At 41.2% G+C, this 144,179-nt stretch overlaps 2 protein-coding genes across 2 annotated transcripts; one reads left to right on the top strand and one right to left on the bottom strand.

Annotated features, from left to right (window-relative positions):
* Positions 1-24,825: 24,825 nt before the first annotated feature.
* Positions 24,826-69,944, bottom strand: LOC117197044 (60S ribosomal protein L30-like). The gene is made up of 2 exons (XM_033407901.1): positions 69,880-69,944; positions 24,826-25,216 (listed from the first exon to the last, which is right to left on the bottom strand). The coding sequence occupies exons 1-2, from the start codon at positions 69,942-69,944 to the stop codon at positions 24,871-24,873; spliced, it is 411 nt and encodes a 136-aa protein (XP_033263792.1). The 3' UTR covers positions 24,826-24,870.
* A 149-nt stretch (positions 69,945-70,093) lies between these two features.
* Positions 70,094-73,188, top strand: OTUD1 (OTU deubiquitinase 1). Its single transcript, XM_004280953.4, has one exon. It carries the CDS (start codon positions 70,475-70,477, stop codon positions 71,930-71,932), a length of 1,458 nt encoding a protein of 485 aa, XP_004281001.1. The 5' UTR covers positions 70,094-70,474; the 3' UTR covers positions 71,933-73,188.
* The last annotated feature ends 70,991 nt before the right edge of the window (positions 73,189-144,179 follow it).

Below are 144,179 nucleotides of genomic sequence, written 5' to 3'. Positions count from 1 at the left end.
AAATCCTGCTTCATGCCACTGCAGGCCGAGGCCACCTGAGATCAGAACCGTCATCCACTGATTCACAGAAGGCCTTACCCACCATCATGACACCGGGCATGGCGTCACTTCTAATCAAGGTACTCTATTTCACAGCAAAAGAAGTAAGCAACGGACTCATGCCCATGGAACTTACTGGTCTTATAAGCAGATAAGGCAGGAGGGTTCATGAAGAAAGAGAGCCAGGCATGGCTTTCTTGACATAAGAGAAGCCTTTTTTGGCCTAAGCCATTTTGTGATCTAAGCCTGGCCACAATACTTTCCCTTGAACAGGTCTCCATAATTAATGACCTTACCAGAAGTGAGGGAAATGCAGGAACAAAGGAAATGCAGTCAAGAAACAATAGGTCAGGATCGTAGGGAAGATGGCGGAAGATTAAGATGCGGAGATCACCTTCCTCCCCACAGATACACCAGAAATACATCTACACGTGGAACAACTCCTACAGAATGCTGGCAGAAGACCTCAGACCTCCCAAAAGGCAAGAAACCCCCCACGTACCTGGTTAGGGCAAAAGAAAAAAGAAAAAACAGAGACAAAAGGATAGGGACAGTACCTGCACCAGCGGGAGGGAGCTGTGAAGGAGGAAAGCTTTCCACACACTAGGAAGCCCCTTCGCGGGAGGAGACTGCGGGTGGCGGAGGGGGGGAGCTACGGCGCCGCGGAGGAGAGCGCAGCAACAGGGGTGCAGAGGGCAAAGCGGGGAGATTCCCGCACAGAGGGTCAGGGCCGACCGGCACTCACCAGCCCGAGAGGCTTGTCTGCTCACCCGCCGCGGCGGGCGGGGCTGCGAGCTGAGGCTCGGGCTTCAGTCGGATCGCAGGGAGAGGACTGGGCTTGGCGGCGGGAACACAGCCTGAAGGGGCTAGTGCGCCACGGCTGGCCGGGAGGGAGTCCGGGGAAAAGTCTGGACCTGCCGTAGAGGCAAGAGACTTTTTCTTCCCTCTTTGTTTCCTGGTGCGCGAGGAGAGGGGATTAAGAGCGCTGCTTAAAGGAGCTCCAGAGACGGGCGCGAGCCGCGGCTAACAGCGCGGACCCCAGAGACGGGCATGAGACGCTAAGGCTGCTGTTGCCGCCACCAAGAAGCCTGTGTGCGAGCACAGGTCACTCTCCACACCCCCCCTTCCGGGGAGCCTGTGCAGCCCGCCACTGCCAGGGTCCCGGGATCCGGGGACAACTCACCCAGAAGAACGCACGGCGCGCCTCAGGCTGGTGCAACGTCACGCCGGCCGCTGCTGCCACAGGCCCGCCCCGCGCTCCGTGCCCCTCCCTCCCCACCCCCACCCCCACCCCCGCCAGCCTGAGTGAGCCAGAGACCCCGAAGCAGCTGCTCCTTTAACCCCGTCCTGCCTGAGTGAAGAACAGACGCCCTCCAGCGACCTACACACAGAGGCGGGGCCAAATCCAAAGCTGAGCCCCGGGAGCTGTGAGAACGAAGAAGAGAAAGGGAAATCTCTCCCAGCAGCCTCAGAAGCAGCGGATTAAAGCTCCACAATCAATTTGATGTACCCTGCATCTGTGGAATACATGAATAGACAAACGAATCATCCCAAATTGAGGAGGTGGACTCTGAGAGCAAGATTTATTATTTTTTTTCCCCTTTTCCTCTTTTTGTGAGTGTGTATGTGTATGTTTCTGTGTGAGATTTTGTCTGTATAGCTTTGCTTCCACCATGTGTCCTAGGGTTCTATCCGTCCGTTTTTTTTCTTAAAAAAATTTTTTTCTTAATAATTATTTTTATTTTAATAACTTTATTTTACTTTAGTTTCTTTCTTTCCTTCCTTCCCTCCTTCCTCCCTTCCTCCTTTCCTTCCTTCCTCCCTCCTTTCTTTCTTTCCTTCCTTCCTTCCTTCCTTTCTTTCTTTCTTCTCTTTCTCCCTTTTATTCTGAGCCGTGTGGATGAAAGGCTCTTGGTGCTGCAGCCAGGAGTCAGTGCTGTGCCTCTGAGGTGGGAGAGCCAACTTCAGGACACTGGTCCACAAGAGACCTCCCAGCTCCACATAATATCAAACGGTGAAAATCTCCCAGAGATCTCCATCTCAACACCAGCACCCAGCTTCACTCAACGACCAGCAAGCTACAGTGCTGGACACCCTATGCCAAACAACTAGCAAGGCAGGAACACAACACCGCCCATTAGCAGAGAGGCTGCCTAAAATCATAATAAGTCCACAGGCACCCCAAAACACACTACCAGACGTGGACCTGCCCACCAGAAAGACAAGATCCAGCCTCATCCACCAAAACACAGGCACTAGTCCCCTCCACCAGGAAGCCTACACAACCCACTGAACCAACCTTAGCCACTGGGGACAGACACCAAAAACAACAGGAACTACGAACCTGCTGCCTGCAAAAAGGAGACCCCAAACACAGTAAGATAAGCAAAATGAGAAGACAGAAAAACACACCGCAGATGAAGGAGCAAGATAAAAACCCACCAGACCTAACAAATGAAGAGGAAATAGGCAGTCTACCTGAGAAAGAATTCAGAATAATGATAGTAAAGATGATCCAAAATCTTGGAAATAGAATAGACAAAATGCAAGGAACATTTAACAAGGACCTAGAAGAACTAAAGATGAAACAAACAATGATGAACAACACAATAAATGAAATTAAAAATACTCTAGATGGGATCGATAGCAGACTAACTGAGTCAGAAGAACGGATAAGTGACCTGGAAGATAAAATAGTGGAAATAACTACTGCAGAGCAGAATAAAGAAAAAAGAATGAAAAGAACTGAGGACAGTCTCAGAGACCTCTGGGACAACATTAAACGCACCAACATTCGAATTATAGGGGTTCCAGAAGAAGAAGAGAAAAAGAAAGGGACTGAGAAAATATTTGAAGAGATTATAGTTGAAAACTTCCCTAATATGGGAAAGGAAATAGTTAATCAAGTCCAGGAAGCACAGAGAGTCCCATACAGGATAAATCCAAGGAGAAATACGCCAAGACACATATTAATCAAACTGTCAAAAATTAAATACAAAGAAAGCATATTAAAAGCAGCAAGGGAAAAACAACACATAACACACAAGGGAATCCCCATAAGGTTAACAGCTGATCTTTCAGCAGAAACTCTGCAAGCCAGAAGGGACTGGCAGGACATATTTAAAGTGATGAAGGAGAAAAACCTGCAACCAAGATTACTCTACCCAGCAAGGATCTCATTCAGAATTGATGGAGAAATTAAAACCTTTACTGACAAGCAAAAGCTGAGAGAGTTCAGCACCACCAAACCAGCTTTACAACAAATGCTAAAGGAACTTCTCTAGGCAAGAAACCCAAGAGAAGGAAAAGACCTACAATAACGAACCCAAAACAATTTAGAAAATGGGAATAGGAACATACATATCGATAATTACCTTAAATGTAAATAGACTAAATGCTGCCACCAAAAGACACAGATTGGCTGAATGGATACAAAAACAAGACTCATATATATGCTGTCTACAAGAGACCCATTTCAGACCTAGAGACACATACAGACTGAAAGTAAGGGGATGGAAAAAGATATTCCATGCAAATGGAAACCAAAAGAAAGCTGGAGTAGCAATTCTCATATCAGACAAAATAGACTTTAAAATAAAGGCTATTACAAGAGACAAAGAAGGATACTACATAATGATCAAGGAATCGATCCAAGAAGAAGATATAACAATTGTAAATATTTATGCACCCAACATAGGAGCACCTCAATACATAAGGCAAATACTAACAGGCATAAAAGGGAAAATCGACAGTAACACAGTCATCGTAGGAGACTTCAACACCCCACTTTCACCAATGGACAGATCATCCAAAATGAAAATAAATAAGGAAACACAAGCTTTAAATGATACATTAAACAAGATGGACTTAATTGATATTTATAGGACATTCCATCCAAAAACAACACAATACACATTTTTCTCAAGTGCTCATGGAACATTCTCCAGGATAGATCATATCTTGGGTCACAAATCCAACCTTGGTAAATTTAAGAAAATTGAAATAGTATCAAGTATCTTTTCCAACCACAATGCTATGAGACTAGATATCAATTACAGGAAAAGATCTGTAAAAACTACAAACACATGGATGCTAAACAATACACTACTTAATAACGAAGTGATCACTGAAGAAATCAAAGAGGAAATAAAAAAATACCTAGAAACAAATGAGAATGGAGACACGACGACCCAAAACCTATGGGATGCAGCAAAAGCAGTTCTAAGAGGGAAGTTTATAAGAACACAATACTACCTTAAGAAACAGGAAACATCTCGAATAAACAACCTAAACTTGCACCTAAAGCAATTAGAGAAAGAAGAACAGAATACCCCAAAGTTAGCAGAAGGAAAGAAATCATAAAACTCAGATCAGAAATAAATGAAAAAGAAATGAAGGAAACGATAGCAAAGATCAATAAAACTAAAAGCTGGTTCTTTGAGAAGATAAACAAAATTGATAAACCATTAGCCAGACTCATCAAGAAAAAAAGGGAGAAGACTCAAATCAATAGAATTAGAAATGAAAAAGGAGAAGTAACAACTGACACTGCAGAAATACCAAAGATCATGAGAGATTACTACAAGCAACTCTATGCCAATTAAATGGACAATGTGGAAGAAATGGACAAATTCTTAGAAATGCACAGCCTGCCAAGACTGAATCAGGAAGAAATAGAAAATATGAACAGACCAATCACAAGCACTGAAATTGAAACTGTGATTAAAAATCTTCCAACGAACAAAAGCTCAGGAGCAGATGGCTTCACAGGCGAATTCTATCAAACATTTAGAGAAGAGCTAACACCTATCCTTCTCAAACTCTTCCAAAATATAGCAGAGGGAGGAACACTCCCAAACTCATTCTACGAGGCCACCATCACCCTGATACCAAAACCAGACAAGGATGTGACAAAGAAAGAAAACTACAGGCCCATATCACTGATGAACATAGATGCAAAAATCCTCAACAAAATACTAGCAAACAATCCAACAGCACATTAAAAGGATCATACACCATGATCAAGTGGGGTTTATTCCAGGAATGCAAGGATTCTTCAATATACGCAAATCAATCAACGTGATACACCATATTAACAAATTGAAGGAGAAAAACCATATGATCATCTCAATAGATACAGAGAAAGCTTTCGACAAAATTCAACACCCATTTATAATAAAAACCCTGCAGAAAGTAGGCATAGAGGGAACTTTCCTCAACATAATAAAGGCCATATATGACAAACCCACAGCCAACATCGTCCTCAATGGTGAAAAGCTGAAAGCATTTTCACTAAGATCAGGAACAAGATAAGGTTGCCCACTCTCACCACTCTTATTCAACATAGTTTTGGAAGTTTTAGCCACAGCAATCAGAGAAGAAAAGGAAATAAAAGGAATCCAAATCGGAAAAGAAGAAGTAAAGCTGTCACTGTTTTGCAGATGACATGATACTATACATAGAGAATCCTAAAGATTCTGATTCACTTTGTTATATAGCAGAAACTAACACACCATTGTAAAGCAATTATACTCCAATAAAGATGTAAAAAAAAAAAAAAAGAAACAATAGGTCAGTGATAAAACAGGGTCCTAGTTCCTCCTCAAGAGACATACATAATAATATATCTTTGACTTCTGCAGGAACTAAGGCCTCCACCCAGGTGGAGGATGGAATGATGACGTTGACCCTCTTGACTTCAATCAACTAAAGCTTGGACTCTGTCAACTTCTGCCCTAATTCTACGCTGAATTCTCTTCTACTCACGTCCCTTCATGAATATGCATGTACCCTTACCTTAAAACTTCCCCAATCTTGCTGTTTGGGGAGACATTGCTTTGGGAAAGATCCCTGGTGTTCTCCTTACTTGCTGCAAGTAATAAATCATTCCTTCTCCCAATCTTTGGCTTGGTTGTGTCTTTTGGCTCAACACCCACCAAGAGGTGAACCCAGTTTTGGGGTAACAGTCTTATCATATATGCCATACCCAGTAGAGCTGACCTAGTGGAAAGGTAGAATGGCTTATTGAAGACTCAGTCATGGCATTTGAGAGACAAATCCACGAAAGGATGTGGTTCTGTCTTATAGGATGTAGTACATGCTTTCAAAGGGGAGCAGAATTTGCCACCCCCAAATATGCCTCTTTGACATAAGGATTATGTTGAGCTAGTTATTTTAAAGAAACTACAGGACTTCCCTGGTGTCGCAGTTGTTAAGAATCCTCCTGCCAATGCAGGGGACATGGGTTCTAGCCCTGGTCCGGAAAGATCCCACAAGCCGCAGAGCAACTACTACTGTGTTGCCACAACTACTGAGCCTGCACTCTAGAGCCTGTGAGCCACAACTACTGAGCCCACGTGCCACAATTACTGAAGCCCATGTGCCTAGAGCCTGTGCTCCGCAGCAAGAGAAGCCACTGCAATGAGAAGTACCCGGGCACCGCAACAAAGAGTAGCCCCTGCTCACCACAACTAGAGAAAGCCCGTGCGCAGCAACGAGGACCCAACGCAGCCATAAATAAATAAATAAATTTATTAAATAAATAAAATGGTAAAATATTAAAAAAAAAAAAGAAACTACACACACGGGAAAAGCTCTGAAAACAGAATAAAAGTTACCCTTTTGTAAGAGACATTTACATTTGTAAGGAAAATCTCTGTTGTAAGCTTGTCTTCCTGGCTGTACCGGGAAGAAGAGAATGACTAAACCTCTAGAAACTCTTATCAATGTAGAAGGACATGGACTTAAAGCTGCATAACAACCATCCCCTTGTTTGCCGTGCCATCCTCACCCTCAACATCTTCTTTTGTGTTTAGCTGGAGATGATATTTAAGGTGGTGGCATGGGCCATTTCAGGGAGTTATTCAGTTTTCCTGGGTATCTCTCTTGTATACAGGAGGTATACATGTTATTAAACTTCTGTTGGTGGTATTTTTTTTTCTCCAGTTAATCTGTCTTTTTTTACAGGGTGGGGTCGGGGGGGGCTCTCAGCCAATAACATAGAAAGGGTAGAAGGAAAATTGTTAGGGGAACCACTGACTGAAACTGCCCACCCTGGCCAGACAAGATAGTAGCCACTTTCATGAGTTTCTTGACAACAGGAGGTCCTGGTAAGGAACGTGGAACTAACAAGCTACCACAACCCGGAAGAATTCGGGAAAGGTCAAAAGGAGAGAGGAGATGCTAAGCCCATATGTCCTACCAACCTCCCAGAATCCTTCTCGCTGGACTCCGTCTTGACTGAGCAATGAGTGCACCACCAGGAAGGACCCTGAGTCAGAATGACTGGCCAGAGACAACCCGGAAACTAACCCCATTACCGTAGAACCCGATACTGCAAGCCACATGGCAGAGCAGCTCTCCTATGTTCCCTCACCCTGCTGCTCTCCACCCAGTCACCCCTTCCCAATAAAGTCTCTTGCTTTGCCAACACGTGTGTCTCCTCGGACAATTCATTTCTTAGTGTTAGACAAGAGCCCACTCTCGGGCCCTGGAAGGGGTCCCCCTTCCTGCAACAAAATTACTTTTCTTCCTCTACACTTTGAATCAGTACAAGACGCCATCTCTCCCACAGCCACAGGTCCAGAAATTGAGGGGTAAAAGGGGAAGAGGATCCTCTCACTCTTACACCTAATAATCCACCCCTAAAATCACTGCTTTCCTGTCCCAGCAACTTCATGATCTGCTGGCTTGGAGGTCTTAGTTCCCAAGGAGAGAATGCTTCTACCAGGAAGCACAACAATGTTTCCACTGAATTAGATGAGAGTGAATTGACCTGGTACCTGGCCACACTGTGTGATCCTTACGCCACTAAACCAAAGGCAGAGAAAGGGGGCACTCTACTGGTTGAAATGATTAATTCGCATTATCAAGAGGAAAACAGGTTGTTGGTACACAGTGGAGTCAAGAACTATGTCTGGAACCCAGGAGTTTCTCTGGAGTAACTCTCAGCATTTCCATGTCCAACAGCAAAGATGAATGGAAAAATACAGCAACCCCCCAAAATCAGACAGGACTTTTGAGGACTCAGGACCTTCAAGAATGACGATATGGATCTCCCAGCTATGTATAGAACCTTGGCTTGCCTGTATCTTTCACCAAGTTCCTTGGCCACTCAACAAGCCATGCCCATGTGAAACGGAGAAGGACCCTATGGTGCTTGCCCCCCATGTCCTCAGGCTGCATTTTGTCTGTGGAAAAACTTTAGCCAAAGAATAAGTTTAATCAGAGAAGTGAGAAAATGCAGAAACAGGAAAACAGTCACAGGAGACCAAATAATAATAGTTTAGTCAGTAAGCAAAGTCAAGGACCTTTAGTTCCTCCTTAAGGGCTATAGGTAATATTCTGAGCCATATCCTGTGAGCTGTCTTATACTGAAACCCTCACCAGGTGAGGTGAGGACCTAACTACGTGAGGACCAGGCTGTAGCCATGACATACGCTGCCACAATTCCAAGAATTGGCCTCAAAGAAATGGAAACAAACCGACCCTGGAACTGAAGATTAACTGTACCTAAAACAATCGAGACGATGCAGGTCAGACCACTGATGACCAATTTCAAGATGACTGTCAGAGCTGACTGCGCTGTTTCTGCAGGTAGCCGCCTTGCTCTGTCTATAAAGGCTCTTGCTTCCTGATTGTCGGAGTTGGATGCGAGTCGGCCTTTGAACAGGCGTCCGCCCTCCCTGCCTCCAGTTGCGGGCCTCCGAAATAAAGCAACCTTTCCTTTCCTACCGACCCTTGTCTCTCGACAATTGGCTTTCCAGCAGCGAGCAGCCGGACCTTGGTAACACATGGACCAGCTCTTGTTACCAGGAAGAGCTAAATCAGACTCCATGTTGGATCTGTTTCTTTTATTTTAACCTTTGCTTCCCGTTGCTTTTGTTCACTAAAAGGATACTCTCTATACATAATGGCCTGCCTTGGGGAACCCTGCCCCTCTGCCTGAATGTTAAACAAAAGTGCCTTTGTTCAGGGAAACATCCTGACCCTGTCCACTTGTGAATGGCTGCAAGAAAGAAGAAATTAACACATCCCCTCCCTGAGGCTGGCCATCCCAGGAGATATTTGCAAGACTTATGGCCTTTTTACTTTACTTCCTCACCCCCTCCCCCTCTCTGTTCCATCAAAGAAACTGGCATCCAAACCCCGATAAGATGGGTTTTTTTGGAGATATTAGTCTCCCGTCTTTTCCGTCTGCGGCTTTCCGAATAAAGTCATGTTCCTTGCCTCAACACCTTGTCTCCCGATTTACTTGCCTGTGGTATGGCGAGCAGAGCGAACTTGGACTCCGTAACACTCTGGGCAGCACCCTCTGGCAAGTGTCTCTACCACCAGCCGCATCCTCTCCCAAGAGGTCTTAATCTCAGCATTTGGTGGGGTGGGAGCCTGCTTAGTCCCTTCTGTGCTTACGCCTCCTCTGCCCTTGGGGTCACAGCTGCATTTGCATTCACTACGACAATGCTGCTTAGGGTCTTTTATCACCTTTACCACCTTTTACTAGTTAAAAATCCTCTTTAATATTTAATAAGAAACGGGAAATGTTTGTTCCCTGTTCAAATATTGGTGAGGTTTCTGCCTCCTGTTTGGACTCTGCGTGCTACATCAATACAATAAATACAAACAAGAACCTAAACTTAACCTGTTTCTTTATATTCTGCAACGCCTCCCATTTAACAGACCTCAGTGACTCACCCTTCCAGCCTGGAAATGCAATCCTTTACCCTTTCCAACACCAGGCGGCTCCTTTTTACTACTCAGCTGCATTGTTCAATAAGCCTGACCACGTATGTTCTTTCCTTTCTTCCCACTTTAAGCAAAAGATCTGTGGTAGGTGGTAAATTATGAATGTGAGTAGGTTTTATGATAAATATATAATGTTACATGTCAATTATATCTCCAAACTAGAAAAAAAAAATAGAGGTGCAAAAAAACCCCACCCCAAATACATATATCTTCAGGATATGATTTAGAAACTTGGAATAATGTTTTCAGCTATTCCATCTGATGCCATAATATTATAGTAATACAGTATGATATTTTAAAACCAGGTTCAAGAATTTTATAGATACCTCCTCCAGGGTGTCTAGAAATAATATTAGTGCCTATTTACTGTGTTAAAGAGAAAACCACAGGCTCAAAATGGCATTACTCGTTCTAAAGCCCATGATACCAAATCTAGACTTAATACTTGACATAATTGCAGTTTCAACCTTCCCCAGAAGGGTACTCCTAATCAACCAGTCTGGAATTTTCTGGTCAGCACCAAGAAGATAATCTGTCACGGGGGTGTGGGGGGCTCTCCATTCCGCCCCCAGAGGAAGAAGAGGCAATCTGCATGATAAAACCCCTGCCTTTCCCTTTCCCCAAAAAGATAAGCCCTAGCCTAAAAGCAATGCTTTCTTCTCCTTCACGATTAGCTCTTTTTCCTATAGAAACCTCCCATTTTGTACAACCCCCTTGGAGCACCCTTCTAATTGCTAGATAGAATGCTGCCCAATTCATGAATCACCTAATTAAACCAATTAGATCTTCAAATCTACTGGGTTGAATTTTATTTTTTAACAATTGAATGCGGACTTCCCTGGTGGTGCAGTGGTTAAGAATCCTCCTGCCAATGCAGGGGACACAGGTTCGAGCCCTGGTCCCAGAAGATCCCCCACGTGCTGCGGAGCAACTAAGCCTGCGAGCCACAACTACTGAGCCCGCGTGCTGCAACTACTGAAGCCGCACGCCTAGAGCCCGTGCTCTGCAACAAGAGAAGCCACCGCAATGAGAAGCCCGGGCACCACAACGAAGAGTAGCCCCCGCTGGCCGCAGCTAGAGAAAGCCCGCACGCAGCAACGAAGACCCAACGCAGCTAAAAAAAAAAACAAAACAAAACAATTGAACGCTTAACTTGTCCCATGTGCTTAGTCAAGATATACGTCTTAATACACACACACTTTCTTCTCAGGTTATCTACCTTTCTTGTTCTGAAGATATGGAAGCTGAGGCTCAAAGATTGTAAGTACAGTAAATCCCCTAATACGAACCTTCAAGTTGCGAAGGTTAATCTAAAAATCACAAGCCTGGGAATTCCCTGGTGGTCCAGTGGTTAGGACCCCACGCTCTCACTGCCAAGGGTGCTGGTTCAATCCCTGGATGGGGAACTATGATCCCACAAGCCACATGGCATGGCCAACAAAAACCAAACAAAAAACCACAAGCCTGAAGTGACAGAGTCTTACCCTCCATCCCTGGTGAGAACAGGCCTATGGCTCTACTATCCCTAACTGGTCCTAACTTTTTGAATGACTGATTTAGAGAATTCTGGCTCATTCAGAATCTAAGTGCAACATGAAAGTTCATTCTTCAGCTTCCCATCGAATTGCAAATGTGTCTAATTTTAGATAACAACCCCTCTGCCTAGAATGGAAACCAACATCACAACAAACTAAGTGGTTCCTACACAGTCCCTATTTACAGGTTTAACAATTTGATTTCTGAATAATAGCTTAGTTATTATGCATAAAATACAGTCTTGGAAAAATAGCAATTACAGGGTTTTTTTCAAACAAATTAGATACAAAATTAACATGTTAACTTATAGAAAATAGATCCATGAATATTTATTAATAGAATGCAATGACACGTCTCACTAAATCCTAGAATAATCTATCCTAACAAATGCTCATTAATGAATTAGTCAAAGAAAGTGGCATTAAAGTGCACCAAACTTTCACTATGGTGTACTGCTCAATTTTAACTAAGGAAAATATTGCTTCCACCTTTTTCCTCTTCAAAGGGCACACAACTTTGATGTGCCCCAAGGCTCACACACTGCCTGGGTGATCTGACCAAGTTTCCCAGCTCTAGATCCATCTTTGTGCCAATTACCCCCACAATGGTACAGCCATCCTGGGCCTCTCTTCTGAACTTTAGGCTTTAAAGGTAGCAGAATATGGCACCCCGAAATATGCCCCTTTAGCATAAGGATTATTTTGAGCTAATTATTTTTGAGGAACTGCAGACACAGATGAAGCCCTGGAAACAGAGTAGAAGTTACCCCTTTGTAAGAGAAATTTACATTTATAAAGGAACTCTCCATTTGTAAGTGTCTTCCTCTCCTACCAGGAAGATGGTTCTAACTCACAAAAGAATCTTATTAAAGGAGAAGACACCCCTTTAAATCTGCATAACAGACCTTACCCTTTTTTGCTGGACTTCTTGGTAACCTCCCATAACTGGCCTCCCTCCACCCTCCATCTTTCTTTTGTATTCAGCTGAAGATGGTATTTAAAGCTGTGGCTTGGGCCATCTTGGAGTTTTACTCATTTTTCCTGGGTAACTCCTAGGTATACATGAGACATGCATGTTAATAAACTTGTTTGTTTTTCCTCTTGTTAATCTTTTATAAGCGGGGCTGTCTCAGCCAAGAACTCAGAAAAGTACAGGGTAAATTACTGTCCCTTCTCTAAACACTCACATAACCAACTACCAACTTAACAGCCCAGATGGATGGCTAAGAGTTACATCTGAGATATTATGTCCAAAAGTAAGCTTATGATATTCCCCCCAAGGCTATTCGTGTCCTAGTTTTCTCCATCCCAGTTCATGGCAACTCCATCCTTCCAGTTAGCCAGCTCCCACTCTGTGCCTATCAGTCCTACCTTCAACATAGATCTAGAACCTGACGAGTCTCACCACCTCCAACTCCTGCTACCACCACGGTCATTTTTCACCAAGCATATTGTCCTAGTCCCTTAACTGGTTTCTCTGTTTCTACCCCTGTCCTCACTATAGTCTCATATCAAAGCAATTGCCAGGATAATTCTGTTGAAAGATAAACCAGATTATGTCATTCCTCTCCTCCAATCCCCTCATGTCTTCCCATCTGTGACAGTGTGATTTATAATAAACATATATATATTTTGGTCTTCATCCGTGCTTCCTGCCTCACAGCAGCCCAAATCCTTGGAATTTCCTAAGCGACAAGCACCATGAGAGAACCTTTTGTTATACTGATAATATTTGGTCTTCTGTCCTCAGTTTCTGAAATAGTGGAAAAAGGTGAACGGGGTGTCTTTGGCTATTCGTGAGAAGCCCCTTTCAACCACACCTGATTTTATGGGAATGAGGTGACTTTTGAAAAGCCCCTAAGGATGGGGGGGTTGCCAGGGGAACCAACAATGATGAGAGGGTTAGAACTTTCCATCCCAACCCCCAATTCCTCTGGAGAGGGCTGGAGGTTGAATCAATCACAAAAAGTCAATGATTGCACCAATTCTGCCTATGCAGTGAAGCCTTCATAAACATCCCTGAATTACAGGGTTCAGAGAGCTTCCAGGTTGGTGAACAAGAATGAACTCATGTGCTAGGAGGGTGGCGCACCCCAAACTCCACAGGGACAGAAGCTCTCGTGCTCCAGACCCTTCCAGACCTCGCCCTATGTATCTCTTCCTCTGGCTCTTCATTCATATCCTTTAATATTCTCTGTAATAAACCAGTAACCGAGTAGGTAAACTGGATTCTTGAGTCCTGTGAGCCACTCTAGCAAATCAACTGAACTTGAGGAACCTCTGAGTTATAGCTGGTTGTCAGAAGCACAGGTGACAACCTGGACTTGCAATTGGCCTCTGAAGAGGGAGGACAGGGGCAGTCTTGTGGGACTGAGCCCTTAACCTATGGAATCTGACACTATCTCCAGTTAAACTACAGGACACAAGAACAAAATAGTGGCTACCAGTAGGGAGAGGGAAAGAGGGAGGGGCAACACAGGCGTAGGGGATTAAGAGGTACAAACTATTAAGTAAGCTACAGGATATAATGTACAACATGGGGAATATAGCCAATATTTTATAAGAACTGTAAGAAGAGTAACATTTAAAAATTGTGAATCACTATATTGTACACCTGTAACTTACATAATATTGTACAGCAACTATACTTAAATTAAAAATAAATAAATAAGCAAACTACAGGACACACCCAGTCAGTGTCTGCTGAGAATTGGAGAATTGCTTGGCGGTGTTGAAAAAACACATCTGACCACCTCATTCAAGGTCAATGCTGAAGTCCTTACAAGGATCTAGGTCCCAGGCCATCCGGCACCATCCCCTTACCTCTGACCTCATCTCCACTGCTCTCTCCTCCCCCCACTGCTCCAGCCTCCTGGTAACACCCACGCCCACTCTCTTCTGCTTCCTGTCTTGCCTGGAACACTTTGTCCCCTGAGAGGGTTCCCCCTCCAGCCTGCAGGTCTTCCCCCCAAAGTCATCTCCAAGAAGCCTTCCTTGACCACAGTATCTAAAATTACAACCTCCTTCCCCACTCCACACACTATTTCTTCGGCTCTGTTTCCCCCTTAGCACTCACCACCACTTAACTTATTTATTATAGAGTCTGCTTGTCTATCGCTGGTTTCCTGACTAGAACTAAACTTCACAAAGGACACGCTTATGTTGGTTTGTGGACTGCTGCTTCCTCATGGGCTGATTCTTCCCTCATTCCGGGACTGCAGTCAGTACTGAGCCTCTCCCACTCACACCAGACACCTGAGAACCAGCACAGTCTCCCCCCCCACCCCACCCCCCAGCACCGCAGGTGAAGAGAAACTCACACGCGCATCAGTGGTTCCTTTGTTCACGCAACAAGCACTAACTGAGGCCCTGGCACTGTCAGTCTGGCCGCTGAGCACCGCCAGTGCCTTTTGCTGGAGAAGCTCCCCACCACGGAATGCTCCGGAACCCAGGGCAGGAAGTCATTCCTCTCAGTCAACCACTAGAACAGGTGAGACACTGTGCCCACCGAGCTTACCATCCGCTGCTGCCAATATGTATTTTCACAACCACCAATCAACCAGGTTCTGATCCCTTTTAACAAACGCACCCACTTAATACAGTTGAGCGGGGGCAGCTGGTCTGGCGGCACCATTTCACTGCGTCGGTCCCCACCACTGGGCTTTGGTCCCTTCTTCCCATTCGGGAGCGGCCTCAGTGGGCGGGGCTTGCCTCTCAGCCAGCCCACCGGGCACCACGAGGCCCTTGTCTTAGGGCCTCCACAGCAGCTAACCTAGTGCAGGCCACTTACGGATTTCAAAAGGTTTTTAGAAAGAAAAGTACCTTTTTTTTTTTTTTCCCAAGAAACGTCAGCTCTACATTATCCAAATAAAACTGGAGCAGAGGGGGCAAAGAAGGATTATGAGATGGAAAAACTATAGAAAAAGGTCAGTAACAGTTATATTGGCAAACACTTCTGTGGTACTATGTACGCTATATATATGACATTCTTCCAAACACTCAGATTAACTCACTGGATGCTCGCTATGAACTATTAAGGAGGCACTATGCGCCATCATCACCATCGCGGCTGTTTCCCCTTTGAGATAACGAGGCACAGAGAAGTTAGCTAACTCGCCCAACTCTTGGGGCCTGTAGCGTGTCATTAGGATTCGAACCCAGGCAGTCTGGCTCCAGAGTCCGTGCTTAGTGTACAGTAGTACATTTTAGAAATCAAAACAGCAGCCCTGTGGCCTGGAGCCAGGAGCCCGGGGAGCGGTGGAGCGCGGGAAGGAGCGCGGGGCGCCGTGTTGACCTGAGGGAGGGGCAGGCAGCGCGGGCCGGGGCGCCGCAGCTCGCGCCGGTCACCTGGGGCTGAACTGGAATTGTTCAATAGTGGACTCGAGGTTCTCGATGATCCTCCAGCACTCCTCGGTCTCAGGCGCGTCGGCACAGCTCTCCATCGAAGCCGCGGTGGTGGCAGCTGGGCCGGGCGCCTCCCGCCTAGTCCAGGACCCGGCGTCCGTTGCCATGGCGACTCCCGGGGAACCGGCAGAGCGCCGGAATCCTGGGGGCGCGGGCGCGACGGGCGGCCTGGAGACTGCCCGGGAGTCGACCCGCTGCCGCTTCCACTGCCCGCCAGGCTCACGACTTCCTGTTCTCGGTGCGCACGGGCCAGCCGCCGCTAACATGTCCCCAGGGGAGCTGGACTCCTGTAGATAACCCTGCGGCAGCCAACCACGCCCCGAACTCTTCCGCGCCTTCTCCTGTGCTAAAGCTCTGAGCTCAGCCTCCTGCGAGGCCCGCGCACTTGGGGGGAGTGGATGCCTGAACTCCTTTCGTACGTCAGCACCCCTCTCCTCGCGACATTAGATGGAAGCTCGACGGCCCTCGCTTTCCTGACCTTCCTCCCTATGCTAAAGGTCGTCTTCCGGGAGGATGAAAAATAGTGCACCCATCTAATAACGATGCCCTTTGCATAATGAGCCTTGGACTCTCAGAGCAATCCCATAATAAGAGGGAAGCAGGCAGCCTGATGAATTGCCTATACCTGCCAGTTGGCCACAAACGTAGGTGTTCGTGGACAAAAAATTTTTTTGCAGAGATTAATCAGGTTTACATTCCTATTTAATATAAAAGGTCAGAACTAACGCATCGTTTTAAGCTATACCGTGTTGTGTGGAATTCATTTTTACTGCTTCTACAATAATAAGTTCCTTATAGTGAAACTGTTGCTAATCCTTTATTTTAAATTAGGTACCACTCAATGACAATGATAGCAAACATCTATTCTGATATCATCAATATGTCATTGCCTGGTTTTTGAACTAAGTAATTTCAGTTTAGAACTAAGCATTTCAAACTGTTGTCTACAGGAAAACAAAATATTTTCTTCTCTCTCATAATAATTATGTAAAAAGAAGTTAGTTTGGTATTGGATGCTCAAAATACAAAGAATAAATCACTGTAAATCACTGTAGCGTTATCGCTACTCTAATATTTAAAGACAAAGATGAAAAGTCCCAAATGCCAAAAATTCATAACCAGTGTCAACACAGTCTTCCATGACTGTGTACATGTACAATAGTACATTTTAGAAATCAAAACAGTAGTACATTTTTCCTTCGGGAAGTTGAAGAAAGGAGAAAAAGAGCTATTTTTACTCTACGGTGGTTGTTATTTTCAAAATCTAACTTGTAAGTCTACACAGGAAAATTTTACTATATAATGAAAAGAGTATTAAAAAATATATGTATATGTAAGTGTAATATATGTATAAATTAAATTGTCTTAAGTGAATTTTTATTTTACCACAATGCAGATGAAATTTTTAAAATGAGTAAAATTCCAAGTTAAAAAGCCTGATCCAGGGCTTCCCTTGTGGCGCAGTGGTTGTGAGTCCCCTAGATCTCACAATAGATTTCATGAGTCATTGGTCGGCTCTGTGCAGTGTTTGTTGACCTATAGGGATTGCGTAGTTACACCATCCCACAAAAACATGTACTGAACAAAACCTCTTTGTTTGCCCATGCTATATAGCATATCAAGGAGCTTCAGATTTCAGTGTCCAGGAGACCAAGTTATGATGATGATTGTTTTTTGAAACTATGAACTACATAACACTTTTTATCAGTTACCTACATTTATCTCTCAGGTGTTCTGCCTTATAAAATTGTTCATTTCAGATCATATTCCTGCCTCCAATACTGTCACTGTCAGATAATTTATTATACTAAATGCAGGCCTTTTGTATCACATGTTGAGTTCATTGATGGTTGTTAACGGAAAGCTTGTGAGCTCTGGATTAAACATTAAAAAAAAAATAGTAGCTCTGAAACTTGTTTTAGTACATGGGCAAGGTTTTTGTTTTTGTTTTAACATCTCTGAGCCTCTCTTTTCTCACCAGTATAAACTAGATAATCAACCTGTCTCGGGGTGGTTGGAGATAATCCATAAAGCAAGAAAAGCAGGCAACACATAAAACGCACCGCAAGTCGAATGCTAACCAGGCCTTCAAAGAGTGTGTTCCTTCCTTCTAAACCACAGCTGAGGAATGTACTATTTTAAGTTTTCCATTTTAAAAATGTTGGATATTTCATAAGCGAAAATAATTTTTACTTGCTAAATTAATAGGACTAAGGCCCCAATTTTAAATTTTCAAGTGCTTCTCTGAAACATGTAGAAATATAATGTGTCCTTATATGAAAATATCACCTACCAATTATTAAAAGTGTGAACATCTCAGATGAAATAGCATGAGGATTTGATTGAGTCAAGTGCTGGCTCTAAACATAGAAATTTATATATTGCAATTGGATATTATCTGTTCTAGAGTCTAGCAAAAGTAAAAGCCAGAGGGTTTCAGTGTAGGTTTGTAATTTAAATTCTTTCTAGAGCATCATCCTGCATAAAGTGCTTATTTTTCTCTTATTATCAGCTGTAATCTAAGATTATGTGGTACAGGCTCTGTTATGTAAACTTGTTTTATGTCGTGCTTCATCCAGAACCAAAGTTATTTTTTTGTTTGTTTGTTTGTTTTTTGCGATACGCGGGCCTGTCACTGTTGTGGCCTCTCCCGTTGCAGAGCACAGGCTCTGGACACAAGGCTCAGCAGCCATGGCTCATGGGCCCAGCTGCTCCGCGGCATGTGGGATCTTCCCGGAACGGGGCACGAACCCATGCCCCCTGCATCAGCAGGCGGACTCTCAACCACTGTGCCACCAGGGAAGCCCAGAACCAAAGTTCTTAAATAAAGAGTTGTAACAAGAAATAGCAAGGCCCTTAGCCAGGACAATATTATGCTGCTAAATCCTTCATGGAAAAACTCCTGAGACTAGATCTTTTTTCTTTTGGCGGTACGCAGGCCTCTCACTGCTGTTGCCTCTCCCCTTGCGGAGCACAGGCTCCAGACGCACAGGCTCAGCAGCCATGGCTCACGGGCCCAGCTGCTCCACGGCATGTGGGATCTTCCCAGACCGGGGCACGAGCCCGTGTCCCCTGCATCAGCAGGCAGACTCTCAACCACCGCGCCACCAGGGAAGCCCGAGACTAGATCATTTTAATGTCTTAAATTTTGCTGCCATGAGGTAACATGTCCACTCTTATAAAAATCCATCAGTAAGTGTTTGTTGTCTGGCTAAAGCTGAAAACCAAGATGAGAAGCTTGATCGAGAGTTTGGACAGGAGTCATTTTGATACGGAACTTAGATCTTACTGCCAAATGCCCTTGACTGCTGTAGTAAAGGGTATCCTCTATTTAAATTGAAGTTTACAAGGGAAATCAATAAAAATGTGAAAAAAATGTTAGAGGTTAGCCATCTGCAGAAGTCAGTCTATCTGAGATGGGGATTCCCTGGCGGTCCAGTGGTTAGGACTCCCCACTTCCACTGCAGAACGTACGGGTTCCATCCCTGGTCAGGGAACTAAGATTCCCCCAAGCCAGATGGCACGGGCAAAAAAAAAAGTGAGTCCAGGGGCTTCCCTGGTGGCTCAGTGGTTAAGAATCCACTTGCCAGTGCAGGGGACACGGGTTCGAGCCCTGGTCCGGGAAGATCCCACATGCCACGGAGCAACTAAGCCCGTGCACCACAACTACTGAGCCTGCGCTCTAGAGCCCGGAAGCCACAATTACTGAGCCCGCGCGCCACAACTACTGAAGCCCGGGAGCCTAGAGCCCGTGCTCTGCAGCAAGAGAAGTCACCGCAATGAGAAGCCCGGCACCACAACGAAACCAAATGCAGTCAAAAATAAATTAAAAAAAAAAAAGAAGAAGTGAGTTCATTTGAGAGAAGATTTATGAACCTGGGGCTGAAGGGAATTGGGGAAATCTCCAAGTCTGGTCATGTGACCAGAGTGGATCTTCATGCCTGGGACATAGGGCATCTGTAACATGTCCACTGTAATATATAATGAGGTCGTTCAGGAAAGGTAGAAGTCTGAATGGAGAGCAATAAAAAGCCAGTTACCGTATTTCATGCAATCTATCCAAAGGTGTTAAAAATGTGAATCTTAGAATCAGTGAAAGAAGGTATAGTAAGAATTTATCAGACAGAGATCTGTTCAGGGTGCTCCATTTCATCACATCATAGAGGGATCTAGTCTCATGAGATGTGGAACACTCATCAGGCTTTTCCATAACTTGGATAAAGTACCTGCATAGTACCATCTAGTTCTCTGTTCTTTCTCCAGTGTCACAAGGCAGCTTGCCAATAACTAATCCAGACTCACAGGTACATAGATTTCCAAGAAAGACTTGGTGTAAACAGCAAACATGTGATTTTGGTTAGTGTGAGTATTCCTCTGTAGCCTGACCTAACGAACTGATAAAATACAGGATTTAGACCCGCCTTCACGAGGGCTAGACTCAGAGGCAACAAACCTGCAAGTCAGCCTTTGCCTGGGCAGTCAGCCCAACTCATTAACATCCTGTAACTGCAATTTTAGGCATCCGTCATTGTCCTTCAGCTTCAAACCCTATCTTGGAAAAGTGGTAGAAAAAAAATACAAATTTAGCAATTTCGAGAACTAGCAGAGAACAGGGACATAGGAGAATACAGTAGCATGAAACCCAGGTTGTTATTGTTATAATATATGTTTATTTACCTGGAAATACTTTAGTGTACACTGAGAGGTATTATGTACATGTGACATGGGTTATGCTATAACCAAGCATGTAACCAAGGTGCTGATCAGGGGCACACAGTCCAGGGATGGCCCACCCACCGTGGCTTATCAGGACGCCCACACGACAGAAGGGACTACTTCAAGCTCTGCTGTTAACTGTTCTAAAGCAACAAGCCACACTGTGCCAGTTAATATATGGCACGTCAGCAGTGGGTTTTTATTGAATGTACTGGTCTATTGACTATCATGGTAGATGTTAGAAGCAGGCTTGAACTGGTGAATTTTAAGATCTTCAGGCTATGTAAATCAGCTAACATAGTTCATAAATCCTCCCACCCTTGCAGGAACAGTATGCAAGAACCTCAGGAAGGCTGTAACTTAAACCCCGAGGAATGGGGCTTGACCCCTTGCCTTCTGTCCAGCCTTTGCTGTATAGTTGCCTGACGCCCACTGAAAGGGCCTAGGAGCTTGCTTCTGGAAAGTTATCACATCTGCTTCAAGGGAACCATCCACACCTGGCAGTAGTCAGAACACCTGAAAGAACAAACTTTGTGGACCTCTCTGAACAGGCTGCATAAACTGTTTGGGCCCTGCTTGCTAATGAGTGTTTTTTAATTTCTCTTTGTTTGTTTTTGTTTTTGATTTTGAATGTTTTTTTAAATAAATGTCTGAGACTTGCTTTCATTATAAGCTGAGAGCAAGGGGAAATAGCTAACCTTGACCTTCATCAAACTCCTTTAAAGGATACAGCATCTATCTAAAGAAACCTAAGAATTGCATGTGACCAAATTAGGTCAGTTTTTTGGGAAGCCAGAGAAATCATAAAAACTTCCTTAATATGACTGATTTTGATGGATAAAATCTGTTTCTTATTCATCCTTGTATCCCCAGGACAACCCATGCCATCCACATAGTAGGTGCTCATTAAGTATTTATCAAGTGAATCAATGACTAACTCCAAATAAGTTCTTTAAAAAGGCCATTCCTAAAGAGTTGTGTACCTAGTAGTTGACACCAAGAGAACTAGGCAGGCAAATCCTGTTGGCTGCTTTCTAAAGGGTAGGCTGAGAGATTAATCCAAGATGCCAGTGCCTGATGGTTGCAGGAATTCATGTGCAACCAAGGGAGAAACAAGATGTTTCAGGCTAGAGAGATCTTCATATTTGCTGCCTCCTTCACGAAAAAGGAAACCCCTTCTTTCTTCAATGTATAAGTGAGGAGAGGGAGAAGGTTGCAAATGAGAACTTCCCATCGGGAAATTCTAGGGCTAGATTCAAGCCACCAGTTGAAGAGACTGGCCCAGTAAGGAGACATGATATGTGTCTGTGATTGTTAGTTGTTGTTTTCTTTTTTTTTTTTGTGGTACGCGGGCCTCTCACTGTTGTGGCCTCTCCCATTGCAGAGCACAGGCTCCGGGCGCGCAGGCTCCGCGGCCATGGCTCACGGGCCCAGCCGCTCCGCGGCATGTGGGATCCTCCCGGAGCGGGGCACAAACCCGTGTCCCCTGCATTGGCAGGCGGACTCTCAACCACTGCGCCACCTGGAAAGCCCTGTGATTGTTAGTTTTGTGATTGTTAGTTTTATGTGTCAATTTGGCTGGGCCATGGTGCCCAGATCTGTGGTCAGACATTATTCCAGATATTTCTGTGGTGGGGGGGGGGGTGGTTTGGATGAGATTAACATCTAAATCGGTGGATTCTGAATAAAGCCTATTATCCTCTGTAATGTGGGTGGGCCTCACCCAATCAGTCGAAGGCCCAACTAGAACAAAAGACTGTCCTCTACCTGAACAAGAGGGAATTCTGCAGCAGATGATCTGTGGACTTGAACTCGGACATTGGCTCTTTCTTGAGTCTTCAGCCTGATGATCTTCAAATCAGAACAGCAGCATCAGCTCTCCTCTGGGTTGATAGCCTGCTTGTCCACATTGCAGATTTTGGATTTGTCAGTCTCCATAATCACGTGATGAATTTCCTAAAATAAATCTATCTATATACTATATTATATACAATCATGCTATTGGTTCTATTTCTCTGGAGAACCCTAACAGAGTGACCAATGAAAAATTAACGGATTAATCAGAGGATACCATTATATTCTTTGTAGCACTTAATGTTGATAATTGTAAATATGATGGTTAATTTGACTGGGCTAAGGGATGCCCAGAGAGCTGGTAAAACATTATTTCTGGGTGTTTCTGTTTCCAGAAGAGATTAGCACTTGAATGGGTAGACTGAGTAAAGATTCCCCTCGCCAAGGTGGGCAGGCATTATCCAATCTGTTGAGGAACTGTCTAGAGCAAGAAGGTGGAGGAAGGGCGAATTTGCTGTCTGCTTGAGCTTGGACATCTATCTTCTCTTGTCCTCAGACATGGATGCTCTTGGCTCTCAGGCCCCCGGACTTAGGCTGGCACTTAACTCCATCGGCTTGCAGTTCTCGGGCCTCCAGGTTTGGTACAGAACTATATCACCAGCCTTCTTGGTCCTCCAGTTTGGTCCTCCTCAATCTACAGTGGATTGTGGGACTTCTCAGCTTCCATAGTCACATGAGCCAATCCTTCATAATAAATCTTTCTCTATATCACTTATATCCCATTGTTTCTGTTTCTCTGGAGAACCCTGACCAATACAGTAAGTATACTAAAAGGACCGAGAAAAAGAATTATTACAAGTCTAACATTTACTGAGTGCTGACAATGCCAGGAACTTTTCTAAGCACTCAACACACTACTCATTTAGTTGATTACTCACAATTTAAAAAGGAGAAATGGAGACACCAAGAGGTGGATTTACTTGCCCAAGTTCACAGAGCTTGCAAGGGTGAGCTCTGTGCACTTGGGCTCTGAGCACTGACAGTCACAGTCCAGAGCCTACACACTTAATTGTTATGCTATATTGCTTCACCAAATTGTCATGAGAAACAAATTATTTAGTTCTTCCCATGATGTTAGTTTTGGCAAATGGCCTGAGAATTCTCTCTAAAGCTGTCAGGCCCATATCAGCAACTTAATTATGAATCTATGTTGCTAGGGCTGCTGTAGAGAATGAAACACATTAGCACACTGTCTACCAGACCCCAGTTACTGGGAAAATTCACCTTTGTGCAATATTAGTGAGAATAAGAAATGAAGCAAAAAGATGTGTATCGTTAGAAGCTACAAAGTTCATGTTGAGGACCTATTTGCTTTACTCCTAGGAAAGCTTCTTAACCTCTTACTCAGACCCTATATATCCTAACCATCATGTACAATTCTAACAGTCTGATATCTGCTTTCTACCTCTACAGCCAATAAAAGTTGGGGGACGAGCTGCTGCAAATGATCAGGACATTGACAGCAATGAAAGGTAACGGCTGGCACAAAAGAGACTGTAAAAAATTCATAACAAAAATTCAGATCACATGGGAGTCTTAGGCCACTGTGAGTAACAAGGAGACTTATACTCGTCACTGGCCCTGAGGCCATCACTGTAAAATAACTAAGGTTCATAATAATGAACACGAGTCACTGATTCTCCTTAATGCAACTATTTTAACACACTCTCTTTAAAAGGCTGGTGTGTGTATAAAACAGTTAAAAAAATATTGTCTCAATTCTACAAGTTATTCTAGCTTGATTCATTCTCTGAGATGATTTTCTATAAGCTGAAATTTCATTTTATTCCTTAAATGATAGGTAACATTTCTCTGTCACTGGCATGGGATTGCTTTGCCGTGTTGAAATGTCAGAGATTTCAGAGCTGAAGGGACCTTAGAGCTGGTATACGTTAGTCCACTCAGTCAAGGACATACAGGTAGTTAGGCCACAGCTACATCCAGGATTTCTTTATCCGTTGGTCTGTCACAGTGTATTAGACTGTTGTATGCTACAGCAACAACCAATCCTAAATCTCAGTGACTCAATACAACAAAAGTTAATTCCTTATTCACACTACAAGTCCCACAAGGTTGGCAGGAAGTTCTGCTGCACACAGCCACTTAGGGATCCAGCTGATAGAAGCTCTGTCTACCTGGAACACAAGGCCTCTTGAGTCACTTTACCAAGAAAAGGAAGGAGAAAGTGTCAGGCACCAGTTATTAAATACTTTGGCCCCTTCCACCCACTCCATTGATCAGAGAGAGTCACGGGGCTCCACCAATTGCAAAGGCAACTGAAAAGTCTTTTCTTCCAAGTGCTCAGGAGGTAGAGGGGAGCTGATGCTGGGGAGCAGTAGTAATATCTACCAGGATTCCTTCCATCCCATCACCCTTCTTAAGTAACTTTGCAAACAAGGTAGTGATGGAGATAATAACAATGATGAAGATGATGATGGTGATGATGGTAACATCTGATGTTTGCACAGGTCCTGAAGGTCCAGAAAATGCTTCTCTCATTTACCTTATTATTATTATTCTTTTTTTTTAAAAAAAAGCAAGCTTTGGCCAGTTTTATTAAAGAAAAATTATGCATGATTTACTTTTCACCAGTCTGTTCTGGCATGCTTCTAATGATAACAGCATCACCTGGATCAACGATAGCCAGTGTGCATACTCTGTGGTATTTTCTACACGCTGTGCCCAATTCAATATTATTGCTAGTGTGGTGATGGACACCAGTGTTGGCCAACATGGCATAATACTCTATTTCAGATTTCCTCAAGGCTGGGCAGTCGCTGGCAAGGCTGACCAGTTTCACTTTGCCTTGTCTGATCATTTTCAGAGTCTGCTTGTACCCCAGTGCATACTTTCCACTTTTCATAACGAGTTGGAACCTAGAGTTGAGCAACTCCAGTGACTTTTTCGAGGAGCTGCCAAGATGGCTGGGGAGCAAGAAAGCTCTCATTTACATTACTTTTTTTTTTTTTGAAGATTTATTATTTACTTATTTATTTATTTAATTTATTTTTGGCTGCGTTGGTTCTTAGCTGCGGCTTGCCAGATCTTCGTTGAGGCACGCAGGATCTTTCGCTGCAGCGCACCAGCTTCTCTCTAGTTGTGGCGCGTGTGTTCCGGAGTGCGTGGGTTCTGTAGTTTGTGGCACCGTGGGCTCTCTAAGTTGAGGTGCCCGAGCTCAGTGGTTGTGTCACCCGGACTTAGTTGCCCTGCAGCCTCTGGGACCTTAGTTCCCCAACCAGGGATCGAACCTGCGTCTCCTGCCTTGGAAGGCAGATCCTTTACCACTGGACCACCAGGGAAGTCCCTCATTTACATTATTAATTCAACGGTGTGCAATAACATTCCTTTTTCATATGAGAGAATTGAGCACAGAGAATGTTCAACTGAATGGAGTGATTGGCTTAGGATCACATCAATGAGTATCTAGGAGATGAAATACTGAACGTTTAGTCACAGCTGAAGAGGAGGCCCTGAGGGGAAAGTGGGATAGGAGTTTAACCCAGGAAACGGCCCGACATGAGAAACCCAGTCCCAGAATTCACTGCAAAGGAGCTTTGAAGCATAAGGGTTGAAAGAAATAAAGACAATAGTGGAGCTCGTTTCTAGTTGTGACTCCTTTGCTTCTGACCACATACACCCTTTTCTTTCACAACAAAACATGCCTGGCCTATAAGCAGAGACACTTAATATTTATCACACTAATAAAAAAGAAAGTAAAAAACTGCATGTCCCGAATAGCATGTATTAGGTGTTACATAAGAACACTATTAGATATGAAATATCACATCTGGCCTGGAAATTTAAGGCAACTCATTGCCTTCAGCTCATTGAATCTAGATGTGACAAAACAAATTACAGTTGTGAAATAAATTGATCCCGCTTGAACTATGGGAGAATTTAACAATCAGGATCTTAGAAGCAAAGGTAGCCAAATGAGAACGGCAGACCCAACCCCACAATAAATATTTAGCTGTACTTTTAGCATTAAGTTTGGCACAGAATACAGAGGAGACGTCTGGTCTTCTGGAAACTTGCACATTGATGAAGAAGACAAAACTAATGCATGTAAAATGATACACTTTTCTGTAAAACAGTCTACAACAAACTGCTGTTTTGTACAGTGAAAACTCCAAATGATGTAGGAAATGTGAAGAAGACAAAATGCTAAGAAAGAAAGGGAAAAAACGGAAGGAGGAAGACTCAGTGAACTTTTCTTAGAAAAGCTTGATGTGGACCCAGGAATGGAAGCTGAATACAGTCTGGATAGGTGGAGAGGAAAAGAGAATCAGTTCTGGAAACAGCATGAACAAAGGCTCCAGATACACGGTGTTCCTGAGAAAGTGCCTGGCCCTGGCTATGGCACACCGACTTGCATTGTTCTTAGTTGTGTTTGTGTATCTCTGTCTCATAGTTTACGATCATCTCCAGAAATAGGGCCTTATTTATCTTTGTGTGGCGTAGGCATTGCATGTGGCACATAGAAGGTGCTCAAAACTCTTTCACTGGGGGGCTTCCCTGGTGGCACAGTGGCTGGGAGTCCACCTGACAGGGAAGGGGACATGGGTTCGAGCCCTGGTCCGGGAGGATCCCACATGCTGTGGAGCAACTGGGCCTGTGTGCCACAACTGCTGAGCCTGTGCACCACAACTGCTGAGCCCTCATGCCACAATTACTGAAGCCCGCACGCCTGGACCCGTGCTCCACAACAAGAGAGACCACCGAGGTGAGAGGCCCATGCACAGCAATGAAGACCCAATGCAACCAAAAATAAATAAATAAAATAAATAAAAATTTATTAAAAAAAAAAAGAAACCGCATGGTAATATATGGAAACTAAATTTAAAAACAAAAACAAAACTCTTTCATTGGGGATTCCCTTGTGGCCTAGTGGTTAGGATTCCAGGCTTTCACTGCTGGGGCCCCAGGTTCTATCCCTGGTCAGGAAACTAAGATCCTGCAAACTGCAGGGCCAAAACAATAAAAAATAAAAAAATAAAAAGAACCTGGAAGAATGGGTAGGATTTTAAAAGAAAGAAGAAGAACTAACCTTCAATAATACCAACAGCAACATCTGGGGGTTTATCTAAACTTTACAAGAGTTGTGAGTAGTATCACCTCAAAGACAGGGAAACAGATGATGATGCCTTCTCAGATGTAGTGGTTATGGACATTTCTGCTGCATTGCTAATGAAATGTTAGTTTAACAAACTTTTATTTACGTCTCAGTTTTCTGAGACAGAATCTATATTTTATTGGCCTTTGGGCAGATCAGTAGAGGAAGGACTGAACGGGTAATTTACCTCCTCAGTCAGGAAATCATTCTGACTAAATGGGCTTCTTAATAAAGTGCAGCATCTTAGCCAACCTCTACTTCCTCTCCTTTGGCACAAAAGAAATGTTCAGCTCTTTTGTTTTCAAAAACCTCAAGGTGTATCAGTTAACCAGCTGTCCTGGATGTGGCTTTGCTGGTTTGTGTACCTCTACTGAATGAATTAGAAAAGAAAAGAAAAGAAAGAGAGAGAGAGAGAGAGAGAGGAAGGAAAGGAAGGAAGGAAGGAAGGAAAAGAAAGAGAGAAAGAAAGAAGGAAGGAAGGAAAGAAAGAAGGAAAGAAAGAAAGAGAGAGAGAGAGAGAAAGAAAGAAAGAAAGAGGGAGAGAGGGAGGGAGGAAGGAAGGAAGGAAGGAAGGGAGGAAGGGAAAGCAAAAAAAGGCCAGGCATGGAGAGAAGTGATTATAGTAAAAAGATCCAAAGCACCAGTGGGTGAATTTCAGCCTTGTTTAGAAACTCTAGTGATAGTAGAGGCCACTCAACACCTACTTGATTTTTTTTTTCTTAAAAAAGAACTCCTTTGCTTTAGGAATCAAAACATCTAATCATTTTCACCAACACTGTGCTCTGTGGATGTCTCTCAATGCATTTTCTCACAAAGATTTAGTAACAAAAGTTCCAATTAGGTGTCATGTTCTCAAGACTTTCCTCTTAGACAACATTGAGTCAGGTGGTCTAAGTGCTCAACCTACCACCTGGGCATCAACAAAACATCTGAGCGACACGCATGGATCCTTCAGTGGACCTCAGCCCCAGACGTTTAAAAAAACACATTTCCCTTGCAAAGTCCCAGGAAAGCAAGTACATGGGCTGATCTGTGGATGCATAGAAGATTATATTCGATTTTTATTTGGTTCAATGAATCAGAGGTGCATTTAGATGGTGATGTTGTATATTTTGGGTGGTGCTGCCTCTCCCCTGGAGCCTGCCAGGACCATGCAGCAGGCGGCACCCCAGCAAACCAGCCAAAGACAGAGCAGGGATACTTCAGGGCTGACTTATCTCCATTACCCTGGAATTTAAAACCACCACCACTATGCTGTGTAAAATGACCTCCCAGGATATTTTGCTGCTTTCTCCAGCCCTGGGCTTGTACGAAGCTTTAATAAATACCTGCTTTGAATTTTATCTGCTCAGGTCTTTTTAATGGAATTATTTATTTCTCAATCATCTCTATAACTCCTCTTTGACTTCAATCCTCAGCTGTTGGAAATAGCACTTCTAAAAAAGCCTTCCCTGACCACGCTGGCAGAAACTTGTCTTTATTCTCCATTTCCCTCTTTTGCTTTATTTTTTGTCATAGCACTTATCACCACCTGACATAGTATATATTCATTTGTTGATTGTTTATCTCATGTGCAAGCACACACATGTGCACACACACACTAATATAAGCTACATGAGAGAAGTGAATTGTTTCATCTGTACCTTATTCCAAATGCCTAGAAAAATAGATGGACAATACATTTTTTACAGGATAAAAAGTTCATTGAATCTGCCTCTCTATTCACTGATTCATCCATTTAAATACATAGCTTGTATACAGGTTAGGATAATGGGCTCAGGACACAGACTGCTTGAATCCCAATTTCTCCACTTAGAAGCTGTGTGGCCTTTGGGCAATCACATAACCTCTCTGTGCCTCAGTTTTTTTGCTCATTAGTGTAACAGATATAATAACAATATATATATCACAAGTTTTTATGAGTATTAAATGAGACATTAGACAGAAAGCACTAAGAGCAATGTCTGACCCATAAATAGCACATAAGCACAATGCCTATAAAATCTCATGTGCTCAATAAATGTTAACAATCATTACTCATTTACTCAGCAAATATTTTTTTTTAGTTTTTAAAATTTTATTTATTTATTTATTTATTTATTTATGGCTGTGTTGGGTCTCCGTTGCCGCAAGCGGGCTTTCTCTAGTTGTGGCGAGCAGGGGCTACTCTTCATTGCGGTGTGCGGGCTTCTCATTGCGGTGGCTTCTCTTGTTGCCGAGCATGGGCTCTAGGCACACGGGCTTCAGTAGTTGTGGCATGCGGGCTCGGTAGTTGTGGCTCATGGGCTTAGTTGCTCCGCGGCACGTGGGATCTTCCCGGACCAGGGCTCGAACCCGTGTTCCTGCATGGGCAGGCGGGTTCTTAACCACTGCGCCACCAGGGAAGTCCCAGCAAATATTTACTGAATGTTTACCACAGGCCGGGTGCTATACTAGGTGCTGGGAATACAATGGTGAACAAACCCAAAAATGGACCCCGCCCTTATAGAGCTCATAATACAGTGGGAGAGACAGTTATTAATCCAAGTAACCACACACATGAATGTAGAATTAAAACTGCCTTAAATGTTAAGAAGAGCTTGGGTGAGAGTATGTTTATAGTGTCATTTGATCTGGTCAGAGACGGAAGAGAAAAATTTCTGGGGAAGTTATGTATGGTGGGGTGAAAATGGATGTAACATCCAGTTTCAAGCTGTTTTGTGTTCTGTGCTATTCTGTCACCCCCTCTTTTTCTTCAAAGAGTCAGCAAGATAAGAATGAGTGAATTGCCTTTAGTTAATAGTGATTTTGCCTTGAAGGACAAGAGGCTGGTCTCTGCTTAGGGAGCTGTGCTGAGAATGGACTTCAGCCCCAGGCACGTGGGCAAGTGGAAACAGACAGGAGACTGAAGTCTCCTCCCCCTGCATCTATGCTGGGGGTTTAAAAAAAATCCTAGGAAAATATGGGGATGTATAATTAAGCCATTTTATTTGGACATAAAGGGAAAGTGGGAGTGAAGTCTAGAGGGGTTTTGAACATCTGTTCATTTAAATAAACATTTGTTCGTAAATAAAATAATTGTTTTATTTATAAATAAAATTTTGTAAAATTTTTACCTCTGTAAAAAATAATTGTTTTTCCTTTTTGGTTTTCCCTTTCATTCTTGGGCTATTAAACTGCAGGCATTCTTAAATGGTTGTACTCATAAGGCACAAATAATTTCATGGCTTTTGCTTTTATGTGGTGGTGCATAGTCTTCATAATTATTCGTATTAATCATCATATTTTTATAAGGAGAGAAACTGAGCCTTAGAACATTACTGATTGCCATCCTCAGCCAATTAAAGGCTAATGGCCCTTTGTCTGAAGGGCAAGTGTTTGGACTGGAGAATTCAGTTAGTTGCACTTCATCCCCTCAGCTAACCCAGCGCTTCAGCCGGATGACTACACAGGTGCATTTTAGAGATGGGGGTTAAGGAGTCTAAAGGAAAAAACCCACTCCTGTGTGTCTTCTCTATCCTCAGTACTCCGCTACAACACTACTTCACTTCTGACCCCAGATGTGTGGGTTTTCTACACATCAAGCCATTCTGCAACACCAGCTGGGCGTCCTACAAGTTAACTCAATTCTGACACTATTTACCTGGAGACAGCATCAGATCCCACAGGCTAAAGGCTCAGTACCGCAAGAATGCCCCTGTCCTCCCCCTTCCGGGGCCAATTGAAAGTGCAGGTTGTCACTTGTGCTTCTGACTGACCAGCTAATTAAATTAGCTATCAATTCATTTCCTAGAGTGGCTCACAGAACTCAGGAATACAGTGTACTTAGTCGATTACTGGTTTATTCTAGATGGAAGAGATGCATAAGGCAAGGTCTGAGGAAGACAGCAAGGACACCTTCTCCGGTGCACCAGCTTCCCAGTACTTCCATGTGTCCCCAGCCTGGAAGCTCTCCAAACCTTTCTTATTGGGTGTTTATGGAGGCTTCATTATATAGCCATGCTGGACTAGAACTCTGGTCACTTGTGACTGATTTAACCTCCAGCCCCTCTCCCCTCCCTGGAAGTTGGTGGGTGGGATTGAAAGTTCCAATCCACTAATTTGATTTAATCCTGATTGGTTCCCCTGGCAACCAGCCCCCATCCTTAGGGCTTTCCAAAAATCATCTTTTTTTTTTTTTTTGGTCATGCCGTGTGGCATGCGGGGATCTTAGTTCCCCGACCAGGGATGGAACCAGTGCCCCCTGCAGTGGAAGCAGGGAGTTTTAACCACTGGACTGCCAGGGAAGTCCCCCAAAAGTCACTTATTAACATAAACTCAGGTGTGTCGGAAAGGGGCTTGTTATGAATAACAAAAGACATCTTTATCACTCTATCCTTTAGGAAATTCCAAGGGCTTTGGGAACTCCATGTCAGAAATGAGGTGAAGACCAACATATATATTTCTTATTACAAATCACAATATGGGTGGGGGGGGAGGGTCAGAGGGACAGTCTGTGGCCAAAGGGAAGGCATCACAAGCCAAGCCCATGATCTTGGACACATTGGTCTCATCAGCTTATTCACTGAGCTGGCCGTCCGAGAAGACAATGAGAATAAAAAACAAAACTACAAATTGTTTCAAGCTTTGGAGTCCGAAGAATTATTAAAAGTGATCAAAATATAGTAATAAATAAGATACTGTTGACATCAAGATAGGGAGAGATACAATTAAAATTCATTAAGACACAATAAGACACTCTCATCTAGGCTTGCAGTAAAAGGAACTTTGCCAAATGAATTATTCAAGGAGAAATGAGCTGAATGAGGGAATCCTCTCTTGGCTTGCAATAGTTTAGACTTAGTGCAAACTTTCTCCCCAGGTAATAGTATAGCAGAAAGTTACAAAGAAGCATGTTCATTTGTTACTTGAGTACTTTACAACAGTGCAAAGCTTGGCATTAGTCCTCCGATTATAGTCTGAACCTTTCATAGTAACTGAGGAAAATGAACATCTGGAATGTAATCTTCCATTTTAAAATGAATTAATAACAGATTCAAGACAAGTTTGTGGAGTCCATGTGAATCCTTTTCCTACTATTCTAAGGGAAAATTTTAAGCAATATCAATGAAAGAGTGTTTTCGGGGTGTTTGTTTGTTTGTTTGTTTTTGTCGGTCTTGAACATGTTGTGCCCAAGGAAAGAAGCCAGATACAGAAAGCCATGTGCTGGATGATTCCATTTACATGAAGTATCCAGAACAGGCAAAAGAGACAAAGTGGATTCATGGTTGTCAGAGGCTGCAGGGAAAAGAGAAGAGGTACAAGATTTCTTTGGGGGTGATGAAAATGTTCTGGAATTAGATAGAAGTGATGGTTGCACAACTCTGTGAGTATGCTGAAACCACTGAATTGTACACTTTGAAAGGGTGGGGAAATTCCCTGGCAGTCCGGTGGTTAAGACTCCACGCTTCCAATGCAGGGGGCGCGGGTTCGATCCTTGGTCGGGGAACTGAGATCCCACATGTTGCACGGTGCAGCCAAAAAAAGAAAAAAGTAAATGGGTGGATATTACGGTGTGTGAATTATATCTCAATTAACAGAAGAAGAAGCGTGAACACGTCTTTACCAGAAGTTCTCAGAAAACCTCTCCTTACCTATCAATGATCTGAACTACGTGAGTGAACCAGTGTCCTGGGGGAAGCCCTGTGTCCACTGAGAAGCACGTGGGGGCTGAGTGGCTTAGACTCCTCAGGGCCCATCCCCTAGAGCTAGGATCAACCCTCTTCACCCTATGACTGCTACAAAAAAGAAAGAGGTGCCAAGGATGTGGGGTAAACACAATTTCTATTCTTGTACTTCTTTTCTCCTGGCATCCCACATCTTGGGCGTGTCTTTATACCTGCTTATATTCTAGTATAATGTATTATAATTGTCTCTTTGCTGTCTCCCATACTATATCACAAGCTCCTTGAATGCCAGCGCCTCTGAGTATCCCCAATGGCTAGTACAGTGTCTAGTCATGGAAGGTAATCAGTAAATGCTTATTGAATAAATGATTGATTTGAAACTTGGAAATATCTGCTATTCTGGCTGATGGTCAAAATCCCCAGAATCAGCAGTTCCTTATTTGTATGAAGCCATGCCTTCTGATACATCCTTAATGCATTACCCACAAAAAGTTAAGTATTGTTATTCTTCAAATCTGATCCATCTATGCCATATTACATAACAAATAACTGGCTACAAATGTAGCCAGTTTGTACGAAATCATCGTACAAACCTTGATTTCACCAAGAAAGAAAGTACATCATAATTACTAGGTTTCTCTTTGGTGATTAATCAGAGAACTTTGAACTTGCCTTCCACAAAACACAGAGGAATATTCCCATGCCATTGCAGAACGTTTGGTATCTCACTGAAAGAATGGGTTGCATGCTCCCTGAAATATTTTAGCAACCTCTGACTCTGCCAAATTGTTTAATACCTACAGGATAACACAAAAGAATTTGAATGGTGTTTCAATTATAAATGCTTCAGAAGAAATCTAGTGATGTGAATATTACAAGGAAAAAAAATCCACGGTCCATTTATTGAACTCGATGTGAAATAAGCACACTGCAAACAGTTGCTCTGATTCATGCCTCAAGGCTGTTCTGCTTAAGCAGGCTCTCAAGATCCAACAAGTCATCTGGTGACTCAGGCAACTGCTGAGCAGAAAACAAAATTGCTCCGTCCGGCATGTGTTTCTGAAGCATTTACTGGGTGTAGCTTTTATGATCCAGCTGAATCCTTTTTTTGCAAGACTTGCAACAAATTATTGAATAAACAAAGCGAAACAAGTCTGTAGCATTCCAGAAGGATCCCCTAATCTAGATATAAAATATGCAAGTTACAACTAATCTCCACAAACGCACATAGGGAGGACTGTGCTAGACCAATTTAATAAAAAGGCTAATGCTGGCAAAGTGCATTTAATTTGGTACAGTTTCATCAATTAGTTATACTTGACAAAAACAGAACATAAAAATATTTTAAAATTTGACAGTTTGGATTAATGAGATCAACTCAATGGACAATCTGCTTAAACAAATCTTATGCGCTATTAAGGTTATTAAGAAAATTACAAGCTATGGTCTATAGTCTGACATCTTAAAGAATAGGAACTCAAAGCATTTTTATAATTACACCCTGAAACTTTATTCACCTTTTCACTGTTGGATATGATCACACGGGCAAACACAGATGGGATTTCTGAAAACTCAGGAATAAAAAGAATTGTGAATCATGAGAAAATGGCTCTACATTTTAACTTTTATAGCACTTATTTTCCCCCAGTTTTATTGAGATATAATTGACACAGAGCTCTGTATAAATTTAAGGTATCCCACATAATGACTTGACATATCTATCTATATATATTGCAAAATGATTTAGTACTTTTTTTGCATTTAATTTCTGTAGCACTTAATTTCTTAGCTTTGGAAAATTTTGTACTTAAAGCAAATACTTCTTGAAAGGCAATTATTAAATTGAGAATAAGAGAGTCTACAAGAAAATAATGACACAAAAAGTTCACTTCCGTTTTTATGTCAAATATTGAAACTATATTGGTGCTTAACTATATATTGGGGTTTGTTAACTGTGCTATTTTGAAACACTTCCATGCCTCCCCAGCAATTTTTATTTTGAAAACAAATAAACCAACAGCAACAACAAAAAAACTATAGAAAAGTTGAAAGGATAGTACAATGAAGACATATATTCTTTACCTAAATTCACCACTTTTTAATATTTTATCACATTTGTCTCACCTACTTATCTATCTATACACATATTCATACAAATATATATCTGAAATATTTTGACTTGATTAAATTCTTTGCTATTCATATATATACACACATACACACATGTGGAAGGAAAGAGAGAAAGGGAGAATTGTTTAAGAATAAGGATATCTTTTCTAATTTTACTCTTTTTGCCTTTTTTTTTTTTTTTTTTGGCCGAGCCGAGCAGCATGTGGGATCTTAGTTCCCCAACCAGGGGTCAAACCTGCTCCCCCTGCACTGGAAGCGCTGAGAAGGATATTTTTTCTATAACCTATCCCAGTATAATGATCATACTTAAGAAAATTAACATTAGTTATATAATACCATTTAACATACAGTCCATATTTGAATTTCCTCTGTTGTTCCAAAAAACGTCTCATAGCTGGGTTTTTTGTTTTCCTAATCTGGGTTCCAACCAAGATTGCACTTGGTTATTCTTCTTTAGTTCTAAATTTAGAGCAATTTCCCTGCCTTGAAAAACAAAATTCTACGTCAGTGACTTTTCTTCCCCAAGAATCTTGAACAATGTCCCACATTTTGGATTCCTCTAACATGTTTCGTCATTATTATATTTAGATTAATCAAATTTGGTGGATATACTTATGTTGCTGGAAAGCAGTATTTAAAAACAAATCTTGAAATTTCTTTTCTTGATATTGTTGCTCCCCTAAATTTCTGGTGTATCAATAAACAAGTTTTGTTTTTAAAAATTATTCTATATAATAAACGGCACGGTCCTACTAGCAAATGGAACATGTGTTTCTTTAGTATATGTAGTTTTTGTGAGGCCAGAAGATGTGTCTCACAGACTTTCATTTTAAACCTTCCTGGGACTGCCCTGGTGGTCCAGGGGTTAAGACTCTGCCCTTCCAATGTAAGGGCTGTGGGTTCAATCCCTGGTCGGGGAGCTAAGATCCCACATGTGGGCGGCACAGCTGAAAAAAAATTTAAAAAAAAGAAAGAAAATAAACCTTCCTAATACCAAGCAAATGCCCGGTATACATAGTTCTTTACTCTCACTCATGCAGTGAGCACTCTTGGGCACGTATACACAGCTCATCATCTGAACCTTAATGAGTCTACACAGTTGTTGAGAACACACACCATGAGAATAAACATCAAGTAAACAACACTACAGATAAAGGTACATGTTGGCTTATGACATTCTGATCTTTAACAATTGTTCTTGTTATTAAAATTGCCATGTGCCTTTGAGTTTCTGGCCGTCACAATTAAACCTATACAATAAGCACAATTCCCTATGACTTCCCCCAAATTTACTAGAGTTTTTAATGAAGCAAGGTTGCAATAGGGGAGATTAAATCTTCTAATAATTAATGAATTGGTCTAAACATCAACAGAAGTGGATTCTCGTCTCCATCAGTATTGTCAAGATCATTACTGAATCCCATTTCCTGGGTTACCACAAGGTTTATTACTCATCCAGATTATTAGGATCTGATGGAGATCTTTGACTTAACTTTGAGGTTGGGATTTCACCAGCTAATTTAACATTAGCTGTTCACTTACAGAAAGAAATAATCCTAGAATCGTGAAACTGATAGAAATTTCAAAAGGACATTGTATACATTTCTTATCATTAGGTCAAAACTCTCCTATCTGGCAGCTGAATATCTACCCTATTTGGAACAATCCTTTGCATAGCGGTTTTCTATGGCTTTTTGGGTAAAGTACTCCATTGTGAGGATATTTTATACTTACCTTAAATTCTTTCTATATGTAACCGAGCAGTACCCCATGGGAGCCTTCCTGGGACAGGCTTTCCCCCATATCTTCTGCTTTAGATCCTCTCTGAAATACCTAGATAATAGTATTTGATGCACATTACTTGAGTTGTTTTGCAGATGTAAAAAAAAACCCTCTCCAACAAATGGTAGATGTTAACTTCTTGATGACCATGAGCACACAACCCCCAGGCCTCCTGGAGCCTAAGGACTGATGATGTTAACCCCTGTGACACCCCCACCCCCCCACCTCACCATCAGCCAGTCAGAGAATGGTGCACAAGCTGATCACATCCCCTTCGACCCGCCCCACCCCCATTCCCCTGGCCCCCACTTACCTGGCTTTTTTTTTTTTAATTGTTAATGATTTATTCATATATTGCTCACAAGGGTTCTCTTTTGGTCAGTTTAATGATAAACTGTCTCCAATATTTATGAAAATCTTATGCTCAATCTTTGGGGTTTTTTTCTTATATTATCTACAGAGATAGAAATCTTATATGGGCAATAAGAGTTATAAAGAATTTCCTTGCCATGGAGTGAGTTGTATATAACAAATTGAGTTCGAAATGTACCAAAGTGAAATAAATTGGATTAGAATGAATCTATTTAGAAACTTTATTTCATTTGAATTCAGATTCACTATGAAGTCAGAACAGTGCTGGCTTGATCTATTATGGCTTCTAAGACCACAGCACCCTGTGGCCCCCCATGAGCTCAATGCCATGGCTCGGGGCTCAGTAGGGGCTGTCTCCCCTACACCCACCCCCACTGTCCCCTGCAGTCTGTGGCAAAAGACATCCACAGTTCTTTCAATTCAATTCAACCAACCTTTATGGAGCGTCAGGCTCTATGCTTGGTGGGTTTGGGGATTTTTGTTTGTTTGTTTGTTTTGTTTTGTTTTGAACATCTTTATTGGAGTATAATTGCTTTACAATTGTGTGTTAGCTTCTGCTGTATATCAAAGTGAATCAGCTCTACATATACATATATCCCCATATCTCTTCCCTCTTGCGTCTCCCTCCCTCCCACCCCTCTAGGTGGTCACAAAGCACCGAGCTGATGTCCCTGTGCTATGTTACCTGGCTTTTAAAAGTGCTTTGCCAAAACCCTTCGGGGAGTTAGGGGCTTTTAGGCCATGAGCCACCTGTCTACTTGTATGACCTTGTACTAATCCTTTCTCTGCTCCAAACTCTGACCTTTCAGTTTGTTTGGCCTCACTGTGTGTCGAGCACACGAACTTGCGTTAACATATATGGTAGCTTAGAGACAATAGCTATCCTTAAGTTGAAAGTTTTTTCTCAAGTTTGGACTCACTTTTGTGGCTGCAGACAGAATAAATAACGTCTCATTAGCCTTTCCTCATGGGTCTTGTTTCCCAAATCTTTAATCATTTTTATGGTTTTCCTTTAAACTCTCTCCAAGTTTTCCATCCCCTTTTAGATACAAAGCCGAGAATTAAATATAGTATTTGCAAGGATATGATTAGTACCAAATTTAGAGGACAATTACTGCACAGTTCTTACATTCTGTGCTCTAAGATTTGTTAATTGTTTTCAAAAATTATCAGACTTTCCATAAAAAACAACCAAGATCCCGAGGAGTAGTCTTGAATACTATATGGTCATGTTTTAAAACTCATTTGACCTTGGTCCACTTTAGTGGAACAAAAGCCGTCAAAGCCCACCTAAGGGACTTCCCTGATGCTACAGTGGTTAAGAATCTGCCTGCCCACGCAAGTTCGAGCCCTGGTCGGGGAAGATCCCACATGCCACGGAGCAACTAAGCCCGTGTGCCACAACTACTGAGCCTGCGCTCTAGAGCCTTCGAGCCACAACTACTGAGCCTGCGTGCCTAGAGCCCGTGCTCTGCAACAAGAGAAGCCACCGCAATGAGAAACCTACACACTGCAATGAAGAGTAGCCCCTGCTCGCCACAACTAGAGAAAGCCCGTGCGTAGCAACAAAGACCCACGACGGCCAAAAATAAAAATAAATAAACAAACAAATATATTTATTAAAAAAAAAAGCCCACCTAAGTCTCACTTTCAGTGAAAATGTTACTCAAAACTGCAGAAACATCTCAGAAAGAATTATAAGGATAATTCCTTTGAGCCACAATGCATTCATGTCTTAAGGTCTAGTTACTGCAAAATTACAGGCCCAGAAGAGCTGATGCAGATTTACATTACTGCTTACTCTGGAGTTAACCAAACAATGCACAACTGCTACACGCGTTCTGAGGAAGCTACACCGAAGTATTTTATATTTAAAAGGCAGATGACCCAACATTAAAAATCACAATGAACTCAGAACTCTGTTGATCATGACCTGATAACATGGTAACCTTCTGGAAAATTGTGGAAATTTTAATCATGTGCGAGTATGGGTTTGCAGTGAGAGCCTCTGCATCATGGCCACGCATTTCGTAGCAGGGAAAGCTCCTGGTGGATAACTGAGGCCTGTCTCTGGGAAACCCTAGCAATATGTTAATTTTCCTTGCTGGTAATATTAGCCAAGCTATCATTTACTCAGTGCTTACTATGTGTCGGACAGTTTATTACACCCTCTGTGCACATTTTCTCCTTTGAATCACATCAGCTTTGTGAGGGACATGTTATGAGTATAGCCTATTTATAGATGAGCCAGTTGAGGCCCAAATATACACGGTTGTGAATGTCAGAAAGAGGATTCAGACCCAAGTATTTCCAACCCAGTATAAGTATTGCTATACTGCCTACGCATAGTAAATTTCAGTAATTTAATCGTTTACTAAAAGCAGAACTCATTCTTATTTTAAAATGAAGTTCTCTGAAGATGTACAGCATTCATGTGTAAAGTCAGAAGAAGGGACTAGCGTTTTTAGATGGGTTCCTGGTCCCAGGAGCATGTTTTAAAACCACTGCTCTCCAGCACTTACACATAAAATAGATAAACAAGGATTTACTGTAGAGCACTGGAAACGATATTCAGCATCTGGTAATAACCTGTAATGGAAAAGAATTTGGAAAAAAATGTGTATCACTGAATCACTTTGCTGTATACCTGAAACGAATACAATATTGTAAACCAACTATACTTCTACATAAATAGATAAACAAATAAATAAGAACTGCTGGGATTTCTGTACTGGATGACCTTTTTTTTTTTTAAATTTAAAAAAATTTTGGCCATGCCGTGTGGCTTCAGGACCCAGACCAGGGATTGAACCCAGCCCCCCTGCAGTGGAAGGGTGGAGTCCTAACTACTAGACCACCAGGGAATTCCCTGGATGACTTTTAATGTTTTAGAACCTAGGCAAGGTTAAAAGACTGGAATTCATTTTAAAAGGCAGTGTCGGCTGTTGCTTCTCTGAAAGTGGCTCTGAGGACCACAGGCAAAACCTCCTGCCCATAAGCCCCAGAAGGAGGGGCCCTATGCATGGGGGACCTTGCTCTGCTCTTCTCCAGCTGTAACCTCTAGGTGAGGAGATGGGGCCAAAGAGATGCGTCTGCCCAACACCCATGCCTTCTCCTTCTAGATTATGCGCCAAAGTGCTCGGGACCCCAGCTTTTCCTACCCAAATGGCCTCAGGTTGATTTACAGGGTCTGTCCTGACTTCATTTGGGGTCTCTTTCCCCAGCATCAGATTGTGCAGCCAGGACCCTGGTGGGCGATGCTTAGTGCAGAGCTCTGATCCACTAGAAGCACAAGAGCCTTCACTGTGTGGGAAGAGGAGGGCCAGCGAGGTCCCTGTGCAGCCACCCTTGGCCTCTAATGCCAAGGAGTCAGAGACACCTCTGAGATGGAAGTCTCGCCTTCCAGGTCATCACAAAGGTCTGTTCATCAAAGCATACAGATTGAATGCAATCTGTTTAACAATGTGCTAGCTTGGTGTATAGTCAAATATTTAGTCGTATGGCATGTGGGCTACCATTTTACTCACGCCCTGGCCCGCAAATAACAGGGGCAGCCATGCCCCTGACTGCATAAAACAGTGCCTCTCCCAGAATCATTATGACTGTTGTCAAACCCAAGTTCCTGTGCCCACAGTGAGGCCAAACAAAGTGAAATGTCGGATCTGGAGCAGAGAAAGGTTACTATAGCAAGGGTCAAGTAAGGAGGACAGGAAGCTCAGGCCCCCAAAATCCAGAGTCCCCAGTGGTTTTCGGGGAAGAGTTTTTATAGCCAAACCTTGGGCGGAGGGCTACAGGGTGACTTTCTTCTGATTGGTTGGCGGTGAGGTTTGTGCTCCAAGAATCTTGTGCTCAGCTTGAAGTTACCATCCTCCAGCTTGGCGGCGGGGGTGGGGTGGGGGGGGTTTAGTTCCTGTAGAAGAACTCAAAGGTATATTGTTATGTATATTCCTTGAGGAGGAACTAGGACTCTGTTTTCTCACTGCACTATTGTTTCTTCACTGTTTTTCCTTTGTTTGTGCATTCTCTCCCTTCTCTGATTAGAAACTGTTTGATCCACATCTGCCCTTTGGAACTCAGGGAAGGTCTAGGAGCCTGAAGCCTTTTCCTACAAACTAGAAACGGGGGATGAGGTAAGGCTTTTGTATCAGGGAGGACCCCTCAGGGTGCTGCTTGATTTCAATTACACTTATAACAAAGGCACACATGTTAGAGTGCTAATTTTCTGATGCACTTCATCAGCATAAAAATCCATTTTGGGAAGCAGTGGAGTCTGGACTGCCAGACCCTATTTGAACTCCCACTGTCGCATCCCTTACCCACTTGACCTTGGGGAAGCTTCTTTTGTAAGCCTGTCTGGAAACTGGCTGAGTCAGGATTAAATGGGAACATCCATGAAGTACTTTTGGCACCTGCTACATAGCAGTACTCACTGCAAGTGCTGGGACTAGCGGCTTGTAAATCCACAACTTTTGTCTTTGACCTGGTTTCACGTTACCATCCACATTTAGGGCCGAAGACTGTAGAATAATTAAGCTGAAAGAATATGTAGTCGTTTTGCTGAACATAATATTTAGGAGAACAAACTTTGGGCTCAAACCGACCTGAGTTCTGGTCTCCCTCTATCCCCTGCCAGGTATGTAAGTCACTGAACCTCTATGAGACTCAGAGTCCTCAATTATAAAATGACATCAATAATAGTAACTAATTTATTGCACTATCATAAGGATTCAATGAGAAAAATTTGCAAAAATGCTTGTCACACAGAAAGTTGATTATCTTCTTTAAGTGTTATACTTCAAACCTATATTGAATTGCATTCAATATAATATTCTATTGAATTTTATTCAAGAGACAATTTCTCTAATTTACTGGGATATTCTGAATATTGGTGAGGTCTACCAGATGAAAATCAAGTTTGTGTGTAATTATTTGGTAAATTCAGGACAGATACTTTTTCTAAATGTTGTTGTTGTTATGTGGTTGTTTTTGTTTTCACTGGAGAACTGTATTATCCTCTGCTTTTGATTCCATTTATCCTGCTGACAGAACATTGTCTTTCATACTTGGACCTTCAAATGAAAAATAATTATCACCCAAACAAAATCATAAAATACGGTGTCATTTCCAGCTCTTTTAAAAGCCTAAGAAAATAACGATCACATTTGAAGTCAAAGTAAAATGGGACAGAAGAGCTGAGAAAAAGAGAGGTATGTGCTTTTTTTGAAGTCTCTGGAACTTTCCTTGACAGTCACACGCATGTCTTCCTTTCTTCCTTGTGAGCACTTTGTGAAGAGCCGTGACCTTGAATTCACTCAGAGGGACACAGAGACCCATGGAGCTTGGCTCAGCGCATGGGAATTCCGCAGACGCACAAAGTCCAAGAACCAGGGCTACCCGGACACAGGCTGACGCTACATTTGGATTGTGACTAGTACAGTTTGGAGAGATAAAGCGCCAGAGACTCGGATTCCCTTTTCTTTTCTCCTTCCTCCTCCAAAGAGATTATTTAACAGTCTGTTTACACACCTAGCACTTGCTCACTCTAATAATAGCCCCTGAGCCTGAATCCTCCTGCGTCACTGCCTGTCATACAGCGTCCTCAGCTGTTTCCACAACGTGCGTGGCTGGCTCTCGGTGCTATCTGGAAACGTCCAGGAATGTGCAGGGTAATCGGTGATTTTAATTTTAACCATGCATGACGTGAGGGATCTTCTATTTATCGCCAGTGACCTGTCTTTAAAATACAGAGTGTAAGGATGAAAGAAAATCAGGAGAAAACTTTGGTGTGAACCCCTGTGCAATAATATATGTGGGTATGTACAAATGTATTTTAAATATATTCACACAAAATGCACATTACTACTATTACTACAACATGTAGTAGTATCAATTTGCTTACACAATTGGGACAAATACCTGTATAGATTAAAACTGTTATTCCATGGGCTTCTGGGGTGCTGAGAGTGTCCAGTTTCTTGATCCTGTGCTTGTTACATGAGTGATTTCAGTTTGTGAAAATCCATTGAACAAAAGACTTACTGTGTGTGCATTTTTCTGTATTACATTTCAGTAAACAGTTTTATTTATTTATTAATTTACTTGGCCACGCCCTGCTGGCATGCAGGGTCTCCCCTCCCGACCAGGGATCGAACCTGAGCCCCCTGTAGTGGAAGGGCAGAGTCTTAACCACTGGACTGCCAGGGAAGTCCTCAACAAACAGTTTTAAACATTTACTATTTAATCTCAGTTTTTTGAGGAAAAATGTGATCAAGTGCGACAGCACACCATATACACAAGACAATACATATCTGAACTGTATCAAAGACCAAATAATGTTTGAAAATTTTACAAAGTCCAATAGACCTAAATCTCTCATTTAAAGGGGGTTCTATTTTATCTTTGAGAAATTTCCCTCCCCAAAACCAAAATAACATTTCTTATCTCCTCACAATTATAGCGATGTAATGAATTGAATTTTAAAATAACTCCTCCCTTTGGTCTAACATACTTTTGTTGTAAAAAAGTCTTAAAAACTAAACTGGTACGTATTCTCTGCAGGGCAATATCTATAAAAATACAAGATGTTCATGAATTTGATGAAGAAATTTTGCTTTAGGAATTATTCTAGAAATACACTGCGAAGTCTGTGGCAATTTTGATATTTAGTCATTCATACACTCAACATGCAATTGACATATTTATTGAGTATCTACTCCATAGTAGGTGTGAGGCTGGGTTCTGGGGATACATTAATGAACAGGACAGCTGTAGTCCAGCTTTTTTTTTTTTTCAAATTTATTAGTAACTTATTATATTATAGAGTATATGCTCCAAGTAAAAGAAAAGAATTTTAAGATTGGTTAGTAAATACTTAGGTATTTTAAAACTTCACATAGTGTCTGTGTATAAAGAGATTTTAAAAGTAAGGGTAGTATAAGATTGAGAAATTAAGGAAAAGCAAGCTGATATAACTACTGATACACTTACTGATGAGCCTCATTAAGAAGTTGGACAGTAGGGATCCTTTTTTCCCTCTTCTTGTCCCAAACATGGGCAAATGTCTAGGGGAAGAGCTTTCATTACTGCACTGCAGATGCGTTTCTGTCTTTCCATCCAGCCTGGCCACTACTGTTCTGCCTCTTCCAGGAAGCCACTTCTCCATCACCAAAACTGTTGGACCTGTGATTCGATAATTCCCTTCTTAGCCTGTTTGTATTGGTTCCCTTTGTCCCTGAGTCTCTCAGGGGTGACACAGAGGGTCCACGTGGAGTCTGCATATAGGTTGGGTTGTCTTTGTGGTCTAGCTTTGATGGAGGACTCCCACAAATTTTATATGCCAGAAGAGAACACAGATATCAAACAAGTCACATAATTCATGATTTGGTTACACATTTAATTTAAAATTACAAAAAAAAACCCAAAACCCCACAACATCTAAAACATGACAAATTATTCAAATTATATTTAATCAAATATTATTTAATCCCAAATGAAGGAGAAGTACAGGCCATTATGATTATGAAAACATGCAATTAAAAGATGTGGACCAGTCTGGAGAAGTGAAATAGGAAAAAAAATTTTGGAACGAACTAAAGATCATGAAAGGTTAAAAGTTTTAAACCATTTTGACAAATCTGTAAATAGAATCATATACAGCTGTCTTAGAGAATTAGACAGCTGAAAAGCATGTAAATATGCCCAAGATAAATTATAAATTTGAAAAAACAAGTTGCAAAATAGTGTGTGCTGTGGTGTTGTCCTATACTTGTAAATGAAAACAGTTATAACGTACAGTTTTATGGATCTAATACATAATGAAAATATAAAATATGAATATTTGTGTGTGTGTGTGTTTGCTTGTGGCTGGATGTTCACCATAATCTGCTTTTAACTTTTGCCTGGGCATCTGTGTAGACATTTCCCAGCTTTCTTTGCAGTGAGGTGTGGTCACGTGACTACAATCTCACAATAGAATATGGCTTTGAGTAGTGGGTGGGTGTAGGGTTTTGCACTCTACTTTCTCTTCTTCCTTTCCACCAACTGGAACCTGGACGTGATGGTGGCCTATCTCTAACTATGACAATATCATGGGGATGGCAGAGCAATGACTTGGAAGGAACCTGGGTCCTTAAATGACCATATGGAGTAGAATTTCCCTAACAGCTGGAAATTTCCCTAACAGGTGGAATTTTCACCTTAACATTTTTTTTTTCACCTTAACATTTTTAAAAAGACTTTACTTTCTTTAGCAGTTTTAGGTTTACAGAAAAATTGAACAGAAAGTCTGTACTCATCATCCCCCCAACCCCCCTCTCAGTTTCTCCTGTTATCAACATCACGCATTAATGCAGTATATTTGTTGCAGGGGATGATTATTATTAACTAAAGTTCATAATATTCATTAGGGTTCGCTCTTTGTGTTGTAGACTCTATAAGTTTTGACAGATGTAAAATGACAAGTATCTACCATTATGATATCACACAGAGTAGTTTCATTTCCCTAAAAATGCCCCGTGCCCCACCTATTCATCCTTTCCCTGCCCCCCTCCTCCAGGGAAGCCTAAATGTGTTTTTAAAGTCATTTATTCCCTTTGTTATAACAGCTTAATCTTTATCCTAATGTAAATCTTTGTAATTTACAAAGTCTTTACTTTATCCTAATGTAAAGACTTTGTCCCCAGGTGGGGTTTTAGGAAATTATCACTTTAGGATATTTATTTTACTGACAGGGGCTCTCCCTGGCTTAACTTGGACTCCTAAGCCTGATCTTGAGTTTCCGCTCTCTGTCCTCGAGGAATCCAGTTTGAGCCTGAACACTGCTAAATCAGTTTAGAGAAAATACCCCACCCTTGGTATCTGATCAAATTCCTCATTCCCCACCCTCCACATTTTACCATTCTGGCCTGCCTTCAGCAAGAATTCTGTTGGGTCTAGTAAGAATTCCTTACCGTAGATGTTTCCTCTTAGTAGTTTTTTGTCCACTGCCACCCCAGCCTGTTCCTTGCATGTGAATTCCCACTCGTTCTCGTTGGAGTGGAGTCTCTCCCTCTATGAAGCCCCTCCCCACCCCTTGAAAAAAGTCTGTCTTACCATCTTTAATAAGTGTCATGAATCATTTTTTAACGCTGTAATGTTTGAATTTTTAATGATTACTTATGATTTTGTGACTGGAAAAATAATATATATACACATGTAGATTTACAAGTTGTCTTAAATTCAGAGGGATCAAAAGTAATCACGAGGGCTTCCCTGGTGGCGCAGTGGTTGAGAGTCCGCCTGCCGATGCAGGGGACACGGGTTCGTGCCCCGGTCCGGGAAGATCCCACATGCCGCGGAGCGGCTGGGCCCGTGAGCCATGGCCGCTGAGCGTGCGCGTCCGGAGCCTGTGCTCCGCAACGGGAGAGGCCACAACAGTGGGAGGCCCGCGTACCGAAAAAAAAAAAAAAAGTAATCACGATATTAATGTGAGTTTAATCTACCTACAGTGCTGTTATAACCGATTGACAGGTGTTATACAACTGAGGCCAAAACATGCAAATATGACTCCGCCCATGTGCAGGTAACAGCGCAGGGGAGTAATACACAGAGAAGGCTGCTTTTAAAGAAACTACACAGTGAGATAAAGATATAGAGTAAAAGCCGGAGAGCCTGGCAGCTAAACATTCGTTGACCAGAGGCGAATTAGCTTGGAAAGGCTTAGATCTGGGACACTATCACATAGAGTGACGTTTTTCGAAGTTTGTGCAGAAGCCATTTCACCCTGGAACGCAGGGCTGAATAATCCCACTGGTAAGGGTTAGTGGTATGAACCAGTAAGCTTTAGGAGAGGGATGTAAAATTGTTTCAAGATAGTTTAAGAAATGTGAATACGCACCACTATTCCGCAAATACTTTGTATCAAGACTTTCTTACTTTCGCCTAAAAGTTTTGTTTGTTTGTGTATTTTTAATTCAACACACCTGGCTGACTGTGCCTTAAGGACACTCTAAAAGGAAAGTTGCCTTTCAAGGCTGTTATTGGTATTTGTTCATGTTTATTGGTTGCTTTTGATGGATTCAGTACAGTACTAAGCAAGTCTATGTGTATGGTCTCATGTCATCTGCACAACATCTGAGGTAGATATTAATATTAAACTCATGCCAGCTCTCCCAACAACCCTATGAGGCGGTTACTATTATTAGAAGATCCATTTCACAAATAAAGACCCTTCCCAAGGATGCATAGCAAGTAAGTGGGCAGAGCCAGTGTTTGAAGTCAGGTTTGTTTCCATTCCAGGCTTGAACTCTTACTCACACTGCTTTGTCTAAGAAGAAATACAGGGGAAACGTTCTTGAGAGGATGGCCTCAAGAAGGAAAACCCCCTAATGGCAGACGCATGAAGCTGGTGGACCTTCACTGTCCAGATGGGGAGGCTAAGTCATGTGGCTCTCAGTCACATGCTTGTGGCTGAGCCAGTGTGTGGAACCAGGGCCTCCAGATGCAGAGGCCTTTGCCATTTCTCTCTGTACTTGCAGACGTTTGTGTGGTGGTGATGGGAAGCTTATCTGCCTACCGGAGAATGTCTGTTAGGTCCTCCATTGTTGGTGAAAGACACCAGTCAGGTCCATGTCTTCCACGCTCCTGTTACTTAACATTGAACTGTGTATCTCTCTGAGCAAGAATTCCATGTCTAAAGTTATTACTGCGCTACACCCATCATTTTAAGCATCATTTTAAAATTTTGCTAAATGTATAATCTAGACAAAACGCTTGATTAAGAGCAGGTGGTTGCCAGGGGACGCGAGACGGCATTCACAGAGCACAAACGTCTTCCTAATATAGTTTTTCTAATAAAAAATAGAAAGCTGAGAAAGCAGTAAATTTAACTAGGGTGAGAGAATTGAAAAAATAAACCATGTTTCATGGACTTTTTTTTTTTTACCATGTTCGATACCATTATTTAAACTCCAGTCAGTATCACAGCCATCTTCTGATGGAGTCAAACTCTTAGAACTTGCCTCTGTGTATGTGGAGTGTCTTACACCTGTGTTACTGTTAACTATAAATAGATGATCTTCAAAACTACTTACTGATCAGGTGTGCAGGATGACTGCTCTGTCACTAAACATGCCTGTGGTGTCTTGTCAGGGACACAGGACAGAATACCACAGAAAGGCTGAGAGAAATGGACTCTAAACTCACCTGGCCCAGAACGTTCTACACACACACACACACACACACACACACACACACACACACGTGTCTCTTTCTACATGAGACAAAGTGATACCTAGTTGCATTACCAATTAACGTATCTTTCTAGAAGCCCCTCTAAGCATTCCTCATCATACAGTTTGGGGGAAGACACTAGTAATCCTTGAACACCCTCACCCAATACAGACTTCTCCCCTGTGGTTTGCTGTTGCAGCCCCTCATCTGTTTCCCTTGAGAAAGAAAAAAAAAAAAAAAATGAGGAGCCACCACAATTCAGAAGCTGTCCAGGCATTCACAGCTGGGCCATGTTTTTCTGCTCTTAGACATAAACAGTCTCACGGCACATCAAGCTCAGACCAGGCTACTCTGAGACCAGGATAAAATGAGACAAAGCCAGGCCACTATACAAGCCAGAGAATAGCAAACATTCGCTCCCTTACTGAATGTGTAATGGCTGCGTCTGTACCCTGGCAGAGAAACACCCCCCTTCCTGGCAGCATCCAACGTGGAGTGAAGCCCCACTTCCTCAGACCCTCCCCCAATTCACCCAACTGGGTTCTTCCAACAAGATTTTTTCTAACACCCTCTCATGGAGATGCTCTGCAACTCCACACGGTGTGTGTTCTCTTTGCTGTGACGAGTAATAAACCAACGTGTTCAGCCACAGGTGGGCTTTGGCTGCAGGGAACTGACCCCTCACAGAGTGGACTAAATGTTTTAATGATTTTATCTGTTTACTTTTTCTCCCATTTCCTCAACTAGACCTCAGGCTTCCAGAGGTCAGAAACCATGCCTATCCTGTCCTCTATTATATTCAAAGTACCTGGCCTTATCTGGACTGTAGTAGATGCTCAGTATTTGCTGATTAAATAAAAGAAGTTTGGCACGGGCGGGGGGGGGGGGGGGGGGGAATCGGGAGTAGATTCATATTCCCTGCATTCCTCACATCTCTCCTATAAGAGGAATTCAGCAATTAGGTAGTTGTCAGCCCGTGGGGAGGAAGTACTATCAACGTACACTGGAAAATGTACATAAAACCACATTATAAACCATACTTACTCTTATCCTAACATTACTGTTAGCGGTAACAAAAACCATTCCCTTCAAGTTTGGATTTCAACTGTTCCCATCAATAGCTGTGAAGATGTTTTCTTAGTTTCCCCTCCTATATTCTTTATTGCTTTATTGTTTTGCTCTCTAATTACAAAAGCAATACCTATCTATTTCAGTATTTGGAAACTGTGGAAAATGTAGACATATGAAGTACAGAAAATAAACCCATGTCCTGTTCTCAAAGCAGGCTCCTTTTCCCCAAATTCAAGTTTATGTAACCTCGTGGTTTGGAAATTGAGACTCAATATTTAAGTATTTAGAGATTTAAAGAGCAATGCAGATTATGTGAGGTGGTTAAGAAAGGAATTTTCGAAGGTATTAATGAGAGGACTCAGGAATGCCAGCATCCTGCCCCGTCAATCAGCCAATCACCTTCCTGCCTCTAAGGCTTGCTCATCCCACCCTGAATAATGGCCACAGGAAACAAAGTTTCCCTTTATTATCTGTGCCTGAGCTTCAGAGAAGCTGGGTAAAACTAGGCTGGCATTGGTAGTTAGGCATAGAGCAATAGAACAGGTAGGGATGGGACAGGAATGGTGGTGGAGAAGTGGTGGTGTGTGCGGGGTGCTTCCTATCTCTGACTGCAGTCCAAGTCTTGTGGCCAGCCTTACATACAGTTCAGGAACTGTTAGCCCTGACCAGCAGGCTCAGAAATACATATCTATATCTGTATCTATATCATCTATCTTTTCCATTCCCTTTCCATCCATGATAATTCCTTTTATTATCTTCCTCAATGGATTGCAATCCTTTGAACGAGTTCATCTGACCAAATTGCATATATTGGGAGAGCATCCGTTGCAATTGTGTACCTCCTTTCTTCTCTTACAAAATCGAGTCATATATTTACCAGACAAAGATCATTATCAAAAAGTTGATAATATAAAAACCGCACAGACCAGTGCTGTGGTTCTGATGTCAATAAGCAAAAACGTTAGTTGATACCAACAAACAATATTGTAAGTAATTCACAGACACTTTAGCACTATTTACTCATTACTGCTCACTAGAATTTAGCGGTCACTCTGTGCTTATGCATGACGCTAATTATGTGTTAGGTTGATAAAACTGGGGTTGTTAAAACTCTAGCATGTTGGAACACACTAGTAACCATCTGCTCCATCTAATACATCTCAGGAATCCCTATGATGTCATCAGCAGCCAATCAGAGCTTCTGTTGGCATGTAGTCACTCGACTAAATAACTGTTTACTCCCTACCATGTGCCAGGCATGTACTGAGTACTGTCCCAAAGTAGATGAATGAAACAGTCCCTTTGTGGAGAGCTCATAGTGAATTACCAGTGTAATAACCACACTGTCAGTGTATTACAATAAAAAGCAAAGAAATTGATATTTAACTGGTTTGTTAAATAACCTTATGAAATTATGATTTTTACTCATCTTTTAAAAATATTAGAAATAGTGCTAATTCCCCACTATTAGGTTCCTGGACTCCTGGTGGGGACCACTGATAATGTCACAAATTTCAGAAAATAACACCAATGTCTCAGTAGGTCAGAATCTCTATTCTCAGTTTTATTATTATTAGCCTATGGTTTTAAAAATATGAAATATTTTTTATTTCATATTTATTAAATATGATAAAAAATATTTAAAATATTTTTTAAATATGAAAAGCTCTTAGTTATCAGTTATAAAATGAGGAGAAACATAATAAAGTACTTTGAAGTTGTGAAACGTATCTGAATTAAGTGGTATCGCTTCCAACTGGATCCCAAGGTGCTGAAGTTCTTACAGTTTTTACCAGGATGGTCTTGGATGCAAAACTCCAGTCATCACTGTCATAAACTTAAAGTCACTCTTTAAAATAAGATATTATTTAAAAACTTTATATATTAGGAACACCCTTTCTATTCCTGTCAAAGATCATCACTCCCTTTACTCAATTAATTGCTGATCTGACTCAACTAGATAAACACAACACTTACAGAGTAACACAGTCCATTTCAGTTTCATAAGGTTTTCAGATGGGTCTTAGAAATTTCATTCCAAAAAGCACCCAAAGATCTTCAGACTCTGCTCTAATTAGACTCATCTTCGTCATAAAGATCTACTCATGAGACTGAATGGAATTTCCTTTCTCCCCAGGAAAGACCTTGGACCTGGGAGTTGTATGGTGCAACAATAGAGTGTTTGCTCTGGCGTGGCCCTGCCTAGGGTTCAACCCCTCTCTTGCCACTTACTGTATATTCTGTACTTTAATTTTCTCACCTGTAAAGTGGTATAAATAATAGTGCTTATCTCATAAAATGATTGTGAGGGTGAGCTGAGCTAATATATGGAAAATTCTTAAACAGTGCCTGGAACATACTGAGGGTTCAATAATGTTAGTCATTAGTATGTGGTTTTACTCAAAATTGTTCTGTTAAAAATGGTATTTCCTGATGTGAAGGTAATCAGAAAATTTCTCAAGTAGTGGCTTGAGGAGAGGTGGGCTCCCGAAATAAGTGTTTTTTAAAATTTTAAAATTTTTAAAATTTTTTATTTTTATTTTTTTGCTGTACGCGGGCCTCTCACTGTTGTGGCCTCTCCTGTTGCGGAGCAACAGGCTCTGGACGCGCATGCTCAGCGGCCATGGCTCACGGGCCCAGCCGCTCCGTGGCATGTGGGATCTTCCCGGACCGGGGCACGAACCCGTGTCCCCTGCATCGGCAGGCGGACTCTCAACCACTGCGGCACCAGGGAAGCCCTTTAATTTGCTTTTTAATAAAGGTCCTTTGACCTTGGCTTATTAATGAGTAAACAGAGATCCAACAGAGAGTGCCTTTCTTCCTAGATGGCTGTTCAGTAGTAATGCAAAAATTGCTATGTACTTAAAAGTTTGCTTCCTGAGCCTAGTGGGTTTTTTTCCCAAGTATCAAATAATGACTGATAGAATTTACTGACGTAGTAAGAATATTCTGCCTACGTCTAGCTATCATACTCATAAGGAATCCATTAAATGAATCAATATATGTTCATGGTAGTCAAGATGCAAAGAAATTCAATATTCCTAATGTTGTAGAGAAGGGACCACAGTTTTAGCAACATTTATTGACTCATCTTGCATCTCTCTGAGTCATTTGTAACCTCCCAAACTCTTCTTAAACTTAATCCTCTTCTGAGAAAACGTCCAAGTAAGTGATACAGTGCGGTATTTTTGAGGCTCTGATCTCAGTTACAGAGCAAGAGGTAGAGGAAATTTCTCTCTGGAAAAAAGAAGAAAAAAGCTCTATAGAAAAGGAGAAGTTTCTATTTTCCACCAACTATTTTGAGATTGTTTTCCTATCCTCGTTTTTTTTTAGCTCTGGAGACTCGTGAGTACCTGAATGGGAAGGAGAGATTACATTCAGATTTCTTTTAAAAAATGACTTAGCAATCCAAAAATGTTTAACCAGAAGCTATTTTAATAAGTGATAAATCTTTACATTAGTGAGATTTACAGAGTGACGGCAGTTTTGTGGTGCAAGCCAATTTAGTATAGTGTAGGTTAGAAAGTCTTATGGAACGACAAGAATAACTTTTTTCTATTTGGAGGATTTACTCAAATATCTCGGTGGAGATTGCTTCCTTTAGACTCTCAATTTCATTTTTTTTTAAATAAATTATTTATTTTATTTATTTTTGGCTGCATTGTGTCTTTGTTGCTGCGTGCGGGCTTTTTCTAGATGCGGCGAGCGGTGGCTACTCTTAGTTGCGGTGTGCGGGCTTCTCATTGCAGTGGCTTCTCTCGTTGTGGAGCACGGGCTCTAGGCACATGGGCTTCAGTAGTTGCAGCATGTGGGCTCGGTAGTTGTGGCGCCCAGGCTTAGTTGCTCCGCGGCATGTGGGATCTTCCTGGACCAGGGCTCGAACCCGTGTCCCCAGCATTGGCAGGCAGATTCTTAACCACTGCACCACCAGGGAAGTTCTTAGACTCTCAATTTTAGAACAGTAATTCCTGACACAAGAAAGGGGAAGAAGCAAAACGCCTATTTAGTTATTTGGTTTTTAAGAGAAAAATAGAAAATGTTCAACTCAATTTACTCAGGTACAAGGGATATATGTTTTATTCAAGAATTATGGTCAGTTAAGGGAATGAGACACATTTTGAGGAAGGAAGTAAGAGGATAAAAACTGTGTGTTGATAAAATGCCTAGTAATTCATTCTCTTTTAGCAGCTTTATTGAGATATAATTCACATACGGTACAATTCACCAGTTTAAAGCATACACTCAATGTTTAAAAATATACTTACAAAGTTGTGCAACCGTCACTGTAATCCAATTTTAGAACATTTTCACCACCTCCCAAAGAAACTTTGTACCCATTGGCAGGCACTCCCACTTCCCCATCCCCCCTCATTTCCCCGCCCAAAGACCTAGGCAACCACTAATATACTATCTGTCTCCATAGTTTTGTGTTTATTTTGGTTAAAGATTGTCCAGCGGTGAGAAGTTTATCTTTTTTTTTTTGGCCTCGAGGCATGTGGGATCTTATTTCCCCCACCAGGGATTGAACCCATGCCCCCTGCTGTGGAAGCGCGAACCCTAACCCCTGAACAGCCAGGGAATCCTTATATCTAATTGCGGTCTTGATTTACATTTCCCTAAAAACAATGGTGTCGAGTATCTTTTCATGTGCTTACATTTCCTTTGGAGAAATGTTTATTAAAACCCTTTGCTTATTTTTAAAATTAGTTTGTCTTTTTATTGTTGAGTATAAGAGGTCTTTTACACATTCTGGAGAAATCCCTTATCAGATATGTGATTTGCAAATATTTCTCCCCGTCTGTGGGTTGTGTTTTCACTTAGTAATTGTTCTTTTGACCACTCCTTATCCCTGGAAACTCCAAGTCTTCAATCCAGTTCAAGGCTACATCAACAGATCCGACTTTTTTTTTCAGCAGGCGTCTAATAATCCATTGCCACTTCACTATATGTCTTCTTCCACAAAAACAAGTAGTTCTGGTAAATTTGCCTCCTTAATCCTTGGCTTCCTTCAGAAAATGTGATCTCAGATCTCCGTGGGAAAGCGTACACACAGTCTAAAGACAGGTACTCTCCTTTATTTGTAACAAGAAATGTTTTCAATTTTCTGCTTGAGAAGGTGTTCCAGACATTTGGTTCAAAAAAAATTCAGAAGGCTAAAGGTCTCTCTCTCATTTTCAGGCATTAATTTTGAACTAAGTCATTATCTGAGGCTTGTCACATTGTTTTCATCAAGAATAAAGAATAGGGAATTCCCTGGCGGTCCAGCGGTTAGGACTCAGTGCTCTCACTGCTGGGGCCCAGGTTCGATCTCTGGTCCGGGAACTAAGATCCTGCAAGCCTCTTGGCCTGGCCAAAAAATAAAATAAAATAAAGAAAAAGTTTTACCACTCAAGAGTAGAACTATAACCAGGTATCCTAATTAAGGACTCTTCTATAATAATGAGTGCAATTAATTACACTCGTTATTAGTATCTATTTTAAGGTTTAAGATTCATCTACCCCTTTTAGTTCTAAATGTATATATGAATATTTATATCCCTCTTATGACATGATAGATGTGATTAGTTTCCTTGGGTTAAAAAAAAAAATACCTACACCAACATTAAAGATACTCTAACCATGACATATATAACTAGATGCCTATTAACCTACTATTAAAAATTAATCATAAACATACATAGTATTTATAATTTCTTCTTTGCTCCACAGTCCTCAAAGTTTAATACAATGGAGTAAATATCCTTTCCCATTTTATAGGCCATGAAATGAACGCATAGGCTGCATAGGATGTGAGAGGCATTTATATATGTACACATAGTAAATATAAGTACAGATTTGTTTTGTTTTAGTCTTTTTACGTATATGTGAACTTCCTCAAACTGAAAAGATGTATTGTTTTCATGAGGAAAGTGCCCGTTCCTCTTTAAACATTGATTTATTCAACAAACAGAGTATTTTTTTTTAAACAGCAATATTACCTTTTATTTATTTATTAATATATTTATTTATTTTCGCTGCGTTGGGTTTTCGTTGCTGCATGTGGGCTTTCTCTAGTTGTGGCGAGCGGGGGCTACTCTTCATTGCGGTGCGCGGGCTTCTCATTGCGGTGGCTTCTCTTGTTGTGGAGCACGAGCTCTAGAGCACAGGCTCAATAGTTGCAGCACAAAGGCTTTGTTGCTCTGCAGCATGTGGGATCTTCCCGGACCAGGGCTCGAACCTGTGTCCTGTGCATTGGCAGGCGGATTCTTAACCACTGTGCCACAAGGGGAGCCCGACAATCATCGTATTAATGGAGAGCCTAAGTGAAGATTCAACAGGGAAAAGGAACTGATCATTTCCTGACCTTTACAAAGCTTGTTTGTAATCCAAGAAATGGGCAAGTAACGAATGGTAACCAGACTTGCACGGAATAAGCATCACCTAAACTGAGACCTCATGGGTGAATCAGTTATCCAGATGAAGTGTTCAAGCAAAGGGAGCAGAACGTGCAAAAGCCAGAAGATAGAGAGACAGGGTCCCGTTAGGGGACTTAATGTCATTTCCTATGACTGGAGGATAAAGGGGAGACAAATCATGAGTGTTGGGAGGTGGGGGCTGAAAAGGAAGCCAAGAGCCTGACAACCAAGCCCACTAAACTGTTAGGAAAAGCCATGGGGAGCCGCACAGGATCTGAAGCAGAGGAGGGTAACAGGATGAGATTTGTAGTTTAGAGATATAAGAGTAATGATAATAACAATAATGATTGCTAATATTTATTGTGTTGCTAACATACCAGACAGTATGCTATGTGTTTTATATCATACACTTTCTAATATATATATATTTTTTAAATATTTATTTTATTTGTTTATTTTTTTGGCTGCATCAGGTCTTAGTTGTAGTGCAAGGGGTCTTCGTCGAGGCCTGCAAGATCTTTCGTTGCAGCGCAGGTTCTTCCTTGTGGTGCATGGGTTTCTCTCTAGCTGTGGCGTGTGGGTTTTCTCCCTCTAGCTGTGGCGCGTGGGCCCCAGGATGTGTGGGCTTTGTAGTTTGCGGCACGTGGGCTTCTCTAGTTGAGGTGCACGTACAAGCTCAATAACTGTGGTGTGCAGGCTTAGTTGCCCTGTGGCATGTGGGATCTTAGTTCCCCGACCAGGGATCAAACCCGTGTCCCCTGCATTGGAAGGTGGATTCTTTACCACTGGACCGCCAGGGAAATCCCTCTCATATATTTTCAGGTAAGATGACTGTAGCTGGCACTAAAAGCTATATACATTTTGTTATAATTGTCAGAAACTGGAAAGGAGAAACACATTTTAGTTTACTTAAGTAGAGCTTTGTTCAATAATCACCAGTGCAAGTGTGACTTTATGTGAAGAATGGACGCTAGCTTTAGAGAACATAATTTGAAAATGTAAACAAACAGGATATTTTTCATTTTGAGAACATAGAATTATTGGGGGAAAGTGGTTAAACTACAGAGTACTTTTAAATAAGTTTGAATTATTTTTATTTCCCTATAGTGCAGTTTTGTGTCAGCGTAATAACTGTGTGCGTGTGTGTGTGTGTGCGTGTGTGTGTAAGTGGTAAATCGGGATTTGGTGGAAAGGCCTTGGAAGAATGTTACAAATGTGTGCCTTGGATGGAAGTATACATAGAGTTTTGAGGAGACATAAAACTATCAGGAAGATAGCATCTTCATCCTGAGCTGTTTCTCAAAGACATTGTTGAAATGAAGAGCTATAGAAACTATTATGAAGTAACTTTGCCAGCTATAGTCTGGACATGCTCCCAGAAATGACATAAAAATATTTAGTAACCGAAAGGATACAAGTACCAATTAATCAAAAAGTATTCAGATCGCAGAGCTGGAGGCTCCCTGCTGGTTTCTGGGTGCTGTGGATATCCAGGGGGGTTGAAGAATGCACCATAGATGTTAGAGCAGCTGGGAGACCTTGGAGGTCATAGGGAGTTGGCTGTTTCTCAAGGAATATGGAACTATTTCAATATTTTATTACCAACCAGTATGACCACAGCAGTAGGTATTGGCTTAATATTAGCTGTACATGTTCCTAGTTTTAGTATGATAGGAAGAGCTATCCAAAGACAGCAGGATGGTAAGCATCTGCACAAGGTACAGGAAAAATGTGCTCAGAGAACACTGCATTTGAAAACAATCAGTAAATTTAACATCCTTCAAATAGTCTTATGTTCCAAAGAAAATGAGTCAGAACCTCAAAACAGCCTAAGCGGAACCCAACTTTTTAAAAAAAGTGTATCATTCTTCATGATGGAGATAGACTGCACTCAACATTGGAGGAAACATAGCTTCGGTTCTTCACTAAATAAGGACATAAAATTGTCAGAATGAACTCCCATTTTAAAATATTTATTGAGCTCTTAGAATACACAAGAACGTCAAGAGCAAAAATAACATTCTGCATTAGTAAGGACCTTTCCCTTGTCAAAGTGTATGTCAGGAGGTGACAGAGTAGAAGTTGGAAAGCGAGGATGTTTCAGGTCTGTCACTTGCTGCTGGGTGATCTCCGACAAGTTAATGTACTAGGATACTGGTTTAACTGCTTCCATAGAGATCAAAATAACAGTGGCTTAAATAAACTACATTACTTTGTTTCTCTCTCACTGAAAAGTCCAAGCTGGTAGGCAGCTTCATGTGGTCATTGGAGGACTAGGGTTTTGCCATGCCATAAGGTGTGGTCTTACCTGCATTGTGGAAGCTGACCCAACACTATATCTGTGATCCTGCCTACTGGGAATGGGGGGAATATAGGGCAGTGGAAGGTATTCCTTTAAAAGGCAGGACCTACAAAGTACACTCATCAATTCTAGTCACATTCCATTGGCTATTATTCCACTTGGCCGTACCTAGCTGCAAGGGAAGCTGAGAACCGAAATCTCTAGATGACTAGTCATGCACTCACCTAAAACTATGGAGGTTCTAGTATTAAAAGGAGAAAGAGGGAGTCCCCTGGTGGTCCAGTGGTTATGACTTGGTGCTTTCTACCGTGGGCCTGGGTTCAATCCCTGGTCGGGGAATTAAGATCCCATAAGCCACGCATCATGGCCAAAAACCAAAATGAAAATAAAAGGAGAAAGAAAAACTTGGTTATTGGGGAACAATTAGCAGACTCTGCCACCTTTAGCTACTCTGAGCCTCAGCTTCACCTTTGTGAAATGTAGACAATTGTATTGAATGATCAGTGTGTAGAAAACACCTAGCCCAGTGCCTTGCACATGCTCAACAGTAACCCTAAGTCTTGGGCCTGTGGGTGTGTTTGATGCTGCAGCATAGGTCAAATCCTGGACCTGGTTTCATGGAAGGCTGGGAGAATGGACCCAGGCTTCTAGCTAGGGAGGAAATGTCAGAAAAGGGTATTTAGGGACTTCCATGGTGGTCCAGTGGTTAAGACTCCATGCTTCCACTGTAGGGGACATGGGTTTGCTCCCTGGTTGGGGAACCAAGATCCCGCATGAGGCACACACGTGGCCAATAAAAAAAAGGGAGGGTGTTTTCAAAGAAGATGCTGGGCAGTGAAAAACATGACAAATGCCCTCTATAGTGTATGTGTGCTGTAGCTCATTTAACTTGCACAAAATTATGACTATTAGCTTATTAGGCAATTGTGATTTTAAATAGAGTGTGCTCTTTTTTTTTTTTAAATTGAAGTATAGTTGACATACAATATTACATAACTGGCAGCTGTTCAATACAGTGATTCACAATTTTTAAACACTGTACTCCATTTATAGTTAAAAAATATTGGCTATATTCCCTGTGTTGTACAATATATCCTTGTAGCTTGTTTTATACACAGTGATTGTACCTCTTAATCCACATAGGGTGTGCTCTTAACAAAACTGTGAGGTCCACAGTGTGTTTGACCTCGCACTTAAACCCTTAGCATCATTTTCTTCAATCACAGACTCTCTCTCTACATATATTTTTCTGTGTTTCATCTGAGAAACTTTCTCTTACCTAATCACTTTATCTTTTTTTTTTTTTTTTTTTAATTTTCGCTGGGTTGATAGAAGAAGGGAACTCTCTTGAGGCCTCCAATTCTGTTATGTATTTGGTTGCTCACAGTTTGAATCCAGCCCAGGTATTGTTACTCAGGCATTGGTATAGAAATGCTCTAAGAAATTGTATTTTGGGGAAAGGCTAGGATATTACATAATCCAGTTACCCCATTTACACTTTTTAATCTTTTTTTAAAAGCTGTTTTCGTATCATTTCTTATGGCATAAAGTCATATAATTTTAAGGTCAAAAGGAATCATGGAGATCATTAAACCCTCATCTTATAGATGAAATAATGAAGGGCCAGGGAGATGTAATGATTTGCTCCAAGTCAATCATTTAGTTTTGACATTGAGAGTAGAATTCAGAGCTCCCAATTCTAGCTTCTATTAGCAAATTATAAGACTCCTACACCAAATATCAGAGAACCTGGGTTTTCATGGATATAACAGAGGAATGAGGGCTGGGGGAGAGAGTAGGAAAACATATGAAAATAACTATTTTCTCTTCAGTCAGAATTGATGGCGTGACCACACATGCTATTTTGTCGGGGACACTTCTGATTTACCCCTAACGTCTGGAATAATTATTAAGAGGAACCCCTTTCCCTCTCAAAAGTTTACCGGTTCAGAACATAAATTATAGGTGAGCTCACTTAATGAAAAATTTCTTTGTCCTTCAATGATTCCATTTGCTCAGCAAATGTATTGATGTAAAAGAGTTGGCTTATACTGTAATATAATGATTAATCAGAGTAAAACTGAAGCTGTAATGCTGTGGTTTTCCAATTCCAAGTCACAACCATTGGTGGGCCACGAAATGAATTTGGCGTTATAATCCTTTAAAAGGAGGAAAAGAATAGTACATAAAATAGAGTGCATATACTTAGTAAAGGGAAGAGGGGTTTTTTGTTTGTTTGTTTTGAGGGGGAGGGGGACTGCACCACTCAGCTTGCAGGATCTTAGTTCCCCGACTAGGGATTGAAAGAGCCGAACCCTAACCACTGGGCCGCCAGGGAATTCCCCTTGTTATCTTTTGAAACTTTTTTTGGTTATACATACATATAGTAGTGTACTTGTCCTCAGTGGAAAACCTATTTCTTGTTGTGGACCACAGTAAAAAAAAAAGTGGGGAAGCCGCTGCATAGAGAAATCCAGGACTTAAAAAGAGCTCTACAAAACTGGATGCAAGCTCACGGTGGTTTATACCACTTTGCAGTCAGCTACTAGATGAACTGGCTGTATCAACAAGGTAACTAAAACTGACACACTTTGAGGCACAGTAAAGAATAAATATTAGAGTTTTCACTGAAATTATAGAGTCAGAGGAAGCAATAATCACCTTAAAGTGTATAGTTTTTAGTTGCTTTAGTTGTCTTCATATTCCAAGGTATTATTAAGCAGATAACAGAAAACAAATCCACCTGCTACAAATACTATTTGGCACTTACGGAGTGCCTTTATGTGAGACTGTTACAAGATTTCTAAAAGACTCAAGGATAACTGATTTATTAAAATGCTATTAGAGAAAAATGTTGTAGAAGTGTATTTTTAATATGAAAGATATTTTGACATATCAAGTAAAAAATAGTATACTTTTCTTTAAGTCATCATACCATAGATACGGCATGGTATCTATGGTATGATCCCATTCTTGTCAAAAATAGTGTGTGTGTGTGTGTGTGTGTGTGTGTGTGTGTGTGTGTGTGTGTGTGTATCAGGATTCGTCAGTCTTGGTACTGTTGACAATTTGGGCCAGATAATTATTTGTTGTAGGGCTGGCCTATACACTATAGGACACGTAGAAGCATCCTTGGCCTCTACCCACTAGATGCAAGCAGCAGTACCACCACGCCCAGCCACCAACACACACACACCAGTTTCTCCAGTTGTGACAACAAAATATGTCTCCAGACCTTGCCAAGCCACCTCAGTTGAGAACCACTGATACAGATATAACTGACTAAGGAGTTGTCTCTTTAGTGGATGGACTTTTTTTTTTTAAATTTTCTGTCTCTTTCACTTGTTTAAAGATTCTGATTTTTCTATGTAATGAGCATATATTATTTTCATAATAAAAATCCCATAAAACTGTATTTATATTGAAAAAATATATTGGCTTCATAGCAGTGATTTTTATAACTTTGATGACTGAGATTCTTAAGCAGAAAGATGTTCCTGGAAAATCAAGTAGGAAGCTCACGTGTACAATTGCTGTGGTCAAGTATAATTTCTTTCATTTTGTTTCCATTCATTCTTTCATTCACTCATTCAAAAATGTCTACTTATTAGCACCATGTCTGTAAGTGTACATATGATACAGAGAGAGTCTTTAGAAATACAGTAAGTGCTATTTTCCGTGTCTCACAGAAAATTGGAGTTACAAAATATATTTTGTCGATACAACAATTTCCAAAACAAATCAGATTCACTGACATTCAAAACCTCCCCATGTTTTGAAGGTTAGCCTTCTCATGAATTACCTTCTAAAATGTTTATAAGAAATTGTCTCTCATATAAAGGTGCAAATGTAAGTGCAAAGATGTTCTCTGTGACACTGCTTGACAAGTGACAAAGTTAAAACAATCTAAATGTCATTAAAAATATATTATCACACATCCACACTTTGGAATTTTTTTCCTAGACATTAGAAGAATGAGGTAGAGCTGTATATTGTCACATGAAAAATGCTCAGTATAGACTAGTTAAGGAAAAAGCATAAGGCAGAGAAAATATGCACAGTATTATCCTACTATGAAAAAATTTTACAGGCACATATGTATATGGATATACAATCTATATATGCTTATAAAAGTTCCAGAAATATCTAAAACAAATTGTTAACAGCGCTTCCCTCTGGAGTGTGAAATAGGGGAGATGGGATGGGAGGGAATTTCACTTTTATTTTTACACGTTTGCATCGTGTTACTTTTTTACAACATACATATACAATGGAATACTACTCAGCCGTAAGAAGAACGAAATAATGCCATTTGCAGCAACATGGATGCAACTAGAGATTATCACACTAACTGAAGTAAGTCAAAAGAGAAAGACAAATAGCATATGATATCACTTATATGTGGAATCTAAAATATGGCACTATTGAACTTGTCTACAAAACAGAAACAGACTCACAGACATAGAGAACAGACTTGTGGTTGCCAAGGGGGAGGCGGGTGGGGGAGGGAAAATGATTGGGAGTTTGGGATGAGCAGATGCAAACTAGTATATATAGGATGGATAAACAACAAGGTCCTACTGTATAGCACAGGGAACTGTATTCAATATCCTGTGATAAACTATAATGGAAAAGAATATTTTAAAAAAGAATGTAAGAAAGAAAGAAAGAATAATAAAACGTGATTTATTAAAACGTGAAGTAACTTCATGTCTACCCTCCATCTTTTCCTTTTCTTAAGTCTTGGCAAAATACTTACATAATGGTTGGGCATTTTTACAATTGACTTCTTAGTCGTTAAGGGTGTATCACTCAGCCTGGCCTTCTACCCATATAGAGGGAGGGCAGTGTGACAAGGTACCTCCTCCCTCCCCATTCGTCTCTAAGAGGGGTAAGCCACGCTATCATGTTCATTTGCTTACAGCTATTTAACTACTATGCAAACATTGAAGATTGTGGATATTTAACATGTTGGCCTACAACTACCAGACAACTGGGTTGTAACAGAACCACCCTTGGCAACAGATTACCGCATACACTGCATTGTTATTTAACGTTGGTGAGTGTATGGTGTCGTTTTCCCTACCTTATATTAAGTCCTTTATAAACAGGAGCTGTCTTAATCCATTTGGGCTTCTATAACAAAATACCACAGCCTGGGTAGCTTATAAACAACGGACATTTATTTCTCATGGTTCTGGAGGCTGGAAGCCTGAGGGCCCTCTTCTGGGTTGCAGATAATCTTGTTTTGTCCTCACAAGGTGAGAGGCGTTAGGGACTTCTGGGGCCTCTTTTATAAACACTTAGCCCATTGCTGAGCTCTCTACCCTTGTGATTTAAGCACTTTTCAAGCCCCTACTTCCTAATACCATCTTCTTTGCAGGGATTTCCACGAATGAATTCTGGGGGGATACGAACATTCAAACCATATCATTGACCAAAGGCTATATTTCTCATTCTCCCTCTGCAACTAGCAGGACTAGTTATTATTAGTAGATCTCATCATTATACTGGTTAAGGCAACCAGAAGCAGGCAACAGAGCACGGAACAAACCGTGTCTGGTCTAACTACCCCTTTCCTAACGTAATCCCAAATCTGATGAACGGAATTCAGGAAACAACTCAGGTGTGGGGCTTCTCCCCTTCGTGCTGGAATGATTCAAACACTGTGTGTGGGAACTGATGATTCTGTGCAAATGATGTGATCTGAACCTCTACGCGAATGACAGCTCTGACTTCCTTTCTCTCAATAGTCCACTGAATCCACAAGATGAAAAATGCCATTGCATAGGTAGCAACTTGAACCATATTCTAATCACCAGTGGAACTGTGGGCTATTTATCAAAAGGATCTGCACATTTTCCAAGCCTAAATATAGGAGTCAATGATTATGTATACTCTCTGGCTTTTTCTCCATTCTTCGTTCTATTTTTTTTCCTACAAAAAGCAAAAACTTCTTGATTACCTGATCTAGTTATCATCAATTGATTTACATTTGCTGGAGTTATAAGATCTTTAGATAATAGGATTTTCAGCGATACTAATATAATTTCAGAAGAGCCATAAGGTTTAAATAATTGAAAGGAGCTTTCCCTTCTTCCCGAAAATTTCACTTCCAGCCAGCGACATGTCAGCAGTGGAAATATGCTAGAGAAAGAATATTGTGGTGTTTTCATGAGGTGGTGCCCTTTATTTATTTGTTCACTTTAAATTGTCAGTTCAATAGCATGAATATATATCAACCTACACAATACTTCCCAAGTTGCTTGCCTTTATTCCTTATGTTCCATTTTATTTGACAATATTCAGAGAAAATTTACTGAGGGCCTGATGTGTCTCAGGCACTTTTTGGAATCTTTCCCACACATATTATATATTTTAAGTTTGGTTGGTTCTATATATGGTTAAACTGGGACATATTCCCATATGCTTTATGCATATTAGTGCTCATTAAATGTTTATTGAAAAGAATATAAAATCATTTTTTATATCATGATGACTACATAAAAAGCTCAAGAAAAAACAAAATTATAAATTCAAGTAGCATTTCAGTAGCCCAGCTCTTCAAATATCCCTTTCACTTGGGCATAAATGATTTGGTTTCAGTAAGTTTCAACTCCTTTATATCATATAACAATTATACTTAAGTGCTATATAGAGTACTGTGCATTTGTTAGAAAAATCATTAAGATACATAAGATGCCCATGATTTATGAAATAATGTCACAGAGTAAGTGTTGCTGCTGAGACATTTATGAATAATACATAATTATCTTTTTATATCAAGCACTTAGCACAGTACCTTGCTCATAGTAGGTTTTTTCTTTCAAAGACAGCTTCATTTAGATGTAATTCATATGCCATAAAATTCCTCTTTTAAAAATGTTCAGTACTTCCCTGTTTGGGCAGTGGTTAAGAATCCGCCTGCCAATGCAGGGGACGTGGGTTCGATCCCTTATCTGGGAAGATCCCACATGCCATGGAGCAACTAAGCCTGTACGCCACAACTACTGAAGCCCGTGCGCCTAGAGCCCATGCAGCAACAAAGACCAAAAGCAGCCAAAAATAAAAATAAATAAAAAAATAAAAATGTTCAGTTTAGTGGTTTCTAGTGTACTCACAGAGTTGTGCAATCATCACCATAATCTAATTTTAAACATTTTCATCACTCCAAAAAGAAATCCATTCCCATTGGTAGTGACTCCCTGTTCCCCCTTCTCCCCAGTTCCTGGCAACTACTAATCTATTTCCTATCTCTATAGATTTGCCTATTCTGGACACTTCATACAAATGAAATTATACAACATGTGGCCTTTTGTGTCTGGTTTCCTTCACTTACACTAATGTTTTCAAGGTTCACCCATGTTGCAGCATGTATCAGTACTTCATTCTTTTTATGGCTGCATAGTATTTCATTGTGTGGATATACCACATTTTGTTTACCCATTCATTAGTTGATGGAAAACTGGGTTGTTTCCACTTTTTGGCAATTATGAATAATGCTACTATGAACACTGATATATACATTTTTGTGTGGACATACATTTTCATATCTCTTGGTTATATGCCTAGCAGTGTAATTACCAGATCATATGGTAATTCTATGTGTAAACTTTTGAAGAATCACCAAATTGTTTTTCAAATTGCTTTCAAAGTTCCATTTTAAAATTCTACAAGCAATGTATAAGGGTTCTATTTTCTCCACATTTTCACCAACACTTGCTATTGTCTGTCTTTTTTTTTTTTTTTTGCGGTACGCGGGCCCCTCACTGCTGTGGCCTCTCCCGTTGCGGAGCACAGGCTCCGAACGCGCAGGCTCAGCAGCCATGGCTCACGGACCCAGCCGCTCCACAGCATGTGGGATCTTCCCGGACCGGGGCACGAACCCGCATCCCCTGCATCGGCAGGCGGACTCTCAACCACTGCGCCACCAGGGAAGCCCGTGTCTGTCTTTTTTTATTTCAGTCGTCCTAGTGGGTATGAGGTAGATCTCACTGTAGGTTTTGATTTGCATTTCCCTAGCGACTAACAATGTTGAGTATTTTTTCATGTGCTTATTGGCTGTTTGTATATCTTCTTTGGAGGAATGTCTATACAAATCATGCGTCCATTTAAAAGCTGGGTTGTTTGTGTTTCTACTATTGAATTATAAGACTTTTTAATACATTCTTTTATTTCAAAGTCCCTTATCAGATATATGACTTGTAAATATAGTTTCCCATTCTTCAGTTTGTCTTTTCACTTTATGGTGTCTTCTGAAGCACAAAATTTTTAGTTTTGATGAAGTCCAACTTACTATTTTTTTCTTTTGTTGTTTGTCTTTTTTGGTGTCACCTCTAAGAACAATTGCCTGATCCACGCGCACTGAGATTTCTGCCTCAAATTTCTCCTACGGATTTGATAATCTTAGCTCTTATTTTTGATCCATTTTAAGTTAATTTTTTGAAGGTCCAGCTTCATTCTTTTGTATGTAGATATCCAGTTGTCCCAGCACCATTTGTTAAAAAAACTATTCTTTCTCCCATTTAATTGTCTTGGCACCCAGTCAAAGACAATTGATCATACACACATGGCTTTATTTCTGGACTCTCAGTTCTATTCCACCAATCTATATGTTTACCTTTATGCCAGTACCACATGGTCTTGATGACTGTAGCTTTGTAGTAAGTCCTGGAATTGGGAAGCACGAGTCTTCCAACTTTATTCTTTTTCAAGATGATTTTTCATATTAGGTTTGTAAATAAATGATGATTTAATGGGTGACTAAATGAATGAATGTTAGCTTTTTTTTTTTTTTTTGGCCGCACTATGCGGCAAGCAGGATTTTTAGTTCCCCAACCAAGGGATCGAATCTGTGCCCCCTGCAGTGGAAGCCTGGGATCTTAACCACTGGACTGCCAGGGAAGTCCAAATTGTTTGCATTTTTAAAAGTTTTATTTTGGTAGGAGGGGAAGAGGTTAGGAATTTTTTTTCTTTAAAGGAATGCAGCTAAGATACATACATACATGTACGTATCTTCAAAAAACATGCTGGGATTGGGTCCTATTTTACAAAGATGCCTTTAGTGGTTAGGTTTCTGCTGCCTGGGCTGCAGGACAGAATCTGTGTCTGAATTCCCTGTAATTGGCACCATGCTGGGAGCAAAGCTGGTGCTCAATAAATATTCATTGATTAAATGCCTTGTCCTTTTTGTTTTGTTTTAACCTATTGATTGTCTTGTTGCTAACTTTTGGTGGCTAGTTGCTGAAATTTTCTGTTTTTTCTAGCCTATTCAAGAAGGCTATTTTTCTAAACTTCTGCCAGTTTTCTGCATGGCACCGAAATATGCTAGACAGATGATTTTCCAGAAGACAATCACTAGGAATTCTTTTCAGATAGCACTTCAAGGAACTGAACTTGCCTCCCCCTCTTTCATACCCTAATCTCTTTGCTATCACTTGCAGGCCTTGCCTTCTCTTACGCTCCAAGGGCAGAAAACAACTCCCATTTCCAAGACTGGCAATCATCCCTGCTTTGAGTCTCTTGAAGTACCATCTCCTCTAGGAAGATTTTCCAGACCAAGATACAGAGTGGACACTCACTCTCACAGTGAATATGCATTGAGGTATAGTCTACCATCCCCACACAGACTAAACAGAAAAATTCAAAAAAGAGGCTTCACGTATATTAAAGTTTTGAATCCTCACATCTTTGTTGATATTTGTTCCTGTTTTAAAAAATAAATAAAGAATAGGCCCAAAAAGGGTCCCACAACAACAAACCAAGACTTAATTGCAGTTTCAACCTTCTGCTGAAATGTAATCTTAATCATAGATGGCAAAAAAATCTGAAAAAGTATATCTATGTATGTATGTATGTATGTATGTATGTATCTATATATATCTATATATCTGAATCCCTTTGCTGTACACCTGAAACTAACACAACATTGTAACTTAACTATACTCCAAAATAAATTAATTAAAAAATAAATAGCTATGAAAAATTTTTTAAAAATGTAATCTTAACCGGTTTGGAATTATTCTGATTGGCACCACTGAGCTCACCTGTCACGTAGGCCTTCTCCATTCCCCAGAGGAAGAAGCAGTCTGCATGATAAAACACTCACACTCTGCCACCCCACACCAAAGTCCTGACCTAAAAATAATTTTCTTCTTTTTTGCTAATAACGCCCTTACCCCACCCTTCTTCCTATAAAAAAAAATTTCCATTTTCTACAACAGGTGGAAGCACCCTTCTAGCTGCTGGATGGGATGTTGCCTGATGGAATTAAGCCCGAATCTCTTAATAAAGCCAATCAGATCATCAAATTTACTCAATTGAATTTTTTTTGACATTCCTAATTTGGTACATCAGACCTAGCCTGTCTTCTGTGTACCTACTCTTGTTTTCTTTTTTCCCCCCTGTGTTTACTCCAGTCTGTTCAAAACACATTCTTGCTTTAGGATTTGCAGTGATGAAATCTAAGTAATTTCCCTTTTCTAGTTAGCCAGTGGGGTCTACAAGCTCCCAATGGGGTGTCACCAGAAGCTGAAAAGACGGTTAGACTTTTAACTGGTTGTTTTTCCTTCTGAGTTGATTTGCCTAACAGGTTCATGTGACCCGAGCAAACGCTGCTGGGATCCTGCAGTCACACCCACCACAGCAAATTAAAAGCCCTGGCTGAGGTCAGGAGACCGGGATCGTAATTCTGGCTTCTCCAGTGCCTTGGGAACTCCTCTTCCATTAATTCATTCATTCAGTAAATATTAATTAGTTCCAACTACGTGCCAGGCTCTGTGCTGGGGTTCGTGACTCTAACAAACCTTTGGTTTCCAAGACTAAGTCTTCCATTCATGGAATTTACGTTTCAGCGGAAGGGTCGGGGGAGGCGTATGCCACAACGTAAGCTATTTCCTCATCAGTAAAACGGTGGGACAGCTTCCTAGGTTCCCTTTGAACGTTTAGGGCCTGTTAGTTTAGCATGTGATCAAAGCTCAGAATATAGCAAGAGCTGCCTACTACTATACAGTCAGTACACGGTTGATCATGTGCGTATTACGGCTTTCCTTTACAAACAGGGACAACTAACACAATTGGGTAGAACTATGTTCAAAATTCTATTCAATTTCAACACATTCGCGATGCATCACGACCCTCTCTACTTTGCCTCTGACCCATGGTTAGCAGCTGCCCCTAGTTTCAAAAGGCTCGGTTAGGCATTTGGTATTTCGCCCGTCTTGTATTTGCTCGTCGTCACGGGTTAGGGCTGCAGAAAAGTTGGTTTCGGTTTAGCAGGGCAGCAAGGTGCTGGGGAGAAAGAGAGGCGTCACGCTACGTTAACAATACAACCCAAGGGACTGAATGAAAAAGACGGCAGTGGTGCTATGACCAGGCAGAGGCCGTGCAGGTTTCAGAGCAGCTCTCCGTTCTCCATATCGAACCCGGAAGCTTCTTCCAAAACGCGCCCTTTCAGCATTCTAGCCCGCCCCAAGAAGTGCCCATCCCGCCACGACCGCTGCAGCAGCCCAGAAAAGCGCGGCGTCTAAAACTGCGGCTGAGGTGGGGCAGCGGCAAAGATCCCCTTCACCGTACAGAGAGCTCCGAGGCTCCTCGCTCGCCCGCCCGCGCGCCCGCGTCGCGGGCCACGCCCATGACGTCGCCGAACAGGGCGGGGCGAGCCGGAGGGGCAGGACGAACCCCGGCGGTTGAATGGGGCGACGCGACGAGCCGCGCATTCCAGCGGGGGCACGTGACGCGGCCGCGCGGCCTGAGGTAAACAACCGCGGCCCCGCCCCCTGGCCCCTCAGCGAGCCGCGCGCTGCTCCTAGCCGGTGGGACGTGCTCCAGCAGGGCGGGCGGCTTCCTCCGAGAGTCCCCAGCGGCCGCCGCGGGCCGGAGCAGCTGCAGCGGGCGCACGCGTCCCGGGTCTGCGGGCCGAGCGCGCCGGCAGGGGTCGAGCGCGCGTCCCCTCCCCGCCCCCACCGCGTGCTGTGGCGCAGCAGGAATTTGGCGGGGCCCCGGGCGCTATATGCGGCTCCTGACGCGCCGGCGGCCCTTTGGTCATTGCTATTCTCGGGGCACTGGGTCACCGCGCTCGGCCGGCCCCCTCTCCCGGGCCCGGAGGGTGTGTCCCCTCACCGGGGCTCGGCGCGCCTATAAGGGGCCGAGCGGCGGGCAGGGACATGCAGCTCTACAGTAGCGTCTGCACCCACTACCCAGCCGGGGGCCCTGGTCCCACGGCCGCAGCCCCCGCTCCGCCCGCCGCCGCAGCAGCCGCCGCCGCCGCCCAGTTCAAGGTATCGCTGCAGCCCCCGGGACCCGCCGGCGGCGCGCCGGAGCCCGATACCGGTGAGTGCCAGCCGGCCGCGGCCGCCGAGCCCCGCGAAGCCGCCGCCGCCCCCGCCGCCAAGATGCCTGCCTTCTCCTCCTGCTTCGAGATGGTGTCTGGGGCCGCCGCCCCCGCCTCGGCCGCCGCCGCCGGGCCGCCCGGCGGGTCCTGCAAGCCGCCGCTGCCGCCGCACTACACGTCCACGGCTCAGATCACCGTGCGGGCCCTGGGCGCCGACCGGCTCCTGTTGCGCGGCCCGGAGCCCGGCGCCGCGGCGCCCGCCGCCCCGCGCGGCCGCTGCCTCCTGCTGGCTCCGCCATCCGGCGCCCCGGTCCCCCCGCGGCGGGGCTCCTCGGCCTGGCTCTTGGAGGAGCTGCTGAGGCCCGACGGCCCCGAGCCCGCCGGCGTGGACGCGGCCCGCGAGGGGCCCGAAAGAAACTTCCGATTGAGCGAGCACCGCCAGGCCCTGGCCGCCGCCAAGCACCGCGGCCCCGCGCCGCCCCCGGAGAGCCCGGAAGCCGGCCCCGGCCCGTGGGCCGAGGAGCGCCCTGCGGAGAGGAGCCTCCGGGGCTGGGACAGGGCCGGCGACCGCGTCCACCCTCCTCCCAGCGCCGACGAGGCGCGGCGGCCCGACCCGGAGGCCGAGGCGCCTCCGGCGCGAAGCGGCGAGGCGGTCCCGGGTGGCGCGGCCGAGGCGGCGATCGTCTCCAGGTCGGATCCCAAGGATGAGAAGCTGGCCCTGTACCTGGCCGAGGTGGAGAGACAGGACAAGTACCTGCGGCAGAGGAGCAAGTACCGATTTCACATCATTCCCGACGGCAACTGCCTCTACCGAGCGGTCAGCAAGGCGGTGTACGGGGACCAGAGCCTGCACCGGGAGCTGCGGGAGCAGACGGTGCACTACATCGCCGACCACCTCGACCACTTTAGCCCCCTGATTGAGGGCGACGTGGGGGAGTTTATCATCGCCGCTGCTCAGGACGGGGCGTGGGCCGGGTACCCTGAACTTCTGGCCATGGGGCAGATGCTGAACGTGAATATACATCTAACTACTGGCGGGAGGCTGGAGAGCCCCACGGTGTCTACCATGATTCACTATTTGGGCCCAGAGGATTCCCTAAGGCCTAGCATTTGGCTCAGTTGGCTCAGTAACGGACATTACGACGCGGTGTTTGATCACTCCTATCCGAATCCGGAGTATGACACTTGGTGCAGGCAGACTCAAGTGCAAAGAAAACGCGACGAAGAGCTCGCCAAGTCCATGGCCATATCCCTATCCAAAATGTATATTGAACAAAACGCATGCTCTTGAAGTGTCTGAATCCCTCCACCCTGGGAAAATTGCAGACCTAATTTGTGTTTGGAGAATTACATGAACTCTAATCAGGGTAATAGCACTTTTAAACTTTCAAGTAGATTTACTGTAGGTGTAATGCCTTAATCATTTTTTTGAATGTTTTCTCCTCAGAGCTGAAGGTTGCTGGGCACCTAAGTGATGTTTCATGATAGCTTTGGGTGATCCTACTGCTATTTATCATTTGCTGTACAAAGTTGGCACTACTTAATTTGCAAGCTGGTTTCTCACAGTGTAAATTTTGTTCATTCCTGGTAATCTATTTTCTATAAGAATGTATTTTTGCACAACATTTTTAACAATTGGTGTATCTTCATCTATGATGTGTTCCATTTTGACACACAGCTTTCCGGCATAAATCCAGAGAAGTGCTTTATATGAAGTTTATTATTTTGGACAGAGTTTGTGATTTAGTATTTTTTGTTGTTGAATTTGGATTTTACAGTTCCTAAGTAATTATTTAAAATGGATATTGATGCATTCATATTACCAGATGATTGGCCCGTTCCGTTTTGATGAAACAGATTTGTTGTTTGGAAAATCATTATTTTTCTAGAAATGGTCAACCTTTTAAAGAGAAAATACTTAAGGGGAGGTTATGGGAAGAATTTTTTTTTTCTTTAAAGAATAGTACCAGCTCTTACTTGAATGAAAGTCTGATATTTGCTGATGGCAGAGTGATTATTCTGTACTCTGGTTGAGGTTTAGAGTAGATTGTCTGGTGCTCTCAATTGTTTTTATTTATATTTGTCATTTTGTTGAAAAAATAATTTTAACGTGATAGAAGACTTTGTGACGAGATAAGCCTCCTGCTTTATATACAGCCTCTTGGATTCACCCGAGAGATTGAAAAACTAATGGCATAAATGCCCCCAACCAACCTTGGCAGTTATTTTCCAGCAGAAGAATACTGTCTTCATAGTCTATTCCTTTTAAATTCTTTCACAAGGCAAAATAGGATTGCCCTGTATTATGTACAAATAAAAATGTCTGTATACAAGAGCTTGTATGGTTTGCTGGGTCAAACAATGTTTCCAACCTAAAACCTATCTCATTTCCACTTTAACTACTTTTAGCCGTATTTATTAAGTAATGCAGTTTGTACTTTTTTATTTTGTAACATTTTGTGATTTTTTTGTACAATATCGTATTTGTACAATTGAGCAATTCTCAGCTGATGGAATGAATGAATAAAATGTGTAATTTTACTTTTACGTCTTTTTGGCTAAAGTGATTTTTAAATGATAAAGTGACATCTATAAGGAACCTTTCTTACATGTATACAATTTTTTTTCATGTGTAAAGATGTCAGAATTATGAGAGGTTTCTTAAGTTCTCACGTAAACAGGATAGGACAACCAGTAAATTCAGAGGATAAGTCTCAATGAAATGTAATTTAAAGGTGGAGTAACTCAGGAAATTGCTCTCATTATTTCTCATTTTTAATTCCTATCCAAGACTATAGATGTACCAATGGCTAATGAACAGGGAAATGCAAGTATTGTGTTAACCAGCACAATGTCTAAGTATAGTTTTGTGTGCCACTCACTGTCAGCACAGATTTTAATGTTTTAAAGAGTAAACAAAGCAGTGGCCTAACTTTTATCCAGTCTGGCCTTTTGAGATCAAGGGAATGCATTAATTTTAAGATGTGTTATCGGATTTAGTTGAGAAGCATGTCTGTATACATAATGCTGGTAGTGTCTGAATACATAGTGCTGGTATGCCTGTTGCAGGATATGCACAGCTAGTTTGGATTTTTTAGTTTTCAGTTGATGTCATGGTAATAGACAACTGACTTTGAGTTCCTTGCTTGACTGTGGAAGGATGGTCAAGGACCAATGGAGGGACTTCCCTGGTGGCGCTGTGATTAAGAATCCGCTTGCCAATGCAGGGAACACGGGTTTGAGCCCTGGTCCGGGAAGATCTCACATGCCGCAGAGCAGCTAAGCCCGTGAGCCACAACTACTGAAGCCCACACGCCTAGAGCCCGTGCTCTGCAACAAGAGAAGCCACCGCAATGAGAAGCCCGTGCACCACAACGAAGAATAGCCCCCGCTCGCCGCACCTAGAGAAAGCCTGCACGCAACGAAGATCCAACGCGGCCAAAAATAAATAAATAAACAAGGACGAGTGGAAGGATCCCGTTGGTTATCAAGGAAAGGCAATTGGTCAAAGGTTTAAACGTTACCTTATCATGAATCTCTGGTTTTTAGGTAAGATAAGGTTTGCTTCATGGCTTCTCTAATTATGTAACTTGGGAAGAAAGAAATACTTTTATTTGAATTACGCAGCTAAATGTCGTTTTCCCCCTTTTCTCCACCTTATTTAGAGACGTATAAAATTTGGGGATACTTAAAGTTTACAGGAGGAATGAATAGACTTAATTAGGTATAAGTTCCTAAAAGGCATCTGTAAGCCCATTACTATTTTGAGGAAACAGTTTCCTCTGTGTTGTTCTGTTTCATTTTCAAATTAGGATCCCAAGTCCTTGATTTAGATTCCCAAGGAGGGTGATACGTTTAAACAGAACTCGGTGGGTCCCAAGATTGTATTACGTGGCACCATGTTACTTTGGTTGTCTTGCCTGAAAGGTTTATGTTTTTCTTATCCTCTTTCTATAGTTTTTCGTTGTCGTCGTTGTTTGGAAGAAATGTAATATTCGTCACTCCCTGTGCTACATGTTTATTTTCTACTGCCATGCCGATTTTGTTCGTTAGTAGTAGCAATTCTGGATCACCGAGGACTTGAACAGTGGAAGGTGTGGAAATGTGGTTGACTCTGATTTCCTTTTAGCAGACAGATTTATTAAACAGTTCATTCCTTCAGTCACTCATGTAGCAGCTAAGAGGCTCAAAACCGTGTGAAGGAAGCAGTTGATGCTGTGAGCTAAAGTTTCTTTAGAATTTACTCCCCCATAAATTATGATGGGGGAGTATAGAATCTATAAGTAAGTCCAATTGTGTTTTCAGGTAAAGTAGTATGAAAATCATACTAGTAATTTAAACTTTTATTAAAGGGGTACCTAGATAAAAACTATGAGACAAATAACTATTAGTGTGTTTTTTTTTATTACTGTCATTTAAAAACTAAAATGGCCTAGTAGGTCAGAATTTTGATGAAAACTTAAAGCCCAATTCCTTGATCCTCTTGTTCATTTTGCACTCACATTTTTCTCTTAAGATAAAACAGACTCATGGTAGCATTTTTAAATTGAACTTAGTAAACCACTATTGATAAGCTGCGTGAGCGCATGTACCTGTGATTCTTCAGTTACGTTTCTCTAAACTGGTAGTCTATATGCTTTATGTAGTAACATTTCATTAGGCACAAAGCCTTTTCTCAGAAGCCACATTTTATAGAGGAGAGGAAATGCATTAGCATCCTTTGAACATCAGAATTGGTTATCTTCAGCTTGGGTAAATAAGTCTTATACTGCAATGTTTTCGTCATAATTTTTGTACTGAAAAAAAAAGGGATCGAGATAATCTCACTACTTTATGGGTTTTTCCTCTTTCCCAAAGAGATGAGAAAGTTTAAACTCTAAAATTTTACCGTGCTATTCAATGTGCTCATATGAAGGAAGAGCATTGAGAATAAAAATAGATTTCAGACCTTTGGACATCGGATAAATTCATATGTAGGTAAATGTAGTGGAATAATTCAAGAGTGTATACTTCAAATGTGTAACGTATTCAAATTTAAGGTATTTGTCACATGAGATCATAAGTCCAGACCTTATTATTTATTTATTTTTAAATTTTTATTGGCGTATAGTTGATTTACAATGTGTTAGTTTCAGGTGTACAGCAAAGTGAATCAGTTATACATATATCCACTCTTTTTTTAGTGTTTATTTCTTTTGACATCCCTAGAGTGTCTATAACTATCTCAAAGAGGCACTGAGAAACTAGCTGGCATTTCATTCAGTTTCATTCCCCAAATGTACTAAGTGCAATGGGCATGGGCTCTATTATGTTCCCTCATGAGTCTCCTGGTTTCCAGCCGAGTACCTAGCAGAGTAAATGTTCAGTAAATACTCACTGAATGAAGAAATTTTTTTAAAAAAATAAGGCATCTCATTATTATTTAACTTTGCATACCTTTTATTGAATGGGCCATATCTTTTTTTTAAATATAAATTTAGTTTATTTTCTTTTTGGCTGCGTTGGGTTTTTGTTGCTGCATGCGGGCTTTTCTCTGGTTCTGGCAAGTGGGGGCTACACTTCGTTGCAGTGCGCAGGCTTCTGATTGTGGTGGCTTCTCTTGTTGGGGACCACGGGCTCTAGGCACGTGGGCTTCAGTAGTTGTGGCACACGGGCTCAGTAGTTGTGGCTCATGGGCTCTAGGGCACAGGCTCAGTAGTTGTGGTGCACGGGCTTAGTTGCTCCATGGCATGTGGGATCTTCCTGGACCAGGGCTCGAACCCGTGTTCCCTGCATTGGCAGGTGGATTCTTAACCACTGCGCCACCAGGGAAACCCCTGAAGGAAGAAATTGAAGGGAAGTGTGAGCTTGGGAATATTTAGTTGGTGGATGTGAAAATTAGATGAAGATGATTTGACCCTACAATTACTGGGAATCATCACTGCCAAAGTAATTCTGAGCATTTTAAACTGAAGTAGTATTATAAAAAGGGTATTAAAGTATTGAATTCTATAATGGGAAAAAAAAGGTTTTGAAACCAAAAATTAGAATTTATTGATTTTATCTTTGTGTCATCTTCCAAATCTTGAGGCCTCAGCTCAGAAAGATTATTTAAAAGTAGGACTTCAGGGCTTCCCTGGTGGCGCAGTGGTTAGGAGTCCACCTGCCGACGCAGGGGTACGCGGGTTCATGCCCCGGTCCGGGAAGATCCCTCATGCCGTGGAGCGACTGGGCGCATGAGCCATGGCCGCTGAGCCTGTGCGTCCGGAGCCTGTGCTCTGCAACGGGAGAGGCCACAACAGTGAGAGGCCCGAGTACCGGGGGAAAAAAAAAAAAAAAAAGTAGAACTGCACTAATTTGAAGTGATTTTGAAGGTGTTGCCATATCCAAAGGGAGTTGCTCTGACTTGCTTTAGGGGTAACACCCAACCCAAGTCCAGTCTGCAGCAATTCCTAGTTTTGCTGTGTTTTCTTTCTGTGGCTTGGTTGGGGAAGAAATGTTGCACAGATTTCAAGCATGCTTTAGGACTGTTGTGTTCAGTAGTCCTGGCTGCGTGCTTATGCCATCGGTATGGGGCCTGGGCAAGTAGCATGAATCAGATCAAAACATCTATTGGGAGAAAAATCAGTGTTTTTCTTCCTACTGTAAATTAGGCCAGTGGCGATTATTCTATGAGTAATGTTCAGAGAGTTCATGGTCATCAGATTATTCGTAGTAAAACGTTATCTAGGCTGCTTTCTCACAAGTGAATTTTCTAAATAATTGAACAGTCCATCTATGTGTAAAATAAAAAATAGAAAGACTGCTTTTGATAAAATTCTTTAAAAAGTAATCTATGGGGCTTCCCTGGTGGCGCAGTGGTTAAGAATCCACCTGCCAATGCAGGGAACACGGGTTCGAGCCCTAGTCCGGGAAGATTCTACGTGCTGCGGAGCAACTAAGCCCGTGCGCTACAACTACTGAGCCTGCGCTCTAGAGCCCATGTGCCTAGAGCCTGAGCTCTGCAACAAGAGAAGCCACCGCAATGAGAAGCCTGCACACCGCAGCAAAGAGTAGCCCCTGCTCGCCGCAACTAGAGAAAAGCCTGGGTGCAGCAACAAAGACCCAGTGCAGCCAAAAATAAAGTAAATAAAATAAATAAATTTAAAAAACCACTATTCACTTTATAGCAGTATACCATATATACTCAATATTTTTTTAAAAAAAGGAATCTATGGTACACTTATTTGCCTTTGTAAAATAACAATACAGTTTAATCTTCCCTTAATGACTGAGGGGCCTCATGATGGCATGGGTCAATGGCCGTGAAGCCTTGGCAGATTGCTGAGATGTGACAGTCCCTTTGTACTTTAAAGGCTCTCAGAGAGTTGGGACTTTTATCTTTGTGTTTTATTCTTTCCTGTCTCCTCCCTCACTTTCTGATTGTTCCTCTCACCACTATCTCTTTCCAGCCTTAATTCTCCATCATAATTTCCTATGTTGAATTAGAGACACCGTCAAACATGCTTGTCAGAAGTGACTCTAAGATAATAGGATATGGGTTTCTCATTCGCGACCAGGATGCTCTGCTATGAGTAATGTGCTTAAGCTTTAGTTTTTGGTCAACCAGAGAGCTTTTTGCCTTTGTCATCTTCTTTGCATTCTTTAGTGGTATCCTGGACATGCTGAATTTGTCTGATTAAGGGACTTGTGAATGTGTGCAGTGGCACATTAAAACAAAAAAACAAAACAAAACAACATGGGTTAGTTGTCCTAATCCTCAAAATTGGAGTTGACTTGTCATTGCCTGGTTAGTATTTTGCTCCATCTCTGGCATATGGAATCCTTTATAGCAAGTACCTGCCATTGTCTTCCTTTTGCTTATGCATTTTTATCGATAGTGTTTATGTTTCCTAATGGTGTTTTTAAAAAATATATCAAAGTTTTAACTTTTTAAATAGTCAAATGTCTTGAATTTTTGTGATTCTTTTTTGTCTTCCAGTTTTATTGAGATATAATTGACATACAGCCTTGTATAAATTTAAGGTGTACAACATAATGATTTGACTTACATACATCGTGAAATGATTACCACAGTAAGTTTAGTGAACATCCTTCATCTGACAGATACAAAATTAAAGAAATAGAAAAAATAATTCTTTCCCCTGTGATGAGAGCTCTTAGGATTTCCTCTCAACAACTTTCATGTATAACATACAGCAGTGTTAATTATATTTAGCATGTTGTACATTACATCCCTACTACTAAGTTATAACTGGAATTTTGTACCCTTTGTCTTCATCCAATTCCTCCTCCCCTGATCCCTGACCTCTGGTAACCACAAATCTGATCACCTTCTCTGTGAGTTTGTTTGTTTGTTTTTGAAGTACAGTTGACCTACAACACTACATTAGTTACTGGTGCACAACATAGTGATTTAATATTTCTATACCTTTCAAAATGATCACCATGATTAGTCTAGTTACCATGCTATGCATTTTTGTATTTAGTTTTCCAGTCCACCAAGATGTGCTAATGATGAAGTAATTCAAATATCAGGTCTTCATTGAGGACTCCAAATCACAGTACACATAGGTCTAGTACAAATAAGAATTTAAAAAAATTTCCTCTCTCTAATACTTCTTTAATAAATGTATATTATGTCTGCATTGTGTAAATAAGTTAGTCTTCCTCATCCTGGCCTTCCCTTTCCTTGAAAGTAAAATTTTTTTCCTCATACTGATTAGAATGGTTGAACAGGTTCAGTAGGCACCCTGCATTAGTATGCTGACAAATAGAATTTAGACAATTCTTGACAATAGACAATAGAATGACAATTTTTAAATTAATTTTTATTTTATATTAGAGTATAGGTGATTTACAATGTTGTGTTAGTTTCAGGCATACAGCAGAGGGATTCAGTTATACATCGCTTCTCGGCCTTTTGGCTAAGATCAAGTGCAGTTATACTTATATCCATTCTTTTTCAGATTCTTCTCCCATATAAGAATCTTCTCTCATATAGGTTATTACAGAATATTGAGTAGAGTTCCCTGTGCTAGACAGTAGGTCCTTGTTGATTATCTATTTTATATATAGTAGTGGGTATGTGTTACTCCCAAACTCCCAATTTATCCCTCCCCCTCACCTTTCCCCTTTGGTTACCATAAGTTTGTTTTCAAATAGACAATGACAATTTGAAAAAAGTCCAGTGGTGTATGTGCATTTTATATTTTGAAGCAGTTAAAGTAGAACCCTCTCCCTCTCTTCCCACTCCCTGCCCTACTGCCTCCCAGCCTTTTATACTTTGAATTGGAATGATTTTAGGAAGTGTTGATGTCAAGTAGGTTGGCAATATGTAGAGAGGCAGTCTCAGTGATTTTGCTTGAAGTAATGATTGAGTCTAAACGCATGTTCCACTTAGATGAGAAGTTCTCTGAATAATTTTAGCAATGGACTATGTGGTTGCATTTCTTAGCTTATCAAGGTACAACAAAGTGGTGTGCAAAATAGGTAATTGTGGAGGGAATTTATACCAATGTGTCACAGAACACCTGTGCAGCCAATGTGTGAAATAAACTCAAATAAGGCTTTCAGTTCTAATGACAAACAGGAAACATTCACGCTTTTTGTTTCTTGCAGTGAAATTTGAGCTATACTGGTGATGTAATAGGAATGAAAGAAGTAGAACACAGGAAATTCTTGGCTGTCATTTCACTGTCTTTGCCATCTTGTTGAAAAGTGCAAACCTGGGGGAGTAAACAATTATGCCTTTTACTTTAAACAATGCTCATGTCTCTGTAAACAATAGGTGCCTAAGACAGACACCCCAGTAATTCCAGGTATATACAGAATTCCTCAGTAATTCCAGCTTATACAGAATTCCAGGACAGTGAAGAGAGAGATTTAAGATGTATGTTGAACTTTTCCATAGAAGATAGTTCTCTGACAGATTTTTCATTACTTTTTCGTTTTATTGATTGACTGTTGGCAGATGTCACTGCTACTCAGAATTGTGGCAATTTGTAAAGAGACGGCTATACTGATTTAGAAAACAGCTTGACCCTACAGGAATAGACAGCATAATTTTAACAGTTAAGCTAAGCTGTTGTAATAAAAAGAAATTAAGAAGAAAATTCTTTAAGAAGAAAATTATAATATTGAAGTATCTGGGAATAAAGTGAATAAAATATGCATTAACTTGTTTTGCATTACAAAGACATAAAAGTAGAATTAATAGGGCTTCCCTGGTGGCGCAGTGGTTGAGAGTCTGCCTGCCGATGCAGGGGACACGGGTTCATACCCCGGTCTGGGAGGATCCCACATGCCGTGGAGCGGCTGGGCCCGTGAGCCATGGCTGCTGGGCCTGCGCGTCCGGAGCCTGTGCTCCGCAACGGGAGAGGCCACAACAGTGAGAGGCCCGCATACCGCAAAAAAAAAAAAAAAGTAGAATTAATAGTTGCCATAATTTAGTGTTCCTGATCAGCTCCTCAGCAATGTGTTTGCCACAGATTAAATATATACATGTTGCAAAGCCTTCCATATTTTGAGAAGGCTGCTATTCTTCTATTTCTATTCTTAATTGTTCTTTAGTATATCAGAAAGATCTCAATAACCTGGCCTTCAACACAAGCCTTGGTTTTCTTCAGAAAAAACAGTATATAAACCTTTTTCCTTTTTAGGTTTTTATGGATCATGCTTCTTTAAGATGTTGCTGGGTTTACTTTTCCCTCTTTCTCTATTTTTTAAAAAATTAATTTTTGGCTGCGTTGGGTCTCTTGCTGTGCACGGGCTTTTTCAAGTTGCGGTGAGCGGGGGCTACTCTTCATTGAGGTGCGTGGGCTTCTCATTGTGGAGGCCTCTCTTGTTGCAGAGCATGGGCTCTAGGTGCGTGGGCTTCAGTAGTTGTGGCAGGCAGCCTCAGTAGTTGTGGCTCGCAGGCTCTAGAGCGCAGGCTCGGTAGTTGTGGCGCACGGGCTTAGCTGCTCCGCGGCATGTGGGATCTTCCCGGACCAGGGTTCGAACCCGTGCCCCCTGAATTGGCAGGTGGATTCTTAAGTACTGCACCACCAGGGAAATCCCCCTCCTTCTCTATTTTTTGAATTATTTTTCTTTTATATTGTCCTGCTTGGTTTTCTTTTAGAATAGTTTTATGTGGTCTACTCTGCTTAAAATTAGGTGGTCTTTCCTAATTTTCACTAATTTACTAAGTCTTTAAAAGAAAATAAGGAAACTTCACCTCAGCCGCTAAAAAAGAAAACAAATATACCATTAGTGGGTACTTAGTGGGCTAGAGGCTCCGTATAAGAGTCATATTTATAATTTAAGGATGAGGCTTCCCCACTCAAGGTTAATAAGAATATTCATATGCATGGGTCAGAGCAGCCAACCGCAAAGATAACTCACCCCAAGAGATGGTCACTAAAGTTCTTTTTGAGCAGGATGGGGTGGTTCTCCCAGTTAAGTCAGGGCAGCTGTACTACAAGCATATTCTTAGCAGGAGTAATCAAAAGTAATTGATATAAAGAAAGCCATAACTGACCCGAGTATCTATATCTAAATTATCTATCTATATGTCTGTCTGTCTATCCATCCTGTTGCAGGAATGTACTGTCACAAGACAAGAGTGGTGGTCTGTATGATGCCTAGAGAAAAGACAGCCAAGGAACACAGATGGCAATACATGGGTCAGTGTATCTCTACTTTTATTGAGGTGAGAAGGTGCTCTGGGCAAGCCATGCTAATATGCTGAATAGAGAAGAAAAATAAAGGAAAACAGTTCTTGGAAATAGGAAGTAAATAATCATTCAACAAAGTCATTCAACAAATATTGACTGCCTGGAGTAGGTACTGTGCTAAGTACTGTGTAAACTCATAGGTTATATGGTAGATTTTTAATAACTAGAGGCTATAATAATTGTATCTTGCACAAATTAGTTTGCTCATTAAGAAAGGTCTTCGGAGTCAAGTTGGCTGGGGTTCAAACTGAGGCATTTTACGTCCTATCTAAAGCAAAAGAGGGGCACTGACAAATGAAAAAGAAACAGCAAGTGAAAAGAAAAAGCAAAGGAGACAGAATGCAGTGAATGGAGGAAAAGCTAAAATAAGAAAAAAGTAAATCTGTAATTGACATCTTCAGAAAAATAAGATCAAGATCCTGGAGAAGGAATTGCTATATTTAGAAAGAACCCTTGTGAATTAAAAATAGCACAGCTGAAGTTAACATAGCACAGGTAAAGTTTGGAAGATAAATTGGAGGAAATCTCTCAGAAAGTGGAACAGGAGCCATGGAATAGAAAATAGGGACAAAATAAGAAAATGAGATTAATCTTGGAAGCCCAATATTTGACTAATAGGTTTTCCAGAGGTAGAACAAAGACAATAGTTGAGAAGAAAGACTACACAAAAGATTTCCCAGAACTCAAGAATAGTCGTCTCCGGATTGTAAAGCCCCACAGAGTGTCCAGAGGGTCTTTGTGGACAGCCATACAGGTGTGTCTATGGATTAAGATGAGACTAGTGCTCCCTAAAGTGGTGCAGTGAACAACATGTACAACTGTGTGTGGCCATCAAATGAATGCAAAAAGACCCATGCCACAGCATTTCAAGTAGAAATTTCAGAGTATTAGGCATAAAAAAATAACCTCAAATCCTTCAGTGAGGAAAAATAAGTCACATCCAGAACCTTAGGAACAAGAATGGCATCAGACTTCTCAAGAGAAACATCATAACAGAAGACCATGGAAAAATGCTTTGCAAATTCTGAGGGAAAATTATTTCCAAGCTATAATTCTATACCTAGCTATATCAGTTAGTATTCTTAATTGTCAACAGCAGAATCTATATAGTTAGTTTAAGCAGATAAGAAATTTATTGACTTCAGATTGCTTAGGTGGTTTATGGAATTTTCTGGTGCGCCAGAGAATGCAGGCTTGTATACCAAGGTGCCAGGTCCACACCCAAAGACCACTGTGGAAGCTGCACTTGAGAAGACATCTCCACTACCACACCTGACACAGACAGCACAGCGGGCAGCATGATGAAGAAGCTTCACTCTTGAGCCATACCTCCCCTCCAGACTAGATGTCTCTATTTCCATCATTTGCCAAAAAGATGGTTTCTGCAAACAACTACTATCTCACATTGCTTGCCTCCGAACTGAAGTCTCATAGAGGTATGTGTCATTAGAAGAGCTTAGGCTGCATACCTCCTTCTCCCAACCCCAGTAGCAAAAGAGCACATTCAAGATTCTACCTTGGAAAAGTGAGACTCAAGGTGTGGGAAATTTACCAAGGGAAGGTGATTAAAAGATCTTGGGTGGTATTGAAAATAAACAGTATTTACTACACGCACCAAACTATTAAGAATGAGGGTAGAATAAACACACTTTCAGACATTCAAGTCTCAAAACAACGTACCACCCCCTCAACTTTTCTCAGAAATCTGATGAAAGAAGTTCTACCTATACAAGGCTGTAAACCAAGGAAAATTAAGACACAGGATCTGGGAAACAGGCATCCATCTCAGATGAGACAAAGGGAATCCCCATAATGGTGGTGGCAAGAACCTTCAAGTTAAAGACTGGGCAGTGGGTCAGCCTGGAGCAGGAGAACTCTGGGCTTCAGGGGGCCTGGCTGTAAGAAGACAGTTTACCTAACAAGTGTGAATGTTGTTGGTGGGGATTGACACTGTGTTGAATAGGTTTGGGATAGACCAGTGAGAGGAACAGAAAACTAAGCAAATGGAAGAAAAGACAATTACTACTTTTAGGGCAAACAAAAAGTTTTACAAGGAAAGGAAATATAACCAAAACCCATTAAATATATGTATTGAACTGTGAAAGATAATAATCATATACACCCTGAATATTGATTTAGCAAAAATGAAATATATAATTATATTGAGACCAGAGGGGGAGTATATGTATGTGTGTGGGGTGAGGTAAGAGTTAAATTCTTGTTTTCCATAGTAGAAAATATATTATATCTAAGTGTAGAAATCAAGAAGAATTTAAGTATTTCTATTAAACTTAATGGTACATGTGTGTATATGAATATAAATTCCATTTATATTAATAATTCACATGACTATAATATAAGCACATTATTTTGTTTTATTTACTTATTTATTTATTTATTTTTGGCCTTGCTCTATGGCTTGTGGGATCTTAGTTCCCTGACCAGGGATCGAACCCAGGCCCTTGGCTGTAAGAGCGTGGAGTCCTAACCACTGGACCACCAGGGAATTCCCTAAGCACATTATATTAAAATATAGAGGCAGAAAAAGACCTATATGCAGAAAACTATAAGATACTGATGAAAGAAATCAAAGATGACACAAACAGATAGAGAGATATACCATGTTTTTGGATTAGACAAATCAATATTGTGAAAATGACTATACTACCCAAAGTGATCTACAGACTCAGTGCAATCCCTATCAAATTACCAATGGCATTTTTCACAGAAAATTTAACAATTTGTATGGAAACACAAAAGACCCCGAATAGCCAAAGCAATCTTGAGAAAGAAAAAAGGAACTGCAGGAATCAGGCTCCCTGACTTCAGACTATACTACAAAGCTACAGTAATCAACACAATATGGTACTGGAACAAAAACATGGAACAGGATAGAAAGCCCAGAGATAAACCCACGCATCAATGTTCACCTAATCTATGACAAAGGAGGCAAGAATATACAGTGGAGAAAAGACAGTCTCTTCAATAAGTGGTGCTGGGAAAACTGGACAGCTACATGTAAAAGAATGAAATTAGAACACTGCCTAACACCATACAAAAAAATAAAATGGATTAAACACCTAAATGTGAAGCCAGACACTACAAAACTCTTAGAGGAAAACATAGGAAAAACACTCTCTGACATAAATCATAGCAACATCTTTTATGACCCACCTCCTAGAGTAATGGAAACAAAAATAAACAAGTGGGACCCAATTAAACTTAAAAGCTTTTGCACAGCAAAGAAAACCATAAATAAGATGAAAAGACAACCCTCAGAATGGGAGAAAATATTTTCAAATGAAGCAACTGACAAGGCATTAATCTCCAAAATATACAAGGAACTCATGTAGCTCAATATTAAAAAAACAAACAACCCAATCCAAAAATGGGCAGAAGACCTAAATAGACATTTCTCCAAAGAAGACATACAGATGGCCAGCAAACACATGAAAAGATGCTCAACATCACTAATTATTAGAGAAATGTAAATCAAAACTACAATGAGGTATCATCTCACACTGGTCAGAATGGCCATCATCAAAAAATCTACAAACAATAAATGCTGGAGAGGGTGTGGAGAAAAGGGAACCCTCTTACACTGTTGGTGGGAATGTAAATTGATACAGCCACTATAGAGAGCAGTATGGAGGTTCCTTAAAAAACTAAAAATAGAACTACCATATGACCCAGGAATCCCACTCCTAGGCATATACCCAGAGAAAACCATAATTCAAAAAGATACATGCACCACAATGTTCACTGTAGCACTATTTACAATAGCCAGGACATGGAAGCCACCTAAATGTTCATCGACAGAGAGTGGATAAAGAAGATGTGGTACATATATACAATGGAATATTACTCAGCCATAAAAAGGAACGAAATTGTGTCATTTGCAATTGTGTCATTATACCTAGAGATGGTCATACAGAGTGAAGTATGTCAGAAAGAGAAAAACAAATACTGTATTTTAACGCATATATGTGGAATCTAGAAAAATGGTACAGATCTTATGGTACAGATGATCTTGCAAAGCAGGAATAGAGACACAAACATAGTGAACAAATATGTGGATACCAAGGGGAAAAGGGGGCAGGGGATGAAATGAAAGATTGGGATTGACATATACACACTACTATGTATAAAATAAATAACAAATGAGAACCTGTTATATAGCACAGGGAACTCCATACTCTGTGGTGACTTAAATGGGAAGGAAATCCGAAAAAGAGGGGATATATGTATATGTATGGATGATTCCATTTGCTTTACAGCAGAAACTTACACAGCAGTGTAAAGCAACTATACTCCAATAACAATAAATAAATAAATATAAATACACACACACAGAGAAAATAAAATATAGAGGCAAATAACAGAATAAAGTTAAAAGAGCGAAACTACCTCTGGGGAGTGGGAGGGTTGTAGCAGGGACAGTTGTTTTCCATTTTAAACTACTAAACTATTTGATTAAAAAAAATGTAAATAATAAAAATTACAGAGTAAATTCAGTATATTAAAGATTCTTGCAAGCTCTATGTCACAGATTCCAGCTCAGTGCTGTTTTTTTTGTTTGTTTTATTGAAATATTGTTGATTTACAATGTTGTGTTAGTTTCAGGTGTACAGCAAAGTGATTTGGCTGTATGTATATTTTTTTCAGATTATTTACCATTATAAGTTATTACAAGATATTGAGTATAGTTCCCTGTGTTATACAGTAGATCCTTGTTGCTTATCTATTTTATGTATAATAGTTTGTATCTGTTAATCCCATACTCCTAATTTATCCCTCCTTGCATTCCCTATGGTAACCATAAGTTTGTTTTCTGCGTCTGTGAGTCTGTTTCTGTTTTATATATAGATTCATTTGTATTATTTTTTAGATTCCACATATAAGTGGTATCATATAATATTTGTCCTTCTCTGTCTTATTTCACTTAGTATGATATTCTCTAGGTCCATCCACGTTGCCACAAACGGCATTATTTCATTCTTTTTTATGGGTAATATTCCATTGTGTCTCTTAATTCCATACGCCTATCTCACTTCTCCCCTCTTCCCCCTCCTCACTGGTAACCACTAGTTTGTTTTCTGTATCCATGAATCTATTTCTGTTTTGTTATATTCACTAGATTTATTTTTCAGATTCCACATATAAGTGATAGCATAGAGTATTTGTCTTTGTCTGACTTACTTCACTTAGCATAATACTGTCTAGGTCCATCCATGTTGCTACAAATGGCAGTATTTTATTCTTTTTATGGCTCAGTAATATTCCATTGTTATACCACATCTTCTTTACCCATTCATCTGTTGATGGACACTTAGTTTGCTTCCATATCTTGGCTATTGTAAATAATGCTGCTATGAGCATTGGAGTGCGCGTATCTTTTCAAGTTAGTGTTCTCATGTGCTTTGGACATATACCCAGGTGTGGAGTAGCTAGATCATGTGCTATTTCTAGTTTTAGTTTTTAAAGGAACTTCCATACTGTTCTCCATAGTGGCTGCACCAATTTACAATCCCACCAGCAGTGTACAAGGTTTCCCTTTTCAGGGAGTGATTTTCCTTGATGTATCTTGGCTTAAGATATAATTTTGTGTTTCTTGTTATAGAATTAAACACGCTAATTATTGAAAATACAAATATCTTAGATATGTTTTGGTAAGATCCCGTGGGATAATTCTGCTAGAAGTGAAAGGGTTTGGGATCTGAGATCAGATTTGTATTAAGACCTTGCCACTGGAAATGAGTGTGACTTTAGACAGGGAGAGAGTTCCTTATTCTCCCCGAACTTTGGTTGATGTCTTCACCTTTTAAATTGGGTGAATATGGTTGACACATTTTGGGTTTCTCAGTTCTCACCCCCTTTCTCTGGAAACTTCCCTTTGCCCTCGTCCATTGGAATCAACCACTGGCAAGACTTCTGCCCCCGCTTTCATGGCTGATTCTACCTAGGTGTACACGTCTGATTGCAGCCAGACTCAGTTTCTTTCATTTGGAAATTTGGCGCATCTGTGGGCCTGGAATAGTAACCTTTGAATTTAGGGGACCATATGTGTAATCTCTTCCACAGAGTCCTGGAAGAGCAGAGAAAGTAGGGAGTTTGCAGAAAGAGAGGAGCATGAAGTAAATGTGCAGAGAGATCTGGGTGGTATATGGAGAGAGAGTCCTGAGATTTTCATTTTCTGACATTGACCCCTTTCGAAGGCCCCACTGCCTTCCTGCATCCTTGTAATAAATTAACCTTTTCCCCTTAAGCTGTTTCAAGTTAGGTTTCATAACTTACAAACTGAGTCTTATTTCACGCAGGACAAAAGCAGCTGTCTGTACAGCTTATGCACTCCCCCATATTGCCTGGCCCTACCTCCACACCTGGACTTTGGTCCTTGCTCTTTGGATATTTCACCCATCACCTCGTCTCCTTGCACCACTGGCTGCCTTCACCTCCTCTGCAGTGTGGCTTCAGCATGGCACCCAGCATGGTGGCAGTTGTAGTCGTTTCAGTGACATTGGATTGGAGCCCCAGAAGTCTAATACAACTTCTTCTGGACTCCAAGGAAACACTGAAACATAGGTCAGAGGACCTGGCTTCTCCAGCACCTACTTACCGGGCTAGGTAACCCAATCTGGAAGTGTGGTATAGTCCATCAGTTGGCTTTTGCTACAAAGCCCCAAACTTAATGCTTTTAAACAACAAACACTTATTTCTCACAATTCTAAGGATGATCGGGCCGTCCTTTTAGTCTGGGCTCATCTGGGACTGTCTGGTGTAGAATGGAGTCACAGGTCTGTTGGTTGGCAGGCTGACTGGTCTTGCCGGGTGGGGGGGCTTCACCCACATGTCTGGCAGGTGGGTCAGTGTCAGCTGAGACAATTCCGTGAATGTCTCATCACCCAGCAGATCAGCCCAGGGTCATTTTCATGGTGGCAGAAGTTCCCAGCAGTAAGAGAGGGCAAGCCCGGATGCTCAAGCACTTTTCAAGTTTTCTGTTCAGCATCATATTTGCTAATGTCCCCTTGGCCAAAGTCACATGACCAAACCAAGGTTCAAGGGCTGGAGAAATAAATTCCTCCTCTTTTTTTTTTTTTTAACATCTTTATTGGAGTATAATTGCTTTACAAAAATTCCTCTTGTTAGGAATTTCTGTGCATTCACATTTCGAAGGGCCATGCAGTCAGGAATGGGAGGAATTACTGTGACCATTCTTGCAAACAATCTACCGCAGGGTGTTAATGCCTGCTTAGGGTGAACTTTGACATTAGAAGGTAGAACGACAAGCTCCACAGACCAAACCCTCTCTCTCTTCTTCCTCCTCAGTGGACTATTCTGAGGTGCACTGGTTCCACATACTCACCTTGGAGATGTCCTGGGTGACCGTGTAGCTGTCTTGGGAGATTTCCTTCCTCCCTTATTCCTCATTCCCTCCCCTTGCTGCCCTGGGGTTGTACTCGCCCACAAAGCATTGCAAAGAGGGTTTTATTCAGCTTTGTTTCATAGGTATTCTGAGTTAAGACACTATTATATCAGATTCTTGAGAAGATTAAAGGGTACATGTTTCTGGGATCTACTCTATAAATTATAACTTTTATTATTCTTATTACTAACAAAAATATTTCACAACAGTAAAATCTGAATGAACTTTAAGAGCTGAGATTATATAGGCGACATTCTCAGATCACACTGCGGCAAAATTAGAAATTAGAAAGTTTAAAGAAAACACAACCTGATGGAAATAAACAAGCAAACAAAAGACGAAACCCACAAAGGCTCCTACACAGTATCTGGTCAATAATACAAACAACAGACTATTTACAAAATAGATGGAAAAAATAATATTTAAAAATCTCCATGGGGACATCCCTGGTGGCTCAGTGGTTAAGAATCTGCTTGCCAATGCAGGGGACATGGGTTCGAGCCCTGGTCCAGGAAGATCCCACATGCCGTGGAGCAACTAAGCCCCTGCACCACAACTACTGAGGTTGCGCTCTAGAGCCCACGAGCCACAACTACTGAAGCCCGCGTGCCACAACTACTGAAGCCCACGTGCCTAGAGCCTGTGCTCTGTAACAAGAGAAGCCACAGCAATGAGAAGCCCACGCACTGCAACAAAGAGTAGCCTCCGCTTGCTGCAACTAGAGAAAGCCCGTGTGCAGCAAAGAAGGCCCAATGCAGCCAAAAATAAATAAATTAATTTATTTTTAAAAAGTTATATAAAAATAATCTCCATGGTATGTAGCCAGAATTATCCACATGATTAAATTCCTTATTCGTCTTGATAAACAAAAAAGAAAACAAAAAGACATAATGTATTTGACTTAAAATTTCAGAGAAAAGAACAAAAACATACCCAAGGAGAGAGACAAACAAGATAGCGGGGGGGTGTGGGAATCCGCTTTTAGTGGCTCATGAGAGCTGCTTGTCCAGTTTTCTGGAACTTGGTGAAGTGGTTGTTAAACTCAGGCATTATTTTAAATTGCATTATATAAACTTAAATCCACTGTATAAAATACAAAAGCAATAAATACTCAAGTCATCACTTCCTATTTTACTCCATTTCACTATTGTATATGGCCTTGAGTTCATTTATGTCTTCAGATATGTATGGTGGAAATATGAGGTAATAGTGTCCTACTGAGCTTCTATTCCCAATTCTGCATTCACTGATATCCCATTGGTGGCTGAAAATCAGCCACGGTGGAAGCCAGGGTGGAAGTATTTACACCACGGTATTTGGCAGTGCTACCAATCAGAGGCATTGCTTTCTTCTCCTCCTCCTCCTTTTCCACAGAGCTGTTGTTAAACATTTACCAGCTTACCACTGACCAGAGGTAAATAATCTTTTTTTAAGGAACATGAATCTTCCAGCGTGAGATTAGAAGAAAAATGAAGATAAAGCATTAAGATATTTATAAAGTTTGCACTCATTTCAGTGCTCTGGGATGCTCTAAATCTCAAGGATACATTTCTTTGGTTGGGATGCTTGCAGTTAAATCAGTTCTAATTAATGCAAGATGGACCTTAATACTCAAGAGTGACCCAGATCTCAGACTGTTTCTCTGGATTGCTGATAAGTAAGGACTGGTAATGAGTAAGTAACTATAGATGTTTCTAGCCAAGTCTCTGGATGCCTCTGGGCTACCCAGGATCTAGAAATGGGGGAAATGTACAGCTGTATAAATATGGATTTTGGTCAAATGAAATACTCTTATACATTTTTTTTTCTATAAAGCATGAGAAAAATTTAACTAGGTTGATGAGTATTAGTGAAAAAAAATAATGTATAGCAACAGTGATTAAATCTCCTTTTCAGTGTGGCGGTTATTTTCTTTGGATTTGAAATAATTCTTAGTAAAAAATTCTTTACAGCAATTTGTGTTAAAGACATTTTAACCTGTAATCTTAGTTTGAAAAATAAATTAATGTTAATTTAAAATAGAGAATTAGGTTAACAGTGTTGGCTTGAATAAAAAACAGTGTGAGTGCTTCCCTGGTGGTGCAGTGGTTGAGAGTCCACCTGCCAATGCAGGGGACGCGGGTTCGTGCCCCGCTCTGGGAAGATCCCACATGCCGCGGAGCGGCTGGGCCCATGAGCCATGGCCGCTGAGCCTTTGTGTCCGGAGCCTGTGCTCTGCAACAGGAGAGGCCACAACAGTGAGAGGCCCGGGTACCGCAGAAAACAAATAAACAAAAAAAACAGTGTGAGCCAGCATATGGTTCCATTAGATACCAGTAGTTTATTCCTGTTTGTTTTTTCAAATTCAATTTGAATTAAATTTGGGAAGAAAAGTTTCTCGTAATTCACTTTGTATACCTGATTAAGTTTTCTTTAAGTTTCACCATGTTAACATTTAAACGTAACACAGAAATGGATTTTGGAGGAAGAGAAATTACAGCATTATGAAAGTTAACTGACACATTTTCTCCTTTATGCCCAAGTTGTGGTATGCTCCTGTGAAGCAAAGAAAAATATATTATTAGAGCAATTTATCCCTATATGAGAAGTATTATATTTGAGCAGGCTATGCCTCAGTTTTTAAGAACTACTCAATTTGTGCCCAAGTTTCTTGTGGCCTATAGTATATATTCTATCTTTATTTTCCTCACTTGATTTTTTTTAAGTTACTATTAGACTTTAGATTTTCTGTTTTAAACCAAGACTTTTCCTTATGCTAGTGATTATTTTTAAAAATTCTCTTTAAATAATGGTAAGATGTATTTTCAAAGCAGTTAGATTTTCAACTCGAAAACAGTCCATTTCCAGAGATGTCAACGAACCAAGTCTGACATCTGAACTTTCCTTTTAATTTGTTCTTGGCATTGTTGGCTCTTATGCATTCCCTGGGTTTATTAGAGCATGTGAAGCTCTTGTGACCCTCAGTTGATGTAATAAAACTCGTTAATGTAAATTTGTCTTATTGTTCTGCACATTTGCCAATTCTGCACACTCGAGTCGTTCAGATCTAAATTTAAAAGATTATATTTTGAAAGTAACAAACTAAATGATCCTTTCTAAATATATTAAAATATTTAAGCATCTGGATTTACTTTCAGTCTAGATGAAAGATCTCTGGGAAATGGGACTCTAGATATTTTTCATTTGCCTTTGAGAGATAATCTAGCTGACTTATAATATATATGAAAGTGGAGTTTCGGGCTGAATGGGATCTAGTGAGAATCGGGCTGCTCTAGCAAACAAAATAGGAATAAAGGAAAGACATTGTGGATCATACCTCATCCTGGATCATGAAAATATATCACTGATCTGATTAGGTAAGAGCTCGATTTGAACCTTTAAGCATGATTTGAAGAGTCTCCTTCGAGAATCCAGATAGCTCGTTCACTTGCCTAACCAAGTATAAATAAATATTAGTTAAATAAGAGATAGGTAAGAAAATCATAATCTAGAATAATAGTCTATGTTTTCAAACTAAACTTATATTTTTATCTGAAATCTTGTACTTTTCTAAATGTAAATTTAAGGAACAATCTGGGTTACTTTACTCTGGGATTTACCCAAGTAAAATTGAGGGCTTTATCTGCAGTCTATTTTTGTATCATGATAATTTACCCATTGGGGGACTTCCCTGGTGGTCCAGTGTTAAAGAATCTTCCTTACAATGCAGGGGACACGGGTTCGATCCCTGGTCAGCGAACTAAGATCCCATATGCTGCGGGGCAGCTAAGCCCAGTGCGCCACACCTACTGAGCTTGCATGCCTCAACTAGCGCTGGCGTGCCACACACTACAGAGCCCACACGCTCTGGAAACTAGAGAGAGGCCTGTACACCATAGTGAAAGATCCCGCATGCCTCAGCGAAGATCCCGCGTGCCGCAACTAAGACCCAACGCAGCCAAAAATAAAATATAAATAAGTAAATAAGTAATAAATTAAAAAATAAATTTACCCATTGGAAGCAAGTTTGACATCTTGAGGATAAAGCAGTGTCTTCTGATGAGGGTTCCCACAACAGAATCGGCACTTAAATAAGCCTGCCCATCGTCCAACTGAAATCCAGTAACTGAGTAATGTTTGTCAGCTATTCACAGATCATGCCTGTACTGACACTTCTCAGTCTTTTCATCTGACTGACTGCTGGCTATTGACTTCATTAAATGCACTTGTAGATCAAAAATGTAGTGAGCTTAGCAAAATGACAAGCAATGACTGTTTACTTACATTCTAAAAGCAGATTCTTTTAAAACAATACCTTTTGTATGAATTTTAAAGAACCTCTAATTGACGTTATGATTAATTAACAATCAAATCTGTCATCACCAGAAGAGCTACTACTGCTTGATTGATTTTAACTAATAGATATCAGCCAACTGATATCCTTGGTACAAACATGATGCCCTCATAGAGTATACTATTTGGCTAATATATTCTGGATATGATGGCAGTATTTTGCAGTCAGGTGTCAGCCAAAAAAAGAAAAACTAAGAGTCTTTCACAAAATACCAAAGGGGGTTGGGTGGGAGTGGAGTGAACTTTCTTTGCTTGAACACAGCAGAGATAAAGATGAATAACAGACATGTTTACCTGCACCATCCAGATGAACACATGAAAATAAATTTGTTATGTCTGGCACGATGGTTTTTGGGAAACTGATTTCTATCTGAAAAGTTAAGAAAGTATTATTCATTCATTTATTCAACAGATATTTATGCAATGAGATATTATGTGAGTGGAGATGTAGGCAGAGGACAGGCCATATAGAGTCTTGTAGGCTATGGCGAGGAGTTTGGACTTTATAATCAGCAAATCAGGAAGAAGTTGAAGGATTTTATATTTTATTTTTCCTCCATCACTCAGGGCTCCCTCCAAGAAGTTGAAGGATTTTATAGGACAGTAAAAAATAAAACCTTTGACTTAGTGTTTAGAAATATCACTGTGCTGAGTAGAGAATAAACTGCAGTAAGGTAAGAGGAAGGGACTATTGCAATAGGCAGGGCAAGAAGGGTGGCAGCGTGAATCAGGTGAGGGGCAATGACCACGGAGAGAAGCTGGCCGACTCAGGTTGTATAGGTCCAGAAACTGGTAGTGAGTGAACAGAGAATCTGAGCTCCACCCAATACCCAGAGATATTTTTCTTAGGTGAAAGGTGATCCTTACCCTCTTTTATTTTTCACCTGAAGTTTTGGCAGAGATCTATACATCATCGCCATCTCATCTATCTATAGTAAGGTACTGAACAGAAGTATACTACTGGGTATGCAAAATAGACAACAGAACCTATAGACTCATTAAATATTAAACATGGTGTCCTGCCTTAGCTTTTTAAAGTTCCAAGTGAATAATACAGGATACAGTTCCTGTGTTGCTGCGGTCAGTTGTCTACTGAGTGGAGCTGTATCACGCAAGGAGGTCACACAGGGTATGAAACCTCCAGGGACAAATGGTAAGATTGCCTGAGCAGCGGTCCTATATTCCGGGAACATCACCAAAGGATTTCTGATTCTGGTATAGGAATTCTGAGAAGTCAATCTGTCTGGTTGAGTTTTTTTTTTTTTTTTTTTTTTTTTTTTTTGCGGTACGCAGGCCTCTCACTGCTGTGACCTCTCACTGCTGTGGCCTCTCTCGTTGTGGAGCACAGGCTCCGGACGCACAGGCCCAGCGGCCATGGCTCACGGGCCCAGCCGCTCCGCGGCATGTGGGATCTTCCCGGACCGGGGCACGAACCCGTGTCCCCTGCATCGGCAGGCGGACTCTCAACCACTGCGCCACCAGGGAAGCCCGGTTGAGTTTTTCGATTTGGCGATTTCAGATGAGGTTGGTGTGGCTGAGGAGAGAAGTCAACACTACTTTTATGGCATTCCTGCTGCCTGCTTAGCACTCCATGTTTAAACATGTATTTTTTGTCTATTTGAGGAGATAATTCATACAATGGGAAGCGATGAACAAAACAGCTTGAACACTGAGTATCACAATGTGGTGGTAAGAGCATGGACTTCAGAATCAGACGCAATAGCTTTCAAATCTTGCTTCTTTCTCCTACCAGGTGCATGATTTTAGATTAAATTAAAATGTAAATTCTTAACCTCATGAGTCTGTCTCTTTTAGCTTTATCTGAGGGAAGAAATGTGGATATCTTTTTTCCCCCAGTCTGTTAAGATTAAATAGAAAAAACGGAATGGAAATTAAAAGAAAACTTGAACAATAAAAGGTACTTAAAGTACGTTTTTAAGTTTCAAGAGAGTGATTTTGATTTCAGAGCAAGGAAAGCTTCCTTACCTTGAAGGAGTTAGGGTAACAGTTGATAAGGAAATAGCACACCCATTTGTTCCGATTGCCTCAAGGTTGGAGATGCATGGCACAAAGTTTAGACGTGTTAGTTTTTGCATTATTGAATAATCAGAGACTAGGAAAGCATAAAATGTGCAAATAAGGCAAGTGTAAAAGGAATTAGAAAGGGAAAGATGAGTACAAGCTTTTAGTAAATAGGAAACTATTAGTCTCAGAAGGTTGATTAGAATGTGGATAAGCCTGTGGGAGAAGGGGTGTGACAGGAAACTGGAAATATCTATTACCTTTCTCTTCTCCACTGAAATTCTCTTCCCCGGCCAGGATCCGGGCTAGGAGAGCGAGCCAAACCAGATGATCTTTCTGTTTTCCTTTTCCTGGTTCAGTTTCTGAAGGACTCTGAGTCTCAGCCAGAGTAACTCAAAAGGTCTCTGCTTTCAGCAGCGGGTTCTACTGCCAACTTCTGTCTCCACATCTGCAAAATCAAGGTAGGCTTTTCCACTGCCAAAGGCACTGGACAAAAAGCAGAATGACCCTTTGATGTCTTAGAAGCAATGCTATGTATGGAGCTCCTATGTTATGCAAAGAAGTTTACTGTGTGCTTTCTAAAGAAAACTGAATCGGTGTTTAATCTCAAAGGCATTAGAGAGCTCGGAATCTAATCTAAGAAACTATGAATATGTAAAATGAGATCGCCCTGAGATTCAAATGATAAAATCCACCTTTCATGGATTGGTGAAGAGGGGCACTTATTCTGCGAAATGAAGCTGAGACAATACTGCATGGAGCTGCTGTTAGGGGTAAATGAGCAAATAACACTCAAAGCCCTTAGAACTGTACCTGCACGCAGTGTGTGTTCAATACATGCGAGCTGTTGTTGACTTCAAGCAGTGTTTCCTAATTTGCCTAGTGATAAAAATTTCTTGGAGGGATTTGTTACATTTAAAGATTACCAAGCCCCTCCCAGAAAATAACTCTATTTCAATTGTTCTGAACAGGGTGTGGGAAATGTAATCCTTACACTTAACAAATGTCTCAGAATTCTTTAGATTTCTCGAGTTTAGAAAACACCACCTTAGTCAAAAGGTACAAACTTCTAGCTATAAAGTAAATAAGACCTGGGGATGCAATGTACAGCATGGTGACTCTAGTTAATAATACTGTACTGTATATTTGAAAGTTGCTAAGAGAATTGTTAAGAGAGTGGATCTTAAAAGCTCTCAGCACAAGAAAAAAAAATTTATAACTATGTGTGGTGATGGATGTTAACTAGACTTTGAAGGGGTTCAGAATAAGCCTCCCTAAAATTTGCCACTTTGGCATGTGGATTGTTTTGAGATGAAGACAATCAGGGTCCCCCAAAGGCTCAGGAAGAGCTTTTAATCTCACCCTTAACTACCTAAAAGAATTTAGATAGGGGGCCTGGCTCAGAGAGAGTGCTATTACCAGAGATAACTTTCATTGGAATGACCTACCTGATGGCAGAGCAAACATCTAACAACCAAACACCTGCTCTTATTGTCCTGTGAATAACCCTCCTTCCCTTTGAAGCCCCAGGCCCCTGTCCCATTCTTTAGCTCAGGATGGCATGTAAGCCTTGACTGTCCGATTTGCCGGCCCTTGGATCTCATATCTTTGGGATGACCAAATTAAATTTGTTTTTCTCCTGTTAATCTGTCTTATTCAACTTAATTATTAGACCAGCCAAAGAACCTAGAATATAGATGACATTTTTTTCCTCCCCTACAATTTACTGTGGTGATCATTATGCAGTATATACAAATATTGAATCGTTATGCTGTATACCTGAAGCTAATATAATGTTATATGTCAATTATACCTCAATTTAAAAAAAAGGAAAGACTACCTTAAAGCAATGGTTCTCAAGGTTTGGGTACTTCAGAGTCACCTGGGTACTCCACCCTTAGAGTCCTGGGTAGGAGTGAAGAATCTACATGTTTACCGGAGTCCAGGGTAATTCTGATACTAATAATGGTGCAAATGGGTTTTTCCCACTGAAAATAAATGTGCCCCTAAAGAGATTTACTGATGTCTTGTAAACTATTCCCAAACTTTAGTTCTTGGTGCAAATATCAAAATTATGGGGTGGGGGGGGGGAAAGGGAGGTAGGTGGTGTCTTAAAATTCAGATTTCCTGCTGAGATGTTTAATCAGTAGATTTGGGGTGGGTCCCGAGCACCTGTATATTTTACGTTTCCCAGGCAAATCTGATGTGCATCCTGATTTGGGACCTATTAGACTCTACCCCAGAGCAAAGCAGCTTGATTGGTATATAATGTGCCTTATGAAAGAATATGTCGACAAGAAATGATTTGAATTACTTCAGATCCGTTATTCTCTGTGACCCCTTGGATTTCTATTTGTGTTTAATTTAAAACAGTGGAAAAGAGTGTGAATTGCATACACACTACTATATATAAAATAATCAACAAGGACCTACTGTAATGCACAGGAAACTCTACTCAATATTCTGTAATAACCTATGTAGGAAAAGAATCTGAAAAAGAATGGATGTGTGTCTACTGTGCTGTACACCTGAAACTAACACAACATTGTAAATCAACTATACTTTGAATTGCAAAGTGTACAGGCGTACCTCATTTTATTGTGCTTTGCAGATACTGTGTCTTTTACAAATTGAAGGTCTGTGGCAACCCAGCATAGAGCCTGTCTCTCGGTGTATTTTTTCCAACAGCATTTGCTCACCTCAAGTCTCTGTGTCACCTTTTGGTAATCCTTGAAATATTTCAAACTTTTTCATCATTTTTATTAAGTTTGTTACGGTGATCTGTGATCAGTGATCTTTGATGTTCCTATTGTAAATACTGTAATTGTTTGGGGGCCCCATAAACCACACCCATGTAACATGGTGAACTTAGTTGTAAATGTTATGTGCGTTCTGGCTGCTCCACCAACTGGCCATTTCCCCATCTCTCTCCCTCTCCTCAGACCTCCCTATTTCCTGAGACACAACAAATATTGAAATTAAGCCAGTTAATAACCCTACAATGACCTCTAGGTGTTCAAGTGAAAGGAAGAGTTGCACGTGTCTCACTTTATTTATTTTTTAAATAAATAAATATTTACTTATTTATTTATTTTTGGCTGCGTTGGGTCTTTGTTGCTGCACGCGGGCTTTCTCTAGTTGCAGTGAGCGGGGGCTACTCTTCGTTGCGGTGTGCAGGCTTCTCATGCGGTGGCTTCTCTTGTTGTGGCTCGCGGGCACGCGGGCTCAGTAGTTGTGGCACGTGGGCTCAGTAGTTGTGGCTCACGGGCTTAGTTGCTCCATGGCATGAGGGATCTTCCTGGACCAGGGCTCAAACCCGTGTCCCCTGCATTGGCAGGCAGATTCTCAACCACTGTGCTACTGGAGAAGTCCCCATGTCTCACTTTAAATAAAATCTAGACATGATTAAATTTAGTGAGGAAGGCATGTCAAAAGCTGACACAGGCCAAAAGCTAGGCCTCTTGTGCCAAACAGTTAGCCAAGTTGTGCATGCAAAGGAAAAGTTCTTAAAGGAAATTGAAAGTGCTCCTCCAGTGAACACATGGATGATAAGAAAGTGCAACAGCATAACTGCTGATATGGAGAAAGTTTTATCAGTCTGAATAGATGATCAGACCAGCCATAACATTCCCTTAAGTCAAATCCTAATCCAGAGCAAGGCCCTGACTCTCTTCAATTTTATGAAGGCTGAGAGAGGCGAGGAAGCTACAGAAGAAAAGTTTGAAGCTAGGAGAGGTTAGTTCATGAGGTCTAAGGAAAGAGGCCGTCTCCATAACATAACAGTGCAAGGTGAAGCAGCAAGTGCTGACGTAGAAGCTGCCTCAAGTTATGCAGAAGATAATTAATGAAAGTGGCTACACTAAACAACAGATTTTTTTTTTTTTTCCTGGTACGCGGGCCTCTCCCTGCTGTGGCCTCTCCCGTTGCGGAGCACGGGCTCCGGACGCGCAGCCTCAGCGGCCATAGCACACGGGCCTAGCCGCTCCGCCGCACGTGGGATCCTCCCAGACCGGGGCACGAACCCGTGTCCCTTGCATCGGCAGGCGGACTCTCAACCACTGCGCCACCAGGGAAGCCCTAAACAACAGATTTTTAATGTAGATGAAACAAACTTCTGTTGGAAGAAGATGCCATTTAGGACTTTCATAGTTATCGAGGAGAGGTCGGTGCCTGATTTCAAAGCTTCAAAAGGCCAGCTAACTCTCTCAGGGGCTAATGCAGCTCGTGACTTTAAGTTGAAGCCAATGCTCACTTACCATTCTGAAGATCCTAGGGCCCTTAAGAATTATGCTAAATCTACTCTGCCTGTGCTCTATAAATAGAACAACAAAGCCTGGATGTCAGCACAGCTGTTTACAGCATGGTTTATTGAATATTTTAAGCTCACTGTTGAGACCTACTACTCAGAAAAAAAGATCCTTTCAAAATATTACTGCTCTTGGGCAATGCACCTAGTCACCCAAGAGCTCTGGTGGAGATAGATGTACAATGAGATTAATGTCGTTTTCATGCCTGCTAACACAACATCCATTCTGGAGGCCATGGATGAAGAAATAATTTTGACTTTCCAGTCTTATTATTTAAGAAATACATTTTGTAAGGCTACAGCTGCCATCAACAGTGATTCTTCTGATGGATCTGGACAAAGTAACTGGAAAACCTTCTGGAAAGGATTCACCATTCTAGATGCTGTTAAGAACGTTTGTGATTCACAGGAAGAGGAAAAAATTTCAACGTTAACAGGAGTTTGGAAGAAGTTGATTCTAACACTCATGGAATACTTTGAGGGGCTCAAGCCTTCAGTGGAGGAAGTAACTTGCAGATGTGGTAGAAATAGCAAGAAAACTAGAATTAGAAGTGGAACCTGAAGATGTGACTGAACAGCTACAATCTCTTGATAAAACTTTAACAGATGAAAAGACATAACGCTGTTGCACATTTAATAGACTACAGTGTAGTATAAACACAACTTTTTTTTTTCTTTTGCGGTACGCGGGCCTCTCACTGTTGTGGTCTCTCCCGTTGCGGAGCACAGGCTCCGGACGCGCAGGCTCAGCGGCCATGGCTCACGGGCCCAGCCGCCCCGCGGCATGTGGGATCCTCCCGCACCGGGGCACGAACCCATGTCCCCCGCATCGGCAGGCGGACTCTCAACCACTGTGCCACCAGGGAAGCCCTAAATACAACTTTTATATGCACTGGGAAACTAAAAAATTTGTGTGACTTGATTTATTGCAGTGATCTGGAAACTGAACTCGTAATATCTCTGAGATACGCCTGTAATATTTTCATTTGTTAAATGCAAATTTTAGCTCATATGTGAGATATTTTATTAAATTTGAATAATATCTTCAAAATTGAAATTGCCTTTTTATTTTGAGCATAAATTATTTGTTTTAAAAGTAAAGAAGAAGAAAATAATGATTACTAGTGATTATTGCACCATTATTACTTTTTGGCATATAGAAGGGGATGTTAAAAATGATCCACTGGGCTTCCCTGGTGGCGCAGTGGTTGAGAGTCTGCCTGCCGATGCAGGGGACACGGGTTCGTGTCCCAGTCCGGGAAGATCCCACATGCCGCGGAGCGGCTGGGCCCGTGAGCCATGGCCGCTGAGCGTGAGTGTCTGGAGCCTGTGCTCCGCAACGGGAGAGGCCACAGCAGTGAGAAGCCCGCGTACTGGAAAAAAAAAAAAAAAAGATCCACTAAAAAATAAAATGATCCACTCTGATTGTTCAATATGCTAGATGTACTAGATATGTCACTGGTTCCTCCAAGTACCACTGTTCATTTTAACTGAAATAGAACAGGTTAATCAGAGTAGCGAGAAAACAGACTTTATAATGTAAAGATTAATAAACCAAAAGCTCAGAAGAGTCGGGAGGCCAGGAGGGGGACCTCTCTCGCCCTACGACAATAGTGGAGCCCAACAGGAAAAAAGAAGACTTCCTTTTCTTGCCTGGCAAGAGCTCAGCCAATGAGAGACTGCCACACTCAGCCAATGAAAAGCCACTATACTTTGAACTCTCATTTCCTCCAATGGACTCTTTGTTTACTATAGCACTTCCGACTTTCTTTTCCCCTGTTTTAAAGAGTTCTCTGCTTGCACAGTGTTTCAGCGTGGTTATGGCAGTCTGTTTTAGGCAATAATAACCAACTTTCTGTCTCCCTCCTCTCCCGTAATAATTCAAGAAAAGCCAAGGGACCAATTAAGACCTCCAGGTATGCTTTGATTTGTGACCTACGAGTATCCTTCACAGACCAGAGGAGCTTGTTTCTTGAGTGGCATTTCAAAATTTGTATATGCTTGTAAAATGGTAATTTAAGCAGGAGTTGCATTTTATTTTATTTTATTATTATTTTTTGGCCATGCCACACGGCATGTGGGATCTTGTTCGATTTCCCTGTTCGATTTCCCGACAGGGATCGAACCCGTTCCCCCTGCGTTGGAAGCGTGAAGTCTTAACCATTGGACCACCAGGGAAGTCCAGGAGCTGCATTTTAAATGTGGTAAACATGTTGAAGGGTATTTTAAATTTGTTGATTGTCTATCATCTTGTGGCAAAAAGGTTCCTAATTGTTCTTAAATAAGCATATTTTCTTGGCACTGAGTAGTACAATTTAGGAAGTAGTGTAAGATACTGTCACTAAGTTTAATTTAAATCGTAAAGTGTTTTGCATGTTCTAATGGCAGCACTTAGTGAAAGTTATGTTTGCAAACCGCCCAGCGGAGCGGCTGGGCCCGTGAGCCATGGCCGCTGAGCCTGCGGGTCCGGAGCCTGTGCTTCGCAACGGGAGAGGCCGCAGCAGTGAGAGGCTCGCGTACCGCAAAAAAAAAAAAAAGGTAATTGCTTTAGGACCTGGCCAAAATCAGGGATAAAGAACTTCTCTTAAAAAGCATATTTTTGATTCTCTAGGGTTAACAGGGAGCGGGACTTCGCGGGCACCAAAAGTTAACGATTTAGTCAAAGGGTTTTTCAACTGTCCTCTTTGTTTTCTACCCACAACTATGTTAAGCTGTACCCAGATAGTACGCTCACTGATTTTCAGGCATCTACAAATGAGATATTTCTTCATAAAATCTTTAAACAGTCTTAGACTCTTATTTACTCCGGCAAAAGTGAATACAAAGGGATTTGCCTGCAGCACACAGAGGGGCTCTGTGACCCAGCTGAGCGAGCTTCTCCTCTAAAGAGTGGCAGTGTTCTGCCCTTACCATCTCCTCTAGAATAGAAAATGTCAGTGAGAAGACAGCCAGCCACCGCTCTCCTCCCACTGGGGGCATGTTCACTGGGCAGTTTTTCCGTAATATTTACCCTAACTGGCAAGGGTACACATATTTTGAACTGAGAGAAAATTCTTACCAGCATTTTGCAAACATAACATAGTCTTTCCTTGTTGCAATATTTGTCTTCTGGGGAAGAACTTGCAGAGCCTTGTGGTAAGTTGCTTAATAGGAGTCATGGTCTGTTAATTCAATTTTTTTTTTTTCTCCCTAAGAAAGAGGGAAAAAATAACTGGTGAATATCAGGGTTCCTAGGCTCATACAGGAGCATTGGGCCAAAGGTCTCTCAGAACAGCAGTGTTTTATCCTAAAATTTAAAAATTGGCTTACCAGAGCAAGGCTGTTGACTAGAGTCCATGGACCTTAGAGGAATCTTTGGCTGGACTGCAGGGTGCTGGAGACCCCTCTAAAAAAAGGTGGCAAAATTTTTTTTGTGTGTGTGTACGTTTCATCAGTTTTTCTAAAGCTTCCCTGACCTTCTAAAATAATCTTCTTTTGCAGCATTCCAGCAGCTAAAGTTTGCTTCTCAAATTATGATTAAAATTAATTCTTAACTGGCATGTGAAACTTACATGCCATTGCCTAATTCCATTTTTTTGGAATGTTAAATAAAACAAACACCAAGGAAACAAGCGCAATACTAGAATATGACTGAGGCTTGCCCTGTTTTTTCTTGTTTTAATTTAGTGGAGCTATATTGATTTCAAGAGCTTTGCACTGAAGCGAATGGAAATGCCCCCAATTGAAAGAGAAAGATATCGAATTTGTTTCAGTAAATGTAGGTACTTTGTGGCTAAGGTTCTTGGTTTGTCAAATACAATCAAAATTACATACAATATTTGGTGATATGGAAGAAAAGATTGAGTTTTTAAATATGAAGAGCCTTTTCTTCTGAGTAGAGAAATTGGGATCATTTTTTCCTTTCTTTGAGTTTTTCTATATTGCTTAGATAAGTTTTAAAAGATAGGGTACTTTTCTCTATTCATATAAGGGAAACCCTGTTTTAGATACTGTTAATAAATTATAACACCATTAATAGCAACAATTTGACCACAAATAGTGATGAGAAAAATTCTGAAATACTAGGTGGACCTTTAAGTAGAAATTTTATAAGATTTGGGGAAATTGGCACCTAACATGTCAGTTTAATGGAAGTTTGCTAGCTAAGTTTTTGGGTAAGTTTACATATACCTCTTGAATACTTTCAAACAGGGTTTAACTTGGTGTTACCTCATTTTAGTTAAAAGCATTTAGTCACTCCAGGAGCTAAACGGAAGGAATGCCTATACTTAAGTACGCTGGTTTGTTTTTAATGTGGTTCCATAATGTAATATATTAAGCTCTTACTAAACTTCTGGCCCTGTGTATGCCACATGAGGCTTTATGAGGCTTTTCTCATCCAAGTTTGACAACAGCTTTTATGTGATAGGAATTAAAACTATCATCTCTGCTTTGCAGATGGAAAAACAGGACTGGAACCCAAATTCTGGGATTCAAGAGCCTGCACTCTCCACTACACAAAACTTATTTTAAGTAAAATTAAATAGTAAATAACCAAAGTAAGGAATTACTTTTTTTTTTAATTATGGAAAACTTCATGAGTTAAAGAATTGTATAGTGAACCCTCACGTACCCATCCCTCAGCTTCAAGGATCATCAACACACGGCTGATCTTAGTTTCTCTATAGCCTCTATCTTCTGCCCCATCTCTATTATAAAGCAAGTCTCAGACATCATATTACTTCATTTAAGAGAATATTTAAATTAAATAAAGATACACTTATCCAGGTGAGAATTATGATCCCATGTTACATAAATATTAACGATATCTGGGAATTTTTAAAAAGTACATTCTCTTGTATCATCTCATTTAATTCTCATCATAATCTTTGAATTGCTGATGTTTACTCCCGTATTGGAAATGAGAAAACTGTGGCTTTGAGAGAGATTGTCATCTGTACCAAGTTATAAAACAGATAATGACAGAGTTTGTACTGAAATTGAAGCTGTCAGATTCTAAGTCTCAGCCTCTTTCCTCCACACAATTGCAGCTTTACAGACTGTTATGAATGAACTTCAGCCACATCACTGTGTGAGCGAGAAAGGGTTCATGCATTTTAAAACCTGATCTTCCATTCTCTGGGGGATTTCTGGAGTTCATTCTCCTTAGACCAGTAACTGTGTTTAGTCCCGTGTTGTAAAATTGAGACTATCGGAACCTTGCAGGAAATTACTCTTAGTACGAACAAGGCACTGGGTTTGGACTGGATTTATACGTAATTGGCACATTCCCTGTCCCGGTTAAGTCAGTTCACTTCTCTTTGCTACAGTTAGAATTGATACTCTGACTTAGTTCCTGAAAGCTGTGTTTTGTTTTTTTTAATCTTTTTTTGTATTTTTTATTTATGAAAGCTGTGTTTATACATTTACTTTTGTGCTTAAACTTGCTGTGTTTTCATGGGATACCAAGATGAATAAAGCAGATTCTGGCCTCAAGAAACTTACAATCTAATGGTAGGGAAAAATATCTGTTTACATAAATAAATATAATACGAGCAAATAAAAACATGTCACAGTCATGTACAGATAAGTTAGCAAGTTCAGAAGATAATACAAATATCCACCGTTCATGAAAGATGCCCTGTTAGGCAACAGGGATGTGGGTTATTTATTTTAATGCTTCAACACACACCTTAAAAGGGAAATACTATTAACCCAGCTACAGATGATGAAGTTGAGGCTCAGGTGGGAGGTGACAATGGAAATTGGCCTTCAGGTGTGGGGAGGGTTTGCATAGCTGGCGAGCTGGTCATCCCAGGTGAGGGAATGACCACAGAGAAGCATAGAAAGAGCCAGGGATCTGGGAAGCGGAGAAACATCCCAGGTTCAAGAATCAGGGAACAGTGACTAGAATGGTCAAAAGCATATTCGACGCCTCTATTTGTAATGATAAGGAAAGACACTGAGTGGGTATGTATTGTCAAGTGTGGGCTGAACAAGGAAAGTGTTATTTCAAAGAAATTTCTGTTGATCCGTGAAATCCCCATAGACTGGAGGCATTATGTGAATGTTTTGGGGAGGCCATGCCCTTAAAATACATGGAACTCTCTGATTTGTGCTCTTAATTTTCACCTGTGGTACTTCCTTTTTTTTTTCATTCTAAACAGTCTGAGGTCATTGCTCTGCTATAAGCAATTTGCTAGCAGCTGAACTTTAGATAAGGCCTTGTAAACCACCTACATAACTATATATTACCTACAAAGAATAATTTGATATTAGTTAAGCCAACGAAGACATTTTGATTTTATATTCTTTAACCACCTCTGTTTCATTTGGTAGTGGCCTAAGCATTTATTTTTATTATTATCCAGGTGTCTCTTCTTTTTTTTTTTTGCGGTATGCGGGCCTCTCACTGTTGTGGCCTCTCCCGTTGCAGAGCACAGGCTCCGGACGCGCAGGCTCAGCGGCCATGGCTCATGGGCCCAGCCGCTCTGCGGCATGTGGGATCTTCCCGGACTGGGGCATGAACCCGTGTCCCCTGCATCGGCAGGCGGACTCTCAACCACTGCGCCACCAGGGAAGCCCTAGGTGTCTCTTCTTTTAATTAAATTTGATTGGTAAAGTTTTCTAACTTAAGAATTAATAAAGGGACTTCCCTGGTGGTACAGTGGTTAAGAATCTGCCTGCCAATGCAAGGGACATGGGTTTGATCCCTGGTCCAAGAAGATCCCACATGCTGTGGAGCACCTAAGCCCATGTGCCACAACTACTGAAGCCAATGCACCTAGAGCCCATGCTCCGTAACAAGAGAAGCCACTGCAATAAGAAACCCACACACTGCAACAAAGAGTAGCCCCTGCTTGCCACAACTAGAGAAAGCCCACATGTAGCAAAGAAGATGCAACACAGCCACACACACACCAAAAAAAATTAAAAAAAAAAGAATTAATAGAAGTTAAGGCAGTGAGACTATTCTGGATGATACTATAATATAGGTGGATACATGTCATAATACATTTGTTGAAACCCATAAAATGCACAACACCAAGAGTGAACTGTAACGTAAACTATGGACTTTGGGTGATGATGATGTGTCAACGTATATTCATTGACTATAATGCAGGGACCATGCGGGTATAGAATTTGATAGTGGGGGAGGGTAGGCACACATGGGGGCAGCAGATATTTGGAAAATCTCTGTAGTTGCTGCTCCTCAGCATGAAACAGAAATTGTTTCACTGTTTCATCTCAGAGTGCGGGAGTTTGGATCTCTTTTTTGTTATTTCTTAAAATTACGAGATGCTGTAGACCTATGAGAAGAACAGGTGATAGTATAATGCACACTCAACATACTGATCACCTAGTTTAAGATCACAAACACAGCTGAAGCCCCACAAAACCCTATCATTCTTCCCCACCCTCCCCAGTTTTTCTACTTTTACTATACATAGGTAGCCTTAAATATTATGGTATTTTGGGCATGTCTTTAATTTTTATATAGATTGTATTGTACTGTGTGTATTCTTCATAAAACCCTTTTATTCAGTTTGTTTAACAATATATATATATCTCTTTTTTTATACATCTTTTATTTTTTATTTATTAATTTTTAAAATTGAAGTATTGTTGATTTACAGTATTGTTAGTTTCAGGTGTACAGTGTTTAACACTATATTTTTGAGATTTAACCATGTTGATGGATGTAGCTCTATTTTGTTCACTTTTACTCATATATGGCATTTTATTAGGTGAATAGACAAAAAAATTTTTTTAACTGTTCTCCTGTTGATCAGCTGTTTCAAACTTTTCTCAGTGTCAATAAAGAGTGTATTGGGATGAGGGAAGATGGCGGAAGAGTAAGACGCGGACATCACCCTCCTCCCCACAGATACACCAGAAATACATCTACACGTGGAAGAACTCCTACAGAACACCTACTGAACGCTGGCAGAAGACCTCAGACCTCCCAAAAGGCAAGAAACTCCCCACGTACCTGGGTAGGGCAAAAGAAAAAACAGAGACAAAAGGATAGGGACGGGACCTGCACCAGCGGGAGGGAGCTGTGAAGGAGGAAAGGTTTCCACACACTAGGAGCCCGTTCGCGGGCAGAGACTGTGGGTGGCGGAGGGGGGAAGCTTCGGGGCCGTGGAGGAGAGTGCAGCAACAATGGTGTGGAGGGCAAAGCGGGGAGATTCCCGCACGGAGGATCGGTGCCGACCGGCACTCAGAAGCCCGAGAAGCTTGTCTGCTCACCCGCCGGGGCGGGCGGGGCTGGGAGCTGAGGCTCGGGCTTCGGTCGGAGCGCAGGGAGAGGACTGGGGTTGGCGGCGTGAACACAGCCTGCAGGGGGTTAGTGCACCATGGCTGGCTGGGAGGGAGGCCGGGAAAAGGTCTGGAGCTGCAGAAGAGGCAAGAGACTTTTTCTTCCCTCTTTGTTTCCTGGTGCGCGAGGAGAGGGGATTAAGAGCGCTGCTTGAAGGAGCTCCAGAGACGGGTGTGAGCCACGGCTAAAAGCGCGGACCCCAGAGATGGGGCATGAGACACTAAGGCTGCTGCTGCCGCCCCCAAGAAGCCTGTGTGCGAGCACAGGTCACTATCCACACCCCCCTTACGGGGAGCCTGTGCAGCCCACCACTGCCAGGGTCCCGGGATCCAGGGACAACTCACCCGGGAGAACGCACGGCGTGCCTCAGGCTGGTGCAACGTCATGCTGGCCTCTGCCGCCCCAGGCTCACCCCACACTCCGTGCCCCTCCCTCTCCGCGGCCTGAGTGAGCCAGAGCCCCCGAATCAGAGGCTCCTTTAACCCCGTCCTGTCTGAGCGAAGAACAGATGCCCTCCGGTGACCTACACGCAGAGGCGGGTCCAAATCCAAAGCTGAGCCCCTGGGAGCTGTGAGAACAAAGAAGAGAAAGGGAAATCTCTCCCAGCAGCCTCAGAAGCAGCAGATTAAAGCTCCACAATCAACTTCATGTACCCTGCATCTGCAGAATACATGAATAGACAACGAATCATCCCAAATTGAGGAGGTGGACTTTGAGAGCACGATTTATGATTCTTTCCTCTTTTCCTCTTTTTGAGAGTGTGTATGCTTCTGTATGAGATTTTGTCTGTATAGCTTTGCTTCCACTGTTTGTCCTAAGGTTCTATCCGTCTGTTTAAAAAAAAAATTTTTTTTTCTTAATAATCATTTTTTAATTTAATAACTTTATTATATTTTACTTTATTTTATTTTACTTTCTCTTCTTTCTTTCTTTCTTTTTTCCTTCCTTCCCTCCTTCCTTCCTTCCTTCCTTCCTCCCACCCACCATCCCTCCCTCCCTCCCTCCTTTCTTTCCTTCTTTCCTTCTTTTCTCCTTCCTTCCTTCCTTTCTTCCTTCCTTCCTTCCTTTCTTTCTTTCTTTCTTTCTTTCTTTCTTTCTTTCTTTCCACTTCTACTAATTCTTTCTCTCTACACTTTCTGCCTTTTATTCTGAGCCGAGTGGATGAAAGGCTCTTGGTGCTGTAGCCAGGAGTCAGGGCTGTGCCTCTGAGGTGGGAGAGCCAACTTCAGGACACTGGTCAACAAGAGACCTCCCAGCTCTACATAATATCAAACGGCGAAAATCTCCCAGAGATCTCCATCTCAACACCAGAATCCAGCTTCACTCAACGACCAACAAGCTACAGTGTTGGACACCCTATGCCAAACAACTAGCAAAACAGGAACACAACCCACCCATTAGCAGAGAGGCTGCCTAAAATCATAATAAGTCCACAGGCACCCCAAAACACACTACCAGACGTGGACCTGCCCACCAGAAAGACAAGATCCAGCCTCATCCACCAGAACACAGGCACTAGTCCCCTCCACCAGGAAGCCTACACAACCCACTGAACCAACCTTAGCCACTGGGGACAGACACCAAAAACAACGGGAACTACAAACCTGCAGCCTGCAAAAAGGAGACCCCAAACACAGTAAGATAAGCAAAATGAGAAAACAGAAAAACACACCGCAGATGAAGGAGCAAGATAAAAAACCACCAGACCTAACAAATGAAGAGGAAATAGGCAGTCTACCTGAAAAAGAATTCAGAATAATGATAGTAAAGATGATCCAAAATCTTGGAAATAGAATAGACAAAATGCAAGAAACATTTAACAAGGACATAGAAGAACTAAAGATGAAACAAAAAATGATGAACAACACAATAAATGAAATTAAAAATACTCTAGATGGGATCAATAGCAGACTAACTGAGGCAGAAGAACGGATAAGTGACCTGGAAGATAAAATAGTGGAAATAACTACTGCAGAGCAGAATAAAGAAAAAAGAATGCAAAGAACTGAGGACAGTCTCAGAGACCTCTTGGACAACATTAAACGCGCCAACATTCGTATTATAGGGGTTCCAGAAGAAGAAGAGAAAAAGAAAGGGACTGAGAAAATATTTGAAGAGATTATAGTTGAAAACTTCCCTAATACGGGAAAGGAAATAGTTAATCAAGTCCAGGAAGCACAGAGAGTCCCATACAGGATAAATCCAAGGAGAAATACGCCAAGACACATATTAATCAAACTGTCAAAAATTAAATACAAAGAAAACATATTATTAAAAGCAGCAAGGGAAAAACAACACATAACACACAAGGGAATCCCCATAAGGTTAACAGCTGATCTTTCAGCAGAAACTCTGCAAGCCAGAAGGGAGTGGCAGGACATATTTAAAGTGATGAAGGAGAAGAACCTGCAACCAAGATTACTCTACCCAGCAAGGATCTCATTCAGATTTGATGAAGAAATTAAAACCTTTACAGACAAGCAAAAGCTGAGAGAGTTCAGCACCACCAAACCAGCTTTACAACAAATGCTAAAGGAACTTCTCTAGGCAAGAAACACAAGAGAAGGAAAAAACCTACAATAACGAACCCAAAACAATTAAGAAAATGGGAATAGGAACATACATATCGATAATTACCTTAAATGTAAATAGACTAAATGCTCCCACCAAAAGACACAGATTGGCTGAATGGATACAAAAACAAGACCCATATATATGCTGTCTACAAGAGACCCACTTCAGACCTAGAGACACATACAGACTGAAAGTAAGGGAATGGAAAAAGATATTCCATGCAAATGGAAACCAAAAGAAAGCTGGAGTAGCAATTCTCATATCAGACAAAATAGACTTTAACATAAAGACTATTAGAACAGACAAAGAAGGACACTACATAATGATCAAGGGATCAATCCAAGAAGAAAATATAACAATTGTAAATATTTATGCACCCAACATAGGAGCACCTCAATACATAAGGCAAATACTAACAGGCATAAAAGGGAAAATCGACAGTAACACATTCATCATAGGGGACTTTAACACCCCACTTTCACCAATGGACAGATCATCCAAAATGAAAATAAATAAGGAAACACATGCTTTAAATGATACATTAAACAAGATGGACTTAATTGATATTTATGAGACACTCCATCCAAAAACAACAGAATACACTTTCTTCTCAAGTGCTCATGGAACATTCTTCAGGATAGATCATATCTTGGGTCACAAATCAAGCCTTGGTAAATTTAAGAAAATTGAAATAGTATCAAGTATCTTTTCCAACCACAACGCTATGAGACTAGATATCAATTACAGGAAAAGATCTGTAAAAACTACAAACACATGGATGCTAAACAATACACTACTTAATAACGAAGTGATCACTGAAGAAATCAAAGAGGAAATAAAAAAATACCTAGAAACAAATGAGAATGGAGACACGACGACCCAAAACCTATGGGATGCAGCAAAAGAAGTTCTAAGAGGGAAGTTTATAGCAATACAAGCCCACCTTAAGAAACAGGAAACATCTCGAATAAACAACCTAACCTTGCACCTGAAACAATTAGAGAAAGAAGAACAAAAAACCCCCAAAGTTATCAGAAGGCAAGAAATCATAAAAATCAGATCAGAAATAAATGAAAAAGAAATGAAGGAAACGATAGCAAAGATCAATGAAACTAAAAGCTGGTTCTTTGAGAAGATAAACAAAATAGATAAACCATTAGCCAGACTCATCAAGAAAAAAAGGGAGAAGACTCAAATCAATAGAATTAGAAATGAAAAAGGAGAAGTAACAACTGACTGCAGAAACACAAAAGATCATGAGAGATTACTACAAGCAACTCTATGCCAATAAAATGGAGAACCTGGAAGAAATGGACAAATTCTTAGAAATGCACAATGTGCCAAGACTGAATCAGGAAGAAATAGAAAATATGAACAGACCAATCACAAGCACTGAAATTGAAACTGTGATTAAAAATGTTCCAACAAACAAAAGCCCAGGACCAGATGGCCTCACAGGCGAATTCTATCAAACATTTAGAGAAGAACTAACACCTATCCTTCTCAAACTCTTCCAAAATATAGCAGAAGGAGGAACACTACCAAATTCATTCTACGAGGCCACCATCACCTTGATACCAAAACCAGACAAGGATGTCACAAAGAAAACTACAGGCCAATATCACTGATGAATATAGATGCAAAAATCCTCAACAAAATACTAGCAAACAGAATCCAACAGCACATTAAAAGGATCATACACCATGATCAAGTGGGGTTTATTCCAGGAATGCAAGGATTCTTCAATATACGCAAATCAATCAATGTGATAAATCATATTAACAAATTGAAGGAGAAAAACCATATGATCATCTCAATAGATGCAGAGAAAGCTTTTGACGAAATTCAACACCCATTTATGATAAAAACCCTGCAGAAAGTAGGCATAGAGGGAACTTTCCTCAACATAATAAAGGCCAGATATGACAAACCCACAGCAAACATTGTCCTCAGTGGTGAAAAACTGAAAGCATTTCCACTAAGATCAGGAAAAGACAAGGTTGCCCACTCTCACCACTCTTATTCAACATAGTTTTGGAAGTTTTAGCCACAGCAATCAGAGAAGAAAAGGAAAGAAAAGGAATCCAAATCCGAAAAGAAGTAAAGCTGTCACTGTTTGCAGATGACATGATACTATACATAGAGAATCCTAAAGATGCTACCGGAAAACTACTAGAGCTAATCAATGAATTTGGTAAAGTTGCAGGATACAAAATTAATGCACAGAAATTTGTGGCATTCCTATACACTAATGATGAAAAATCTGAAAGTGAAATCAAGAAAACACTCCCATTTACCATTGCAACAAAAAGAATAAAATATCTAGGAATAAACCTAGCTAATGAGAAAAAAGACCTGTATGCAGAAAATTATAAGACACTGATGAAAGAAATTAAAGATGATACAAACAGATGGAGAGATATACCATGTTGTTGGATTGGAAGAATCAACATTGTGAAAATGACTCTACTACCCAAAGCAATCTACAGATTCAATGCAATTCCTATCAAACTACCACTGGCATTTTCCACAGAACTAGAACAAAAAATTTCACAATTTGTATGGAAACACAAAATACCCCGAATAGCCAAAGCAATCTTGAGAACGAAAAACGGGGCTGGAGGAACCAGGCTTCCTGACTTCAGACTATACTACAAAGCTACAGTAATCAAGACAGTATGGTACTGGCACAAAAACAGAAAGATAGATCAATGGAACAGGAAAGAAAGCCCAGAGATATACCCACGCACATATGGTCACCTTATCTTTGATAAAGGAGGCAAGAATGTACAGTGGAGAAAGGACAGCCTCTTCAATAAGTGGTGCTGGGAAAACTGGACAGGTACATGTAAAAGTATGAGATTAGATCACTCCCTAACACCATACACAAAAATAAGCTCAAAATGGATTAAAGACCTAAATGTAAGGCCAGACACTATCAAACTCTTAGAGGAAAACATAGGCAGAACACTCTATGACATAAATCAGAGCAAGATCCTTTTTGACCCACCTCCTAGAGAAATGGAAATAAAACCAAAAATAAACACATGGGATCTAATGAAACTTCAAAGCTTTTGCACAGCAAAGGAAACCATAAACAAGACCAAAAGACAGCCCTCAGAATGGGAGAAAATATTTGCAAATGATGCAACTGACAAAGGATTAATTTCTAAAATTTACAAGGAGCTCATACAGCTCAATAACAAAAAAACAAAGAACCCAATCCAAAAATGGGCAGAAGACCTAAATAGACATTTCTCCAAAGAAGATATACAGACTGCCAACAAACACATGAAAGAATGCTCACCATTATTAATCATTAGAGAAATGCAAATGAAAACTACAGTGAGATATCATCTCACACCAGTCAAAATGGCCATCATCAAAAAATCTAGAAACAATAAATGCTGGAGAGGGTGTGGAGAAAAGGGAACCCTCTTGCACTGCTGGTGGGAATGTGAATTGGTACAGCCACTATGGAGAACAGTATGGAGGTTCCTTAAAAAATTACAAATAGAACTACCGTATGACCCAGCAATCCCACTACTGGGCATATACCCTGAGAAAACCATAATTCAAAAAGAGTCATGTACCAAAATGTTCATTGCAGCTCTATTTACAATAGCCCGGAGATGGAAACAACCTAAATGTCCATCATCGGATGAGTGGATAAAGAAGATGTGGCACATATATACAATGGAATATTACTCAGCCATAAAAGAAACGAAATTGAGCTATTTGTAATGAGGTGGATAGACCTAGAGTCTGTCATACAGAGTGAAGTAAGTCAGAAAGAGAAAGACAAATACCGTATGCTAACACATATATATGGAATTTAAGGAAAAAAAAATGTCATGAAGAACCTAGGGGTAAGACAGGAATAAAGACACAGACCTACTAGAGAACAGACTTGAGGATATGGGGAGGGGGAAGGGTAGCTGTGAGAAAGCGAGAGAGAGGCATGGACATATATACACTACCAAACGTAAGGTAGATAGCTAGTGGGAAGCAGCCGCATAGCACAGGGAGATCAGCTCGGTGCTTTGTGACTGCCTGGAGGGGTGGGATAGGGAGGGTGGGAGGGAGGGAGATGCAAGAGGGAAGAGATATGGGAACATATGTGTATGTATAACTGATTCACTTTGTTATAAAGCAGAAACTAGCACACCATTGTAAAGCAATTATACCCCAATAAAGATGTTAAAAAAATAGTGTATTAAACATTCTTTAACTTTTCTCCATCTCTTATGCAAGAATCTCTTTAGGGATACACACGTGGGAGTGGAATTGCTGGGTCCTAGGGTACACACATCTTTACCAAGACCAGCTCTGGCCAAATCGTTCTCTAAAGTCTGTGCCAAATGACAGTTTCCCTGAACAGTGTTCCTGTTGTTCCACATTCTTACTAACTCTTACGGTCAGAAATTTTCATTTTTACCAATCTGATGAGTGTAAATAATATACTTTATTGTTTTTAATAGTAATTTCCCTGACTGCTACTAAAGTCAAGCATCTTTTTATATGCTTATTTGCCATTCTGGTTTCCTGTTCTGAGAATTATATTATTATATATTTTTTCTCATTTTTGAGGTTGTTTATCTTCTTAGTGATCTATAGGAGTTCTTTATAATATTTGGTCACTAATATTTTTTCTCTCAGTCTGTGGCTTCTGATTTTTAAATATCTTTTAATTAACAAATCATTTGTTAATTATTTAAAAAAAATTCTGTTTAATAATGTTTTACATACCCTTGGATCATAGTTAGTTTCCAGATTTTTTCCCTAAGTGTTTTAAAGTGTTTTCCCCTCCTATTTAACTTTTAATTTATCTGCAGTTGAATTTTGTAAATTGTGTGGGACAGGGATCTAATTTTATTTGATTTTTTCATATAAATAACCAGTTAGTCTAGCATAAGTTACTGAATGGAATTTTCTATGCTGGGAATTTTTATTAATCCCATATGGGTTTGTTTAGTTTCCTGAAATTAAGGGATCAGGTTATTATCAGTATCTGGGAAAACTTAAGACATTATCTCTTTGAATATTGTCTTTGCTGCATTCTTTTTATTTTCTTTTTCTGGAATTCATAACTATGTTGGACCTTCTAATTCTATCTACCATGTTTTTTAACTTCTATTTCATATTTTTCACATCCTTCATTCTCTGTTTTGTCTTCTGGTAATTTCCTCAGATTTAAGTTCCGTCTTACTAATTTTTTTCTGCAGCTGTGTCTAATATGCTGTTTAACATTTCCATTAAGTTTTAATTTCAGAGACTCTTTCATTTATATAACTTGTACTTTATTCTTTTTCAAATCTACCTTATATTTTTTGCAGTGTCTTATTCTTTCATGTGTTCAATTTTTTGTCTTTATTATACTTATTAATACATATATGTCTATTATATTTATACTTGCTTCTTGTCTCTGAAAATTTCGTTATTTGAAGTGCTTCCACCATGTGTTGAGTAGTTTGATTTTCAGTATGGTTGACTTGTTTATTTGTAAATTTTGGATTGTGAGCTCATCTTAAGTGGTGGGAATCTTGTACAATCTCCAGAGCAGTTTTTAACTTCCTCTGCTAAGGAGGTTTCCAGGTTGGCAGGACTTTTTGTTGCTGTGGTGGTTAGCTTTGGGGCTCAAACATCTCCAGACAATGGAACAGGCTCATGATTATACATTTTAGAGAGATAATTGTTTTTTCCATCCGAAGTCTAGGCCAAGACAAAGAGTCTTCCTTTTTTGCATGGCATTTTGTTGTCGTTACCGTTTACTTTTTGCAGGGGGGGTAAAACCTTCTGGAATCTCTCTTGACTCAGAAGCCTCAGTTCAATCTCCCTTTCCTCAAAAAGGCTCAAGGTCTTATCATTACTTAGGATTAAGAACCTAACCATTTGGCTGCAAAAACATGTAAAACCCTGTAGAGCTGTCTAATATTACCAGCTTATTCTTATCTTTCTAGTTGAAGTTTCTCAGTCATTTTTGGCCACTGTGTATTTCTCTTGCCTTATTATCTTTAGTTTTATAGAAGTAGCATTTTTAGTTTTTCCCAACTCCAAAACTGCCAGAAAGGGAAGTCTTTCTGCTTAACTCTCAAAGCTTAGGCTATTTAGCTATGAGTCTTGGGTTAGAAAGGAAACGATTTTTTTAAAATTAATTAATTTATTTGTTTATTTTTGGCTGCATTGGGTCTTCGTTGCTGCCCGCAGGCTTTCTCTAGTTGTGGGGAGCGGGGGCTACTCTTTGTGGCAGTCTGCGGGCTTCTCATCACGGTGGTTTATCTTATTGCAGAGCACGGGCTCTAGACGCACGGGCTTCAGTAGTTGTGGCAGGCGGGCTTCAATAGTTGTGGCACATGGGCTCAGTAGTTGTGGCTTGCGGGCTCTAGAGCGCAGGCTCAGTAGTTGTGGCGCACGGGCTTAGTTGCTCTGCGGCATGTGGGATCTTCCCGGACCAGGGCTCGAACCCGTGTCCCTGCACTGGCAGGAAGACTCTGAACCACTGCGCCACCAGGGAAGTCCCGAAAGGAAATGATTTTAACAGTAATAGAGCCAATCACAGAGCATAATATATATGTGTTTACTTTAAAAGTTGATAGTGTGCCTTTGCCTGCCTAGAACTGAAGCTACCTAGCATAGACAGTTGCGGTAGTAAAATATCCTAGGAATTGGGATTATGCACTCGAACCTAAAGGATGTTTCAGGCTAATCTCTTCCTTTCTCATCAGTGGTCTTCTTAAAGCATGTGGGTAATTGAAACAATCTGCATTTTGACTGTGAGTGGTCTGCAAATGAAGTGACTGCAAGTTAGAAATAAGACCATGTTGGGTCAGGTTGATCTCGGAGAGGCAGCAGTGAGTGGTGGCGTGAAGGGAGATCTTAATTCCCTGCCCAGGAATTGAACCTGGGGAGCCTGGTTGAAAACCGGGAATCCAGGCCACCACACCCCCTGGCTCTTGCCCCCAGTGAAAAATGCATTTCTCACAGAGGCAAAAACTGTAAAAACAGGTACAAAGTTTATTATTAGAGACACAGCTCAACAGCAAGGGGGAGAGCACACAGAGAAGCTGTTTAGTTAAGACAGAAGCAAGGCAGAGATGCACACCTGGAGAGGAAGGGTGTGGGCATCCTCCCTAATGAGGACGCTCAGTAAAGAGGTGGTTAAATCATTCATATAGGGCAGTTCTTCCAGGTCTTTGTTTACCTTTGGCCACTTATCTGGTTTCTTTTTCTGCACCTGCCCTGCCCTAAGACCCTCCCCAACCTGTGTACACAACTTTTTTCCAAGATGGATTTCAGCCTATGGGATGGCCTTAGCATCACATATTATGGGGTGGTGCCCCCTCCTTTTGACCCCCAAGGAGCATTCCTGCACATGTGCAATGTTTCCCTTGCCCCAAGGATGGGAAATGTATGACCTCTTGACCTTTTAATAGGGTTTAGCCCCTCTCTGTCCCTACCATAAAAATGTCCAGTGTCCGGTTATCTACCATATTCCTGTTGCTGTTTCTTATATCGAAGTGCAGATATCGAAATATAGAGAGGAGTCCGTTCATAAATATGTAGTCCTGGAGCCTGTTTGTCTCTTGCCTCAGAAAATGTAAACAGGGGGCTGGTAATGAATGTCCGGCCTGGAGCCCATCTTCTTCTCAGTCCAGGTAGTGTGAACAGGAGGCCAGTTGTAAATGTCTAGCCTGCAGCCCATCTATCTCCTGCCTCAAGGTGGTCTTTAATATGTCCGGTGATGGAATGAGATGTTTCTTGATCTTGAGGGCATACATATTTACTTAGAGTTTCCTTAGAACTGGAAGGACTCTGGGGGGTCACCTGGTCCTACCCCCAATACCTGACTTTACAAATGGGGAATCTGAGTAGCCCATTGTTCTTATTAAGTGGATGTGCATCTTAATGGAGCTCAAAAGGCTCACAGTCTGAATCTGATCTGATCTCTTTTTTGCAGATAATTATGACCCAAGGGAAGACTGTAGATATATCTACAGTTATACATATATGCTCCCTTAGAAACAGAATCCAGTTATTTGTATCAGTTTTCTAGACAATGAACTTTTCCAGTTCTGCAAGTATGGTTTACTTGGCCGGAGACTGCATATGGACACCAATTTACATCTATTAATTTGGCTGAGGGAATAAAGCAAGAGTACGGTGTGGCTATTGACCTTCATCTAGCTACACCCCTCCTGAAAGGACACTGCAATGGATTCTGAAGCAAAGTGTTCTTTTGAGAAGAACTAATCAGAACTGAAAGATAATTCAAATCTTAATAGAAAGTTCCTATGCCTTTAAGTGGTTAAGGGACCTCTAGGTATAAAGATCAACAGGAAGTCTGTTTCAAGGTCACTTGGACCTTGAAGCGAGCTGAAGCACAAGCAATCTCCACACGGCTCTTCCCATGGCCCCAAACTATTGTGAGGTGGCTCAGAAATCACAAAGGACACCCTCTGAGTGAAGACAGAACGGCAGATATCCATTACTGCATTGTTGGGGCATCTCTGACGTCTTCCCTCCAGTCCCTGAGATGTCCATGGGACCCCAACAGCCAAGTGTGATGGAAAATTCTGTGGGATTATTTTGCTTCTCCCATGACTGAGTTACTTAGCAAGGCTGAGAAGCTGCCATGATCCCTAGAATTCAATTTGTGATTTCTTTGACTCCATAAACCATGAATGAATGAATGATTCATTTAAAAACACTTAATGAGACTCCACTAGACGCTTGGGTTGAAGTGACAGAGGCAATTAAGAAATGGTTCCTGACCTAAAGGAATTCACTGGAGGCAGAGGTTTCCATAAACCATTTCAATATGATATGATGAGAGTAATGTGAATAGAGGAGGGGCACAGATCCAATAGTGGGAGCGTGGGGGAGACGGTCAGGAAGGGATTCCCAAAGGAAGTGACCTCTGACCTGAGTAAGAAGAGAGTTGCATGCACATTTACCAAGTGAAGTGTCCTCAACCATAAGAGAAAAGCAAAACTCAAGTGCCCTTTGGTTAAGAACACAGCAGTTATGGCTATTTCTTGAGGTACGATGCCCCGTTTGATTATTCTAGTTTTGTTTTGATTATCTTGGTAACTGAACGTCTACTATTATGTGAAGTTATTTTCAGAAGCAAATGCATATCACCTTCTAAATAGCTTGGCTGTTTTATATCATAATGGACTCCTAGACAGTGCATGCTCCATCATCCACTGCTGGACCAGGGTTGACTGACTTGCCAGGAGATGCCCTGAGAGGGTGACAATGGACATTTCCTGTTCAGTCTTTCTCTTCTCAGGCTGCACATCTCTGGGAGAGACTTAGAGTGGCTGCAGCCTGAGTCTAAGCCTGGGGTCACTGTGAAACTAAATGACCCTTATAACTGCAGTTATTAGAGCACAGATATGACCATTTGCTTTGGACTCTATGCAAACAATGAATTGAAATGAAGAAGGGTAGCTTTAGGATGGAGGCATGGAAACAGATGGCAAATTCTTAGAGGTTCCAGGGACAAAGCATTCTCCATCTCCATTCTGATGAATTGATAATTTCCCACAAGAAATTTTCAAAATTCTGAATTTTATCATTGAAAGGAAACAATTTAATTCAACACGAATTCATTGACTGCTAACTTTTGGACAGTTGCTATAGGGAATGCTGGGTTTACAATGATGAAAAAGACTTGTTTCTGCCCCAAGTTACTTACAATGTAGACGGACTCTTAAACAGATAGCCATAACGCAATGATAGAGTAGATTTGGTTAATTTGTAAAAAGATTATATCCCCGTGATCTTATTACCAATGATTCCCTGACCAGGTATAATAAAGTGTAGAGGAGATAGTTAAGCCCTGATTTTTTATCCCAGATATACCCAGAGCTATTTTTCCTTCCATAATTTTGCTTGCAATTCACACCTCCAGATCCCAGTCATAATTAATAATCTATGGAATTGCCCAAATGCATGCAAACTCGCTTCTCTAACTTACAGAATTAGGCTCTGTCTCCAAGGTTCCTCTGTCCCTGGACCCTCAACTCTGCTTCATGTTCTCCATCCCATAACCGACATTAATCTTGGTCCATATTTATCTGCAATCCTTGATGTTGTCCAATTCCCTCCATTCAAAAATCATTTACTCAAGTTCTGCCATTTATGAACCCCTGTGGATTTCAACAAGTTGTAGCTAAAATAAAAAATGGAAAAAGCACCTATAGGAGTTGCATCCTGGGTGGTTTAGCCCCATAGTGGAAATTGCAAATGAGAGCCAGGATCTTAAAAGAACTGAAGGTGGCAGTAGAGGAATAAACATTCTGTCTGGTCCTGGGACTGAAAAAAGCCAAGTAAGGAATTCTAGCTTCACTCCATTTTCTCTCACCTTTGTATTATTTCTCTTCATGTTTCCATTTCCCTTCTTTTTATCCCTAATTCAGCCATCTATCCTCTCCGATTCTTTTTCTCCAGGTCTTCCCAGTTGTTTTTGAAGGCTTCGTACTGGCAAAGATACCCTCCTCTCCCATCCAGAAATATTAAATCTGCCATCCTTTGCCTTTTCATCCCTTTAAACCTTACTAAATAAATGGACGGACTCTAAGAACATATTCTTTAATGTAAAACATACCAAAACAACACTGGATGGGTAAAATTCGCAAAGATGTGATTTTAGGCAATTACCTGTAGGATTTTCAGCCAGTGGCTAAACTACGTCAGTGACATCCCCAGGAGGATCTGCATCAGGGATCAGCCAACTATTTCCCAAGGGTCCAATCTGGGCTGCTATTTGTTTTTGTAAATAAAGTTTTACTGGAACAATGCCATGCTCATTTGCTCACCTATAGTCTAGGCATCCTCCTTTTCCTTCCCCACACTGCCACTTCCAGACCTTGCAGGATGGAATGACTGATTGAATGGAAGCAGTACCCACTCATTTACTTGTTTTAGCATCTATTAAAAAAATGACCATCTTGGAGGTTGTAGCTACTGTGCAGCTCAGGTGTTTGCAGGTGTTTAATGTACACTTTTGAGCTAGCGTGGGAGAAAACCACAGGCCTAGGGGGTCTGCTAGGACCACTGGCTCCTGCTGAAGGCCATCCCTTCTTCACTCCAGGATTCGGTTGTACCTTATACGCGTGCATGGAGACATCTCTCCTTGTACACCTTCAGATTTGAACTTGCATCACACCAGCAAAGTATTTCTAAGTAATCTAGGTCTTTTGGAAGCTCTGGGGTCAAGAATCCTCAAAGACCTTCTGAGGAGTTTTGAAGAATTGGGCCCCTCCTTGACTGTCCTTTGCTCAGAACTGTGATCCCCTGCGTTGGACTCGGACGGTCAAGGCAAAATGTGAGTGGCAAGAGCCTCACCACTTCCTTACTTTTAACTGATGGTGAACCGTAAGCCACTTGGCTCAGCCCTGGAAATGCTCACTGAAGCTTTGACAGAAACTCTGAGCAGGCGCCTGGCTTTTCAGGAAACCACGTCTTCTTGGCCAGCCAGTTCTATTCTGGATGTCTGGGATGGGTGAAGTGGCCACCAGCACGTGGCGCAGCTGGGACTCACCTGGTGGATGAAATCATTCATGGTCTCACCTTTGCCTCTGATCTGCTGAGAACCCACGGGCAAGTTACTTCCTGCCGTGGACCTCTCTTCTCATCTGTAAAATAATGGGACTGGCTCAAGAGCTCCTAATGCTCTTTCCCAGCTCCATCACTCCTGGAATGCTGTGGACTTTTTCTTTTTCCAGTACCGGTTGTTCTTGCAGCTCTAAGTGAGCCCAGCCCAGCCGCTCCCTTCTCTTGAGATAATATTTTTGTTGCAATCTTCCCCAGTCTCCACCCCAGTCTTGTGGTTTTTCTCTTTCATATCATTGTTTTCTTTCTTTCTTTTTTTTTTTTTTGCGCTACGCGGGCCTCTCACTATTGTGGCCTCTCCTGTTGTGGAGCACAGGCTCTGGACGCGCAGGCTCAGCGGCCATGGCTCACGGGCCCAGTCGCTCCGCGGCATGTGGGATCCTCCTGGACCGGGGCATGAACCCGTGTCCCCTGCATCGGCAGGCGGACTCTCAACCACTGCGCCACCAGGGAAGCCCCATATCATTGTTTTCTTATTCATATCTAAGCTGGGTTGGTTTACAAACGTTCTGGAAAAAAATTGAAATCGACTCGGCATACATTTATTGTATGTAAATCTGAGCCACACACTGGGACACAGACAGGAAGAGACAGGGCTCTGTCCCCCAGCCCCGCAGAGCGGGGTAGAAATGGCAGCGAGCTCCTTTCCTGAAGATTCCATCTTAAACACCCCAGGCGCTCATCAACATTCCCTCTCTCTGCCATCCTGATTTTATTTCTGCATTTCCAAAAGGATATAAGGAAGTTACCAGTAGTTATAAATACCAATGGTGGTATTTCATCTGTTTCTTTGATGAAAAGACAATATGTACCTTCTGTCTGGGATTAATGTGGTTGGGCTACTGCCATTTTGCAGAACTGTTATCTTACTGTGACAATATTTTTAAACAATGGCCAAAACGCTAAGTGAAAAGCAGGATGTTCAAAATTCTGAGGACTCAGAGTTGGAAGGAAGGCTGCCCAGGGACCAGTGGACCAGCGGTGGTCTCTGAGAGGAAGGGAGGGAGAAGTCGACTTCGGTGACTTAAAAGGCACCATAGCTCCCTCTAGGGGTGGTAGTTATTCAGTTACTTTGCTGACCTGCTGCACTTCCCCTCCGAGAATAAACTCTTATTTAGAACAAAGGAGATCTGTCTATTCCCAACTTTAGGAAAGAACTAGAGGGCTGGGAAATGACAACTTCCCAGGTGTCCACAGTGAGGTTTGTTCTGTGACCTGGGTAATAGGTTCAGAATATCCAATTGTCACGTCCTTCACTGAAAGCACAAAAATGCTTCCAAGGAAAAACTTTCAGTGATTTTTGAGTGGGCCTCACCTCTGTTCCTCTCCATTGTCTTAAACCTTAGACAATTGAGAACATTACACTTTACACATTTTATAGTTGCAGTTTTGTTGCTCTTTTTTCTAGTAGGTTTATGGACTGATTATTAATTATTGTTAATATTTATTATTAATAAATGACTATCCAGAAAAATCATATTGACTTCACATAGGATTTGAAAAACACTAGAAAATGTGGTCGCTACTAAAGAATATTCAATTAGAAAAAAAAAAAGCCATTTTAGGCAACATCTTTTCTATGTAACTTATCCCATCTATTTTTACCACCAACTCCGAGCTCTCATTTCCTCTCCTGAATTGCTGGCTCTTTGAAAGCAGAACATCCTCGCACAGAGAAGAGTGTAATAAATGCTTGGTTTAGTGCCATGGATTTTAGAAAAGCCCTGTGATATAAGCAATTAAGCCAATCATTGACCTACCTGTCACTCGACAAGAGAGGTCAAGTGACTTGACCATGGTCGTCCAGCCAAGAAGTGGTAGGGCCTGGATTCAAACTCAGGCAGTTTGGTTTGAGTTCCACCTATATAGTCAGGTGTATGAATTAGTATATACCCCTCCTTTGCCTCTCCCCATTCCCCCACTTTGTCTCCGTTCCCCTTGATAGCTCTGATGTTTACACTGATATCTAAGCGTCCTGCATGTAACCCATTTACTGGAGTTGGGGGGGAGCAGATTTCATTGCTGGCTACTGACCTGGGGCATGTGGACTGGGTCGACACTAATGCTGGGCTCCCATTCACTGGCCAGAGCTATTGCATCGGGGAAGGCAGTAAACCTGAAGGCCGTGCTTGCTGAGGAATTTCTGGGAGAGAAATGTCGTCTCTTCTGGAAAAACTTTGAGTAACCACCTTCTTTCTCTGTTCTTAGATATGAATGGAAGTATAGCCCAGGCTGTTGCGAACAGACAACCAGGAGAGCCAGAAGGGAAGCTGACATTGCCAAGGACAGACAGCTGCAGAAGTAAACCTGGTCTTGGATGACATGGAGAAACAACTCCACCTTTAGGGTTCAGTCATGTAAGCCACTGTATCTCTTTTTGATCGTTTAAGCCACTTTGAATGGTTTTCGTTGTTTTATTTTTTAGTTACTCAGTGGAAACTATTCATGACAATAATTTGGGAAGATTCTCTTTCTCAAAAGCTAACTGGTTAGAACTTTGACCAACTATAGTTGTTAAACCTGGAGAGAATTAATTAGATCTCAATATTTAAGAGCTATGTGATCACTGCTGGTTCATGTTATATTTACAATTCTGTATTCAAATAAAACCTAAATGTCAGGTGCTTGAACACGAATGTAAAAATACCAGGACCTGCTGTTGCTGTACTGCAGCTGAATCTAAATTATGCCTCCCTTAGGGAGAATCAGTACTTTTCTTTTAAGCCAAACTCAGATTCTTACATGTACTTCCAAAAGACAAATAATAAATGGCCAAGGAAAATATTTTAAAATTAGGGGAAAAAATGCTACTTGTCTGTTATTAGAGTTGGAAAAATCATCCCTTAAGCTCCTCCTATAGAGGATCTTGTTTCTTCCATAAGTAAAGCCCATTAAGTAACTTTTAGAGTGGAAGATTCAGATAGTTGGTGATTACAAAACAAATAATTCAAGGATAAAGACAAATAATCCAAAGATAAAACCAACATCTTGAAGGAGAGTTTCTTTAAGATTTCAATGGTCCCAAACTTTAAACTTGGGGCAGAGCTTCTGTTAGTACTAAGAAAGCCTAGAGAACCAGGTATCTCCAGAACAATGGGAGGGCATGTTGATTCTTCTTGGTTAGGAAACACATAAGTCCCCCTTGTTCCAAAGTCCCTGTTGTGCTTTCTTTTCTCTGACAGAATCAAAAGGCTTAATTCTTTCCTTTCCAGCTTGGAGAGAACCCATTTTTCCTTTACCTCCTGGTACTCTATCCTGAACAGTCCAATAGAATTATAAGATGCTCATTAAAGTTGGGAAGAAAGAATCACTTCCTGCATTTGTTTTCTTTGTTTCAGAAAGAGTAGAGGGTCCCAAGCTCTCTAATGTAATGGACGCAGTATCCTGAGCATCCTGCATTTCAATAACTTACTATAAAGAAGAATGGCTTGATTTTCAAGGTCCCTGTACTACATTGAGCTTGAGCTCTGGCTGTGAGCCACTTGCTTCTAAGAGACATAAATAACCACGATTGCCAGGAAGTATAGCAGGTAATCTCTACAAATGCCTGAATAAATTTAAATGAAATACAACCCGAGACTCCGACGATTTAGACTCCTCTGAATACTGTGTTCTCTGTCAGCTGGCAAGATTTTAATTTATTTTATTATTAAATTTTTATGACAAAATGTAACATAACTCATTCATTTTGTCCATTAATCCTCTCTCCTTCAGAAAAATGGCATACATGATGATGACCTATATTAATGTAATTGTCTCCCATGTGTAGTATTATAGTGATAGTCTATAAGTAGTATATGTTTGTAGAAATTAATGTATAAAGCATATAATTACAGAAAAAGGTATAAATCTTTAAAGTTTTTTTTTTCCTGCTCATATATTGAATTAATATTTCAGCCATTTGAGCCACCTAGTGGTAATATCCATGAAACATGATTTTTTATATTGAAAAACGATGTGAAAGATTTAACCATTTTCAATTTACTAGGAATGAACTAGAGTGAATCATAACCATTATATATAACATTCAGATTTTTGAATTAATGTTTATTTATTGGGAGAAGATTGAATATTGGAAAATAACTTATAAAAACATAATCTTTGCTTATTTTGTTTCTTCTACTAGAAGCCACATAGCCAAGAAAATGAAAATTATAAGAGATAGTAATTGATGAAGGGGAAGTTTTCAATATGTATAACAAAGAAATGGCTGTCAAACATTTAATGGAGTAAAATGACTAACACATTTTAGAACTGATTGTATTCAAATGTAACCTTAGATAAATGATGTTGGGTGTCGTCACGTTTTCCAAATCTGTCTTCCAGCCAATCATCAGTCTTGTGTTTTCTTACTTTCAAAGAACAGAAGGGTAATCACCAAACTGCTCAGTGACCCATTAGAAATACTCCATACTCCGATTACACCAGGGTTAATTTCAGATTTCTTTTACTGGAACTATAGATCAAACTAAGTTCCGTGTTGACTCTGTTCTGGTGTAATAACCTCCAGGAGACCTAAATCACTAAATACCGCTAATTTCACATGTTAGAATCCACATTCATCTTTGCCTTGTTAACTTTTAAGGAGGTTTTCATTTTATTTGTTGATCCAAGAATGTCACATACTTTGGTTTCCTGCTTTCTTAAGTTGCCATATGTCTCTAAAGAGGTTTTTTTTGAAATCAGAGTTAGCACAAAGAAATGATAGATTTCTCCTCTTTGAATTCACCAAGCTTCCTACTTGGTAGGATTGCAAAACTGTCATATGAAACCAGCAGTGAAAATATTCTCTCTTTTTGGCAATCCTGCTTGTCTGAACTCTGACCTCCTCCCATCTCATCTGTGCTTTCATTAGGCGAGCAGAAGACAGGTAGTTTCACAAGTGATTCCCGGAAGGAAAGGTATCTAGGCAAGTTTAGAGGAGTGAAGAGTGTCAGCCTGGGAGTAGATGAGACCTTAACGAGTGATTGAGCAGAATTAAAATGAAATAGGCTTTAAAAGAGGAAATGCTTCCCTGGTCTGTAAGGCACACAGACAGGTCTGCAGGGGAGCGAGGTAACTGAGGGAGGATTCGACAATGAGCATATGGTAGATGTCTATTATTTTGCTTTTTTTTTTTCTGGGAATACCATCTTTCTGGACAAATGTGTGGTCATGAGGTTGATGCGTTTCCTAGGCTGGCCAATCAGAGAAACTTCTTAGGCATTTTGAACTGAGGACCAGTGAGAATGCGTCTGAGAGCTCCTCTGGAGTGAATCCTAGGAGATGAGAAGTGTGGTGCTGCCTCCTGCTCTGTGGAGAAGATTAGTCCAGGAGGGGAGAGGTGGGATCCAAGGTGCAGAAAGGGACAGAGACACCAGACAGAGAGCATGTCTGAGCCAAGCTTCTTGGAGCCAATACACTTCTCCTTTCGCCTCAACTAGTTTGACTTGGGTTTCTGTCACTTGCAACCCAGATAATCCTGATTAATACAGAGCAGAAGCCGCCTGCACACAGCCAAGTGGCTTGTTCAAGTGTCTTGGTGAATGGAACATGCTGAAAAGTGAGGGAAAAGAGTAGGATCAAGTAGATAATGATCAGGGGAGCCCGCCAAGACCCGGTGTTGACCAAGGCAGGATACGTGACCTCATGTAATAGCCATAAGGCACTGAGAGAAGGTGTACCCATGTGGGTGTTGGAAGAAGTGCAGAGGGATATGGAATTTTTATAGACCACATGCGTCCTCAATATTCTTTTTCATCATTAAAATGTGTAGCAATACTTTGTGATGACTAACTTTTACCACTGGGAAGTACCAAGATACCTAATAAAACTTTCTAGGGTGGATCTGACGCTAGCTGTATCAATACTGATACCCTATTTGAGTGAAACTATCAAATGTACCCACCTCAGTCCTATCAGGTGACTCACCTATCCTCATCCTCATTCCCACTCTCACTCTTAGTTCATTGGATAAATTCAAATTTGAAAAATGTAATCTTCAGGAAATTACACAAATTCCAAAATGACCTTCAAAAACCCACGAAAGACTATAGAACAGTAAGTAAACCGATCTGGAGAATATGGGGGAGTAGGACTTTCCTTTGTTCTGGGTGCAATTTATTTATTTTTTGACTGTGCCATGCAGCTTGTGGGACTTTAGTTTCCCGACCAGGGATCAAGCGCGTGCCCCCTGCAGTGGAGTCATGGAGTTCTAACCCCTGGACCTCCAGGAAATTCCCTCTGGGTGCAGTTCCATTCTTTTTTTAATTAAAAAAATTCTTTTTTAATTGAAGTATAGTTGATTTACAATGTTGTGTTAATTACTGCTGTACAGCAAAGTAATCCAGTTATACACACATATATATATTCTTTTTTTAGATATTCTTTTCCATTATGGTTTATCATTGGACACTGAATATAGTTCTCTGTGCTATACAGTAGGACCTTGTTGCTTATCCATTCTATGTGGAAAAGCTCACATCTGCTGACCCCCAGCCTCCTACTCCATCCCTCCCCCAACCCCCTCCCCCTTGGCAACCACCAGTCTGTTCTCTATGTTCGTGATTCCGTGTCTGCTTCATAGATAGGTTCATCTGTGTCACATTTTAGATGCCACATGTAAGGGATATCATATGGTATTTGTCTTTGGGTACAGTTTCAGTGTGGAGTGGTAGACATCTGTCAAGGCTAGGGCCTGCTTGTGGTCAGTTTGGTCTTGATTCTCATGCTCCACAGGCTCTTTGAATGAACTTATCTACTCTCACAATTTTAGCTCCCACCATTGTGCTAAGGGCTCCCATATTTATGTCTCTAGTATTGAATTTTTTCTTGAATTCAATATCTAATTGTATATTGAACATTTCTTCTTAAAAGTCCCATGGAAACCTCAACGTCAGTGCGTCTAACAACTAAACTCTTCCTGAATTCTTCATATTCCCTGGGTCAGAGAGTGGTCTCACAATCTACCTGGTTGCTCAGCCAGAAACCTATGAACCATCAGTGACTCCTTCGTTTTCTGACCTCCCCACATCTTATCAGTCTCCATGATTGTTCCACGCTATCTATTTATTATTTCGAGTGTGGCTTATTTTAACAGCCTCTTAACTTTTCTCCCAGCCTTGAGTTATTCAGCACTGAATATCATCCTCCTTTCTGGGGCTAGCTTTCGAATTTGAAGAATCTCAGAATGTTTAAAAAAACCTTTCATTACTTCCCTTGCCAAAGAACTGTACGTTCTTCTGTATGGCTTTCTTTCCCTCCAACGTGACCTTTAGCCGGTCCCTTCCTACCTCTCTACTTTCCAGCCACGTGAATTGCTCCCTGAATGAGCTGTGCTCCTTTTTGCCTTGGTGCACACACAGCTCCTTCTATGAATACCGTCCCCATCGTTCCAGCTTGCAGTTTCACATTTAAGCTTTTTTGGCCATGCGGGATCTTAGTTCCCTGATCAGGGATCGAACCTGCACTCCCTACAGTGGAAGCTTGGAGTCTTAACCACTGGACCACCAGGGAAGTCCCAGGTACTCTGTCCTTGAGAAAGCCTTTCCTAACCTTCCTACTCTGTGCTTCTATGTCTTCCCAAATGTGCTGTCAACTCCTTGAAGCTAAAACCAGCACCTGGATACTGAATGAATAAACAAAGAGAGTCTTTTAGTCAACCCATCCGTTCAAAGACGAATCAAACCATGCACCATTTATTTATTACCCCGTTTGGAGTTTACACGCTGGGCAGCATCAATTCGGAAACAATAAGAAAAACGAAGATGGCAGTGCTGTATTAGTGTTGATAAAAGACACTGCAAAGGAGGAGCCATTATCTGCCCGCTTGTAGCAGAACAGATCGGTGGGTGAGAGAAATGAAAGATGGTAACAGAAACTGACATAAGCTAGGGTGGGAGGAGCGAGGCAGTCATCTCATTCTGATAGAGTGATTCCTGGGTGGAGACTCTGCTCCATTGTGAACTTTACAGCTGTAACAAACACCGGCAGATGTCTAAATGGGCAACTTTAAAAGCCTTTGATTGTCCAAAAAAGACTGGAAAAGGATTTTCCAGGCTCAAGAGAAGAGGAGCTGTCTGGGATCTTATGAGGACTCAAGTGGAAGAGTGGATACAATTTGGATTTTTATGCACTCAATTCAAAGTAGTTGGCCAGGTGCCTGTTTCCAGTCTGTTTCCTGTTTTTGTCTCTATTTAGGCTGTTTCTCTCTTGATAACAGTTAGCAATTAGCTATCAAAGTAGCATTTGCCTTTCTGTGTAGGTCAACTAAATTAATCTCAGGATCTCTGTCTCTTTCCTCTTGGGACCCGGACCCAGCTGAATTAGCTGCTGGAGACACCCTGGTCATTATTCTCCACAAAGGGGAGCTAGAGACACACTCCAGGGACATAAAAAGGGATCCAGCGTACTGGTCAAATCAGAAAATTTCAGCAACATTTATTTAGTACCAACTCAGAAGTTGCTCCAGAATTTCTACGAAAAAGGGAATTAGGGGCAGAATTCATTTGAAAAGGGAAATGAGTAGGGGTTGATGGAGATATGGAGATGATGGAATGGTCGGGTGAGGCTAGATCCCTCCTAAGCTCCGTGAGCCCCGTTCTTGTGTTGCCATGGTAACTATTTCTTACTACATTGTGCTGGTCATAGTGGGAGATGGGGGGAAAAACACAACTAGGTTAAAATGAACCCTGCCCTCGAGAAAATCAGAGTTTGGCCAGGGCAGATAGAAAAACTAACAGGTTTAAGAGTCTATTAGTCAACCTAGAACAACTTTCTGAAGACAGCTGAAGTACAGGAAAGCCCTACTGTAACTTGACAAATGAGGGTACCAAAGTTCCGATAGTGTAAATATGGAGTCAACAGGATCGTGAGATAAATCAAGTAACGAGGTGAGCCTCTGCAGCTGGTGGACCACGCCATTTAAATTCTTCCTGGTCCCACATGCCATTTGGTGCCACTCTGGTTAAATATCAATGAGGAAGATTCTGGGTCCTGGGTCTGGCTGGACTTTCAGGACAGCAGCAGGGATTCCAGAAATCTCTAGGTCACTTGATGCCCACTTCTTCAGCCCGGTGTGAGGGAAATTGGCCTGACAGATTATCGGGCGTGTGGCGATGCTACCTTTGTACCCTTATTTTCTGTGGCACAGTTTCTCCACCCAGTCTTGCCCTTGATCGCATGTGTCTCCCCTCCAGAAGATGAGAACTTTGCCTGCCCTGCCCCACTCAAAAAGCAAGGCTGAACACAGATGAAGATACTTGCCAGTGTCCAACTGCATTATATCTGAATTTACATTATCATGGGATTTTTAAAAATATTTCTTGGACTTTATTTATTTTTATTTTTTTGCAGTGTAATTGCTTTACAATGGTGTGTTAGTTTCTGCTTTATAACAAAGTGAATCAGTTATACATATCCATATGTTCCCATATCTCTTCCCTCTTGCGTCTCCCTCCCTCCCATATCATGGGGTTTTTATGTATTAATGTTCTCTTTGAGTTGAAAGAAATCAGAGTACTGTCCTTAGGAGAAAAAATTAAGATATAATTATTGTACAAGGTGGATATGTGTGAATAATAATAACTAAGGATTATTGAATCTTTACTATATCCCAGGCATTGTTCCGAACAATTAATTTGCGTTATCTTATTTATTCCTCAGAGAGGCCCAGTGAAGCCTGTACTATTATTATCTCCACTTTAGAAATGTGGAAATTTAGGTATAGAAAGATAATTTGCCCCAAAGCACGTAGCTACCAAATGACAAGTCTGGAGATATAAACTCAGCCAGTCTACTCTGGAGACCATTTTTTAACCACAATGTTATTTTGCAATGAAAGAGTATAGGTTGCCATTTTTTGGTTTTGTTTTAAAATTGCTCAGATTCACAGCTGGACCATAATAATTAAAATCTCAGTAGCTAGCTTTGTTCTAAGTGAAAAGAATTTCATTAGGGTAAGAAAACCCTGCAAACACTTAGAATTTTGATTTCTCTTTCCAAAGAAATTCTGATTTGATTTTTACTCCTAGCTTTTTTTTTTTTTGGCTGCGCCATGCAGCATGTGGGATCTTAGCTCCCTGACTAGGGATCAGACCCGTGCCCCCTGCATTGGAAGCACAAGTCTTAACCACTGGACCACCAGGAAGTCCCTCTATTCCTAGCTTCTTATCTTTTCCCAGAAGCATTCTGCAACCTTACTTGTTTTTTCTTTCCCTAGAATTTTCCCTTTTTCTCTCTCTTAATTTCTTCCTCTTTCCACTTAAATATGCCCATGTCTGTTGCATCCTGGGGAAAAATCCATAGAATAATCTACTGGCGGCTGTACCTATGTCCTCTAGTTTTTTGTTTAAAGACCCAAGTCTCCCTTCCGTTCCCACTTCTACTCCATTCCCTCAAGTTTATCTCTTGAAGACCCAGGTAATCTCTGTGAAGATAGAAGGCACTTGTCATTTGCATTGCTTCTGGCTCTTTTATCTTCCCTAATACCATGAAATCCAGCTCTTCTGCTTCTTTTTTCCTGTTCTTTTTTTCATCTCTCATCATCCTCCTACCTACTTTACATTTCTCCAAAGCTCATTTTTCCGAACTTGGCTGTTCTTTTGATGTGTTCTTCCCTTTGGAAAGGTCATTCATTTTCAAAGTTAATCTGTCTATACCTTAGTAATTTCCTCTTACCCAAATGTCAGTATTTATTTCCAAGTGCTTCCTGTAAATTTCCATCTAAGTATTCTATTGTCACCATTAAGCTCAAAGTGTATAAATTTTAGTTCATAATCAATATTCCCTGTGTGAATTCTTGTGATAATAATGGAAAATGCTTAAGCAGCATGTACACGAAGGCTGGCACCATGCTAAGCACTTTTTTTTTTTTTTTTTGCGGTACGCGGGCCTCTTACTGTCGTGGCCTCTCCCGTTGCGGAGCACAGGCTCCGGACGCGCAGGCTCAGCGGCCATGGCTCATGGGCCCAGCCGCTCCGCGACATGTGGGATCCTCCCAGACCGGGACACGAACCTGTGTCCCCTGCATCAGCAGGCGGACTCCCAACCAGTGCACCACCAGGGAGTCCAGCACTTTTTATGTATTAACTCATTTAGTCCTTAAAGGAATTATTATCCTATGTTACAGATGAAGGAACTCGGGCCTAGAGATGTGAAGCCATGTGCCCCCAGTTGACATCACACAGCTACAAAGTAGAGGAACCAAGGTTCACCCAGGCAGTGTTGTTCTAAGAACCTTTACTCCTAACCACTGCTCTATATTTCTATGCTATGTTTTCCAAGTCCCCACACTCAAAAGTGTATTCAACAGCCTTCTTTTTTCTTCCAGCCCAATTCATGACTTCTTTACTTTTCTTTCCAAATGTTTTTGGTGTTTACATCCGTCAGGGGCTGCAGAGACACAAATGGCCCATTAAAAAAAAAAAAAAAGACACGGAGATAAAATTAAAGAAACCATAAAGGGATGGGAAAGCTCCCAGGTCCTAATACCATTGGGGTGCTCTTATCACCTGTAGTCTTGAAAAGGAGTAAACAATGTTATGGGAGTCCAGAGAGAGCTGTATCTAATGAAGGGGGACCACCCACCAGTTCCTAGAGGAATGCAACCGTTGCTAAACTCTCATGAGGAATGGGATGGGGTGGGGTCGTGTGTGTGGGGATTAAATACCCCACCTTTTTTCTCCTTGTGTGGCTTCCAGTTTCCCACTTGTGCTTCATTACCTCTTGCCTGGATCATTATCGCTGTCCCCTGAGTGACCTGTCTTCATTCCTGTCCACTCTGTCCTGCTGTCCGATCAGCAGACTGCTCTCTCTAAGGCGCCCCTCCATGTTTCTTCTCATCACCTTCAAAGGCTTGTCATTGCTCTTCAGCCTAGTGTTGACAGTCCTCCAAATCCTGAGTCTAATCCTTTTTTCAAATGTTATCTTCTGCAGCTCTCCTAGCCGTGCGCTCCCCTTGGCCTTATTGCTGTCCTCCTTTCTACAAACATGCCATTCTCATACCTGCATCAAATGCTTTAGCTCATATCCCTTCATATGCTGGAAATACCTTTGGTCTTCTATCCAAATGCTATATGTCTTTCAAGGCCCATCCCTTCTGGAAAAACTTCTCTGACCACTCCTACATACACGGGCTCCTCTGTCTTCCCAAGTTTCTGATGAATTGTGGGTAACACCTTACCAATTGGGTCTTCATTGTTTCTATTGGTTTCATAAACATGTCCCTTGTCTCCCCTAAATGAGGGTGAGGATTCCAAGGGTGTGGTTGATGGTTTGTTGGTGTAATGCTCATTTTCGCAGGTGTAATAGTTTGAAGGGGTACAATTCAAGCAGTGGAGGTCGGGGGTGGGGGACAGTTAACATGCCAGTAAAAAGTGATCTATGGTCTAAGTCCCTTAATGTAAAGTCAAGGCAACCCCACCCTTCAACTTCCTCCCTCTCCTGGCCAAGTTCCAGGTGCTCTCCTTTGTTGCCAGAAGCACTTCAGGTCAAGTGCCCAAGGTCATCTCCACTGTGCTCCACCTTTGCTACTGTAGGCTGCAGGTTGGGATTGATCGGTGTTCTGTAGGCATCTTTCAACGTTCATTTCTACGTGGGGATTGTTCCTTTCTCTGTGGTTGGTGTTCTTCTCACTCTTTGTCGTGTAAGCTATCCTATTTGCCAAGAGTTGCCTTTTGGAATGAGATTATTTGGTTCACTTCCCTGGAGAATTCTAGTCAACTGACCCCTAGCTAGTGTTTCTGGCTTAAGTTGATCCATGTCAACTCTTCCCTCATGTAGGGCAATGCCTGGGAGATGACCTTCTTTTCTTTTCTTTGCTCAAGAATCTCGGCGCTGAAGGTTCTGTGAGCCCTGCCCAGCTGAGAACACTTTATGGAACCCTCTGTAACACGCTTGCACAGACCTGAGCTCCCCTGGCCAGCATGACGACTTGTTCTCACAGGACGCTTCCCATCTGTCATCTACTCTGAGGTCTACAAGTTGATTTTTTTCTCTTTCCTTTTCCCAATCGCATACTTTAAGACTCTAGAGTCTCCTTTACTGATACTAAGAAGGCTTGAAACTTGACTTTTTGACAGCTAAGTAGAGGCAGGATGAGCTACTGAACATAAATGGACTTATTCCATTGATAATTTGGATGGTTTCTCTGGCCTTATGTCTAGAAGCCTTTTTCATCTTTTTGTATTTTTCTACCCTGTCTTTTTCAATGAGTGTTCCTTTTTTTAATTTTTTATAAAGCAGATTCTTATTAGTTATCTATTTTATACATATTAGTGTATATACGTCAATCCCGATCTCCCAATTCATCCCACCACCACCACCACCCCACCACTTTCCCCCCTTGGTGTCCATACATTTGTTCTCTAGATCAATGAGTGATTCTTAAGATGATAGGTTCACCAAGAGCTTAATCTGAACTGGAGGAATTTACAAAACCAATCCTTAGAAAGGCCAAAGGATTTCAGAGGGAGGGAGAATTTGCATAGTGAAATCTATTATAATGGCTATCTTGGGGTCTCCTGAATTAAGTATGCACAGTTTAAAAAACTAATAATTCTCTGTGCCCATTAATTCTGGAGCAAAGAAATGTAACACTCATCCTTTTCTAGGCTACTGTAATTTGTAATTAAGTGATGAAATGTACTCTTCTCCAAATCAGCAGCAGTTAGTTATCTAGATGTTTCTTTCTATCAAGTAAAAGCTATGTGGCTTTTTTAGAGATGACTGCAGAAATGAAAAACATCACCAGACTAGGTAAATCAAGACAGGGAATGGAGGAAAAAAAGAACCATTTAAAAAAGCAATTGCGGGACTTCCCTGGTGGTCCAGTGGTTAAGACTTCACCTTCCAATGCAGGGGGTGCGGATTTGATCCCTGGTCAGGCAGCTAAGATCCCACATGCCTCGCAGCCAAAAAACCAAAACATAAAACAGAAAAAATTCAATAAAGACTTTAAAAATGGTCCACATCAAAAAAAAAATCTTAAAAAAAAAAAGCAATTGAGTTCATACAAGAACATTCCTACTAAAGATTTTGACATCATGAAGGAACATATTTATCTGTCTATCTCAACTGTTGTAAAATTGTATGATGTGAAAGAGGAAGGCAGAGCTAGATGAGAACAGAGAAGGGGGCTGGGGAAAAATCCTTTGACAAACCCAAAGACCTTCTTTCGTTGAAATGGAAAAGAAAAAAACCCAGAAGTTGAACTTGGTGGGTTTGAGGGCTTGCAAATGCAACCAGCTGAAACTTTGTAAACATTTAGCATAAAACTCATTTTTAATCTCATAAACTTAATTTTTTCCCCTAGCATATGTGATGCATAAAAAGGAAATAAAACTTTAGTAAATTGAGCCTTACTTGTGCTTTATAAAAAAGAAATTGAATTGCTCTAATGGCAGCTGCAGCTGGCTTTCAGCTTCAAACAACCAGTGTAAATCTAGTTTTTAGTGCTTGATTTAGTAAACACTCAGCTGCAAACAGGCTTCGAAAACAACTCTGAATGCAGAGTTTTCCGTAAAGGCAGTTATGTAACCTCTGTGTGTTATGCCTTTAAAATATGTGAAGAATAGCAGAATCCCTGGTTGAGATATCTTACAATTATCCTTTACTCTATATTTATTATTATTTTTTAAAAAATTAATTGATTGAGTTTTGGCTGCGTTGGGTCTTTGTTGCTGCACGCGGGCTTTCTCTAGTCGTGGCAATTGGGGGCTACTCTTCCTTGCGGTGCGCAGGCTTCTCTTGTTGCAGAGCACGGGCTCTAGGCGTGGGGGCTTCAGTAGTTGCAGCATGCAGGCTCAGTAGTTGTGGCTTGTGGGTTCTGGAGCACAGGCTCAGTAGCTGTGGCACATGGGCTCTAGAGCGCAGGCTCAGTAGTTGTGGTGCACGGGCTTAGTTGCTCTGCAGCATGTGGGATCTTCCCGGACCAGGGCTCGAACATGTGTCCCCTGCATTGACAGGCGGATTCTTAACCACTGCGCCACCAGGGAAGCCCTACTCTATATTTAAATTTGCATGGACTTTGCTACTCACTATACATAGAGCTGGCACAAATGGATTCTCAGAGGCCATAAATTTAAATGTATGCGTAATACTCATAAAAATTTTAAAAAGGTAGAGTACTAATATCCAGCTCAGAAGCCAGAGTTGAGTTTGACTTGTATCTGCAAGTGGTCGTCACAGCTTGTTTTTGGTTCTGTCCTTCTCTGAGCTTTATTATGCTCCCCATACATTGAGGAGCTACAAGAAATCCTTGTTCATATTCTGTTTAGCAGAGACTGCACGTGCTCAGCTTGCAGTTTTTGCTAAAAATAGGGAGAAAAATCTTGTTCCTGATGAACAAGATGAAACATCCAACTGATTTTAAATTGACACACAAATAACTTATGATTCGAATGCCAGTTTATCCTAAATGCTTCTCAGTGACCTGAACTGCACAGGAAAATTTTGGGTTTTGCTTGTTGTCGTTTTTTTTCAATCACTCTATATAGTCACAAAATGAGAGTTGGCCCCTTATGATGTTCCTGCTAAAGGAATCTTTTAAAATAATTCTGGCTAGGATGGCCCGGGAACAATATGGAATTAGGATAAATCCGTGCCTCTTCCTCTCTTAACCATCTTCCAATAGCTCAGGCTTATTTTCAGCTGACTGCCAACCAGTCCTGCTGAAGGATAAGTAGTAAGGTACTTACTCTCTTTTGCAGGGACATTTCCAATTTTAGAAGAGAACCTTGAATGTGGAAAAGTCCTAAGACCCCAAATTTGTGCTGTTTGCAGGACAAGTTCTGGGGTTGATCTCCTGAGCAGAGGGCAGTTTTTTCTTAGGCCAGGTCTGGATGCAGTGGCTGGACTTTGGAGAAGTAAATTCACACACACCCTCTATCTTTTTTCCCCACCATCTGGTTGTTCGGCTGCCAGCAATTGGAGCTTATTAAACTCCATGAAATGTGAAAACAAGGCTGCTGTACAGCGTGGTAGGTGAAGAGAGTCACAAGCAGATGAATCTACTCGTGGCTCTGCTTTGACCAGCTGAGTGACCTTAGGGAAGTCACTTAACCTCTCTGAGCTTCTGTCTGGCCTACCTTTCAGAGCTGTTGCAAGATCAAATAAAAACATGAGAAAGCACTTTGAAAACTGTGAAGTACTTACAATGCCAAGGGGCTTTGAATATTCAAGGCAGTGCAGGTTACATATATAGTGGAGAGTATCTTCTTTCCTAGGAGAGGGTAATTATTCCCTATACCACTGAGTTTCAGAGAAATAATATGAGCAAGTAACAGATCCTGTTCTGCCTGTGGATGAAAATCTGGATCCTGGAGAAGATTAGATCACTGACTATGCAAACAATTAAAAAGGGTGAAAGCACCACAGAAATACAAATGAAAATATTTAAGGTGAAAAGAGTTGGGTTATTCCAGGTGTAATCTGTATTATACCCCTACCCAGGCAGGGGTTCAAAAAATATCATGTCTCTTTTTAATATTCGGATTAATCACTTGAGAGCCTACCTGTTTATACTGGAAGTTCAGCATTTTTCTTTTCTTTATTTTCATTTTTAAATTAAATTTTAAATCAAAGCTTTGCAGGCATGTAGTTTAAAATGGCAAATAGTAGTAAAAGATCTATTACAAAATTTGTTTCCTGATTCAACCCATCTCACTTCTCCTGGTCCCAGTCCCCAAAGGCAATGACTTTCAACTCTTTTTTTTTCTTTTTTTAAAATTTTTGGCCGCATTGCAAGGCTTGCGGGATCTTCGTTCCTGGACCAGGGATGGAGTCTGCGCCCTCAGCAGTGAAAGTGCAGAGTTCTAACCACTGGACTACCAGGGAATTCCCATGGGAGGAAAATTCAACTCTTTTAAAGCCCCTCTGGGGGCTTCCCTGGTGGCGCAGTGGTTAAGAATCCGCCTGCCAATGCAGGGGACATGGGTTCGAGCCTTGGTCCGGGAAGATCCCACATGCCGCAGAGCAACAAAGCTTGTGTGCCACAACTACTGAGCCTGAGCTCTAGAGCCCACGAGCCACAACTACTGAGCCTGCATGCTGCAACTACGGAAACCCGTGCGCCTAGAGCCCGTGCTCCACAACAGGAGAAGCCACCACAGTGAGAAGCCCACACACCGCAACGAAGGATAGCCCCCACTCGCCGCAACTAGAGAAAGCGCACGTGCAGCAACGAAGACCCAATGTGGCCAAAACATAAATAAATAAATAAATAAAGTAAGTAAGTAAGTAAATAAATAAATAAAGCTCCTCTGGCCTTTACACATCCCCAAAGCTCTAAAAACTATGCATATATTGCTATCTCTTTATTTGTCCATTTTAGATGTTATCTATTAAATTATCATGAAAGATATAGCTACCTCTTTATTCTGTCATCATTTTGTTCCTCCTTTCTTATCTTCCCAGTATAGTTCTACTACTAATTTTGGTTAAATTAGTATGATGATTGTTCTAATATTCTTTATAACTGAGCATCTCTGTGTATATGGTTATTTTTCCTTCCTTTATATTTTTCATAAAGTTAAGAATCCCTTTTTGTTCATTTGCTGAATTTTCTTTGTATTTATTTTTATTTCCATTTCTTCTAATGACCTTTTAGTAAAACTTTCCACAAAGTTTATCACAACAGCTAATCTATCAGTTCTTATATATACATTTTTGAGACATTGTCCCTAGAGATCTTCCTAGGCTGGCTGGACAGTAATCACCTTTGATTAATTTTGGGCCCATTCCAGGACTGGGTGGGCTTTCTGAACTCATCTTGTTTTTTGTTTCTCTTTGTGGATATTATAGCAGAGGAAATCAGGGTGGCAGCCATCACCATGCCATTCTCTTGAATCACATTATTTCATTCATCTGTATACCTAGTGCCCAGTTATTATTAGGACTTTTTCTTCACTATCATCTTGAACATTCCCCTTTTTCTCTCACCTGTTCTGAATCACCTCTTCCCTGAATCCTACATATTCCTTCTCCTTTTACTCCCTCACCTGGTGAAGGCATCTTCAATAGCTTCCTGAGAAAGTGTACAGAAAAGCAAGTTTTTTGAGACCTTACATTTCTAAGAGTGTTTTAATTTTACCTTATCTATAATTTATGGCTGAGTATTGAATTCTAAGTTAGAAGTAATTTTCCTTCAGAATTTTGAAGGCATTATTTTATCGTCTTCTGGATTCAAGTGTTGGTCTTGGAAAGTACAAAGCCATTCTGAATCCTGACACTCTGAATATGGCCATTTTTTCCTCTCTCTCTAACTTGCAGGAGATTTTCTTGGTCCACACTACAGGCAGACCTCGTTTTATTGTGCTTCACTTTATTTTGGTTTGCAGATACAAATTGAAGGTTTCTGGCAACCCTGCATCGAGCAAGTCTCTTGGCACCATTTTTCCAGCAGCATTTGCTCACTTCACGTCTCCTGTCACATTTTGGTAATTCTCGCGATATTTCAGTTTTTTTCATTATTATTGTATTTCTTATGGTGAGCTGTGATCAGTGGTCTGTAATGTTACTATGGCAAAAAGATTACAACTCACTGAAGGCTCAGATAATGGTTGGTATTTTTTAGCAACAAAGTTTTTTGTTTTTTTTTTTTTGCGGTACGCGGGCCTCTCACTGTTGCGGCCTCTCCTGTTGTGGAGCACAGGCTCCGGACGCGCAGGCCCAGCAGCCACGGCTCACGGGCCCAGCCGCTCCGCGGCACGTGGGATCTTCCCGGACCGGGGCACGAACCCGCCTCCCCTAGCATCGGCAGGCAGACTCTCAACCACTGAGCCACCGGGGAAGCCCCTCAACAAAGTATTTTTAAATTAAGGTATGTACATCGTTTTTTAGACATAATGCTATTGCACACTTAACAGACTATAATACAGTGTAAACATAACTTTCCCAGTACATGTGTACTGGGAAAGCAAAAATTTCGAGTGACTTGCTTTATTATGATATTCACTTTGTTGTGGTGGTCTGGAACCAAACCCACAGTATCTCTGAGGTATGCCTGTATTCGGAATTGCTGTGCTTTACCGTGGGTCAGTTTCTTCCACCGTCTTGGCTACTTAGTCAGCCTTTCAATCTGGAAACTGATGCCTTTTAGTTCTAAAAAAATTTGCTTATGATTTCCTCTCCTTTGTTGTCTCTGTTTTTTCTGATAATTTGATAATTCTGATGCCAGACTTCCTGGAATTGTTTTTTAATTTTCTTATTTCTTTAGTTGTCCTTCTATTTATCTTTTCCCCCAGTTTTCTGGGTCTTGTAATCCTTATATTAAAACTTATATTTATGTTATCATTTTTTATAATTTCAAGAAAACTTTTTGTTTTCTGAGTGCTCCTTTTTGGAGGATTCTGTTCTTGCTTCTGGAGTGCAGTATTTTCCTTTTGCCTCTGAGGATACTAATTACAATTGTTTTAAAAGCATTCTGCTCCTTGCATTGTTTGTTTCCTCCAAGTTGGTTTTTTGTTTTGTTTTGTTTTCTGTTTGCTCTGATCTTTATCTTCCACATTAGGGAGTTTTCTCATATGTCTGGCAGCCCTTATTTGTCTTCTCATGATCAGGATTGGAGAACTAAAACTCTGATTAGAATCTCTGCAAATGTGGCTTGTTCATTTTGATCTTCATTGTGGGGTCATCTTCACTTGGGTCATTTGGAGGGAGGCCCTCCATGTTAATATTTTGAAACAGTTCTCTTTTTCTCTGTTACTGTTTTGCTAGTTTGCTAGTTTTGCTAAAATTTCAGGATCAACATAGTAGCATGCACTACAGTATCTTATAATGCTGCGACTTTGAATAACTTTTGTTGTTAAATAAGACATTTGTGAATCTTGTTTCTTTTGTCTTTTACTGACCTTGTAAGCTACTTAACTATAAAGTGCAGCTTATTACATAGTGCATTTTGGGATTATTCTTTCTGAAAAAGAGATTTTTCCATTGCAAATAGGAAAAACAATGTCTTTTAAAAAAAAGAAGTATTTCCCAGTCTCCTTACTTTGACACACATGATTTTCATCAGCTGCTCTTCTCTTCTTGGCAGCAACCATTTGGAAAATGACAGACTCACACCATCATCATCCCTTCTCCCCACCATCTGCCTTCTCTCCAAGCCAATAGACAGTATACCTCTTCCTGCAAGGCAAATCCAATCAGTGCTTATCCTCCAACGGTCAGACCCTACTAGTGGCACATCCATCAGCAGCACAAGAGTTGCAGATGTCATAGGATGGAACCAAGCTGAGATAGATGCCTTGTCTCCCTAGCTGTTAAGGAAGAGGATTTGTGATATTAAGCTTTGGGCTGTCCTGCCTCCCTGAGCCTCCCTTTCCTCATCTTTAAGATGGGGATAATATCGCTAATTTTCAGGGTGGTCAAGAGCATTAAAACACATTATTAGGCTGGAGGCTGCTCAGAACTGCTTTAGAGCAATTTTAGCATCTGGGCCTTTTAAAGGAGGTTTTTGCAGGCCCTGAAGCATGCTTACTCTGCAGAAGGATGCAGGTGCTGCCCACTGCCCTAAGATGTGGACTCTAAGACATATATTGTTTCAACAATTACTCACTTCAAGGTATTTCTTTATGAGGTTATTTTTGTTACTCATAAAAATTTCATTGCAGAAAAGAAAGCCAGGTAATGAGAAATAATTGCATAATTCCTAGTGGTGTTGTAAGGAACAAATAGGACCAAACTGCCATGTTCATTCTCTTCCCCCTTTTCAGCCAAGCATTCTGTCTGATGGACCCCAGTGAGTGGTTTTTAGCAGTTCATACTACGAGTAGACTGATATACATTAAGTATGTCTATTTGGTGGGAAAGTCAGGCCCCCATCTGGGGAAGTGATGCCATAGCATGAAAAGACCATGAATTCTAGAGCCAGTTTGGCCTGGGTTGGAGTTCTATTTCTGTCCCTGCCTTTTTGACTTGTGTGAGTCACTTATCCGGACTACAGTTTCCTTGTCTGTGAGATGGGGTCGATGATACTTTGCAGTGTTGATGTGAAATTGTCATCATGAAGTATCTGGTGCATAGTTGGTGCTTAACAAATATTAGTTCCCTTTTTTCTTCATTCTGTTATAAAATAGTTTTTTGTTTTATTGTATTTATTTTATAACATTATATATATTTAAATGTGTATATTTATTACAGTATCAAATAACTGTTGTCATTAATTTCTGTATTTCCTTGTGGACTTTTGACACATTGGCCTGAGTTAATCTTTCAAGCAGGGTACAAATTACAGGCATCCATGGGGTTATTACCACTGTTACTCAAAACGGTTGCCCACTGACCATG

The sequence above is a fragment of the Orcinus orca genome, chromosome 2 (assembly GCF_937001465.1).
Source record: "Orcinus orca chromosome 2, mOrcOrc1.1, whole genome shotgun sequence".
NCBI classification, from domain to species: domain Eukaryota; kingdom Metazoa; phylum Chordata; class Mammalia; order Artiodactyla; family Delphinidae; genus Orcinus; species Orcinus orca.
Note: the sequence above shows the minus strand (reverse complement) of the source record. Positions and strands in the feature narration are given on the sequence as shown.

Excerpts from the sequence above, each read along its gene's own strand:
- LOC117197044 (XM_033407901.1), bottom strand. The coding sequence starts at position 69,944 with ATGGGCGTGGCCCGCGACGCGGGCGCGCGGGCGGGCGAGCGAGGAGCC. Across the intron at positions 25,217-69,879 it reads GCCTCGGAGCTCTCTGTACG|CCATCTTGGCAGCTCCTCGA; the intron begins GTGAAGGGGATC and ends CTTGCTCCCCAG.
- OTUD1 (XM_004280953.4), top strand. The coding sequence starts at position 70,475 with ATGCAGCTCTACAGTAGCGTCTGCACCCACTACCCAGCCGGGGGCCCT.